This window comes from Strongylocentrotus purpuratus, unplaced genomic scaffold (assembly GCF_000002235.5).
Source record: "Strongylocentrotus purpuratus isolate Spur 01 unplaced genomic scaffold, Spur_5.0 spur5_scaffold_9, whole genome shotgun sequence".
Lineage (NCBI taxonomy): Eukaryota > Metazoa > Echinodermata > Echinoidea > Camarodonta > Strongylocentrotidae > Strongylocentrotus > Strongylocentrotus purpuratus.
The window spans coordinates 17394512-17510106 of NW_022145615.1; the positions used below are offsets into that span (position 1 = coordinate 17394512).

The 115595-nt window shown below is 36.4% G+C and overlaps 4 protein-coding genes across 4 annotated transcripts; 2 read left to right on the top strand and 2 right to left on the bottom strand.

The window, feature by feature from the left end:
• Nucleotides 1-19553: 19553 nt before the first annotated feature.
• On the bottom strand, nt 19554-22025 carry LOC755901 (melatonin receptor type 1B-B-like). The gene has a single exon (XM_011679292.2). The coding sequence runs from the start codon at nt 21498-21500 to the stop codon at nt 20187-20189; it is 1314 nt and encodes a 437-aa protein (XP_011677594.2). The 5' UTR covers nt 21501-22025; the 3' UTR covers nt 19554-20186.
• An 8361-nt stretch (nt 22026-30386) lies between these two features.
• On the top strand, nt 30387-67202 carry LOC581320 (semaphorin-1A). The gene is made up of 18 exons (XM_030977065.1): nt 30387-30664; nt 35511-35625; nt 36991-37130; nt 41363-41437; nt 43713-43835; nt 44681-44819; nt 46474-46626; nt 49596-49720; nt 54623-54719; nt 55578-55641; nt 58061-58214; nt 60106-60262; nt 61324-61400; nt 62010-62197; nt 63072-63103; nt 64503-64820; nt 66361-66437; nt 67128-67202. The coding sequence occupies exons 1-18, from the start codon at nt 30662-30664 to the stop codon at nt 67176-67178; spliced, it is 2088 nt and encodes a 695-aa protein (XP_030832925.1). The 5' UTR covers nt 30387-30661; the 3' UTR covers nt 67179-67202.
• Nucleotides 67203-71674: 4472 nt separating this feature from the next.
• On the bottom strand, nt 71675-95396 carry LOC587447 (dimethylglycine dehydrogenase, mitochondrial). The gene is made up of 14 exons (XM_787175.5): nt 95111-95396; nt 93979-94147; nt 93307-93405; nt 92662-92826; nt 90271-90475; nt 89066-89314; nt 82046-82244; nt 79706-79980; nt 79037-79257; nt 78226-78356; nt 77324-77541; nt 76690-76847; nt 76030-76224; nt 71675-74414 (listed from the first exon to the last, which is right to left on the bottom strand). Exons 1-14 carry the CDS (start codon nt 95227-95229, stop codon nt 74205-74207), a joined length of 2613 nt encoding a protein of 870 aa, XP_792268.3. The 5' UTR covers nt 95230-95396; the 3' UTR covers nt 71675-74204.
• Nucleotides 95397-101296: 5900 nt separating this feature from the next.
• Nucleotides 101297-113650, top strand: LOC575553 (betaine--homocysteine S-methyltransferase 1). The gene is made up of 8 exons (XM_775947.5): nt 101297-101474; nt 108349-108490; nt 108932-109050; nt 109731-109934; nt 110990-111137; nt 111534-111716; nt 112174-112402; nt 113307-113650. Exons 1-8 carry the CDS (start codon nt 101448-101450, stop codon nt 113479-113481), a joined length of 1227 nt encoding a protein of 408 aa, XP_781040.1. The 5' UTR covers nt 101297-101447; the 3' UTR covers nt 113482-113650.
• Nucleotides 113651-115595: the final 1945 nt, after the last annotated feature.

The following is a 115595-nucleotide window of genomic DNA, read 5'->3' on the forward strand; positions in this document are numbered from 1 at the left end:
AGGCTGCAGGTAGATTTTATATATTTCTTTGTATTTGAATAAAATACTTATAATTAACTTGTATTGCAGAGAGCCAGAGAAATAGTACAACAAAATACATGCGCCTAATCTGAGGTAATTGATCATGTTGTTTATGAACCGGAAAAATCATGGTTTCGGTATACAAGGGCCACTTTGAGGTGTGAGGTGTTTGTGGTTTTGTATAATATACCTATTATATACAATGAACACTTTATATCGCGTATACAATAGTTTTGAAAGTGCTGTTTGATATCCTGAATCTGCTAGTGCACGTCGGCACAAAACGATCGAGGAATATGAAAGAAATTTAAAGAGAGAGAGAGAAAGAGAGAGAGAGAGAGAGCGATAGAGAGAGAGAGAGAGAGAGAGAGAGAGAGAGAGGGAGACAGACAGATAAGGGGGGGGGGGAAGAACGAAGTAGAACATAATTAAATTGTATTTATTGATTTATTTATATTGACATCGCGGCATGTTACCAATTTGTGAAAATATATACATACATTTACAATTCAATTAGAAATTCAATAATTATAATATAATCATTGCATTGAGAGATAAATGGCTATTAAAGGAGAGAGAGAGAGACAGAGACAGAGAGACAGAGAGACAGAGAGAGAGAAGAGGGATGGGGAGAGGAGGAGACAAGGAGAGTAAAGGAAGCTGAAACGAAAGGAGGTAAGTGGCAGTTGGCAGGATCACTATAATCATCATGATAATAATAATATCTTAGAAAACTCGCACATTATTTTGAAGTACCAAATATTTATTGAATTTCATCGCTATTAGAAAGCTCCATGGTAAGATATAAGTAGAAGGAGGTTTTTATTCAACCATAGAAGCCTCATGCTGGCAGACCTTTCAGTAATATGCTCTGAAATGATTCGTAAAAGTATCCTAAAATCGATACTCTTTGATGGGAATGTATTGTCTGATGTTTCAATCTTCATAGATATTTTAACCCAGGTTTGGAGATACTTTGAAATTTATCAATTCCGTTGATGTCTTGTTAACAGTATATGTTTTTAATTTATTTGTGGAATTACAAAAAAACAAGAATTTAACATAAATAAGATATTTCATGGAATGATGAGGTATTTGCCATGACAGGAACAAGACGAAAGCTTCTGAATAATATAAGAGGTCGACAGCTGAGCTTCTTGGGGCATGTTATACGGAAGAATGGTATGGAAAATCTTGCACTGACTGGAAGAATCGAGGGGAGGAGGAGTAGGGGTAGAAGGAGGATTCTGTGGATGAGTAGCTTAAGGAGTGGGATTTCTGAATGTGGAATTGATCTCGGGGAGAATGAATTACTTCATAGAATATGGGATAGAGAGTTGTGGCACTCCATGGTCGCCAACGTCTCAGGATATGGCACATAGAAGAAGAAGAAGATATTTCACGGAAGAGATTGAAATAATAATGTCTTAAATGCTCTTAATGCTATAAGTATATCACCATATGAATAACCGGTAAGTACTGTATCCGGGTATTCCGGATATCACTTTTATGTTGATGGAGAGGAAAGTTCTTAGAAACTTGAAATAAATCAGACCAGGTCGCGCAAACTTTTAGGATATTAGATACGAGTATAGGCCATTGAAAAAGTGTCATTACACTTGATATTGATTTTCATGTTAAAATTTGTAATAATGAAGGTGGTCTTCTACACCAATGATCATATCCTATTGCAGTTCCTTTCTTCCAGGATATCAGTATGATATCCTTGTGAAACTGACTGAAACGTACAAAGTTCACCGTGTTTTCTTTTTAATTTCATTGGTAAAGAATGATTCAAAGCCTCTCTTAAGTGTTAGGAGCCCTAAAAATTTGATGGCAAAATTTCACTTGAATGTGAAAGAGGATGTCATTTAATATAGACCAGTTTTGTAAACAAATTTATGGCGAATTTGGGGCTCCCAACATTTAAAGGGGCTTTAAAGGCCGTCTGTACTAGTTCGGCTAGGAGGGAATAATTAATTAATCAATTAACATAAAAAAGATGATCATGGGGGACCAACGGTCACCGATTAGGCATTAATTTCTATATAGAGTTTCAAGTAGCTACAAGTAGTACAGTGGGGCTTTAAATAGTACCGTAACAACGAAGCAAAAGTGTTTCACCGTAATTGGTAAGAGAAACTAACGCATTAAACGGATGAATGAGAAGTGGAAAAGCAGATAGGTAAGCTCACGAATGGTGCGTCGAAATGCATTGAGATACTGATTAGCGATAATGAGCGATATCATAATAGAAGCGAGACGGGAGTATAATTAAAAGAAAGATTGGATTGTAAAACTTGCAACTGCATTAAAAAAATGATGACCGTAGGAGGGGAAAGAGAACAACTAAAAACAAATAGGGAGACAGATATCAAACAGATAGAAGGGGAAATGAAGAAAAGGAGGAGAGACTTAAAGACCGTCACCACTACTGGGCAAGAAGGGATTAGACCACACAGCGAGCCATCGAGGTCACTGTGACAGGTGGCTATCTCATTAACTCAGCTCTCATTTAACATAAGAAAAAGAGGATCATGGGGGACCAACAGGCACCGATTGGGGAAGTTTTCTATATAGAGGGAGCAAGTAGCTACAAGTAGTGCAGTGTGCCTTTAAGAAGAAAGAAGGGGAAGGAGAGGGGAAGAGGGTGATAGGATGAGAAGAGGGAATGGAAAACAAGGCAAAATAATTGACTGCAAGGGATGGATGAGGGAAGAGAAAGAAGTACCGGTAAGATTGTAATGCAATTTAGAAAAACAAATTTCCAGATTTCATAAGGTATTACGTGCGATAAACATGCCCGTATAAATGGTACACCTTGATAGTTTAAGATTGGCTATAATGGATGTAGGAGACATCCGGTCCACCCCTCTCTCTCTCTTTAAATATCCAGTTGTCATACATGAAAATAATAGTTTCTTTGATTGTGAGATTTTTAGGATCTTGCCGCCCATATTTTTGTGTTTTTTCTTTTTCTTTAATTTTCTTATAATAAGTACCCTCCTGGGTTTATATCAACCGATGGGAATACATCATTAACTCATAGACCTTTACCAAATATCACAAGTACAGTAAGAGGGGGGATGGGGGACGTCACAGTCGATGTAGAGTCTTTCATGTCGGGTATATTAGTTTGTCTCTTCTTGGTTTCTTTAGAGGCGGCGTGAATCTTGACTCTTGTAACATTTTCTAATAACTGCCAATAAAGTTGACGAAACATCAATCAAATAAAAATCGTGCAGTTTGGTGACGACCTTCACCCAGCCTTCCTGAGCGTGAGTTATCAAGGTCAATTTACTTCTATTACATGCAGAATAATGATGAGGCATCGATGCAATCTGCACGTTACAGATACTGTCAATCAAAGATATCAAATAATAATCGACGTCAATGAACATGAGCTACGATTGACGGAAGAACAGCAAAAAAAGCGGGCGGAATTAGACGATATCGAGAACGATTGGTTACAGTTTGTGTGTATTGATTACAGGTTGTGTGTATCGATTTGCACGTAATACTGCTAATGGTTAGAATAACCATGCTTTACAAGACAGTCATGCGGTTTGCGTTGATAGGCGCACCACCGTTTGCCGAATTTGGACAACCACAAAAAGCTGCGACCACCGACAACCAATTTGAGAAAAAAATTTATGGTGGGCGATCAGTTGCAGAGAGGTTGTAGGGCAACCGATCGGTTGCCGAATGTCGTACAAAATGTCGTACAGATATCAACTACGGACCATTTCTCAACCAAATTGCGCCCTGTAATACTCGACATACATTTGCAAAGATGTTGTAGGGCAGTTGCCGATCGGTTGCCGAATGTCGTACAAAATGTCGTATAGATATTAACTGCCGACCATTTCTCAACCAAATTTCGCCCGGTAATACTCGACATACACTGCCAATCAGTCTGATACTGTTGTCTAACATTGGAAGACAAAGAAAACCCTTTAACAATCAGTTCGGTCGGCAAAAAACTCTCTGCGACCTCTGACAACTCACTCCCAACCAGTGGCTGCCCGGTGTCGGCAACCGGTCGTATCTCTAGCGTGACTAAGGCTTTACTTTAATAACTTTATAATGCATCGAGAATAAAATATCGTCGGATAAGAAGAAAGTTGAGTTAATGAGAGGGATATAAATGTAGTGCTTGCATAAACGTTTATCCATCTTGGGGTGTGGCGGTTGGGGGGGGGGGGTTGGCTGATTGGCAGCATACACAGGCGCATACACAGGGGGGGGGGTTTGGGGGGTTAACCCCCCCCTTTGGTAATTTTTTGTGAGTAAACCCCCCCTAAATTTCTCTAAAACCCCCCCCCCTTTTGGATTTAAAAAAAAAAAAAAAAATATTCCCATGGTTGACCTTAAAAAGCTGACCTTACCCCCCCCCCCCCAACGGAGCAAAATGTCAAATTTTCAAATTTCGAGACCCCCCCCCCCAAAAAAAAATGTGTCCTCTTACCCCCCCCCCCCCCCCCTCCCCCCGCTTATTCAGCGGCTGGCTGAGTCGTTGCGAAATTTTCGGCCCGATTTATAAATGTTAACCCCCCCCCCCCTTGAAAAAATCCTGCGTACGCGCCTGAGCATACATATCTCACATACCCACCAAAATAGTGCCACGATTAAACTTTTATTTGGCTTTTGGAGTTTCATTTTTTGGAAATTAAGAAAACATGTAGGCTGTTAATTGATGTTTTTTTCCTGTCAAAATGAAAGTAGGTTGTTATCTACAGTACACGCCGAAAATCTCCGCAACACGATTTACACGATTCAAAATTTACACGATTCGACTGCTCGCGGGAATCGTGTAACCATTTATTTTTACACGATTCGTTTTTTGCCAATGAAGCGAAATTTGAATCGTGTAAACGTGTAATCGTGTAAAATTACACGATTCCTCAATTCAGGTCGAATCGTGTAATCTTCCCGCCGAAAATCTCCGCAACACGATTACACGATTCGATTGCTCGCTGGAATTGTGTTACAATTTATTTTCAGTGGTGATGGTGAGCAGGTTAAGGATGTCTAGTTCAGTAAAAGCAAGAAGTTACTTCTTGGTTGAACGAGGACAAGTGGACGATACGAGCGGATAGCGAACATTACGCTTTCTTTCTCTTGTATATATTTTTAATTGCAGTGTCTTGTCTCTAGTTTTATTATAGACTGTTTGAAAGTTAAAAAAATCAGTCCACTTCCCGAAAAGCACTCTCGGATTTAATCCTCGGTGAGTAAAAAAGAAAAAAGCGATGAACGACGAAGGAAGGGGGGAATTCTGTTATTCCTAAGTTGTAAATATGTAAAAATGATTACAAAATGTAAAGGAGGGCTAACATAATTAAGTATGTTGTGATACTCTTACATTACAAGGCTGTACCAATTAGAATTATGTTCACCAGCTCATTCGTTACTATGAATATCGTTATACTTTTTTTTTATTCAATCATTATCCATTTTACAAACCTGGTTTGTAAAAACGCGTCATATGACGCACAAAAACCAAGGTTTGACGACAAACCTCCTTTGTGAATTCGGGCCTTAGACTTTGATCACTTATTGCTTTTTTAGCGTTCCTCATTTTCGTAAATTACCTTTTACAACATTGCATTATTCAGCTATATGTATAAAGAGCTACGGTCAAGGCTTAAGGGCACACTTCCTGTCACATACAAAAGAAGCTTACTCTGAATGTGGCCTGCCATTGACCCTCGCCGGGGACAAAGGCCGTTGCCCTAGCTACAGGCAGAGATCCTTACATAATAACTATTGTTCAGGGGGTTCCCCTTGAACATAGGATCCCCCTGAACAATAGGTAGTACATGTACGTAAGTATGTAAGCCACTGGCTACAGAGTGTAGGGAACAGTTGCAAGCCGAGAATGAATAGAATAAGTGAATGGCCAACTGTCTTTGAGTTACGTTAAGCTAGCGGCACAGTGTCCCCCCACTTTTTCAAGTTCCCCCAAAGTGCACCTTTGAGTGTAGAAAAAGTACCTATTTTACTTTGAAAAGTGTCCCTATTAATTTGTAAAAGTGCCCCTTCCCCTTTCAACTCTGATAAGTGCTCCTTTTCTTTTGACACACGCCCCTTTTCCTTCGACGAGTTCCTATATTCCTTTGCAATAAGTGTCCATTTTCCATTCTCATTAGTGTCCTTTTAATCTCTAGTAAGTATCCCCCTTTAAGTACGAGAAGTGCCCCTCTTTACTTTTGATAAATGCCCCATCAACTCCGATAAATGCCCCTATTAAAATCTGATCGGTGCCCCTTTTCTTTCAACTAAAGCTTTTTTATCGCTCTTTCTCTCTCTCTCTCACTCTCTCCCTTTCTTTCAATATCTTTCCATTCCCCCATATCTTTCTCGCCTCTCTTTCCCTCATTATGTTCCCCTCTTACCTTATTAATTTGTCTCTTTTCCTCTCCGTTTCATAGCCTTCTCATTTCTGTTAATTTTACTATGTTTCGCCCTTCTTTTTTTTTTATCACTCTATTTCACTCTTTCTTTTCTTCCGGTCAACTTTTTAGTTTTCCCATTTTTCTCTCTTGCATAAATTTTTCTGTTTATCTTTATCGTGCCTCCCAACCCTCATTTTCCTTTTATATGTTCCCTTCTCCTCGTAGCTATCTTTTTTCCCTTTACTATTTCATCTGTCTTCCTGTTTCTGACGTTTTCCTACCTTGTCTCACGGATTAGTATACGATACATGTTAGTGGAAAGTGCTGAGGTTTATATACACGAATATAAAGTACAGTAATTAACTGATGTACACTGAAGGTAAGTTGTGTATAAAGCAATTGGTGTCAGCAGGATACGATTTAACGATTGTTGCAGCTTGTCGCATCGTTCTACCAATGCCCTTATAACCCTAATAACTATTTACACGATTACACGATTCAAAGCGACATTCTTCAATCGTGTAAATTTACACGATTACACAGTTACACGATTGTTGCATCTGGTCGAATCATCCGACTAACGCCCTTAACTATTTACACGATTACACGATTCAGAGCGACATTCTTCAATCGTGTAAATTTACACGATTACACAGTTACACGATTCAGGTGAATCGTGTAAACCGTGTAATCCTAAAAATAAATCGTGTAATCGTGTTGCGGAGATTTTCGGCGTGTACTGTAAATGTCGTTGTATGTTATCTCAGACATGATCAAACGGTTAGACCTAAATTATGAAGTTCAACCGAATCAACTCCATTCACACATATCCATCAGATTCTACACACTCAGAAACACATATCCTGATAACACACAATCAATCGGGGCATGCAGAACAGGGACCCGTTTCACAAAGCCTTTTTTCAATGACAAATGACTAAAATCAGTGACAAATCTGCTGATAACCAATCAGAAGCAAAGATTTCAGTAGCTTATAACAAAAACTGTAATTTGTCACTGATGACAAATTTTGTGAAACGCCCCCCCCCCCCCCCCAGGAATGGATAGCGTTTCGTCTTCTGGTGGGATAACTGATCAGTCAAGCCCAGAGGATGCACAAGTCATCTGGCTTACCCAGCTCTTAAGAAATACCTTGATATATAATACTACGACCTCATACGAAAGAAGAAAATGAACGATGACTTAGAAAACTAGGAAGAGGAAGTAAATGAAAGAAATAACAGAAAAACATATTCCTGGGTAGTCCGCGAATTTTCCTGTAAGTCCTTAAAAATCTTATATAAAATCCTCGATTTTTGCCCAAATTTGTAACATGTAATATCCAATAATTATTTAAAAAGCTTGATTCATGCTCTAACCACTGATTTGTTAATATTTGTTTATAGGATTCTTTTCATTTCTTCCACGTTCATTATAATATAACATGAAAAGATATGATGGCATTACAAGGTATTATATAACATAACAAAAACAATCATAATCATATATAATATTAACTTCAATACAATACAATACAAATAAAGTCATTTCTATAGCGCTCTTACAAACTAACTGTTGTTTCACAGCGCTTTACATAAAAGATATCAAAGAATCTATTGTTGATCATGGTCAAAGAGGAGAGTTATGAGTCATTTTCGGAAGACATCCAGCGAATAATAATAATAATAATAATAATCCGTTTTTTTTATATAGCGCTCAATACACCGATCCAACGATGTGCCTAAGCGCTTTACAGATATATTATTACCCCGGTCATCGGATTCAAGCTTACCCGCACAAAATGTGTGTACATTTTCCACTCCCTGGGGAGCGAAGGTGATAATCGAACAAAACGTGGAAGCTCATTCCAGAGTCGGGGAGCACATGCATGGAAAGTATTGTCGCCAGCTTCAATGGAAGTTCATACATACAACAATTTAAAAAAGGAGGAAAACTCCACCTGCGCCCCCCTGTCACCCCTCCCCTCCCCAGTACAGTAATTTTATCCTAAAAACTGGAACAAGCATTGCTTTTTTCAGAATTTTAAAAAAAGTTTTCCAGAGTTTTTCCTTTATTAAAACACACAATCTAGCCCAAAACCCTTTCACTTCCTTCCCTCCTCTTCAACTCCTTGGACTTTTGTAAAAATGTATTTAAAATGATCTCATTTCCTGTACATGGTTCATATTTCATCTCCCTCGTATCCTTTCACACTTCTAATATATTAATATCAAGTTGTGGTAATGTTATCTTCAAACAGTCCACGAAAATGTGAATTTCCCTCCCAAGTGTTTTGTGGCTTAGTTAAAATACCGCTTCCATTTCATTTTATTTATCCTCTGTAATGTCTTGATCCACGTAACCCTTTGTGCTTTAATCCCCAAAAAAGAAATTAATAATTTTCAGACCTCCAAACTGGAAATCTAAATACAAAGTATTTTGGTTAATTTTATTCCTCCCACCCCACAAAGATTCGAAAGTCAGTTTATCTAATACCTCATAATTATAACCATCTTATGACCGGTGTAAGGAATGCCACTTAACCCTATTTAGCCCGGGCTATTTTGAAACTGCATAGCCCGGGGGGGGGGGGGGGGGCTTCTCAGGCCCCCCCCCCCTATGATCTCGGCCGTGAAACGACCGATCGCCGCGAAAATTTGCATACATGTCAAGTGAAGTGTATAGATTACTATGGTAATTTCAATTTTTTGAAAAATTCACTCATTTGCATATTTATGGTAATTTATGCAAATAAGGTCATCAAATTCACATTTTTGCCCATAAATCAGACATTATTCATATTTAAGCATTCTTTCTCACTACATATATTTGTTAGACCATTTGGAATAATAATACAACACAAAAACTTGAAAAACCAGGGTTATTCTTTATGTTATCTATTGTTTTGATAATTTCTTATGTATTTCTTTGTTTTTTTAACTCATGTATTTTTATTGTTTTTGTTGTTTTATTTAATTTCCAACTATAATTCAACTATTTTGACCCCAAAATAAACACCTTAACTATAAACAAGACCAAATAACCAATGTTTTATCTCTTTATTTGAAAAAATGAGATTTCCATATGTTTTGTACACAAATCACAAAAATGAGCGATTTTCGGGCTGACATGCAAAGACAAAAGGTCTTGTGACTTTGTAATGGTAGGTCCGATTTTCGAAAAATTTCTTTCAAAAGATGCGCAAGACTCGAAAGAAAAAAGTCACAAAATTTCAGTGCAAGATTTTCTTGCGTTAAAAAATTATCGCGAAAAATGTCGAGGGGGGGGGGGGCTTCTCAAGCCCCCCCCCCCCCCCCGGGCTAAATAGGGTTAAATGAATTTAGAATATTTATAAACAACTTTAATAACTGTATTTTACCCATTATTGTTAAATTTCTCTTGTTCCACCGACTCAACAATTTCTTTATTTTACTTAGTATTTCTTTATAATTTAGGTTTTCTTTTACTTCTATACATTTAAGGAAAAAACTACCCCTAGAATCTTACAAATTCTACTTTTTGACTGAAGGATATATTATATAAATCCCTTGAAGGGCGCCTAACAACAGTACTTTTGTTCAATGTTGTTAATATGGATCGAGTGGATCGTGGTCGAGTGGATACGTCACCAGACTGTCGATCACAAAGTTCGCGGTTCGAGTTCCGCCGCGGCCCTAATTGGCAAGACATTGACCTTCATTTGCCACACTCAACCCAGGTGATGTAAATGGGTACCTGGCAAGAAATGGCAGAGCGCTGTAATGGCAGCCATGCTAAAGTCAGGGTAAAAATCGTGAGAACATGCAATACCCAAGTCTGAAATTGTTGTTCTTTTTATTTGTTAGGGCCTTGCTGTTAAAGGTAAAGGCCAGTTATGGTCATGCGATTGCATTGTGAAAGAAACGTTGAGGAATCGATCAGAAAAGGTTAATCATCTAGCATCTAGCATCTGCAAGGTTCTGGAATCATCAAAATGATAAGAAATTTGGCCCATTCTTCGTAAAGTTACAAGCACTTTACAGAGAGAGAGGTATATGGGACTACCTTATATCTCTCACAGACCATGAGAGAAACAAATTTACCAAATATATGAATTAGTAGGCGGTTTCCCGGCAAATTTTTTATCATCATGTATTAGTCAAAACATATTCTTTCACATGATTGGTAATGAGAGCTTCCATTTCATTTTTTGAAATTGAGGCGTTTCCAATACTGGTCTTTACCTTTAACAATGAAACGACTGTCCAAGAGACTATTCACAGATTGAAGTGTTGTTATTCTGTTTAACACCTGACCTGTGAATATGTCGTCTGCTTCCTACTACGCTTCCTGCTTTGTTCTGCACTTTAAAACAAATAGACAACACCTAGCTATCTCGTGATTTCACCTGCATGGGTAGTCTCAATGACAATATATTTATCTAAATATGACAAATCAAATACAACTGAGGAAAAAAAATGACGTTTCAATCGTGCAGGTGAATTACTAAATATTACTGTTTGCCTATGAGTATAATTGATAGTGGTTGATGATGAAAGTGATGATGATGAAGATGGTGATGATTGGTGATGAAGATGGTGGTGGTGATGATAATGATGATGATGATGGTGATGGTGATGATGATGATGGTGGTGGTGATGATGATGATTGTAATGATGATGATGATGGGGACGATGGTGATGATGATGATGATGATGATGATGGTGATGATGGTGATGGTGGTGATGATGATGATGATGATGGTGATGATGATGATGGTGATGATGATGATGATGATGATGGTGATGATGATGATGATGTGATGATGATGATTATGATGATGATGATGATGATGGTGATGATGGTGATGGTGGTGATGATGATGATGATGATGGTGATGATGATGATGGTGATGGTGATGGTGATGATTGATGATTTAGGTTACCAGACTGCTAAGGAAACTTGCAAGTACATGTTGTTGCAGCAGCAGCAGCAGCATAGGCCAAGTAGAAGTGGTAGTAGTAGAAGTAGTAGTAGTAGTAGTAGTGGTAGTATCAGTAGAAGTATAGTAGTAGTAGTGGTAGTATCAGTAGAATTATAGTAGTAGTAGTAGTACGAGTAGTAATATGAGGAAGAGGAGGAGGGTATTAGGAGGAGGAGGAGGAGTATTAACTATTAGTGGTAGTAGTGATAGTACGAGTAGTAGAGCAGTAGTAGTAGTAGTAGCAGTAGTAGAAGCTGCAGCAGCAGTAGTAGTAATATTAAAAGTATAGTAGTAGTAGTATTAGTAGTTTAGTAGTAGTAGTAGTAGTAGTAGTAGTAGTAGTAGTAGTAGTAGTAGTAGTAGAAGTAGTAGTACTACTAGTAGAAGAAGAAGTAGTAGTAGTAGTAGTAGTAGTAGTAGTAGTAGTAGAAATAGTAGTACTAATAGTAGTAGTAGTAGTAGTAGTAGTAGTAGTAGTAGTAGTAGTAGTAGAAGGAGTAAGAGTAGTTGATCAAGTATTAATGTCTGTGCACCATGCAGCCCAATTAGAGTACACATCGCCGTGGTGTACATGAAACTTAGCACCAATTCTTAACCAGAGGGATAATATTTATCCTAGGGTAGGATACTTAATTTGCTTGTCCAAATCAAATTATCCCCAATTTGAGTTTTTCATCTGGATTTACCAAGCATGGTTTTCATGAAGATGTACACCAGTCTTTAGTTGTAAGATTGGACAGCTGCAAGCTTTCATCGGTGTCATGTTCAATGTGATTTTCCACTTACGTGCGAGTCCTATTCCACCTTTCCACATGACGCCCAAGTCACACGGCTTATTAGAGCGAAACCTCGCGTACTGAATTCAACTATGATCATTGCAATTATGGCAATCTGTTATTTCTGTACAAAAATCGCTCTCTGCAGTTTCAAATTAATTCTCCCTCTTTTTTTAGTTCTTTGTTGTTCAGGTCAAATATCGTCCCATACAATCTAGAAAGTTTGATGATTGATGTTGATCCCAGGGGAAGCGAGAGACGTATTCCATGATGTGTCAGTGTGACAGTGTCTAACGCGAGGAGAAAACTATATATTTTTGTTTGTTTTGAAATAATGTTTTATTCACAATAGGCCTATATATATTAGAATAACAAAATGACAAAAACAAGAAAATGCATACAATGAACTAAAATATAATATGAAGAAATACTCAAAAATGTTTTAACATAAATTTGACGAAACTAAATACTTCTAATCTTGATTCTTTATAATTTTCCTTTTCTTACACTAATCTGGTAACTCAAACATATTTATCAAATACAAAAGAAAAAATGGATAAATTAATTGATATACAGTGATATGACAAACCAATTGATACGATCGTTTGATTACCATGAAACCAGAAAAGTAAAGCATGATGTGACTGGGGTCTTTCTGTAGGAGGGGTATTCATTATAGTACCCAATAGCAGGTGATGTTCCGATGAGAATACCAGGTTCGGTGACAGTGAAAATCGTTTTAACAGTCGGATATTAGAGGAAGGTATATCTGCGGTTGTTTATTATATTATCAGTGACGAATAACTTAATTATTGCACCACAAATTTACAGCTGACTAACAACAACAATATCAACAACGACACTCTATTTTATACGAAAACAACTCTTATTCTATCAGTAATTAAAGGAAATTTCACACCCAAACTCGATCAATGGAAATCGTTGAATAATTACAGTTTTGAAGCGCTTTGTCTAAATTAGCAACCATAATTAAAGCACAGGTACGATTTCAGAACACGAGCATCTTCAATATGAAATAAAAATAATATAAGCCTTCTACTTCGTGTAGTTAAATAGGTTTTGTTCCACATGTTAGGGCATACAATCAGTATAGAACTATTTTCTTGACTACGTTTCACCTAAAGCATGGATATACATCTAGAAGTCATGCTTGAAGTTGAAGCCTTACAAACATGTAACTGGCACCAGGGTGCTGTAATAAAACGCAAACATAAGGGTATACGGCATGAGCCTGAGGCAGGGGCGGATCCAGGCGGTGGCTAGGGGGGGGGGGCAATTCGTGAGAAAATATTTAGCGGAATTTATAGACAGGGGGAAGTCTGAGGGGAGCGTAAATTGGCGTAGGCTCCATGGGGCGGAGCCACCGGAAGCTCAAGGGTTTTAGCAGACCAGGGACAGTGGAGCGTCATTCAAAGTGGGGAGGGGGAGCACCAACAAAAAAAGGGCGTAAATTGTCTTAAGCTCAGCGGTTTTAGTAGGCCATGGGCGGCGGAGCGTCATTCGAATGGGGGGGGGGAGCACCAACAAAACAGGGTACTTCCGGGAAAAAGGGGCACCTACAAAGGGAAACCTCAAAGCGAAACTATACAATTTTTTAAGACACTGGTATAATAATTTATACCCCTACATTGTAATTACATATCAGGGCTGATTTCAATGTTTGTTTCTCTCTTTACACGGTCCAAGATATTGTTTGAGCATCATAGTATTACATGTACTTTGCAGATGGGTGTGATCGTAGCCTATCAGTATTTATTTGCGATCGAGCGAAGCCAGTGAGCACAAATTTGGAGATTTGTGAGGTTGCAGTGCAAAAATTACACATTCCAAAGAGGAGAAAACAATCCTGATGGGGTTTTAAATGTGTTTTTGCCGGGCCTTGGTTCGTTTCTTTCTATTTTTAACATACTTTTTTCCCAAAAAAGTGGATGGAAGGACTCGAGCCCCCCGAGCCCCGCCGAAGTGCGGGCCCAGTACATTATGTAACCGGAATGATAATTTGACAAATTGACCTGAAACTAACTGAGGCCTGACATACTTTTGAACGTTGTAACATGTACGCCCTATTTTATAAGAGCGATCTTCGGCCTTTTGTTTAAAGATAAGGTTGAATTCTGGTATAGGCCTAACAACACGAATTAGGGCTAGTTCTAAGTTCTGACCTGAAAAAGACCAAAATCTCGGAGCATGGCTAGGTGGCCCGGGGCCTTGGCCTATATACGGATAAGTGAGTGCCCTGGGTCCACTTCTAACTCGTGTCTTTAGCCCTTCTTTCTTCCCGTTTATTTTGGTTTGGTTTGGTTCGGTTTGGTTTTCTTTCCCTTTGTTTAAAGAGGGGGCCAGGTCCGTCGGTCACCCCCCCCCCCCCCCCTCGTGTATCTGCGCCTGGCCTGACCCATCTTGGTACAATATTAATTTCACCGTTTATTTTTATTTTCTAACTTTTTTTAAAACTTAACTCACTGGTTTTAACAATTATTTAAACTCTGTTTTAGCAAAAATGTAAATTTTGTCGTTAAAAGATACTTATTAACATATATTTTACATATAAACCATCTTGCTGCCAGACAATTGGACGGCGGTTGCTCAAATATTGGAAAATTATATTTTCTCCGGGGCTGCAGCCCCAAGCCCCTCTTGCCTCGGGTAACTATTAGTGTGGCATATCAGTAAAGATTAAGCTTTTTGCAAGACCACATATAAGCTTACGATATGTGAGGTTGCAGCCCTACACCCCCCCCCCCCCCCGGCTCCGTAAACGTTAGAATATATAATATTCAAGTCTTTGTCACCTCTTATGCAAATAATGAGGCGGTCTATTTTTATATTTGAATCGTTATCTAATATATTTTTATGACAAAATTACGTAATAGAATGACACGATTTAGAAACTGGAACGTTGGCATTCGGACGATGTCAAATCTTCTAACGGTCATGACGATGCCCCTTTTGCCAGTACGCCAAGATAATGTACCCGCATTTTTTAATCGTTTCTATACATGCAATGCCGGCTCCAGAGCATTACCCCTCCCCCAACCATCACTTCCTTCTATTTCAGCACATTGGCAAAGCATACAACGCGAGGTTTTTCTGTCCCCCTCCCCACCCCCTCCTCCTCCATTCGGAGCTACTGCTATATCATGCATGCACTAGGGTATGCAGGCGCCCATCTATCTGAAAATCTCGTATCAATATCCAGGACCTCCGAGTCATACATCTTTACATCATTTCAAAATCAAAGGAGGATTATAATTATGCGCATCATTTTATATAAAAGTATGGTAAGACAATGTCCACTGATAATCCCATTTTAGCCTGATCAAGGGGTTATAGGAGAGCTATCACAACTCCTTGGCCTAAGAAGATGATGACTGGTTTAAATCAATTTTCAGGACACCTCTCTCTCTCTCTCTCTCTCTCTCTCTCTCTCTCTCTCCCTCTGTGTCTCTGTGTCTCTCTCTTTATACATGTATGTATCTCTTTCTCAACTTCCTTTCCTTTTTTCCCCTCTCCCTTTTCTCTCCTACTGCACTCGTTTTCAGTCAATACAACTAATTATTTCAATGTTCTGTTTTCTCCCCTAGCTCTCTTCCCCCCTCTCTCTCTCCCCCTCACTCCCTCTCTCTCTCCCTCTCGCTCGAATTCCTCTTTCTCACCGTCACGTTTACAAAGGCACAACTGAACGTCTTGAGTTTTACTATCCCACAGATTTAATGAATATATACATCAAGGAGCTCAGAAATATACACCAAAACATTAGGATCAAATTAAATAAAAAAAATGTCAAATCAAATACAGTTCTGCGGTGATTTTGTTCATGCAGTATGACGCAAAAAAATGTAACGGAAAGGAGAAAGTTCGTTTAGCACTCATGAGCTCAAAATACAATTATTGAGTCGTTTATCAACTCCTCTTAAATTTTTGTTTTGGCTTGGAATGATAAAGGTGCAGTACAATCGTATCATAAATGTAAGGCTTCCATGTCAAATCAAAATCAAATACTGTAATACTGATAATTATGTTACAATGATCTTAACAAAATCAAATAGCACTTAATCCAATACACCCATGATTTACAATACGTTATATACCATATTTTATCATTCAATACATTCAAGACGTAATTGAATTCCACTACTTCTCTCTTCCGGTACATTGTTCAAGATAGACAGTTGGCTTCTAGCCAGTCCTGTATGGAAATGTAATTGAGATTGAACTGCTAAAGAACGCTTACCTTTAATAGATCAACTACCGAGTGCAGATGTATGAAAACTTCAATAGCTTTGGATGAGTGTGGTGAAAGTAGGTTATCACGAGTGTGACTCATGCATGCTATTACATCACAAGGCAAGGTTCTCAAGATCTAACCTTCACAACATCTACTTTTCGATCAAGAAGGTTTTTTTGGGTGATTACTAGACGATCAATGAAAGATTCGAGAAGTAGTAAACAATAATATTCAAGAGATGGGTATATCCTCTAGCGGATCTAGATTTATATGACCAAGCAGGGGGACTCTCGCAAAACTAGTCTGTTATTGGGCCTGTGATTGAACTTGACTAGACGACTGGTAATTGTTTTCTTTCACAGGTCTAAATAAAAAGTATGGCAGATTTGTTTGTCCGCCAGGGTTGGGGGGGGGGGGGGGAGGGGACAATCTATATGTACAGTATGTTAAACCTTCGTTAAAAACTACAAGTAGGATATACATGTAGGTCAAGTGTGAGCGCATTTTTCAATCCACAAATGGCATCTGTCCAAAAAAAATGGACATATCAATTTACAAAACGAGCTGAACTCATATGTCTTTCTTGGCTTACCTCGATCAAGGTTACAGCGTTGTTGTGGTTGTTGGGGGGGGGGGGGGGGTGGTGGTTCTCGTTAAAACATGATTCTCGATCTCGATCGCCTAGCTCACCCATTTCCACTCATTCCGCATGAACTCTCTACAGGGTAGCATATCCGTTAAAAGCCAACAATATGTATTTCATTCAATTGCAACCCTAACCGTGACTAAATACGAGACATGCTTTAATGTAAGGACAGATGATTTCAAACGGAAATTCAAGGCATGGTTTAAATCATGTTCAGACATAGAATATAGAAAACATGTTCAGACATAGAATATAGAAAACATTTCATTTCACCTACACTGACATGTATAGAAATACTTCAAGCTATCAGATATAACGGATGGTAAAGATCATATCAATACCTATTTCATTTCAAAACGCTCCATTTTGTTTAGATTTGCTTTAACAGGAAAAGAACGATGATGAGATATACCTTTCCTCTTCACTTAGATGGGAGAAAGTGAAACTATGAAATCGAATAGAATATCATAATTCATAATGTGAAAGGGAAAATAAGGAAAACTTCATTTGCAACCTGACTTATGCTAATGTAACAAACATTTCCCCCTATCGTATATTAGAAAAATTCTACAGAGATGCTCGATGCTGAGGAAATTTTCTAGCAAACACAAGGTTATCGTCACAGCACTCGTATCACAATGCTTGAGTGATTAACAATCAAATCATTTATGTACCAGGAAGTATAATATTACGATCTCAAGAATCATATTTTCCAGGGTACTTGATATCCCTGGGGCTGTCCTACTATTGTATGCAAAGAAATCACCTATTACTATGTAATGTTATATCCATGTTTATTTGTATTGTTGTTCATGCGCTTGAGATTAAACATTCCTTTAAACACAATCTAAGAAATCACCTTGAAGTAGGATTATTACTATGTAATTTTATATCCATGTTTGTTTGTTCATGCGCTACAGATAAGACATTCAGTTTGAACAAAAAATATTAATAAGATCGTACAACGGTACAAGCAACATGAGTGCTCTCCCGGTTATTTGTCTTGGTTGCTTTAAAAAAAATACATGCACGAATATGTCAAAATAAAGCACTGAAAAGCATGGAAGAATTTTTGTAGTCATAATAATGTTTTTACTGTCATATCATTTATTTATTTATTTATCTATTTATTTCTGATATTTATACAGGGTGGCACATTTTACCAACTATAAAGTTGCGCTTTTGGCAAGGCAAGGGGATGATGGGTTTTTCCCATGCCATGTAAACCTATGATTACATTAATCCTCGTTTTTAGTGACTAATCATTACTCTTTTCTGTTGGTAGGTTTGAAGCCAAAATACCTCTAAAAGTATCCGTTAGCATGCACTTGAAAATGGCAACCATCGGCATTGGCATTGACTGGTGCTATCACATGACCGTGTCCCGAGTGACATGATTTGATCTTGTTTGTATCAACATAGAACCTTGTAGCCTGTATCGAGGAAATGAGGGAGATAAACAAATAATACTCATGTCACGAACCACTAAAACGTGGCCTAAACAAATAAACATCACGTTGTAGATTAATTATGCATTATCTGAAAAGTATATAGGCCATAAAGGGTCATGGCATCAACTTCCTCTAAAACAACAGACTGCATGCAATATGACGTAGTTAAGACAGGATATAGCAGAGTTCTAAATTTCTCGTTCGATATACAATGGTAATATCATGTATCACCCTTTCTTAATACAGTACAGTCTTAATAAAGTACTATAATCACCAAATTAATATTCGGCGGCTTGGGAACTAGGTGAGAAAGCACCAAATGCCTACATTATAATACCACGATGAATTTATCAGACATAGTTTAATTTGAGACTAATGATATTAATATTGTAATAAGATACAATATGAAGTGGAAAAGGTCTATCATCTCCATGACAGCATGTGGCGACACAGACCCATTCATAGAACTTAAGTTTCAAATGAATGGCAATGTATGTAACCTTTCTGAGAATAATAGTGTTCAGATGAAATTATATTGTAAAATTAGGTTAACAGAATGAAACCGCGTCAAAAATGTTTAAATTTGTTATAACTATACGTATACCTTAAAAAGAAATAAACTTCCAAATATTTCAGAATGAAGACTATTGCATGATAATTACATTTTGTACAGTTCTGATTTTTGTTAAACTCGTATCAGTTTTAGCAGTTACATTTAGTAAATGTGATGAGTCTTACAGCTAAACATACACAAATTCTTTCATAAAATATGAGGGGGCTCTATATTACTTGGAATTGACAATGTTGCATTCATACTACTTCTTCTTCTACTTCTACGACGATACTCAGCAGGATCCATAAGTCAGGATGTATAGTGCTGAGGAATAAACTATCTAGTTCTTGGTCTAGATGCTGGAAACCTCGAACAGTCACCTTCTATTTCTAAGTCTAATGTATAGAAATGATGAAGTCTTCCTACTATAATTTTGAGAAACGAAAAGAGTCTCAAAGTTTTTATGGTCTTATCTGGTTTTATATGTCACATTGACATACGCCCAAGAATTAAGAATTTCTCAAGAATCCATAAAGTAAATTATATACAATACGCATGTCGTTTAAAAAGTTAAGTTCAGATACACGCAGGCCGCCGCTAAACCTTTTTAATTGGGGAGGGGTGATCCCGGCCAAATTTGCCGACAGTGGATGCACAATATCTACACAAAATTATATTAGAGTAATAATACTGAAACGAATAATGAAATAATTTATATACTGAAAAGTCATAGCTTTTGGTGATATTTAGACAGGTCTTTGGTACGAATTGTAAATCCGTCGACAAAAATGGTTATCTAACCCCTCCCCCTCGGCGACGCTCCTGCGTAACAAAATGTAAATTTAGTAGTGTTCGATTTATTAAAAGTACTGACTTCATATTGAGAACTGTCTATGATGATGATATGATATAGTTGATTGATCAAAGCACCCTGTGCTTAATATTTCAAATGTATATAGGCTACAATAATGTACTGACAACAAAAGTACACATTTATCATTGGTGTTCATTAATTTCAAATCGTGTCAAGATATGAAAAGCGATCAAAAATTTGCCCAACTATATTATCAATAAGTTAACAGTCATAATTTTGATTACATGAAGTTAGCGATGGATCCCTTTAATGACATCAGTTATTCTGCGAGCTTTGTCTGTCTGGCGATTCCTTCCTCGCGCTTCCAAACGATCTAGATGGATTGTTCGAGTTTTGTCTCACAAACGAGTCTTTCTTCAAGCTACAAAATGAAGGGTGACCATCTCGCACATTGAGTGTCCTGACTGCCCCCTCCCCTCTCCCCTCTGAATGCTGGTGTAGGCTCATCGCACGGCGAAGACACTTGGAAGGTTTAGGGATCGAACCTATCTGACATCTGATGATGTATCGAAAGACCACTTTCATGGTGGGATGCTTGTAGGCGTATATTATGGGATTGACGCAGCCATTGAACACAAGCGGGATGCTTGCGTAGAGTACAAGAAGATCAAGGATCGGCCCTGGAGGGAGGATTAACGTAATCGTATATGGTATGATACACAGAAAAAACGCACAAATGACGTAAAAGAGATTCTTTGTAATCTCAATTTCGCGTGTACTAACTACTTTTTTAGTTCGTTTCTTCGTTTCCACTTTGCCGCCATTGGCATGGGCGTGGCTATGTGTTTGACTTGGACCTGCACTCGTATCCGTATGGTGTTCCTGAGTACTGCTGAGATCATCCAAGTTGCTCGGTTCACTCGGGGGTAACTTTGAAGTCGAGTGGTTTCGCAGACGACGAACGTGACGTCGGATGTAGATCCAGATTTTGATGTAGCAGAAGAGAATAATGGCGAAGGTAAATAAGAATGTGATAGCGACTAAGATATCACTCACGAATGCAAGATCATCAGTATCATCCCACAGACACGCCCTATAAGCAGGTGAGTAACCAAGCTTACCAATGCCGACGGCTTGAGGCAAAACCAGTACGATGGTTGGATACAACCAAGCAATGGCGGTCATTGTGAATAACTTTCTCGTCGTGTAGAGCCAGGAATACCTCTTTCTTGGTTGTGTGATGAGAAAGCATCGATTAAATGCTATCAGAGCCAATGTTAGGATGCTGCCCACCAAGCAGATGATACTGATAGCCCCTATGAAGGCGCACAGGCCATCGGGGAGACGTGTACTGTCATCTCGACTCAGAAACATGGCCACCTGGAAGGGAAGGGTCAAGCATGATAGCAGGTCGGTGATTGCAAGACTGACCACGAACACGTTGGTTGCTGTTTGTAGTTTTCGGCAGAGTGCGACGGCGGCGATGACCATGGAGTTACCGACGATGCCAAAGATGCAGATAATGATGTAGCAGACAGAAATGACGATGAACTGAGTATTACTCGCCAGTGCCACATGTGTCGATCCATTATCGACGAGAGACGTCATTACGACGGTGGAGTTTGCCATAATGATGACGATCAAATTAAGATATAAGTGTGATGCTTTGGAGTTCCTTGCAGAAGTCGCATGCGCATAAAATATTATCACCACATCTAGGCTTGTCTATTGCTGATAGAAAAGAAGTTGATCAAGTCTATTTTAAAAAAACATCACTCATTCGTCAATCTTTCTCCAAAATATTGTTGCATTTCACTTTCAGCAAACTAGGATAGAAGTGTTCAACATGTTAGAAGAGGTAGACAATGTTCCAGCACTAAAATGCATGATAGCATGTTCCAGGGAAGTATATCTGCGAACGTTTGTCGACTTCACTGGTAACAGAAAATAATAATGAACTCTTGTTGAAACGCAGGTATAAAAACAAATTTGTCTGACTCTTATTTGCTCAGGAGTTAGAAGTGAAATCAAGCTCTGAGTGGCTTTTATTGGTTACTGCACACGCGTTCTCGCTCTCTCCCTCTTTCAGTCAGACAGTGACCCAATTCATTTCGTTCAAATAAGTTGGTGAGCACTTCTGAATACAACGCATGCGCATAACGATGTTAATCGATATGTCGTTTAGTGTGTTGACTGCTGATTTCATTGCTGCTTTTGTAGAATATGCGGGTCTGTTTTCCTGACAATGTTTCATTGTCACGCTTTTGCCTCTAGCTCCTATGTCAATTACATGCCTGGCGTTCGTATCAAGTCTAAGGATGACTGGAGTAGCATCTGTTGATTTTGGAGACGAAAAGGGTGGGGTGGTCGAAGTTGACAGACGGAATTGGTGTTATTGGGATGGGTTCATTCAAGAAAAGGAATCGAAACGAAAGGAGGTATAGTCACAGTTGATGGTCAGGGTTGAGGGAAACAAAGCCCCCGGCAAGAAGTACCTTAATTAGTGCACATTTATTAAGTAAAAGAAAGAAAATGATATAAATGATTACAAAAATGTCCCATGGTGACAATATAAGTTTCAACAGACACCTAGTAATAAGCATTCTCCTCTGCTATAGTCTGAGGATAATGGACCTGAAAATTCGACAACTTATTTTAGATTTTAAAATAGAATGTATTAATGAGGAAAGCGTTAAGCTTATCTGCCATAGTTTACAGGAGGGATTAGAGCGCCCTGCAAGGTCACTGGACAGGTGGTTATCTCATCAACTCAGCTCTCAGTTAATATAAGAAAAAGAGGATCATGGGGGACCGATGGTCACCGATTATGCATTGTTTGTTATATAGAGGGCGCAAGTAGCTACAAGTAGTGCAGTGGGCCTTTAACAGAATAAACTTATTGTTAATAGTCATGAATAATCAGTTCCCTGTACAGTAATCAAATCAATCCATGTTCCTTATTGTCACCATAGGTTCTACCATGGACCCATGGTTCTACAAAGCGAATGATTTATACCTCGAAGGGGGGCATGGGGTGATACTTCCCCTTTCTCATCGAGCGATGAAAGGTGATTATCTTATACCTAATGATAATCCCAGATCAGCCCGATTCCACTGATAAACTTCAGGAAGTCCTTGTCTTGTCCACATCATGCAAGGGAAATGGATCTAGCTGTGTTTTGGCTTTCTCGTTCTCTTCACATTTTCATTGAGATATCAGTGAGGGAAAGAAATTAATTATCGAACTAGTATTAAAACATGGCATCGGATTGATTAACAAGGAAATAATGAGGGTAATTCCTTGAGGGATAACAGTACAAAGACACGTCGTTTGCATATCTTTGTAATATTGCACAAAAAAGAGAGATTAACTTGACATGAATGTAGTGATGCTTTATATGCACCACAATTTACAAGAGTTATGTGCACCATCGCCACGTCTAGGATTATTCTGAGGATAATCCTATTTGAAAATATACATGTTTATTCAGAATGTAAAGAAAAGGGTGTGCTTCGAGGTAATGTGAAAATATTAGGAATTATTGGTCCAAATGTACTCATTTTAAAATTTTCAAAACAGTACTGAGAAGGAGATTTAAATTGGGCGTATTAAATTAAAACAACTTTTATTAAACATAAAAAAACCAACGAAAAATATGCATACCATCCGTATGAAGCAGATTCGGCTAACAACCCCCACCCCCTCTCACCTTCACCCCAATAAAAATACTATTAAATGCACTGGAAAAGTATAGAAAAGTTTGAATAATGATGGGTGACCCATATTTTGGGAAATGGCTTCATTAATACAACATTTAGGTAGCATAATACCCATGCACTCCTAAGGAAAATTTCGTGCACCCCTCTCTCCCTCCCCCTCCCCTTCCCTCTCCCCCTCCCCCTCCCCCTCCCCTTCCCTCTCCCCCTCCCCTCCCCTTCCCTCTCCCCCTCCCCCTCCCCTTCCCTCTCCCCTACCACCGCCACCAATACCAGCGTTTTTCGATTTCTGGATCCGCTAGGACAAAGACTACCTTCATACTATTCATCCAAGTTTTCCCGCGTAAATGAGCAGATAAAAAAATTGTATCGAATGGTGTTAATCACCTCTGAATTTCTTGTTTCGAATAGTCATTAAGGCTTGATACAGTCATGCACACCATTCTTCCCAATTGATTATAAACTTATTATTTTCAATACGTGTAATTTAGTGAAAGTTAATATGGTAGAACAACACAAGGATTGCGAAATGCACTTTCAGCTCCTATTTCCTGATATGATATTCTTCATAGAATAACGCCAAGATCAATATCTCTAGCATCCGTTGTGAAAGCTATCAAGTTTCTCGCGGTAATTGGGATAGATTCTTACTGTAGTCTTAAAGCCCGTCTAAAGTGTTGGGAGAAAAATTTTGCCAAAAGTTTGGTGGCAAATTTCACTTAAATTACCATTAATTTCTAGCCACACTTCTGAAAAGATTCCCCTTCTCCTTCTTCAAGGATTTTCAAAACAAATGTGTTTGAAGACAAATATTGATGAAAGAATACATAATTTGGGTTTTCTGATGTACGCAGAAATCCTAAATTTTGTGTTCTTTCGGCATCAATATTCGGCTTCAAACACATTTGAGTAGAAAATTCTTGCGCAAACGTGTCTTAAATGACACCCTCGTTCACATTATATGATACAATTTTAGTGAAATGTTACCATCAAACGTTTGGGGCTCCCAGCACTTTAGGGGCTTTAACTACTCATTTCTGATGATTTGCTATAATATTCCTTGAAAGAGGATCTCAAGTATATGCTTTCAGCACGCACCTGGCCTTCGAAACATGATGTACATCCGCTTTGCTCGATCCCATGAACTCTGTACACGAATATCATGAAAGATGTACTATAATCTGTTTATTTAATTGATCCTTATCATTTAAAAAAATAACATATAAATGTGACGTTCACTTGCATTATACATTATAGTTAACATCAAAACAATTTACAACAGCTATACGTGGTCAAGGAAAAAATGGAAAGAGGAGAAGAAGAGAATGACGGCAAAAGAGAGAGAGAGAGCCAAAAAAAAAAGAGAGGGGGAGAGACAGGGAGAGAAAGAGAGAGTGATAGAGAGAGAGAGACAGAGAGACATACATACAAAGAGACAGGCAGAGAGAAGGAGATGATAAGGGAAAACCATTATGGCTTGACCTACCTAGCAACATATAATGTACGCAATTCACATTGTGACTATTGACATACAATTAGTCGTAACAGGTTAATGGAACAAATTGTAACGAGGCACTTAAAAAAAATGTGTGCATTTAATTTGATTACATTACGAAGATGGCCTCTTGAAGCAAAACTCTACAGCTATACATATACGGGACTTTCTTCACCAAAGGGTTCAATTCAGGTAGCATGAAAAATTGATAAAAATCCTTTAGATTAGAAAACTATGATACTTAAAGAATACGAAACAATGAATGGGGGATTTGTAACAAAACCCTTTTTTTTAGACCGTGTTTTTACAATTTTTCGATAGCATAAAAGATACGTTAACAGTAACACACTGTTTGTACTATTTGGAATTTATTGTCAACATGTTTATCAAAATGACGTATGAGGGTGTGTAGTAACTTTGCAACAGTTCCTGTGATTACCACTTTTATAAAAACAGAACTGTGAGAACTTTTTTTAACCGCGACTGTATTGTGTCAAACAGTGGTGAATCATAATTATTATATATCCACCTAAAGTGATATAGCCCTACTAAAAAGATTGGAGTCATCGATAAAATAACTGAAGGTCTTTTACTGCCTATTGTATTCCAACGCCATTGTTGTGTCATTGTGTGAATAACAGCGTGTTCATAATTTATTTTGATTCACAAATTTTCTTAGTCCGCGATCATCAATAATGACGTCATGTTGTGTTTCTGATGCAACGCAAAATTTACGTCTCATCAGAAATCGCTTTTGGTATCAACAATGTTGATTATTAATTATCCTAAATTAGTAAATAAGTCATGGTAACGTTTCTGACATAATATTTGAGGTCCTTGGAAAAGAATGTTTTTATCGATCACAAGCTATGGTGTTTAACTTTCAAGCAATTACAAAGAAGATGACCCAATGCTATTATTTGAGGTAATAACGTATATGTGTTGCGGGATATTTGAGTAATCATCTGGCCACACTCAGGATATATTAGGGAGGTAGGCTTTCAAATTACTTATGGGGAGTTTTAGTGTTTAGGACTTCCGTAATTATAGGCATACCACAGTTTACACTATTTTTGATTGATGGGGGAAAGTGGTAAAGTATCTGGTCGCAATATTGGCGACATGCTTTCAAAGTGCCACAGTGAGAATGTGAAAACATAACATTTGGTTATACACCTTATTGGAAAATGATGCAACCTCATGGAGAATAACAAAGGCCTTTGATTTGAGTACATTATCTAACTGTCTTTGGTCGGGAACACGTCATTAAAACATTAAAAATAATACTTATAATCAGGTGGCTAGCTGTAATGATTATAGCTAGCGACATAGGGATAAACGATGTTTGACCATCTTTTGCCTAAGTGGAATATCATTTCTAAGTTTAGCACAGTCTCAAACCCCGTGTATTTCAAACACACTATATTCCTGAGAATAACTTAATTTGATAAAACTGATATTAATCGGTCGAAAACAAGGTTGAAAACAGATCGACACACTTTCTGAACACTTTAGCGGAGAATGCGGCATACTGTATAGAAGCGGTCTGTCGTCGGCAACACAATAGGACCTGCATGATTAGCCTACAAAGTCGTTATTAAACAGATTATGGTTTTATGAAGATAATCGGTGTAATCAGACATCCAGCGTTCCGTGGGAACGACAAACATTAATGTTCAGTTTCTGATTTTCGGAAATGAAGAACATTTCGGAGAGAAAGAGAGAGAGAGAGGGATAGATAGATAGAGAGAGATAGAGAGAGAGAGAGAGAGAGAGAGAGAGGGGAGGGGTAGGGGAGAAGGAGGGGGAATCAGTCTGGCTTTGTTTCTTAAACTCGACTTTAGACCGTTGACTAAAATTAGGATTTAATTTTTGTTTTTTAATTCGATGTATTTTGTAGCGTTGCTTGGTTCATTTTATGCTATGACTGGATAAATAATAAAGTATAGTGGGGAAGGCTCTTGACTTTAATATGAGGGATCACGGGTTCGATCCTTGATCAGTTTTTACCTATAATATACCCACTCTATACACGGTTGGTTAGCTGGCATTGCTGGGGTAGTAATAATCACAGGACTCTCAGTAGCAAGAACGTATTATACTAATGAGGCTACATGAGTAATTCATTTGTATTATTAGTATTGTTTCGATTGTCATTATTATAATAATTATTATCATGAGTATTAGTATTATTACCAATATCATTTTTATGGTTAGTATTATCATTAACATTATTATCATTATTATTATTGTTAATATTATTATCATTATTATTATCATTATTATCATTATTTTTTATTATTATCATTATTATTATCATCATCATTATTAGGCCTATTCTCATTATTATTATCATTGTTACTGATGGTATTATCATTATTACCATTATTATTATAACCATTATTATTGTTATGATAATAATAATATTTATTAACATTAATATTATACATCATCTATGACTACGGTGCAATTAGAAGTCTAAACATTATTTTCTCGCTTCGCTGGCTCGAAAGTAGTTCATTCCGACCATAGGCTAGTATACACCAAACAAAATCGGACAAAATAAGGGAAAAGCTGATTCATAATTTAATGTAATGTATGAAGTGGGGTGGGAGCGGTAGGCCTATTTCATGTTATATTATATATCGGCCTATGAAATTTATTTTTCACATTCCAGTAAAAATAATGTATTAAACAAATTCAAAAAACAAAATAATTGTGTAGGCCTACATTGTCATAAATTACAAAGGAATATACAGGGGGAAAAAACGGACAACCATACACGAATATTATCCGACAAAGGGGTGAGATAATGATTAAACTATATTATGTGGATGAGGAGAAGCGAAAGCAACAGTTGCTTGTCGGGCCAAAAAAAATTAAAATATCGCATTGTAAAAAAAAAATGTATTCATTAGAATATTACAGTTACTATGCTAGGAAGAGAAATGTATATTTAACAATATTTGATTATAAAGCAACTCTATTTAAAGCTTTTAAAAAAGAGAGAGTTTTATAATGTCATCGCTTTATCCATTCCAGAGGACTTATTAAGGCCTCATTATACATCACAATTTTTTTCTTTTCTTCGGGTCCTAGGGTAGTATAGGCCTAATTAATTAGGCCTATTATGTAAGCTTCTGGTGTTTTATTTATGAACATAACTATTTGATATATACCAATCGCGATCAGGCGCGCCGGAAGCAGTATGGGATTGGGGGGGGGGGCAAACATTCCAGGGGCAGTGACGTAAGGAGAAAAAGAGTTCGGAAGGGGGGGGGGGGGACAGACGAAAAATCTGCATCACCACCAGTCTTACACGTTACATGCAGGTCCCGCGAAACGTTTTTCAAAGTGGAGTATTATCGATCAGGTAGAGCGTAAATTGGCGTGGGGTCCAGGGCATGAGCCTCGGCAGGGGTCAAGGGGCTGAACCCCCGGAAGCTCAGAGGTATTTAATTACGGTTAGATGAGCATCCAGGGGCCTCTGTAAGGCAATTGACGTGTTCCAAGGGGGGGGGGGGGGAGCCCCCAGAAGCTCAGAGGTTTTAATATTTAACTACGGTCAGATGAGCATCCAGGGGCCGTCTTAGGGCCCTTAGTGTGGTCCAGGGGGCAGAGCCTCCGGAAGCTCAGGGGTTTTAGGTATTTAATTACGGTCAAATGAGCATCCAGGGACCCGCCTTAGGGCCCTTGGTGGGGTTCCAGGGGGCAGAGCTTCCGGAAGCTCAGGGGTTTTAGGTATTTAATTACGGTCAGATGAGCATCCAGGGGCCCGCTTTGGGCCCTTGGTGGGGTCCAGGGGGCAAAGCCCCGGAAGCTCAGGGGTTAGAGGTATTTAATAACGGTCAGGTGAGCATCCAGGGGCCCGCCTTAGAGCCCTTGGTGGGGTTCCAGGGGGCAGAGCTTCCGGAAGCTCAGGGGTTTTAGTTATTTAATTACGGTCAGATGAGCATCCAGGGGCCCGCCCTTGGACCCTTGGTGGGGTCCAGGGGGCAGAGCTTCCGGAAGCTCAGGGGTTTTAGGTATTTAATTACGGTCAGATGAGCATCCAGAGGCCCGCCTTCGGGTCCTTGTTGGGGTCCAAGGGGCAGAGGCCCCCGGAAGCTTAGGGGTTTTAGGTATTTCATTACGGTCAGATGAGCATCCAGGGGCCCGCCTTAGAGCCCTTGTTGGGGTCCAGGGGGCGGAGCCCCCGTAAGCTCTGGGGTTTTAAGCATTTAATTACAGTCAGATGAGCATTTTTTATACCTTATTTGTGACATTGGCAGGTCACTTATTTTTTTCTTCGTCTTTCTTTATTGTTCTCTTTAACATACTTTTTCAAAAAGTAGACGGGGGGGGGGGGGGGGGGGGGGAGGCCAGCCACTTTGCAGACCATGACATAAAGGCTTTTAAATAAGCGTATTTCGCCTGACTGTAATTTTGGAATTTCTTATTTTCCAACAAACGCATAAAAAGGTATGACTTACAAAAAAAATGGAGAAAAAATGCCGGAAAATCATGTCACAACATCAACATTTGTAAATCACTTGTTTCGAATAAAAAATACATCACCCACCCCCCCCCCCCCCCCCATATCAGTACGCCAGCGTTCAGGGGCTCATGTCTTCTCACCCCTATAACAAAAAAAAACGGACACGCTTTCCCATTCTCGCCTAATTTGTCCACGATATGCGCGTATCGCTATTATAGAGACCTCCATTGATAAATACCGTATAGGTGGCATGCGCAATGTTTATGAAATTTAATTCCTGTCACTTTCCTTTTTCTTTGAATGGATATTTATATGTGATTTAATTCAGGTTTTTATCATTGTTACGTTCTTTTGGATTAAAAATACAAACCATGTTTACTCCCTTACTGTTTTTTTTTGGAGGGGGGGGGGGCCCGCCAACCTTCAGTATCATCTTTCACCCGATTGTTCATGGAACGACGACTGAGTTTTCTATTAATGAAGCATCAGACAAGCCGGTGAAAAAAGTAATAATGGTAAACTATATAATTATAATTAGGCTTAGATATGTACATCAACTGACGCTTCAATATTTTAAGATAAGGGCTCGCGATCCTGACTGCATGGTGCTGATCTTTGAAGCACCCAAGCATACGACATTTAATCATAGAGCTATACCAAGTGTGAGTTATCCTTTCCCAAAAGATTTTAGGGTGATGTTCATCTCTGAAAAAATTATTCAAAGCCAAATAAAAGACGACAACATAAAAAACAACAACAACAACAACAACGGGGGTGGGCATGGGGTGGGCGTGATATCCCCAATGCGTTAATGAGTAATGATGACGTCGTTGAAGCGGAACGGGAACTAATGACTGACGATGTGCGCTTAGCTTAGCTGCTACAGAAAACTCACTCAGAGATTTTGGTAAAATTTGTACACTGATGTCGGAAGTGAACATGTAACATCATATAACGTTTCCCTTCGTTTCCTATAGGTTTATATGGTGGATTGTCCTCGGAAATAGTGTATTTGTCGTGTTGATCCTGCGTGATAGCGTGTCATAGACGTGTAGATTTGCAATTGTAAATTTGTGGAGCCCCATCTACTTGAATTTGTGTATGGTGAGTACCACTTAGACCATATCGATGATGACATCAATTTAATCTTAACAATTGTATGAAGTTAGGCTTGATATAAGTTGATGAAATAACGCTTGCGGCTCCATAAAGTTTACATAAACATTATTCAAAACAAGATGTCAGGAGAGAAGTGCGAAATATTTAGATTTTTCATTTTTGATCATGTGATGAAAGTGAAACCAATCGTACACTTCACATTTCATCATCGGTTCCACACATCTGCAGCATTACTATCCTGACTGTGTATTAAAGCTTATATGTACTAGTTTATAGGAGGGATTAGACCACCCCACAATGTCACTGAAAGGTGGTTATTTCATCAACTCAGCTCTCAAATAACATAAGAAAAAGGGGGATCATGGGGGACCAATCAATGGTCACTGATGGAGCGAGTAGGCCTAGCTACAAGTAAGACAGTGTGGCTTTGAGACAGGCAACACTGTATTGTAGTACATTCACGCAATATTTTGTAAGACCTGCTATATGTATACTTTCAAATGATATGATAAATGATTTAATGAATCATTTATTGAATACAAGTAAGTAACGAATGGAACTTACAAGTTTTGTTGGTGAAAATTTCCTTGGTTTTCCAGATATTTGAGCCTACTTTTAGTTTGATTGGGACAACCTTCTTGTTTACCGATTGGGCCAATATTGCGAGTTTACAGGAGCAAGATGAATATCTATCACAGTACTTACCCCCCATCCCCCCAAAAAGGGTGCTGTAGATATGTTATTGTTAGCACACACTTCTGGCTTTACATGTACATGTGTCTTATAGTAGGGTGTCTGAACGATTTTTCAATTTTCAATTTGGGATCGTTTTTCACCATTTTTGTTTGATATTTGAATTAAAAATGTAATCAGAATAATACATTTCAAATTTCGAGTCTCGCCGATGTTTCTATCAAAAGATACAGCCCCTTCAAAATGCTGAAATATTCATAGCATTTTGCTCAGAATCGACGAAAAAGACGTACACGCAGAGTTATGTTGTTTTGCTAAATTTAGCCAAACAGCTGTATCGCGCGATATGCAAGCGTATGCATATCGTACGCAAGTTGCTCAGCCAATGCGCGACTTGCAAGCTTGAGCCACGCTGTCTCCGCGATATGTGCCATTGACTAGTATGGGTGGCCGTTCCCGCTATAGAACCCGGAAGTGAATACACGTTGTAGTCAATGGCAATATCGCGGAGACAATCTCCGCGATATTGCCATTGACTACGTGTATTCACTTCCGGGTTCTATGGCGAGAATCGGCCACCCATACTTTCATTCACTATAAGCGCACATGTTACGATGTAACCATGGTTTGGACTGAGCGGAGCTCACGCCTCCCTAATTAGCTGATTCCAAAAATGTGGGAAGGGTATTTTCAAACTGTTATAACAAATGATCCCTTGGGGCTAGCGAAAAAAAAAGCATCTGGATATTATCCTTACGTCTAGCCCTGCTTAAGCCGCGGGGGCGCAGCTCAGGAAAGTGGCAAATTTTGGAGCTAGGATGCAAACAACATTTCAATCGCTGTTTTGACCAAGATATTTTTAGAATTCTGGGGGTGGCCCCCTATGGGGAATATGGAGAAAAACCTGCTCTTTCATATGACACCTCATTTATTGAGTTTCACCTTCAGGATCATTTGTTATAAAGGTTTGAATTTCAAATTTTTTCATAAAATCATTGACCAATTTTGGATGGTCGCGCAATGCACGTAGACCACATAGGGAAGCGTACAATCTCTATGGGAAGGGTTTTAGCACACAACATTGGGTGCGCGATCAGACACCCTACTTATAGCCTTAGTTATGCTCATGAACTCTTACACATTATTTTGTAATTCCTTACAAATCCTATTCCAAAAAATATGTTACCAGGTAATTTCAAGTCATTTTATAATTTGCCTCTTTCAAAATTTTTAAAATAGTCAAATTTTAAAGATATAGGTAAAGATACTGTTGTACAAAGTTCAGTATCATGCATACCGTAATCAACGGTGTATAAACCACACTTTTTTGCCGCCGAAAAAAATTCAAAGTCGGGGGTGCGTCTTATACAAGGTACACCAAAAAAAAAAAAAAATGATTTTATTTTTTATTTTATTTTTTGAAGTTTCGATTTTTCCACCTGGCACTATGCCTGGCAATGTCTCCCAGCTCAGTAATCGGTGTGTTGACTCACCTCTGGGAAAATAGAACAACACTCAAATTTGTCTGTCATCTTGGTTTGAAAGTAATCTTTCTGATAGATCTCAAGATGTAGTTTAAAATAATAATTCCTCCAATTAGGCTAGTCTGCCCACTCCTGCCAGAGCCATGCACCCAAGATGACCTGGAAGCCGTTAATTGCCGTGCTAAAGCCTGTGTGGACCACTGGACGGGACTTGTGTAGTGACTCGATAAGAAGAAGAAGAAGATTCCTCCAATTTTTCATCTATTACATGGCGTACCACAAGGTTCTATCCTAGGTCCTCTACTGTTTTTTAACACGGACCTGGCTTGCTGCTGTTTTTTTTTAGGGTGAAAAAGAGGGGTGTGGTTAATACACGAGGGCGGTTTATACACCGTTAATTACGGTAGCTGGATTTTTACAAAACTCAGTAGGAAGCGTTCCTTAGGCAAGGGTGAATTAAAGTTGTTCAAATGAGGTAATGTATCCCCAAGGAGGGCCTGGGGGCAGCCACCCCAAAGTTCTGGAGGGGCAGTAATTGTACATTTTCTTCTTCTTCTTGAAAACCCATGGCTGAATTCCAACAAAAATATGTAGGAATCACCTGCCTGCAGGAAAGGAAGATCTAAAGTCATTTGAATGGGGTGCCAACTTAAAATGAGTACAGTCAAACCTGTGTTAACGACCACCTGTCTGTAGCGACCACCTGGCCATAACAACCACTTAAATCCCCCCGTGAGATTTCATGTACTTAAGAACCTGTCGGCAATGTCCACCTGTCTAGCGCGACCAGCGGCCACTCAATTTTGCTTCTGCTGGCCACCGAAAATGCCCACACAACGACCGCCAGAGCCAGCCGTATGGCGTCCAACAGCAGCCGTGTAAATGTAGCGACCGCAGCCACAGCAGCGCTAGTGCAATTTCGCTCACACAGTCAGGCGATCGTCGCCACAGCGGCTAACTATAAAGCTAGATCTAATTGTCATTTACACACAATAAAACTATTCAACCCATTCTTTAAGTAAAACATCCTGAACATTGAATTACTGACAAGGTATGGCTTCTTACACATTTTCATTATGTGCCGTTCCTATTGAAAACAGAACAATACAGCATCATTGTCACATGTACACATGCGATCGATGCGTCATTGTTCGCGAAGGTTCGGACAGGCTTAGCCTGCGAGAGTCATGTTGAGTGGGCGGGGCGGCGTCTTGTCAATCAATTGTTCAGGCTCGTTCATTTTTATTTCTGTAATCAAATTTCGCTTTGCATTGTCTGATTTATTGATGGGATTTCTGCCTCATCGCTGGACAGAGCCCTTATAAAGATAAGAAAAATGACGTTCATAATCACTTGTATTCTATTGTTCACCGATTGTGCATGTCTTCTGTCGTCTGCTATGATTTACCGACCAACGTCTTACAAGCGCCTGCCGTGGTCAAGTCACAAAGAGTGGTACGGTTTTTAAACAAAATAAAAATACGAATTAATTAAACATAATTTTCTATCTTTAAAATTGTCAGGCATTTTTTTTTAATGCATGTCATAAATTATTTAAAAGAAATCAAGATGAACGAGTCTGAAAATTTGATTGACAGACAGGGACCACCCACGTCACTCGCCAGGCCTCGCTATAGCCTAGCCTGTGAACGTGCGGCGCGACGAACAATCCAGTCATCGATTGAAATCCATGACAATAACTCTGCAGCGTTATGTTTTCATGAAATGTGCAAGAAACAATATCCCGTCGGTAACTAAATGTTTTGATTGACGAGTTTGGGGTTGAATAGTTTTATTGTGTGTAAATGACCATTACTAGATCTACTACACGTACTGTAGCTTTATAGTGCCGACGATTTTGTGACTTCACTGTGTGAGCAGAATTGCGCCGCTGTGGCTGGTCGGTATATTCACAGCTGCTGTTGGTCCGGTCGCATTGGCGGGTCGCGGCAGGTCTGCGAGAGGTCTTGCGAATGCTGTCAATCAATTGTTCAAAATCAAAATGGCCGCAAAGGGCCACCTGTCTACAACGGCCACCTGTCTTAGCTGTCTACAGTGGCCACTATTTGTGTTTCCCTTGGGTGGTCGCTGTAGACAGGTTTGACTGTATATGCATACATACTGCAGGTAAATTTGCTTGAGATGAGCCACAGCATCGTTGATCATGTTTTTCTTTGCTTCTGAGAGGGTCTCTGTTGTAGTAGTTTAATTGTCTCCATGGTAGGGGTTGTTTGGCCCAAAGAATTGTGTGTTGAGTACCCTTCAATAGGCCATTTTCGGAATGCAATCTCATTCAATGCTCACATCTTTGTAAAGTGCCTCGCTTCGTTACAAATTATTTCATTCACCTGTAATGAATAATTGTATTTCAATACGAAATGTGAATTGCATACATTACGTGTTGTTCATAAGTGGAGCAAGCCATAATGTTTGTCCTACCTTGAACTAATGCTGGCAATTTGAATTCTGACTATTAACATACAATTATTCATAAAAAGTGAATGAAATAAATTGTAACAAGCCACCTAACAAAGAATTAAGCATTTAAACTGATTACATTAAGAAAACAGTCCATTATACTCACAGTGAAGGTTGTTTAACCCCAAAAATCGTGTGTTGAATACATGTACCCTTCAATTGTTCTGTTACCACAGGAGTATCTGCATCACACAACAATGGAGCTGTTGATTGTATGTACATGGATCTTATCAAGTTTGGTGATCCAAGGTCATTCCAGTACCCCAATCATTGCTACTCTACCAGCAGAAGGTAAGATGCTTTATATTACATACACTATGAATATGACTGACAAAGAAAGCGGACAAAATATACAGTTCTTCAGGTAGACAAAGGAACATCCCTTCATTGCTATTATGTAAAAGTGTGTAGAACAGGTGTCCATGCATATTCACCTTTTTACATAATAGCAGTGAAGGGATGTTTCTTTGTCTGCCTGAGGAACTGTATATTTTGTCCGCATTCTTTGTCTGTCATGTTCATAGTGATATATTGGGTGGTGTTCTCGAAAGCAGACTAACTCTAGTCCATGGTTTAATCCACAGACTAAGTATTGAATGCCAAGTGTCCATATGAATATGTTTTTGAATAATTTAATCTGTCACTAAATTAAAATAAAATGTAATAACATAATTAATAAACAAGTATGATGTAATTACATCATCATGATAATTTAGGGACATATCAAGTTATTTAAATTATGCTGTCAATTGTGATTAACAATTTTAAACTTTTCCATTTATACTTTGCCAATCTTTTCCCAGTTAAATCTCCTAAATGTTTATGACATTAATAGATTGAATATTGCAATATTTATGTTTATGTGTTCTAGAGGTTTATTACCATCTCCAATCACATCAAAATTTATTTTAAATAGTAACATACATAATTATAATACACGTAATGCTGTTGAATACCATCTGCCAAAAGTTAGAACTAATATTTCAAAGTTTACTATTTTTTATAAAGGTCCTCATCTATGGAGCACGATTCCAAACCATCTAAAGAATCAACCTTCCTTAAATAGTTTTAAACGTTCCTTCCAATTGTTTTTATCAAATTTGTACTCAATAACCTGAATATCATAGTATATATATATATATATATGTTATTTTTTTTTGTATAATGTTTTCCTTTTCCGTTTTACTGTTTCTACCTGCTTTCTTTTTCTTCTTAATGTTATGTTAATTACGTATTTGTTTAGGGGTCAACGTTTAACAAGGCTAAATGCTCTTTTTTGTTGACCCCTCATTCGACATAAATTTTCTTTCTTAACTAATTTCCTTGTTAATTTTATTGTATTCATATTATTTGTAATGTTACCCTTCTACATGTATTTATATATTTCTCTCTTTTTTTTTTAATACTCTGTATGTATTGTATATGTTTTTTATGAAGAATGAAATAAATACCATACCATACCATACCATACCATTTATACAGTTTATGGTGTCATGTACAGTACATGCTTATCAAATACCTTAAATAGTCAACATCTAAAGTGTACAAAATTATGTTTATAAATTGTCCTTTATGTGGTTTATGTATCAAAACATCTCTATAAAATTGAGATTGAAATTAGTGAATAATCATATATTTTTTTGTTCATTATTGCAGTTGCAGGAGTGGAGAAAGTATATTCTAAACCTGGTACGATGGGTTTTCGTATTCTATGGAGTGAATCAAATAGCGCCCTCATTGGTGGAAGGGAAACGCTGCTCACATTAAATCATAACGATCCACACAATCTTACAATGGTAAGAATTTTATTTAAAGATACTACATGTATGTACCTTTTGCAGCCAACATCAAATTCTGTAGGACTTTGTAGGAATTATGAATATGTCATGTACATGTATGTCCTATCTGTGAAATTTAAACTTTAGCAGTGTCCTAATATTCAAATTATGCAAGGAAACCGTTTACTCGCTAGACTTCACTGTCAGACACTATTGAGTGGCTGGCTTTTTTCATCTTTGGTAATAACAAACATAAAATGAGCTGTAAAGGGTACATGAGCATTTGTACATCAATAACCCACTTCTTGTAATAGCCAAAATTAAACTGATTGAATCTTTGCGCAGCATAAAACGTACGACCATTCCGTACAATAGTCTGAAAAAATAAGACTACTACTTACTGGCTCTATAGCTCCCAATTCCATTTGACAGCTAATAATCGTTGTTTTCCCACTTAAAGACATTTTTCAAGCCCCTCTTTGTTTAGGGAAGTTCTAAATTAGTATTGTCTTTCATATTTTTTGGCCCGCAAATGGGACATACCAGTACCTTTAAATCATTGTAATTTAGCAATTTTCCCACTGCATTTATTTAGTTTTGCAAAAGTGAACAGACTGAAACAGAGATGCCAACCTCTACAAAAAAACTGACCGAACATACTAAAAAAATCAACAACAAAAAAAATAAATAAGATTTTCAAGAAAACTCGACACTACTACCGTACTAGTTGGCTCTGGGACAGTAAAATGTCAGAATTTTTTTTACTGGTAAGAACCATCGAGTAAAATGTTTGCTCTTTCATTAACATCTAATGAGAAAATTGGGAGCTGCGGGGGTTTACATGTATTTGTACAGTGTACATGTTTCTATGGGATTCTGTGGGTTTTTTTAACCCTCACTGTACTGGGGGGGGGGGGGCCTGGGAGGCCCCCCCTCGACATTTTTGGAGATCGCACCGCAACCGCTTGGAATTTTGAATTGTTGTTTCATCACATTTTTCCCTCAAGTCTTACGCACATTTTGATACCATTTTCGTTGAAATCGGATATACCTGTAAGGTGTTACATAAAAATTTGTAGGGAAGTCATCAAAAATATGCTATAATTGCATATATTCATGTACAAGCAGAAATGTGAATACTATGAATTGATATCAAATTGCCTTTATATGTTTCTCAAAGTAACTTGATGTATTCCAGAACAAAAGAATACATTAGAAATAAAACAATAGATATAATAAGAAATAAAAAACAATGAAATACACAAGAAAATAAATATTTGAAAATCGCATCAAATTTGCATAAATTATCATTATTAATTACATAAAAATAACTATGTTGTGTTAGAAAAGAAGTTTTATATGAATAATGGGTTTCAGTTAACATTCAAAAAGTGGAGTCTGACAATTTTTGTAATGATTTTAGTTCCCTGTATATTTCTAGATTTGATATTCATGAATGCGTATTCATAATTTATGCAAATCAACCTACCGATATGCATTTTCAAATATTATAAAAATAATGTAACCTCATGAATTTCAGATGAAGGAACATTTATTCAATACATTTTCAACATTCTTCACAAGTCTATAGACAATTATGAAGAGTTTTCTGTAAAATGCATAAAATTAGCATTTTGCATAATTAATTAGGCTATAACGACAAAAATTTGCATATTAGTAAAAAACTAATTATACCATCTTGTTCCTTACGTAAATATTTTCGCGTTCATCAGACTTTTTTACGGCCAAGATCATAGGGGGGGGGGGGGGGGGGCCTCCCAGGCCCCCATTCTTCACAAGTCTATAGACAATTATGAAGAGTTTTCTGTAAAATGCATAAAATTAGCATTTTGCATAATTAATTGGGCTATAACGACAAAAATTTGCATATTAGTAAAAAACTAATTATACCATCTTGTTCCTTATGTAAATATTTTCGCGTTCATCAGACTTTCGACGGCCAAGATCATGGGGGGGGGGGCCTCCCAGGCCCCCCCCCCCAGTCACGAGGTGCTCAAAATAGTCCAGTACAGTAAGGGTTAAGGGTTTTTTATGGTTTAACACAAAAATAAAACCAATTCTCGCTACCCCAAATAGCGATTCTGCCGAGATCCGGGGAAAATCTTGAAAACACGCATTGCATTATGGGATAGCTTTTCGACATTACAGCTTCCTGTGCAGGCGGTATATTACTAGGCGCGATAGCGCAAACGTAAAACGCCGTCGCCACACAACGTGTATGCACCGAATATGTCGTCTGCTCGGTCTTGTTTTTTTTCGCAAATATTTCAACGTTTATTTGAACATTTCATTCGTTGTTTTTTGCGTCTTTTGACATCAGTGACGATGGTTTTCTTTTGTGAGGCTGCACAGTGCTGGGCTCATGATTCCAAGCGTAAGAACCCTGATTTTAGCGTGCGTGAAAACTCTGCACAGCGAACACAGGCGCTAGTGCCAGCGGGATGGGACTCTATACCGGAAGTTGTAGTGACGACCCGAGAGAGTGAAAATTACCTCGTCTCGCGAATTTCGAGATTTTCGTACCTATTTAGGGTAGCGAGAATTGAAAGATGAAAAATTGTATTTTAAGAGGCCATATCTTATTATTATCGTACTAAGTACAATAAATATTAAGATAAAAATTTAAGGATAACAATATGAAGGAAGATGACATTAATTGTAATTCTATAATCAACCTCAATTGTGTTCTTTTTTTTTAAAGAACCATCATCTATACTTACATGGGCTACCTTGCCAATTAGAGTTTATGAGGCTCATGCTTAGTGAAAATATGTATCACCATCGGAAGACGATCTAATTAAATTTTTAGAGTAATTAGGTCGATGGCACAGAGGTCAACTTCTGAAATTCCAGCTACCTGTAATAGTCTTGTTATTGCAAAATCTCAAGAGCCATTAGAGATATAAGGCTCAAACTTGTTGATGATATGTATACACCATAGGAAGATGATCTAAATAGATTTTGGAGTAAATAGGTCAAAGTTTCAAGGTCACAGAGGTCAATTTCTGAAAGTACAGGTTTTAGCCTTGCTATTGGGACATCTCAAGAATCACAAGAGAAAGGCTTTTTGTTTTCATTGTGATAGATGTATGTCACAAATAATTCCATCTATTTTGCATACCTACTAAATTTAGAGCGAAGACATATATGAGATCTTTGTCTTGTTACTTATGCCTCGCAAACCATTTTTATGCCTCCGCTACAAAGTAGCCAGAGGCATTATGTTTTCTGGTTGTCCGTCCGTCCAAACTTGGGTCATGTATGTATCTAACAGAGCCAATGAACTGATTCGATTTTGGAGTCACGAGGTCGAAGGTCAAAGTTCACAGGGCTCATTATGTATACAAAAATAACGCATGATCGCGTTATCTCAAGAACCGATCGATGGATTCCTGCCAAACTTGGGTCATGTATGTATCTTGCAGAGCCAACGAACTGATTAAATTTTGGGGTCACGAAGTCAAAGGTCACAGGGCTCATTATGTATGCACAAATAGCTTGTGATCATTATGTGAGCATTATCATGAGAACCAATAGACAGATTACTATCAAACTCAAGACATGTATATATGTATCTTGCAGAGCCAATTAACTGATTAGATTTTAGGGTCATCAGGTCAAAGGTCATGGGGCTTATTATGTATGTGAATGCATTATCATTAAAACCGACAGATGGATTACAATCAAACTTGAATTTTAACTGATTAGATTTTAGGGTCATCAGGTCAAAGGTCATGGGGCTCATTATGTATGACTATACATGTAAATAGCTTGTGAATGCATTATCATTACAACCGACAGATGGATTACAATCAAACTTGAAATTTAAAAATTGCTTCCGTTTTGGTTTGTAAAATTGCTCTATTGCGGAGGCATAATTTTTGACTGCGTGCAGTCAAAATTCCATCTACATGTAGTTATTGTAGTTTTAAACCTCAATATTTCTTTTTCCAATATTTTTATGTATTTTTTTAACAGTTTTATGCAATTTTCTTTACTTTTTATCCCATCAGATATATATAAATTTTATATATTTATAAAATATTTTTTATCATGGTTTGTGAAATAAAGATAAAATGAAACAAATGAAACATGATTTGTCTGTAGTTTAGTCAGGGATAGATTACAGTACAGTGTATGCTCTCTATGTGGTTCCTGTCCAGAATGTATACTTGTCTGTACAGGAAATTCTCATTAATTCTGTTCTTTTTTATCTTTATTCTCTCCAGAATATAGAGGAATTCAAAACGTGTGACAATGGAAATGCATTTATCCAGTGTCGTGCTCGTACAACATTTAAAAGTGTAAGTTTGTTTTCATTCACTTTCATCATATCATTTTAAATCATTTCCATTTCATGTAACCATTTGATGACTCTATTGGTAAGGTCGGTAATAAATATTGTTGTGAACTTTTACTACTACTGCTACTACTACTACTACTACTACTACTACTACTACTACTACTACTACTACTACTACTACTACTACTATACTACTACCTCTATCACTACCAATACTACCACCACCACCACCACCACCACCACTACTACAACAAAAGCAAAAACAACAACTACTTAAAGCTGATATTCTAAGCAAATAAATGTCCCTTAATTTGGTACCTACGGCAAGCATATGTTATTAAGTTTTTCAATTACATAGTATATCACAACAAAATTCTGGCTACTCGAAATCCTTAATTGAAATGTCGAAAATATTCGCCTCTCTTTGCATAGAAAATCAGTCACGGCGCTGGTCTACTATTATGACATCACGTCCGGAAAAGAGTATATTCACGTACCCGGATGTTCCATAGAAAGCATGTGCAGAGAGAATAGATTTTCTGCTTATTTTTGTTACAAAGGCTGAAAAGTCTAATAAATCATAATTCTATGTACAATTCTTTACCTTCCCCTAATATTTCATAGTATTAATAACAATTCCCCTTTTAAAAATTATGACATATACATGCCAACGATGTGCTATTAGTCGATATTTTCATCATGTAATTTTTGTTTTGGTGTTGAAATTGGCCCAGGCACGGAGTGAACGGTAGCTGTCTGGTGGTAAGTGGACCGTATCCCCATGCACAGTTCATTACCATACAGCGATCTCATGATGGTTTCTTTTTCCCTTTTCCCATGTCTTTCGCCTTCCTTGGCCCTGAAGATCCTTCATCTTCTTCCATGCTGTGCATTAATTGTGCGATATACCAATTCTGACACCGGCAGTCATGAGCAAGTCTTTATTAGTTGTTTTTCTTAGCTGGTAACGTCGCTTTCATTCTCTTGCAATTGCCGATAAACATATACAACTAGCGCACGTACGTTCCATCACAAGCAAGCCGCGCTAGAGCAGCGGCCTGGTCTTACCTCCTGATTCTTCTCGCTTCACGAACGTTCGTGCAAGAGCCGCATCACTCGCGGATGAATATCGTTCGATCACTAGACGTTGTCAAAATATTATCGAGGAAGTGCGCTTGCATGATCTCGTTCAAGTTTGATATTTTACAACATAAAATGTTTAACTGGTACTGTATCCTTTTTTGAGGCAGTCACACACATCTAGGATAAGTACTATCATATTTCTAGGCCTATTCGTTTTACAAAACTGCTCCTCTGATGACAAGATAATGCATACGCCTATTCAAACGTGCATGATTTAACCTTGTTTCCCAAGCAGTATACTCGTCTTAAATCTCTACCAAATAGGTGAATATGAGGATATAAAAGGAAATCAGCGACTGGAAAATGTTGCTTCGTTATTCTTCATTCAAATGAAAAAATAAAATCCATCAAATATACTCATTAACAACAACAAATCTAAGCTCTGACAGGATAGCATTTACGTAGGGATATCACTGCCATTCACTCTCACTGAGCCCTATTTGTGACGTCACGGATAGAGGCCCGACTCTACATGCACTTCCGGGTTTCAGACTTAGATAGTTTGGTAGAGTTTACTCGCATAAATTCACCATTCTAAACTTGTTTTGTCAGTTGGACACCATTTAGTGTTTTTATGGGGGTTAAAAGCTTTCTATTGATGTAATTATCTCAATATTTGGGATTGTCTTAGAATATCAACTTTAATGTACTGGTACAGCTACTACTACTATAAATAATGATAATAATAATATCTCCACTTCTACTACTACTACTACTACTACTATACTACTACCTCTACCACTACCTATACCACTACCAATAATACCACCACCACCACCACCATCACCACTACCACCACCATCACCACTACCACCACCACCACTACCATCACCACCACTACTACAACAAAAGCAAAAACAACAACTACTTAATGTACTGGTACAGCTACTACTACTATAAATAATGATAATAATAATATCTCCACTTCTAGTACTACTACCACTTCTACTACCACAACTACCACTACTACTACTTTTACCACTATCACCACTTTTTCAATTATCCCTAATACCTACTACTTCCTCTTTCGTTTCCGACCACCGCTACCACTTCCCACTACCACCACCACTTTACCACTCCCGGAACCGCTAATGATCTTACTTCTGTACTTCACTGCCTTTTTATGTCTACAGGATAGAGACTGTTTCAACTTTATAAGGATTGCTGAGATAATGACCAATAACATGCTGCTGGTGTGTGGAACCAATGCCCTCAATCCAAGATGTTACACCTGTAATGTAACGAGAAATAGTGCGGTGAGTCTCCCTTGTCTCCATTTTCTTTTCTTTTTATAAGTGTCAAGTTTGGATGAATTGTATAAAGTAATGAATGAATCTTTCCTTGTGAAAATGGCTAAAACGTAAGGGCAATACTTAGCCTACATAGAAGTTTGCGCTGAGGTTATCTTGACAGAAATACACAAAGTATCTCAGTGCCGGAATGATACTGGCAGCTCGCCAAAGGGCTGTTATATGAACACTGCATGAGCTTGTTACGTTTTCATTAATTACGTCGATGACAGTGACAACTAATTTATCATTATTACAATAATTTTTTTCTTTTATTGCTCCATCGTTTTAATAAAGATGTCTCTAAAAACAATATCTTTATGTACAGACTTTGAAAAGAGGTTAAGAAAATTGCCAATTTCGATCAAAATTGTGATTCAGAACCTCTCAGTGTGGTGCCAATTGAAGGATTTTAAAGCTTTCTTTTCATAATTCCTGGCATCAAACACAGTATGGTCATGCAAGCAAAATGGATACAGGTCAGTCAGGAACCCCATGACTTTTACAAGCCAATCACCTGTCTGAATATCAAGATATTTATGAATGGAAATCGAAATTAAAAAAAAGGTTTTCCTAACATTTTTAATAACACTACATTCTATTGGGGAAAATGAGTATGGTATAACCGGTCACTCAAAGTTTTTAACTAAGGCACTTCATGATCATTTTGAAGCGCAATTTGTTTAGGGCTTCAATATTACTCCATATCACAGACACTGATAACACGTAGGGCCAGGCATCTCAGATTTAACATTGTTTAAATAAATGATGCCTTTAAATCTTGATGAGAGGGTTATGTTTTTGTATTGCAGGGCATAGAAGGAGTAAGTTGTCCAGGACCTAGAGGTGAGGGAACATGTTCATTCAGTACTGCACAAGGTCACGGGACTGTGGATGGCACTGGGATAGCACCCAAACACTGGGAACTGAACGCAACTTCACAATATTCCGGTAGGTTGATTGACGGCTTGATAGACATCTTCGATTACTCTTTTTAATGACCATCATTTATCCTTGATGATCTGTTTTAATTGTGTGTTCACCTTGAGATGAAGGCCCTGGATAAACATAATGTAAATATATATGTCTCTCTCTCTCTCTACGCTCTCTCTCTCTCTCTCTCTCTCTCTCTCTCTCTCTCTCTTTCTCTCTCTCTCTCTTTCTCTCTCTCTCTCTTTCTCTCTCTCTATCTCTCTTTCTCTCTTTCTCTCTCTCTCTCTCTCTCTCTCCAGATAGGATTTCTATACGGTGATATAAAACTTAGTTGGTTAAGCGATAAAATATTGAAGGGTTTACAGTCATTCTTACTTTCATTTTTGATGTCGATCACGACGGTTGATCAGGCTCAAACACACGTTTGCACAAACAAGTACGTAAACAAGCCATAAAATGCCAGACGAAATGGGATCAAATGACTATCAAAACAACATGGGGGTGGGGTGGACATGAGAGACAATTACTTAAATGATAATTGTGGAGTAATGATTCTCACAATTTATCAATCATCTAGAGTAAAACAAAATTGTCATTTAAATTCAGAATCAAAGAAATGTACATTTCATCATTGCTACAATTTTTAGACCCGAACTGGCAAGCAATATTTTGCATGGCACATACAAGTGAACAAGCCCCAAAATACCAGTAGAAATTTGATCAAAATTACTATAAAAACACAGATAATATAACTGAGACAGTTATACAGAAGTAATGATTCAATTACATTTTATCAATCATCTATGAACAGTCAATAAAATTGCCACATACTGTATGTACATATACAAATTCAGGATCAAAGAAAATATACTCGTCATTCAATTTTTGGACTTAAGATTCCACTTTGCTTTACTTTTGCCTGGTTATTGTCTATTATGTAGTACTTTCTTGATGTTTTGAATGCCAATGTCGTTATGAAGTATTAGATATACCGTATTCAAACATCGAAATCACATTCGTTGTTAGGGGAACATGCGAATAGTGGAAAAAGTAGTATTTGATTGTCGATTGGCAGTAAACTATTAGAATAGTTTGAATATTTGAATATATTAGACCCAGGACTAGTGTATATCATGCAGATATACTGCTTAGTTATCACATGGTCGATGGTATGATACTAGTTTGATTACTTAAATATTCTAAGTTATGTAGCCAAGTCTCATCAAAACGTTCAGTATTTTCGTTTGCAGTATGGATGAAAGATCGTGCCTATCTTAAACCATTTCAAAGGATGTTTTACCAGCATCTATGTGACTCTTTTGTATATTGTATGACAGACAGTCTGCCAAATTCTAAGCACAGTCAAACCTGTCTATAGTAACTGTATTTTATGTTTGAAATATGCAATGAGGGTTTTATTTGTACACATGATCAATTCAGCCATTGGGCTGCGACACATGTTTTTTTTAATAAACCTTGATTCAATTCAATTCAATTCAATTCAATTCCATTCAATTCCAAGGGAAACATGGGTTCCTTTAGTACATGTTTCAATGAAAAACCATTTTCAATAAAAAAAAAAAAAAAAAATGCTTTTTGTAGACAGGTGGTCTTTGTAGACAGGTGGTCACTAAAGCAGGCTTGACTATAGTAATATGTCTTAATGTTTCAGATGGTCAGTTATTCCTGGGAGTTTCACTGACCCATGGCAAGTCAGAGACGTCTATCTCCAGGGTTGATGTTTACCCTGCAGGTTCCGGTGGCTCGGATACATCGTTCACTAAACGGCTCGATACGACATCTTACTTCTCTCGATCAGTCAACGGTAAGCTATTTCCCTTCTCAAGCCATCATGTATTTCAAATAATGCAGGCACTGGCTAGTGGCTACAAAAGTAATGCCGATTGTTTTTTCTTTAATATATAAATGTTCCAAATGTTTCAAATGTTTCATATGGTACGTGAAAGGAATTCATTGAATCATGACCTAAGATCCAGTTCTACAAGTAACAGATTTAAAGCAATGATAAATTTAAAACAAAAAAGGTATTTTTCAAAGAATGATGTCCATGGTTAAGTAGGTACAGTACTTCTCTTTCCTTTCTTTCTTTTACATGTACTTTTATTTCTTTCTTTCCTATTTTCTCTCCTTTTTATTCTTTCTGCAAAACCTTCTTCATGAATGTGTGTGTGTGTGTTGCGATGTATGTGCATGCTTGTATTATGCAAGTCTTTTACTTTGTATTACTATTAATTGTGTTCACTATCTTGTTATTGTTTGTTACAGGGCCCCAATTACAAGCAGAATTCTGCTTCTTAGGGGTCTTAACCATTAGATTGTATATTGTCATTGTAAATTGTTTTACAAAGTTTGAATAAAGTTTTGAATTGAATTGAATTGTAACAATATTTTCTATTGTTTACCCCCATTGATATAACCCCAAGTTTATCCTGATGGTAAACATGTTTTTAATTTTTATGCCTCCGCCACCGAAGGTGGTGCCGGAGGCATCATGTTTTCGGGTTGTCCGTCCGTACGTCCGTCCGTCCGTCCCGTTTGACCGTTATCACAATATCTCAAGAACCATTTAAGATTTAAACTTAAGACTCGGGAATAGTATTTATCACCATAGGAAGACGATCTGATTAGATTTTGGAGTACGTAGGTCAAAGGTCACAGGTCACAGAGGTCAACTTATGAAATTCCTTGTATTGAGTTTGTTAGCGCGATATCTCAAGAACCATTTGAGATTTAAACTTCAAACTTAAGGATAGTATGTATCACCATAGGAAGACGATCTGATTAGATTTTGGAGCACGTATGTCAAAGGTCAAGGGTCACAGAGGTCAACTTATGAAATTCCATACATTGAGATTGTTATCATGATATCTCAAGAACCATTTGAGATTTAAACTTCAAACTTAAGGATAGTGTGTATCACCATAGGAAGACGATCTGATTAGATTTTGGAGCACGTATGTCAAAGGTCAAGGGTCACAGAGGTCAACTTATGAAATTCCATACATTGAGATTGTTATCATGATATCTCAAGAACCACTGGAGATTTAAACTTCAAACTTAGTGATAGTGTGTATCACTATAGGAAAACAATCTGATTAGATTTTGGAGCACGTAGGTCAAAGGTCAAAGGTCACAGGGCTCATTATGTATGCAAAAACAGCTTGTGATCGCGTTATCTGAACAACCGATTGATGGATTCCTGCCAAACTTTGGTCATGTATGTATCTTGCAGAGCCAATGAACTGATTAGATTTTGGGGTTACGAGGTCAAAGGTCAAAGGTCACAGGGCTCATTATGTATGCAAAAACAGCTTGTGATCTAGTTATCTGAAGAACCGATTGATGGATTCCTGCCAAACTTAGGTCATGTATGTTACTTGCAGAGCTGATGAACTGATTAGATTTTGGGGTCATGAGGTAAAGGTCAAGGTCATGCGGCTCATTATGTATGCAAAAATAGCTTGTGATCGTATTATCATTAGAACAGATTGATGGATTCCTGCCAAACTTAGATCATTTATGTATCTTGCAGAGCCAATGAATGGTTCATAAGATCAAAGGTCATGGGCTCATTATGTATGCAAAAATAGCTTGTGGACGCATTATCATTAGAACTGACAGATGGATTACTATTTAACTCAGGAAATCTTGCAGAGCCAATGAACTGAGTAGATTTTAGGGTCATGAGGTCAAAGATCAAAGGGTCATATATGTATATGAGAAATTGCTTGTAATCACGATATTCTGAGAACATGTTAATGGATTACAATTGAACTTGAATTTGAAAAATTTCTTCCGTTTCGGTTTGTAAAATTGCTCTATGACGGAGGCATCATTTTCGACTGCGCGCAGTCGAATTCCATCTAGTTTTTTTTTAAACCCCTCCATAACTCATAGGCAACAAAACAAAAACAAAAAAGAGAAGATTTTTTGTGGATTGAATTTTGTGTTGAAAAAAAAATGGGTATGATTTCTCTTCCCATAATAAAAGCCATCGCCCTCGTGTGCTGAAGTTCACTACCCTACACGTTCATTATACCCAGTTTACATTGTATCAGTGGTAAAACAAGCATTACAAGTCAAAGTATATGACTTAAAAGTTCATTTGTGACAAATGATATAAAATTTGGTGGTACAGAAGTTGATCTGGGCCCTGTTTCATGAAACTTGTTATCAATAACATGTTACGATAACTGTCTTACGCTACTGAAATCGTGGCATTTGATTTGCCTGAGAGCAAATTTGTCATCGAAATTTAGCATTTGTTTATTGATGACAAGTTTTATGAAATAGGGGCCTGGGCCCATATTCAATTCAATACTTAAGTACAACATTTAAGCTTTTTACTTAGTATTTGGCTTAGATAAAATACTTGGCTAATTATGGAATTCAATTTACACTTTTTGGCTAAGTATTGTACTCTAAATCTAAGCCAACTCCATACCAGACTTAAGTCAATTATTTGGAGGCCTTGATTGGCAGGCATATGGTTTTCTTACGCAGTATCATAACCTGCGCATTTATTGCAATGCATCAATTGCGCATTACTTTTGATTGACCATGTGATGTCACAATGCTTATCAGTAAGTTTTTTACTTAGATTTTGGCTTACGTAAGTATAAGTCTAAAATGCATTTTTGAATACGAGATAAGTAAATTACTTAACTACGCCATTTACTTAGTAAATTTCTTACTTATGCTATTAGTATTGAATTGAATACCGGCCCTGATGATTTCCATTTCATTTTCTCCATTCATAATGACATCACACAGAGGCTGACTTTGTTGGTAAACCATTGGTGATTGGAGATCGAGTGTACTACTTCTATCGTGAGTTAGCCGTTGAGCATGTGAATCAAGGCAAGATGGTGTACAGTAGAGTGGCCAGAGTTTGCAAGGTCAGTCTTCTCTTTTAACTCTTTGACATTCATCTTTGTTAATAGTGATAATCTAATAATATTTTGTGATGCTTTCTAATAAAGCGCTACACCAGCTGTTGTTGTTGTTGTTGTTGTTTTTTTTTTTTGGGGGGGGGCAGGACAATTAAATGGCATATATTAATGGCATAATAGTTTTGAAAAGAAACACACACAAAAAAATATATATATTTAACTATTTCTTAATACAATCATAATGGTACACATAATTACAATCATCTAAAGTAGAACACACATTGAAATCAAAGGAAAAGCACATTTGTGCCCTCACAGCATAATGACTACTAATAAATTTACTTGAACCTTGACATGTTTTTTCAAGCATTTGGAAGAAAGATCCAGGTACAGTTCAATCCACTTTCATTGTTCATTGAATCTATTTTTAGAAGCCATTGATTGTAAACAACATTTCTCGACATTCCTAAAAGATTCCAGTTAGCGTGTGAGATTGATTAGTGATCTGTTGTGATATATTTTTTCATGCCACAGGTTCATGTATCATGATGTTGTGCCCAGCTTTTGTAATAAAGGAAAGTTTTGAATCAAATTCAGCATGTTATCAAAACCAATATTTTTTATTTATTTATCTATTTATTTATTAATCTATTTAATTAAACATTCAAAAATAAAAAAATAAAAAATGGCCCGGGACAAGTATTGAAATATGCGATATATTTTAGATACCACTGGTAACAATGGTTTTGTACATTTGTAATATAGCAAAGTTGTTAATCAAATTTAGCTACATGTACATGTATAGTCTGTAGTAGTCTTCAGGTATATACCAATATTTTTTTTGTGGGAGTTTGGGATGGGGATGCAGGAAATGTAGAGACTTCCTCTATTCCCAAGCTTTCTGTTTTCCCCTGAGAATTTGTTGCCAAGTTAAATTTATGTTGTTATGTTCTGTTGCAATTAACATGAAACACAATCAATAACAATGCTTTGTTTTTTGCTCTGTTGTTATTTTAACCTTGTGATGTTGCATTATCTTCTAGAATGCACACATAACAATGCATTATTCGTATAGTATTGCATACTCCAGGAAATGATTTAGGTCCTCACGAGAAATCTCACCCATGAACAAGGGATTGCTGGTTTTGTGTTACATTCAGCTCTTTGGAAAGTGGCAAAGTGAAAATGGTTTCTAATGCCGAAAGTGATTTGTTTTTTTTCTTCTTTTTTTTCTTTCTTTTAATCTGAGAAAATTTGCAACCTTGACAAAGAATGATAAAGTTCTTTTTCCCCATTTACATCTTCAAGTATACAAACATGTAGAAATTGAGAGTAATCATGTTTTAAGGATTTGAGAGTAAATTTATTTAAATTCATGTCTATGATACTGAAGTTTTCTTCCTTGCACGTAGTGAAAGTGAAACAAAGAAATACCAAATTTTTGTATCCTTTCTGGAAGTGGCATTTAATCTAATCAATCTTATATGGCAGGATATATATTGTGATTTTTGTTTGATTTATTACTTAAATTAATATTTTAAAGTCTGTCATGAATATACTTAAGTATTTTTATTCTTTCCTTTAGATTTATGAATGTATCTATATTCAATGGTTTTTGAATTTTTGATTTTTGGCATTTAAATGTGCTAATAAACACTTCAGTATCACAGAGGTCAATTCTTGGTTCCGAGTGGAGGTGTCTTGGTCAAGTAGTTTATGCACTTGACTTGAAATGCAAAGGTCAGGGGTTTGATCCCCTAGCTGGTTTTGTGTAACACATGCAGCTCTGTGGAAAGTGGTAAAGTGAAAATGGTTTCTAATGCCTATTAAAAGTAATTTTCCTTTTTGTCTGACTAAATTTTGCAACCTTTATAGAAATTGATAAAGTTCTTTTTTTCCCAGTTACATGTACAAGTATACAAACATGTAGAAAATGAGAGGAATGAAGGTTTTACAAAATGAGGACATTTTGCAGCCTTTAGTAGGAATGTTAAAGTTCTTTTTCCCCAAGTTAAATGTACAGGGGGGTGTTTCACAAAGATCCTAAGTTGAACTTATCTCTAAGTTGGACTTAAAATTTATGGGAAGCCATTAGCATCCTTGAAAATATTTTGTAATTTTTTTTTTAGAAGGCATAAAATATTGATTCAAATCATTCATATTTTCTATTATCATGGGAGATTTCATGTTCTTGATGTGGAATTGATGAAAAGTCTAAAATACTCCAATTTTTTGCTTATGAATATATTTCATTTTAAGGCTCCAATGGCTGTCCATACTTTTTAAGTCCAACTTAGTGTTAAGTTCTACTTAGGATCTTTGTGAAACACTCCCCAGGTATAACAAAATGAAGAAAATTAGAGCAATCAAGGGTTTATAAAGCCTGTGGTAAGATTGCAATTTTGAGCAGGAAATCAGGGTTCATTTTCCCCAGGTACATGTACAAGTTTACAAACATTTAGACAGGAATAGAGAGTAAATTTATTCAAACTCGTGTCTTTACTGAGGCTTTCAATCTTGCACGAATCGAATATGAAACAAGGAAATATGACATTTGTGTTTTCATTCTGTAAGTGGCATTTAATTCTAATCAAACTTTTATGGAAGGGTAAATTGATATTATATTGTCTGTCATGATTATACATTTTAAACTTTTTCTTTCCTCTTCGTTCTCAAATGTATCTATAATTGTGATTAAGTTTTTGATTGATGGCAATTAAACGTGCAAATAAATACTTCAGTAATGGCGGTCAATTCTTGGTTCTAAGTAAGTAAAATCTGTGAGATAATAAATGAGTTGGGTATACGGAAGGTTCAGCACGTAGAATGAAGTACGTACATCTAATTCTTGTGGTTAATTGTCAGCTTGGTAAATGTTAAATCACTGAAAATCAATTCAATTCACAAATGGTTTATTAAACAACATGGTTTGCAGCAGTAAGCTGGATTGCACATGTATATGATAGATAAAAATGAACATTAAAATTCAAATTACATGGAAATATATGCAATTCATCATTTTTTTGTCAAGTACACAATGATCAGTCATCAATATAATTATACAGATTGATATAAATCTGGAATATTGAATACCTATGAAAAGCTAAATTGTTTAGCAAGACCAATTACTCAATGAAAGTTAACTACCGGTATGCTGAAATAGTGATCTTTTATTTCACTTTTTTTTTGTGGAGGATGTTTTTAACTTTATTAAAAGGGGAAAAAAATCTTCAGTTACAAAACATGATCAATTATTCTCACGTGTATATGTGGCCATGGCTCAGTTATGCTTCTAGAATATTTCAGGAATAACTGCCTGCAAGAAAAGAAAATATGTTCATGAGACGGTCAGACTAATACATTTTTATGACTTTGAAAAATATGTCTGTACCGGTAATAATCTGAGCATGTGTTTGTGTAGAAGCAATGGCATGTGCTTACCTCCTAGTTTCAAGTGTACAGGTTTATGTGTACATCTAACAAACCGACCCATTAGGCAGTTAAGATCGGTTTAGAAAATATATCACTAAATATTATTGATCTTTTAGCCAACATAATTCATCATTTGATGAGATTTGTTCCCATTAATATTATTGATCTGTTAACCAATCTTAGTTTGTCATTTAATGAGATTTGTTTATCCATCAACCAATCAAAATATATAACTAATTATTATTGATCAGATTAATAGCCAGTCAGAATTCTTCATTTGAAGAGATTCGTTTCCATCAACCAATTAAAATATATCACTTAATATTATTGATCTTTTAGCCAACATAATTCATCATTTGATGAGATTTGTTCCCATTAATATTATTGCTCTGTTAACCAATCAGAATTTGTAATATGATGAGATTTGTTTATCCATCAACCAATCAAAATATATCACTTAATATTATTGATCAGATTAATAGCCAGTCAGAATTCTTCATTTGATAAGATTTGTTTTAATATCCATCAACCAATCAAAATACATCACTTAATATTATTGATCTTTTAGCCAACAGAATTCATCATTTGATGAGATTTGTTCCCATTAATATTATTGATCTGTTAACCAATCAGAATTTGTCATTTAATGAGATTTGTTTATCCATCAACCAATCAAAATATATCACTTAATATTATTGATCAGATTAATAGCCAGTCAGAATTCTTCATTTGATGAGATTCGTTTCCATCAACCAATCAAAATTTATCACTTAATATTATTGATCTTTTAGCCAACATAATTCATCATTTGATGAGATTTGTTCCCATTAATATTATTGCTCTGTTAACCAATCAGAATTCGTAATATGATGAGATTTGTTTATCCATCAACCAATCAAACTATATCACTTAATATTATTGATCAGATTAATAGCCAGTCAGAATTCTTCATTTGAAGAGATTCGTTTCCATCAACCAATCAAAATATATCACTTAATATTATTGATCTGTTAGCCAATCAGGATTCACGATTCAATGTACAGAGTAGTAAGCAGCTATACAGTACATTTATAGGATATTTTGTCTGTTTGGAGACAGAAGAGTATGAAGTGCGTGTTGATCCAACAACCAATCAGAATTCACCATTTGATGAGATTTGTTTCCATCAACCAATCGAAATTTATCTGTTAGCCAATCAGGATTCACCATTCAATGTAGTACCGGTAGTAAGCAGCTATACAGTACATTTATAGCATATTTTGTCTTTTTGGTGACAGAAGAGCATGAGGCTGTGTAGATATGGGTTAATGCCCTTCTGTCTCCAAAAAGACATATAAAGAAAAAGATATATAAATGAAAATAAAATAAAACATTTACAACATTTACCCATCAATCTGACTTGATAGATGTTGATAATGTGTACATGATGGCTTTCCTGATGTCAATTCTATCTCTAAATTATGTATTTGCATTTAGGATGATGTTGGAATTACCAGATATTGGTCAAGTTTTCAGAAAGCAAGGTTGAGCTGTTTTATTGATGGGGATTTTGCTTTATATTACAATGAAATACGTAAGTAGTCCCTTTTTTTCACTATCTGTATGCATTTCACTGATATTGAAAATTTTGATCTGACTGATGGTATAATGTAATAAGAGCTGTACCTAGGGCGTACAAAATACAGTATTATAGAATTATACTTAATATATTGCTGACAACTGTTTTTTTAGTTATAATTGACTAATATGAGTAATCAATATCTAAATGCCCTGCACAGCCCCATTGGCAAAACTCTTTATATTATTATTTTTTTAATTTCTCCTTCCTTTGTTTTTGTTGTTGGTTATATCACTCATTCTCTTTTCTTTCCACTTTAACCCATTCGCAACTAGAGATTTTGTAAGAATGGCCTATTACTCACTGGAAGAACATTTGTCCATACAGAATCCTACTGTAGATTACACACGTGTAACATTATCACGGTAGACCCCATAGAAGGGATACTACAGCGTTGAAAGCAGACGAAAACAGAAGGGCGATTTTGGGTGGTTCAGTGATTAAAAGGAGGGGCGGTTTTGGGCTGTTTAGATGCTGAAGGGTAAAATATACACTAATATTTTGTTATAAATAATTCCATCTCTTTCTCTCCGCCTCTTCCTCTACCCCCCTTTGACTACTGGTACCTCTTGTTTTTTCATTTATTCTTATCTTCTGCATTCTCTCTTCACTGTATTACCTCTTTCTCTCATGTTTCTATCACTCTTCTTTGTTGTTGCATGTACTTCTTCCATCCTCTAATACTTTCTCCTACTATTTCCCCTTTTCTTTTCATTCTGTTCTTTGTACTCCTTTATCTCTTCTCCTCTCTCTCTCTCTCTATCTCTCTTTCTCCTCATGATATACCCCTCTCATCATTTTTTCTTTCTGCAGAGGACATATTTGTTGAAGAGAGAGGATTAGATCACTACATTCATGCAGTGTTCTCTGGTGTACCGTAAGTTTATTACTATTATTTTTAAATTATAAATCTAGTTTCTATGTGCAAATGAATCTCAACTGTTTGCAGTAGGAATTTTTGCATCTATGGAGTATGTCTCTTGCCCATTAGATTGAGTTTGAATCATTAATGATGAAGTTTCAAGTTTTATTTATTTATTTCAAACTTGTTCATTTATTCAAACAAATAATCAATGGGAGCAAACAAAATAGTAGATGATAAAGTAATTGTATAGAATTTGAATTGTTTTCTTACAATTTCGGAAGGGTAAATAGGATTGCCAGTAATTGTAATTTTGTTAAGGGTCAGAAAATTTATAAATGACTGGTAAAATGAACGGCATTTCAAAGTATTCACCCGAAGAAAATTCACAACTGATAATTATGGACAAATTTTATTTGGATGGAAAGATTTTCTCTTGAAAAACACAAATAGTTTGCTGAAAAATCATATAGATATCATGGAAAGGTGTAAAATGCAAATTTTTTGGCTGGCTGTGTCTCGAATGTGACATCACGAATCTTGACCTTCTATGGAGGGTCGCCGAAGGCAGAAAATCTGGATCTCAAAATTAACATTTTTGAGAGATGATTACTGCGGGCCCCAAACATATTTTGAAGAGGGAAGTTGTTTTATTTGATCAGGAAGGCTTCCCCTTCGCAATGATATGAATTTTGCATCAATTCAAAACACTTTTGATTCTTCAGGTGACTACTTGAAACATCTTTGATAGTAGGGGTAATCTGGGCCCTGTTGCAAACAACTTTAATACTACTGGGGGGTGTTTCACAAAGATCCTAAGTAGAACTTAACTCTAAGTTGGACTTAAAATTTATGGACAGCCATTGGAGTCTTAAAATGAAATATATTCAAAAGCAGAAATTCAAGTATTTTATACTTTTTTATAAATTCCAAATCCAGAACATGAAATCTCCTTGTTGATAGAAAATATGAATGATTTGAATCAACATTTTATGCCTTTCAAAATAACTTTTACAAAATATTTTCAAAGATGCTAACGGCTTTCCATAATTTTTAAGTCCAACTTAGAGATAAGTTCAACTTAGAATCTTTGTGAAACACCCCCCTGATGGTCTCTTTGCCATCAATATTAACTACCGTGGTCAAATCACTTAACAGCCAATCAAATCAATGTTTCCATGAAAGTTACTATTAAAGGCAAATTTACCATCAATGCTAACATCTAATGCAACAGCATTGGTCTCATTAAATTGGTATGTCTTACACAATGGTTACTTTTCCTTTAAAAAATCATAATAGAAACCAAGCTTGTTGAATTTTAGCAAACACACATGACGAGAATAAAGAACAGGGGTTAAGGAGGAAAAAAATAGCTGAAGATACAATAACAAGTACTGGTACAATAGGTGAAAGAAAGTATATGTTGAAGGTCAGGATACGTCTTACTTTTCCTGAACAGAGATAATGCCAATGTATTCCTTACAAGGCTGCCGTACATTGTTTGTGTAAAGCAATGAACATTGTATGACTACCACTACCAGCAAGAAAACAGGGTGTTTATCCCAGGTTATACCAGTATGAAATCAGATCTTATTTTCTCATAGTCAGGCCTCATACATTTTGTACAAACAGTTTGTAGTCTCATGGGTGTAAACTTGAGCGTTAATTTTTATACTTTCTTTGAATTGTAGCCATGATCGGATAACAACTGTTTTATGATTTAAAGCCAATGTTATAAGTTCAAAACAACAAAATGCTAGTTCAGACATGTTGGGTCAACTATTTGAATCATACAAAAATAAAAAACAAATTTATGTTTGAGTTAATAGTACACATAAAAGTAGCTGTGCACAACAAAGGCTCCTGAGAGTACTCGCTTCTCAATTCAATCAATCAAATCAAATCAATTCAAGGTTTATTAAAATATATCTTTGCAGCGGTTGATGGCTGAATTGCGATATAGTTCACAGATAAAAACATACAAAATCACAAAATAAACATATCGATTACAATGAACTTTGACATAAATTTAAAACACAATAGAAATTAGAGTATAGAATTACACTTGGAATTATAATCACAAAATTTGATATATAATATATGTTGAGAGTATTTTAATCAGTTGGCTTTAAAATAATAAAACAGAAAACCAAAGATTTCAAATGTGAGTTTCAGAAAATATGGGTTGTTTAAATTACAGGAGTTTAGTGATCATTCATTCTCTCTCTGTTTATAAGATACACAATATTAAAGTGCATTACACTTATTTGGTTTATTTTTCCTTGTCGCATGTGAACTAGGCTAAAAATAAATGAGCATTTAATCATGCAGATGTTATTTCATTTGTCATATTGGCTATAAATGGAATATTGATTGAAAAAGAATGTAATATTATGAATTTTAACTATCATCCTTGGTATCTATCTTTCCACAGTAACGGACCACAGAGCTCAGCTGTATGTGTCTATCGTCTGTCAGATATTGATACAATCTTTGATACTAGCAGCTTCAAAGGTCCCCTCTCATCAGATCATATCTGGCTCACCAGACCAAGGAGTGAAGTCCCTACTCCTAGACCAGGTCTAGATGTAAGTTATTGAACTGAGAATTGCTCCTAGGCATTGTTTCATTAAAGATATAGAGTACCGAAGCTGTGACATCATAAAAATCCATTTTAGAATTTCTCAATTTTAACTTCATTTTCCAAAAGAGCATCATAAATAATGTCCAAATGTTGAAAACCAATTGGATATGTCAAGTATTGGCTAAGATATGTCTCTTGAATAAATAGATTTCAATAGGAAATCACTGTTATTTTGCTCTGGTTCATAACATTCCAAAATGACAGTGATTTCCTATTGAAATCTAATTATTTGGATGGTCATATCTCAGCCAACGTCCAGCTTAAAGTCATTACATGCCAAGAATATCTTCATATATATATATCTCGTGCACACTTTCTTAAGAAATAGTGTACATCAAAGGGCAGGAATACATCTTATTTTTTAGAATACCTACACCTATTCTAAAAGGTGAGGTTTCCTTTAAGGACATTGACCTTAATGTGAGCAGAGGATTGTTTTTTGGTACTGTGCCAACCATATAAAATCTACCTCTTTTGCTTTACTTTCGTATCTATTTCATAATTGACATGTTGATTAGAGTTGCCCCTGGTAGCTGAAAAGTTTGTTGAACCTTCATTGCCCTCAACCTACATGTACATGTATATAATAACACAAGAAAGCTAGAAAGTTACCTTGGATAATTGTAAGATGATACTCTAAAAGTTGGCATGGCATCATTTGTTTGTATTTGTTGATTACTGAGCATTTGATATCCATTGTGTCAAATCTGTTTTTTGATATTCATTGTATTGCACTGAAAGTATGGAATGTTTCTCCAAATCTTTCCACTTCAAATTCCTCATGAGACAAAGAGTAGGTTCCTCTCCTTAATTAACTATATATTTGGTTATATTATATAGCTTAGACAGATACCGAGATGTGATTGGTCCAGAGCTCGTCACGTGATATCAATTGCGAGGATCCAAATTGTTATATTTTCCTGGTTGGTTATATCTTACCGGCTGTTGACATTTTTTTTTCACAATTTTTTTTTTCCCTTGAAATCATTTTTTCCACATTTTCATTTTTTCCCCAAAAATGCTTTTTTGGGGTAATTTTTTTTTTTTTAAATTTAAATTTTTTTTTTCTTTCCAAAATTTATTTATTTTTTGTTTTTTGTAAGGTTTTTTTTTTCTTGAACTATCTCGACAGATTATTTTTCCGTAATTTTGATTGTCCCCGAAAAAAGAAATAAAATTTCGGGCAAAAAAAATATGGACCCCCCCCCCCCCCCAAAAAACCCAAGGCTATCTAATATAACAGTTATTGACTGGCAGGGGGGATATAACATTCTTTGGACCCGAAGGGAGTTATATTTTTCCTCGTGACCATATTTTCCCTCAGCGCTGCGCGCTTCGGGAAAATATAACCACTTGGGAAATATAACTCCCTTCAGTGGTCCAAGTAATGTTATATTACACCCCCTGCCAGTCAATAACTGTATAATACAGTTGGAATTAGCATTCACAAAAGTCCAGTAGGTCAATAGGCCTGTTTTCATTAGCTCGAGATTGCCAAATAACCCGCTATTTTAACCATCCCCATCGCAAACTATCCAGCTAATTTGCGTCTTTATCAGCCCGCAGTTGCAATTAGCGGGATATTTTGGTCGAGGTAATCATCCCAGCATATCTTGGGCTAGTTTGCAAAATATCCCGCTATTTGTCCGGTGCGTCTTCACCAGCCCGAAGACTCGCACTATGTGTGAACACCGAGCAAAATATCTCGAGCTGATTTCTCGAGCTCGACTTTCAAGTTTCGAAGTCGAGTCTCGAGCTGATGAAGACGCGATTTGTAACTTCGTGGCAATATGAGCTGATGAAGACATTATGTTTCTTCTTCTCCTCTTGTACAGTGCAATGACCCAACCCAGGACCTCACCTTCATCGAGCAGTTTCCACTCATGCAGAGACTTGCTCAAAGTGTTCCAATATTCACGGTCGACAATGCCAGATTTTCTTCCATCGTCGTGGACAACATTACCGATCAACAAATCTATTATGTCGGTACTGGTAAGTAGCTGTGAACAAGAGGTCATGAGCCATAAAATTCATACATCATATCGAGGGTTCAGTGACACAAAGACGAAACTCCAAATTTTGCCAAAATGAGTATTTGATATCAAAATATTCCGAAAAATATGGGCTTTCCAGGAAACACATAGACTTAACTCCACCCAATACCCCATTGAAGTCAATGGCTAGTGAAACATAGACTTAACTCCTTAAGGCCCAAGTGCTCAGTGACACATAAACCACTTTTCTCATAATGGCCGAAATGGGGTTACGTCTTTGTGTCACTGGCCCCTCGATATGAACATTGAAATTGTACATTTTGTGTGATTGCTTGTGTATTTTTTAATGAAGTTGGATAAACTATAGATCATCATTTTAAGTATGTATTTAATGTGGTTAGAAGATTTAAGGTCAAGGACTGAGTAATGGATAGGACAGGGTACCATATTACATTCAGCTCAGTGTTTATGATCCAAGGTCAGTATTCAATTCTAGTACGATAAGTAAGAAATTTACTAGGTATTTTCATATCATATCAGATTTATAGTTCCTTCTTCTACCTTCTCAGAGTATGATTTACCTGTTGAAACTGAATCTTACACTTAAAGTTAAAGTTGAGTGCTGATCATACGATTGCATTTTGAAAGAAACAGTGTGGAATCGATCAAAAAAAGTTGATCATGTAGCATAGTAGTATTGGTGTGTACTGCAAGATTCTGGAATCATCAAAAGGATAAGAAATTTAGCCTAGTCTTGGTAAAATAACAAGCACTGTCCACAGAAAGATAAATGGGACTACACTACACATAAAAATGAGGCCCACATGTTTAAGCTGATACATGCCATATTTAGAATATAGAGGCATTTGAAGAGCCGGGCTTTTCAGGGAACATTTTTTGTCTGATGTTCTTCCACACTTGCATAATAACAATGAAAATGCTCACAAATTATATTTCACCTCTCCCAGAACTCAACCTTCTATTAAAACACTCAAAGAGAATGTGTGGATGTATGTGAACTTCTTTTTATTTTACTATTTTTGTTTGATTCCGTACTAGAATCTGGCTCTGTACTGAAAGCGTATCGTGAATTTCCTGGTGATGCAGAATTCAAAGTTTATGAATTAAGTGTGACGGTAAGTAACAGAATATCAAAACAGGTCTATAACACATAGATGTATTTCGTGTACATGTAACTACAAGGTATTGTGCATTATTTGAAATTCAACTATTCACAGATACAGTATTCCAAATGTCATGGCATATTTTAGCTGCCCTTGTAGTGTTCTTTATCTCTAAGTTACAGTTTACAAGGATTAAATACAATGTAGTTGCCATGGAAATGAAACACATGGATGTTTATGTGTGCTTCTTCCAAGCCCTTGATGACAAACAAAGCGTGGTTATTTTTGTGGGATTAATCTTTCGCGCTGAGCGACCCCAAAGCATATTTGCTAGGTCTTAAATTTGCGTTGCACACAATTCAGCCTGTTCAAAACATGCATAAGAAGTCATGCTTATATTATCGCGAGTTCTAAAATTCGCGCTTGTCGATGTTAGCATGAAATCCAATCAATCAATCAACCAATCAACCTATCAATCAAACATTTGATTTTGTTGGAACACTCACATGTGACGTTCTTCTTGCATGATATTTCACTTTTGGCAGTCATTTTCATGGAAATGAGATTCCAAAGTACAGTTTTAATTGATGACTTTTTATGTTTGTTTTTCTTATTTGATAGGATAACAAGCAGCCCATAGTTGGTCTTCAGCTAGCCGGAGACAGCACAAACCGTCACATCATAGCTGTATCAGATAATGCCGTGTACAGAGTGCCTCTACATAACTGTGCTACAAACTGTGAAAGGAGATGTTCAGAACTTTTGAAGGGCTATTGCCACTGGGAAGGCGGTTGCTGTAGAGCCAATGGGTATGTGCATGTTATAATAATAATAATTGGCTTTTATATAGCGCCTAATACATCAATGATGTGTCTATTAGCGCTTTACAGAGATATTATTAACGCGGTGATCGGATTCAGGTTTACCCGCACACAATGTATGCACATTCTCCACTCCCTGGGGAGCATTCCAGCCAGGCATCATTTTTACAAACGCACACTTGCTCATCTAACCACATTAACTTTCGCATCTTACCAGGTACCCAATTAACACCTGGGTAGAGAGTGGCAAATGTAGATCAATGTCTTGCCAAAGGACATGAGTTCTGTGGCGGGACTTGAACCCCGTACCTTGTGATCTGCAGTCGGGTGACTTATCTACTAGACCACAGTGAAAGTCGGGTAACATATCCACTAGACCATAGTAATGGTAAAATCAGTGCAATCTTTATATCCACTGCTCTATTTACAGAGCCCTGGCATTTCTTTTATGTGGCTCTCGTAATGTCTATTTTTCATTTCATATTTAGCTAGTTAACATTCAGGAATTCTGGGAAAAAATTGAATAATATTTAGCCCTCCACAGGCTACTTTATTGGATAAAGTCAAAATAACAAAGAAAAGAATCTTAAAGTTACATATATATTTTTTACTCACTTGGTTACAAGGTGATTCTCTCATTTTTATTCTTCATATGAATAAAAAGTGAAGTGACTGCCACTTCATAACAAATGTTCTATAGATACCAGATAAATTACAAATTTATCATTCATCCTCATGATATTAAACAAATTTGTTATTCTCCATTACACCAGACACAGGATAAATATTTAAGTGGATGTAGTATAAATGAGGTCAGATAATTATGATGTTTGATTTCTTTGCTCTGTTTTTTATTTTCCAGCCAATCAACATGTGCTGAGAACCCATCAGATGGTGAGTGCCATATACATGTACCTTGCTTCATGAAAAAAGTGCCTTGACATTGATTTTTTTTACTTCTTCAAGGAATAGGAAACTGGTTTATGTTGGTTGATGTTGTCTTACTATTAAAGAAATAATATGGCTCTTCTAATAGACCAGTTCACTGTTAGCACATGTCCCAAATGACCCTGAAAATCCACAGATCTTCAAAACATGAAGAGGTCCCACTAAGTACATTTAGAAATAATCACTCCTACAGCGATGGAGGTGCTACATAAATAGCCTTTGTTTCCCCTTTTCAAATAATACTTCCACCTATGTATCATGGAGTGCACTGCTTGTGCATAAATGAATAATGATTACATATCTTTCATGAGCACGTATCCAGTATTTTGTCTCTGTGTATTTCACAATTTAATCTGCAATGACCTTTATCTGCTCATGCTCAGACTGCAACTATGAACTGGCTTATTGCATTTGATGTTTGACCTTTATTGAAATACAATACGATGAGTGATTATATGATGTATTTGTAATGAAATTTATTTATTTCAATATGAGGAACCTTCCCCAATTCAAAAGATATTCATCTGCGGGGGATAATAGATAAACAAATATGAAGAAGGCTCTGCTTGTTACTTTGTGTTTAAAGGGATCATTTAACAATGTTAAATCTGAGATACACGGCCCTTTATGTTATCAGTGTCTGTGATATGGTGTAATATTGAAGCCCTAAGAAAATTGCGCTTCAAAATGATCTTGAAGGGCCTCAAAAAAGTAAAAAATCTTTGAGTGACCAGTTTTACCATACTCATTTTCCCCCGATAGTCGGTAGTGTTGAAATTTTGATTACCAACTATATCTTGATAATCAGACAGGTGATCGGCTTGTAAAAGTCATGGGGTTCCTGACTGACCTAAAGGTTTATAATTATCATTGCAGCATGAGCTAAAACCAGGATTTTGTTCAGAATCTGATGCAAAGATGCCCAATCCCTTTTAAAAATGTGATATAGTCCTTCAAGGAAAGAAATACAAGCTGTGTGCTGCGCCGTTCTGTTGAAGAAGACCTTGCGCTGACCAAAAAGTTACTTCTGGGCCCCATTTCACAAAACTGGTCATCAGTGACAAATGACAGTTTTTGTAAATAACCTAGTAAAATTCTTGCTTGTGAACAGTAGATTTGTCACTGATTTTTGTCATTTGTCATTGAAAAAGGGCTTTGTGAGACGGATCTCTGGAGTTTTTTTTGAGGAGATTATAAAATTATGTAGTTTTGGTAACAAGTTCTCATATTGCATTTAAATTTAGGAACCCCACCACCCCCCCCCTCCCCACCCCCCCCCCCCAAAAAAAAAAAAAAAAATCATTTTCAACTCAGTGAATACCCTATGTGTGGATTTCATTGACAGTTTATGTGAGCCTTCAGCCCAGTCAGTCAGTGACGGTTTGTGAGAATGAAAAGATTCAGCTCTATTGCCAAGCCCAGACTGACCCCTTCTGCCCTGCTATCACCCTGGAATGGACCAAGGATGGCGGTCAACCCATCAATGACCTCGGTCATCTTATCAGTATGGATCAGCTGTTTGATGACCCATCGGACCAGCTTAGTGTCCTGACTGTCCAGTCGGCTCTCGCTAGGAATAGTACATCCATGGAATGCACCGCTCAGATGAAGATTGGAGGCGTGCCTTATAAGACCACAAAGTCAACCACTATTAACATTACAAGTAAGTCCTATAGAGCGGTGAAGTGTGATGTCATCAAAAATCTATTTTTGGAATTTCTCAAGTCTTTTTCCATCTTCAGAAAGAACATAAAAAATAATGTCCAAATGTTGAAAACCAATTGAATATGTTAAGTATTGGCTGAGATATGACTCAGTGTTATATTACTCTGGTTCATAACATTACGAGCCAGAGCCATATAACACTAAGTTCCTATAGGAAATCTATTTATTCAGATGGTCATATCTCAGCCAATACTTAACATATTCGATTGGTTTTCAACATTTGGACATTATTTTTATGCTCTTTCAGAAAATGAAGAAAAAATTGAGAAATTCCAAAAATAGTTTATTGTGATGTCACAGCTTCGATACTCTATTGAATTGATAGGTCACTTCTTGGAACTGTTTAAACTGTAAACTATTTGTTATATGAGAAACTATATATTTAGTTGACCAATAGCTTTAATTCTTTTAGAATTGCTCCTGTAATTTAGGAGCTACATATTCCAAGAACCATTTCTATAATTTTGTATGGGGCTGGAGGGGGAGGGGGGGGGGAGGTCTTCTTTTCTACAGGCACTAGACAATATCAGAATGGTTCAAATGTAATAGAGGATTCTTTTGTCATTGACGATAATTCTCAAACTCAATTTTGAACTCATGATCGCGTCTTGTTATTGTTTGTTTGCAGGGCCCCGATTACAAGCAGATTTCTGCTTCTTAGGGGTCCTAACCATTATATTGTATATTGTATATTGTATTTTCATTGTAAATTGTTTTTATACTGGTTAAATAAATGAAATGAAATGAAATGAAAGTTTCTTTTTCTCAAAGCCACTGCTTTATAATCACAGATACATATACAGTCAAACCTGCTTTTGACCACCTGTCTACAAAGAACATATTTTTTGTTTCCCTTGAAAATGGTTTCTCGGCATTGAAACATGTACTAAAGTAACTTGTCTACAAAGATCTCTTTTTGTGTTTCCCTTGGGCGGTCGCTATAAACAGGTTTGACTACCTCACACATAGATGTTGTAGAAGCTCTTACAAGATTGTTTCAACAAACATTTCACACTGTTGCAATGACCACAGAGAAAGCAAATATGGTTGTGCTCCTCTTTACTGGCAGAACTGGTAGCATACAAATAATAGACACTTAATATCACACAGCAGTACCCATGTAATGGTATGATAATATTCAACAACTGAGTTAGAATAGTTTTGGAGGTAAAACAAGGAAAATCTGGTTTCAACCTCTAGTTGATGTACTGTTAGAACAACCTTGATTTCAGCTCTCAACCAGCATCTACTTCCATGCTTTTATTGAGAAAAAAATACAAGTTAGTTTAAAATTGGCATTACAGTAGTTCATATAAAAAAAATCTCAGAAATAAAAAATGTTACATTATGACAGATGTGTTTGACAAATGGGAGTGGGTCGTACTTCTCTCCTTGCATTTCAGTTTGTCCATTAAGAAGTTCATGATAATGATTGCAAACTGCCTTATTGATTACTTTCATTTTTCATTCATGACCAGATTGTATCACTACTGCCGCCTTGGAGAGGAGATACACTCTTCATCAGAAACTACACGCGGAGAATCAAGATAGCAAGGTATGTTCATCTCTCTTACTCTCTTTCTTTCTTTCTTTCTTTCTTTCTCTCTCTCTCTCTCTCTCTCTCTCTCTCTCTCAATCTCTCCCTCTCAATATCTCAATCGACCATTTTCGTAATGTAATTCAAATTTAATGCACAAATCTTTGTTAAGTGCCATGTTACAAATTATTTCATTCACCTGTACAAATAATTGTATTTCAATAGTCAGAATGCAAGTTGTATACATGAATTTTTGCTAGGTAGGGCAAACATTATGGCTTGTCCTACATATTTTCACAAAATGTATGCACAAGATGAATGAAATCCAGAGCATTAGTTTAGGGTGGAGCTTAGCAGGTCTGAGAAAATTATATTTTTAATGTTTAAAAATCTATGAAATATATTGAGATGTTTGAAACACAAAATATGAGTTGTATGCAGCTCTGCACATCAACAGGAATCAAAATATATTTGGATGTCACCCGACCTTTAATGGTTTGGGAGGACGCCTTTTTTCTAAAGCTAGAAATTAAACATTTGCATACTTAATACCACAGACTGCTATTACCCTTGTCAGGAGGAAGAGTGACCCTTGATATCTCTCATGCTAGAGTCCCCCACCCTAAGCAACAAGTTTGATATGTTCTGGCAAAGAATCTTGAATGTAACCATTCATTGATATCTTGTCTTCTAATTCTCATTTTCCAGAAATGCTCTGTTGATGTCTTTGACTGTGCTAATTGTGGCTGCTTTCCTTAGACCATCGATCAGACTACCCAAGGATAAAAAGCATGGAATTGGACATCAAATGATGTTTCAATGAACTTGCAATAAATACAGAAATCCATCTCCTGCAACATCATTGACTTCTATGAGTTAAATACAAGTCAGTACCAGATAGAAGGTTGACTTGTTAATCTGTACAGGACTTATACATTTATTTATTGGTTGTTTTTGTTTCTATACAGTTATAAAGGAAATGTTGTTTATATATATGTCCATCCATTTCATGAGTCAAATCCATGAACACGTCTTCATTTTTACAATGTTATGGAAGGCCGAATTTGTATCATGGTTATGTTTTCATTTGTATTGTATAATTCCTTATGATGTAGTCCAAGATTTAGACTCTGGAAACCAGTTCTTTTTGTCTTGAAGCCCACATGCTCCTGGCTTCTGGTTAGGCGCTCTTGTAGAGATTGTCAAATGCTCAATCTGGTCATTGTGATCATTAGTAAATTTAGATTATTTTCATTGTCACATATATTTGTTTTCTTGCCAATATTGTGTAGTCTTTAAGAGACTGATATTTCATTGACAGTATTACCTACATATATTTCCTTAATTTTATCCCACATTATAACATCCATTGTAATTTTTGCAATATAAACCTAACAACTTGTTTCAATCTTGCCAAGAATAATGTAAATGTAAAACCATGAAAGAGATCCATTTGGCTCAAGAATTTGCCAGAATTCATTTTTCTGCACATGTGTGTGCGTGTTTTTCTAAATCTAGAGATTCCAGGCTTCCAAGTGTATAAACTGCCCTTGTTCCAACACTTATAGTCTACTTCAATAGAACCCACTTGAACATCACATTGCACTACATATATCAAGAGCACTCATTAAACAGGAATCCAAAGACATGACCTTATTCCCCTATTCACGCTTCATTGTCACCTTATTTTCACCTTATTTGTTGCTTTGAGCCCCCAGGAAGTGGTTCACAAAGACTAAGGTCAACTTAAAGTTGGACTTAACTATGACAGGCCATTAATGCCACTGTTTACTCTCACCATTTACTGGCATTGGTCTCTCAAGGGACGTTACAAATCATGGTCACAAATCTACAGAATTTACATTTGTTGATAATTCATTATTGAAGGAAAAAATATTATCTAAAGATCATAATTGAAAGAACAATTGTAAGAGCAACCAGTGGCATTAATGGCCTGCCATAGTTTAGTCCAGCTTAATGTCGATCTTAGTCTTTGTGAAACACTCCCCTGATCACTTATTTTTTTGTTGGGACACCTTGTACATTGTATGATACCTTGCACTGCCATTGCACAATTATTGAATGTATTATGTATTGTCCTTCAAATCATGTACACTGTGATTCACTGTGGTTTAAGTATTGGTGTTTAGGTGGAAATACGTCCCAGTACAGTGTCTTTAATACCTCGTTATCATTTTTCATTTTTACTGTATATGAATTAATGTCCACAGTTATAGAAATTTCATCTAAAATTTACTGTTTATTCATATAATTAATATTCATAACAAACTTGTGCCCAAAATGTATAGAATTTCTGGACCAGGTTTATTTTTTGATTTTTGTTCCCCCTCCCCCCCCAAAAAAAATGTTCTTATTTGACTAGTAGTGCCATGCATGTTATGTGTATCTACTGTAAAACATTAACACCAACATGACATTCAGCACGTACAACATACAAGGATGTTTATGCGTATTCAGCATTATGCTGTACTAGCAATTTTGTTTTTATTTACAGTGTGTTTAGCTCAAATATTCTTTTGTTCAGTACATTTTCTATTGTTGTCATCATTTTGTTAGATGTAGTTATTGCACCAGAGAGGTCCAATGGAGTCAGAAATGAATCACTTGATATTGTCAAAATTGTGGTGGACCAAAAGTACCTTTGATTTCCTTTTTCTGTTCTTTTTATATTATGATGAAGCAAGCGAAAAGGGTATGTTCAGCATGATGTAGTTTTTTAAACAACCTAATTGGATAGTAAAGGTTTATGAGTTACAATTTAACTAAAATGTACGAGTAAAAGCACATTTATATGTACATGTAGTTGTCCTGAGAATGCATGTGCAACTTTGTTTTGCTATTTTTTATCCTTTCAGTTTTATGTATGTGGCTTGTCTGTCCACATACACAGTACATAGAAATATAGAGATGGTTACCTGCGGTCGATTACTTAAGTCTTGGTCAGCTGGAATAGAATTTCGCGCTGGAGTATGGGGCACATTTACTAGAGATTACATGATGTACTTACAGAATGTGTGGCAGATTAGTTGTGTGCTAAACAAGAAGTCCAATAAAGTCTATTGCACTCCTACTCCCTACAGGTAGTGGAGATGGTGCACACAATGTGTCTCTCTAGTCAGGAGGGGCCTCTTCCATTCATGTTTCAACTTCCCTTGATTTTTTAGGATCATGTATTTAGGACTTGCACTAATTTGTCAGAGTTGCATGCTTAAATTCTATGTGGAAGATGAGGGCCACCAAGATATTAATAATGTGCTTTGTATATACATATGAATTTAATATACATGTAATGGTAAAAATATAGAATTGTAGATTGTATGATGTATCATTGAAAATTCTAGTGTATCCATGTATTTGCATGTTGGTATATATGTAGATGTTTTTATACACGTACATGTACATATGATATTTATGTAACTATGTTATTCTAAAACCTACTTAAATCTGAATTGTTTTTTTTCTATGCAAGGCCAGTGGTATTTTTTGCTATCTATGAGCTTAGAAATATGTACATTTGTAAATGAGCTAATTAGCTTTTAAATAACATAAACAAAAATACAGATCATGAGTAAAAAGTAGTTGTTGCGGGTAATTTAAAGCCCATGTATTAGAGAGATAATGATTGTGTTCTTGACAGAAACCAAAACTGGAAACTGGATTTTGCAAGAAATCTTACAGTATGAAACTTTCAGTGATTTTTCTACATGTGTCGCTGTGCTCATTATGGATTGCTTTTGAATAAACAATGTAACATGCAATATAGAAAATACCAAATTGTTAAAACTTGTGATATACATGTATTTTAAGCAACAACTCAAATTTGCCTGCATTTCCCATCTCCCATCTTATGGATAATGTAATCGGTCATGGTGGACACAATGAGATCATTGTAGATTATAAATTCTCTTCAGAGGAAAGAATTTTAAAAATTTGGTGCTAACAATAATAATAATGCAAGTAGCCTAGTAAGTTATGCATGCTGATTTATTAAGTGTAGCTATATTACTATCTGTATGTATGATACATGTAGCTCAGTATATACTGTGCCTTCTACTGAAGAGGCACTGGTTAAAATTCTTCTACTTAATAAATGCTATACAGTGTAGAAAATGTGGATCTTCCTATCATGTATAAAAACAAAATCTTAGTAATAATCTTTAATTTGTTTTCGATGTGTAGTGATAGAGATTAGCATAGCAAACAGTGAGGTATATTAAATGTATGTTAAATTTAGTTTAATATAGAAACTTTGAAAGAGCTTTAAGGGAAAGGATATCAAAAGAAGGAATGATGTTCTGCATATATGTAAAGGAAACAGAATGTAAAGATTGTTTAGGACCCCAAGGCTCTAGCCATCACTTTGGAACTTGGAAGTACCCTGTACATAGAAGTTTAGAAGAAGCAATTCAAAATTATTTTGTCCATAGTATTGTTTTACTACATGTATTTCGGTTCTTTATTGTTCACGTTGTGATGCCCATGTTGAAATGATGTCGGTGAAACATGATAGCTCGAAATTTATTTTCCACTGAGAAACAGTTTGATGCATACCAGAAATACTCGCCTATGAGTTTAGTACAGTACGTATATCTCAAATTGAACACTGATCTTCCTTTGATTTCACATTTTTCCACGGAGAAGTCCCGTAAGAGAGACAATGTTCATTCCTGGGCTGGTGGCACACAACATATTCTATAAAAGCCAAAGAGTTTAGTCAGTATTTCATTCAGACCCCAAACAATAGTTTCATTCAAACCTTTCACCAGTCTAGTTCTCTGAATTCTCTGCTTTCATCTAGATTAGTGAGTTATCAATGTTGGATTTCCCTTTAAAAATTGTTAAGAAGCAGAACTACCTGTAAGAATGGTTCCTTCCTGTCTCAAATGAATTATTTCCAGATGTTACAATCAGTAAGCTGTGAGAAAAAAAGAAATGAAAGTAAGGAAATAGCTGTATCCAAAAAGAAAGAATCTTTTCAGACTTGGAGACCAAGGAAGTACGAGTGACTGACCCTGTTCTCCCAATATACCAATGTTATTCTTGTATGAATTAAGTGCAATGGTATCGGTCGAAGTATGAATGAATAAAGACATATGCTATTAAAACAACATATACCTTTCACTTGTTTGTGTATAATTTCTTGTTGAAAGTGTAGTTTAAGAAGCCAATCTGTTCCTTCAATAACTCTTCAATGCATGTTGTACAGAATACAAATACCCATACCAGTAATGAACTCGAGTTGTACAAACATAAATGTTATTTTATTGATTTCTTTATTGATAAAAAATCAAATGTTTGTCATCTACTGGCATACATTAATGCAGGTAGATAGGTAGATATGAATTAGGACACGATTTTCATTGATAAAATGTTCAAAAATTGCATTCTTTTATTTGGCTGAAGGTGGTTTAATATTCTCCTGATTTTTCAATGTTATAATCACATAAAATGATTTTTTTTCCTATCAATTAAAAACCATTCATAGTAGTACATACATGTAATTCACCACTCCCCAGAGTACTACTGCAGGGGATGTTATGGAAGAACTAGATTATTCCTTACAATACCACAGATACCTTTTTATCAATCTTTTATACAAACTAGCAGATCTGGTCTTTCTACCTAAAATACATACCGGGAAGCCGAAATTGTGATAGTTAATTCCATGGAACATTCTTTTAAGATCCAATACATTAGGTACTTCACATCACTTTTTACTTGCCATTATTAAAAAGCACTTAAAAATGTGTTCCACATGTATTTAGACCAAACTATTAAAACCAGCCTTAATACCCAAGGTAAAATGACTGGTGATATTAGTATACTAAAGACAAAACAACGGTTAAAAAAACTTGGTTGTTCAAAGATACGTTCAAAGGGTAACCAGAGATACATACAAGTACATGTGTAAGACCTCCTATCAAAAAAGAGAAGGGGAACTAAAAAGTTAAGAACAAGAAATGATGGTACCGGTACTCTATTGCAGAAGCATTCCTTGAGATTGATAATTGTCCAATGAGATTTAAGAGGTAAACATTAATATTGTGAGTTGTATACATCAGAATTTAAACAAATGTATTAAAATTCCAGTTTAAAAAAATGACAAAAAAAATAAGATCTATGAGTATTTTATTATATTATCATTACACTAGTATAGGCAGTGATGTTGAGTTTTTCATGACATTTTGGACAATAAAAGATTTGGCTTAAATATAGAATGGATCAGCATTGTTAACCAAGCATATTTACCCAAATCTACCAATCGTGCTCCAAAATACAACTACAAAGAGAAACATATAACAAATCGTTAGGATTTTCAAAGAACAAAGAAAAATATTACAAGAAGGAAGCTTGTAACTTTAAGAAACATAATACGCACTTGATACGGGGAAGGAAGAAAACAAAAAATGATTGTATACAATAAAGGGGAATGGAATTCAAGAAATCAGCTACAAGGAAATTGGATAGTAATAGGATATGAAGGAAACTTATACTTATGAATTATCTTAAATATACAAATTACATTTTTTCCCACAGATATCAATAGATCTTGGCAGTCAAACGACATGAAAAAAAGAAAGGTAAATACTGATTAAGTTTCTCTTTTGTAAACTATACAGTGGTGCAGTGCACATAGAATCAATACTACACATGATTGTCTTTGACTTGAAGAGTATTATGAGGTAACTGTAGTACAAACTGCAGCATTACAAAAGTATGCTTAATTATCTCATTCTCAAATAACAATAATAATAATAATATATATGAAATTTATATGGCGCCGAATCCACTTGAAATCAAATGCTCAAGGCGCCCTTTTGAAACAAGAAAGAAAAAAAAAATGAGAGAGATCACATAAAAGCATTTGCATTATAAAAAGAATATAAGAAAGAACATACAAAAATGACAGAACAATTGATTACATGCCAAATCAAACAGATATGTTTCAAGACTCTTTTACACACTTCAGCTGATCTGCTACTACGAATCTCTCAAAGATGAGCATTCCACAGCTAGTTAGTATTGAGCAGTGGAAGAACAAGAAATCTAGAGCTTTGCGAGTGTAAAGATCTGGATGGAATGTAATGATTTATCAAAGTAATATTCTACTGTGGAGCTGAGCCATGGACACAATGAAAGAAATGCAAAAGAACTTGGAAAATAAACTTTGGAAATAATATATTTCCATATATTTAGATTTGCATAGTCTAATACGATTCTGTGAGTGCCCTATTCTAATGAGAGCATGTACAGATGCATCAGATAGTCTATTCACCGATGACTTTTAAGTTTATTGTGTATTTGAACTTGCAATAACTCCTCGCAGAAGTAATATTTGATGCTCACATTCTGAACATAGAATGACACATATTGGTCCACTATAACATGGCTTCTCTATTTTGAGAAAAAATAATTCTATCCAAAGAACATACAAGAAGTGCTATGACAAGAATATAAAACTGATGTAAAATATAAAGTGAGCAAGTAAACTGCTCACATATCACATTCTTGCAAAAATAAAATTCTTATGGTTGGTGTGTTTTTTTTTTGTTCAACACAGAAATGAATATTTTCAGAAAAGAACTTCAAGTAATACTGCATATCATCTCGACATTGTAATTAATAATAATTGTTCATTTGCTGCTTCCTCTACATTATAAGTAAGGCAGGCCTGGTTGGATCGAAATTAAAAAAAAAATCAACACACTTCACTTATCATTGATAGAAATAGTCCTATTTTTGATTGCTACTATTTCAGCAGAATCAACTTGCGCGTTGCTTCTTCTCTTGTTTCCTTCTGGCAGGCTCGGTCAAGACTAAAGGCTCTTGGATGACCGTTGCAGGCCATTTGTTGCCAAGCAGCTCAACTTCAACCTTTGACCCAATCTCCTGGAGGTCCATGGGGAGGTATGCGTATGCGATGGGTTGATTCAGGTGATAGCTGAAACATCCTGAGGTAGTGTTACCAACAACCTAGGAAAGAAAGGAGAGGGGAACAAGCATATCAAAGATTATATTGGAGGGATTCCATAATTAACACTATTTCTATCAGTCAGGGAAGGTGGACAAAATAGTTTTCAAATGGGATCTGAAAGAGAAAGCAAAAGAAATTCATAAGGAGGATGAGATAGATATCTATGTAAATATGTAGAAAGATATATAGATATATTGGGTGGTATTCCGGTAGCGCGTACTAAGTTAGCGCGTACTAAGTTAGTCCACACTTTTATGGAGTGCCAGTTGCCAACTCATTTATCCTGTACAGATTATTTTAAACCTTCAATGAAAAGTGTCCAAAAAATTAATTTTGCAATGAAATGGGAAGAAAAAGATAATATGAGTATGAACTGAATTTCAACAAAGTCTTTGGTAGATTATCTTTGTCATGAATATTGAAGGAGGAAGATGAAACCTAGCATTCCATAGAAGTGTGAACTAAAATTCTTGTTTAGTCTGGACTTAGTCCCGGCTTAACTTATGAGAATACCACCCATAGAAATTAATGAAATATAAAGAGTGACAAATAGAAGGGGGAAAAAAGAGTTATAAAAAAGAGAAATAGGGAAACATATTTCTTTTACCCAAGATTGGATCAAAAGGAGAGGGTAATATTATGTCTACACAAAAAAAGAGACCTACAAAGATTGAAATACAGAGAGAAATGTTAGAAAAAGCTATATGTAGATGCAGAGTTGTGCATAATAACCCTTTTGCGACAATCAATCCACATTTTGTGGATTTGCTCAATACCTTTTGATTCAGAGCCTTACAAATCCGTCACATGCAAGAGTAGAAAGGACAAAAATTGTGCACACACACTTTTGTTTCTTAACTATACTACGTTTGATGCAAGTAATTAAAGAAAAGAAAATAAAATTTACAATCCTTAACTTGGCAACATGTTGACAGTTTCAAAGTCATTATTTCACAATCAAAATATGCATCCGTAGCTTGTAAACAAAATAAGACCCCATTGTATTTTCAGCTGCATACACCGCAGTATGTTCGGCGTTTCAAGAGAGAAAAAATGCCGTCCATACTACCTGATCATTCTGGGGATTTTTCAATTTGAAAGTGTGTTTTCTTTGATTGTTAACCCCTATCCTGTGTATTTACAAACAAAAGAATTTAGTTATCAGAATCGGCTTCATATCCGTTTTACGAATGGTGTAAAATGCCATCAAATTTATACACACTAAACTCATTATAATTTGAGAAATAAAAGCATTGCAATTATGTTCATTCTTTATGGGATGTCGTCTGCTTATAGGCAGGATTGGTTCATATTGCGTCAATAAAACAACATTATTTTCTGGCAAATCTCTTGTATATCCTAGATGCTATAGAGGTGGTTTTATTTGTATTTGTATAAATCACCCGATATGTAGTTGACCTAAAACTTGTACGATGGCCATCTGTCAGCTTACCAATTTCCAGTGATACGTTATTTGTCATATTTGTGATTTTCTTTGAACGGGCAATATTGATGAATAATACAACTAATTTATAAAAAAAAAAAAGAGGATAAAGAGCTCCCATAAAGATAGGAAAACAGAAAATGTTTAATATGAGAGAAAGTTTTGCATACCTTGCCATCTACCCAGATTGTTTCATTCCCCTCTGGATCCACATCTTCAGCATCGACCTTGAGGAGAGTGACCTTCCTCTTCAAACCATCATCCTTGATCTTCTGCACCGCATCCTTACCAATGAATGCAGCTGGCTTCTTGAGTTTGATGAATGGAGATAGACCAGCCTCTAGAGGATTGTTGTCTGTTAACATCTGTTGAGAAATATAAAAGCATTTCATTGTCAGGGTTTGTCAAGCACACAAGCAATAAAAAATGAATCTTCAGGCAAACTTTCGTTGTTTACAAGCCATCGATCATGAAATTGGCGAATAGAAAATCCTCGCATGTCCGTAAATATTGGACGTCGGCAATTGTTGATTAAAACCAAATTATATCTTTGACTATGGCAGCATGAAAAACAGAGACTGGTTTGGTTACAATCATGTGAAGATTCAAAATTTTCTCCAAGAGAAACACTCCCTATTTTGAAAGACTTCTATCCAAACCAGATGACCTAGCAGCCAAAGCAGCCTACAGAAAGGCTTGAAGGATTATAGTACCATTCCTATCAGGGAAACCGTCCTAAATAGTAAATAAGGGGAACATGTGTGTGTAACAGATCAGTTGGTACAGCATGCATGTGCAAGGTATGCGTGATGCGTAAAGACATTTCTCACCTCTGATCCCCATCCACGGAATCCCTTTTCAATTCTGAGTACATTCATCGTATAGAGACCAAAGTCACATACACCATGCGGCTCACCAGCCTTCAGCAACGCTTCATATAGTTTAGCTGAATCGGATCGGGCATGATACAACTCCCAGCCAAGCTCACCTGTTAAGAGTCAAAGAATCATAGCTGTTTTTAGGGAAAAAATACAATCCTACTTTGTACAATTAATTCAAGCATCATTATAATCCCTAAACAAATACTTGGTTAGAAATTGACAAAATGAATACTGTATTCACATATGAATTTGCAGGGGTGTAACTAGACCATATTTGTTATTTCTTTTCTTCTCATCATTATACATATTATTTTATCCGTTCATTTTTATTCTTTTTATGATTAGGGGTGGGGGGGGGGGTAACAAATAAATTTGCAGATAGATTAGCTGAAAATTATACAATAAGCGACACTCAAGGCCTTTGTACTTTCAGACAAGGCAATGATAATTCACAAACTGCTGAAAGAAATTTTTAAATGACAACAGTGCTTTACATACATGCAACATAATCTGTCCAAATCAGTGACGAAACATAAATTAATATGACAGCAAATTGGTTTACTACCTATCAGTTAGAACTTACCTGAGTATGTAATCCTAATGGCGTAACACTTGACACCTCCTAGCACTATATCCTTAGCTCTCATGAACTTGAAACCTTCTTCGCTAACATCAGAGTCTGTCAGAGCGGCCATGATGTCTCGGGATTGGGGTCCAGCCAGACCTAGGACACCCTGCTCCTCTGTGACGTTAGAGCATTTCACATCCAGTTTCATCTCGAAAGCCTTCTGCTCAATCCACCTGTACAGACAAACAATTACTTGAATTAAATATGACTTCTTATGGTACCATTGCCAAGATTAAAGGTTCTCCATAAGACCCACTTTAATACATAATTCATTTGATTGGTCATCGATATTCATATACATGTAGAGAGAAATAAGCACATAAACTTTACGATTCCATTTTCAGCTCAACAGCTCAACTTCATGTAGAGAAATCCCATTTACTCTACAACCAGTGTGCAAACAACATTCGTAACCAACATTTTTGAAGATATTTTTATTTCCAAGCTTGTAAGTTTGTATGATTACAATATTGTCGATCATTTGGAATTGTAATTCATGTAAAATAATGTTAACTTTTATCCGAGTGTTCGATTGAAGTTAATTGACAAATAAGTGTTCAGTTTTAAAAGCATTGTTTTTATGTTTATGCAAAATTTGAATGGTTCCATTGTTTCGATGAGCCTTGCTGATAGCCACAAATACACTGAAAAGCATTTCTGTAGTACGAAGAAATACCGTTAAGTGTCCAGTAATAGGTTATCACTGTATGTTACAATTGTTCTGACATTAGCCAGCTTTATCCTGACTTAAACATTTTTCTACCCTGTAATTTGTTGAATGGAATATAATACACACCATGAGCACTCCTTTAAAACTAGAAGAAATTATGTGACCTTATTAATGACCTTTGACCTACCTGAGATCGTGTATCTCAGAGCCTGCTCCTGTTATACAGAAGTACTCATTGTCTGCTGTCTTGGTGATTGTAAGCTCTGCATACACTTTGCCCTTGGGTGTCAGCATATGCCCTACACTACATCCTCCAATCTGAAAAAAAATAAAATAAAAAGAAGGGGTGAACATTTTAGAACATAAATTACAGAATACGACTATTCAGACACTTCTGTTCATAAAGCCCGTCATGATCACATATTACATGTATCTTTAAATCCCCCAAACTGCCATAATGAAAGTATGAAATTAATGAAAATGCAAATCATAAAATGCCACAACATTCGGGAAACCCTGATAATCTAATGTGACATCTCTTTATTTCTAAAAGGACAATTAGAAAAACAGATCACTGAAGGTCTGATAAAAAGCAGACAAAGGGCAAACAAGTTATATATCTCTGATAAGGGAAATCTCTTTTTTTGCAATTGGTGAAAACCCTGAAAATTTCCTTTTAAAGAAGGCCTGTCATCATCAGTTCAAATTTGCCAAATAACCTGCTATTTTCAGACTAGGAATTGCGACTTCACCAGACCGATACGCTCATCACAAACTAGCTTAGACGGGCGCAAATTAGCCCGCTATTTCCCAAATATTGTGGAAACAAGACCCAAGATTTCTCATGATATTTTCTCGACCAAATATCCTGCTAATTCCAACTGTGGGCTGATGATGACGCAAATTAACTTGTTAATTTCTGATCAGGATAGTTAAAATAGCGGGTTATTTGGCAAACATGAGCGGATAAAGACAGGCCTACTGTCTCTTCCACTTACAGCAGCGGGAAGCTTGTTAGCCAGGAGGACATCCATCAATTGAGTTGCATCAGGTCCCTTGACAACAAACTTAGCGAATGGGGTTAGATCAATGATACCAGCTTTGTTCATCACTGTCTCGTATTCTCTCCCTACGGGTCCATGCCAGTTGGTCCTGTGGAAACTAGGCTTGTACCCAGCCTCATCTCCTTCTAGAGCAAACCAATGAGGCTGCTCCCATCCTGCAACAAAACAAAGTAGGACACTATATCATCTAACATTCATACTATTAAAGGGATCCAGTATCGTTGTCTCAGATTCTGAAACAAAATCCTGGATTTAGCTCATGCTGCATTCATAATTATAAACCTTTAGGTCAGTCAGGAACCCCATGACTTTTACAAGCTGCTCGCCTGTCTGATTATCAAGATATTTATGATTGAAAATCGAAACTAAATTTTGCGTTTGCCTAACGGTTTTCATAACACTACAGTTTATTGGGACAACGAGTATGGTAAAACCGGTCACTCAAAGATTTTTACTTTTTTGAGGCACTTCTTGATCATTTTGAAGCGCACTTTTTTAGGGCTTCAATATTACACCATATCACAGACACTGATAACACGTAGGGCCGTGCATCTCAGATTTTACACTGTTAAACGATGCATTTAAAGACTGGCCGAGACTTACCTGAATGAAAGCCATAATCTGCACCTCTATCCTTCATCTGCTGATAGGCACCCGACACTCTCTTGGTTGGTCTACCACCAAAGCGCTCCTCATGAGGCCAGCCTATGGCATTATTGAAGCCGTACGACTCGCTGATCTTAACCTTTTGGTAGTCATAGTCGCACCAATCACCATAGCGATCAGCGTCCATCTCAATGAGGTCATAGGGGGGTTCCCCATCCATGATCCAATCCTTCAGATACTCTCCGATGCCAGCGGAGTGAATGATGCCATAGCTAGGAGATTAAAGGAACGTGAGAAGAGACAAGCTTAAAGACCCTATCCGATGAAAATATAACTTGATATAAATGGAAAACTGAATGAATGTAGGATTTACCCTTTCATTATTGCACAAAAGCAAATTAACAAATTTTCAAAGCTTTGGATTTTGAGTTTACAGAGAGCTGATACTCCTCTGACAAAAATAAAAATAGCATATAACTGATATTATTGTAATCTATGGCTTACAAGCTTTCTGTTGATATATAATTCATCCATTTCATTTTCAGCTCGGATATGATCTTTAAAGACAGGTTCAAGGAATGAAACATGTTCAATATCAACCTTTCTAGGTTCAACTGGGTTTTCAGACATCTATCCACCCAGTAGTGAAATTAATAGATATTCACTTTTTTCTTTAATCGTTATATGGGTAATGGACAAATTTTCAAATAAAATGTACTGGCTCCTGTTTCAAAACAAAAAAAAGCTTTCCATTCTTAATCTACAGTGCAGCTTGAAGTAAGAAATGAGGATAAAAATCATCTACTGAAATAATATTTGTAATAGTGGTTTGTAAACTTTTTTGCACTGAAAAGGTTAGGCCTACATGAGCCTCTCATCGGACTGATCTCTTAGATGCATTTAAGTACATTAGGTCTGATGTGACAAACCTAAATAAGTTCTACTGAGCATTCATAAATCATTATAAGGATGAGAGAAATATAATATTGACAACAAAAGAGGGCAGATCAATAATTGATGGCCTTGCATTGAATCATTGTTACTCAAACAATTCAGACACACAAATATACAGCCAATTGGATGTGAAAATTGGCTAAAAGGGAATTGCATTGTTCCTATCTACTTAAAGAGTTCAAAGGTCCAAAGACCTAATCAAACATCTTTATAGCAGATGCAACAACAGACCGATAGTTATAAAAAGAGACTTGGATTCTTTGTTCCCATCTATACACTGAGCTAGGGTCCCAGGACCTAATCAAACATCATATTACACAATAGAGCAATATTTGAGAAACATCTTAACATGATCTATAGACCAATAGTTAAAAAACATCTTAAAGGGAACCCCACCCTACAGAATAAGTGTAGGTATGCTGAAATATAAGATTTATTCCCGCCTTCTGATCGATGTACAATAGTCCTCACAAAAATGTACAAGTTATTCTTGGAATAATGTACTGCTTGTCTCTTCAGATGGTGCACACTGTGAACTCGCCGCAAGCGGCTCGTGCACAGAAGCGGCACCTCTCTAAAGAAACCTCACTTGCACTGCATTTACCACTAACGCACGCTGGGCCATGCAATATTTGTATAACATGACATGGGTCACGGTGCAGCTATTTTCTTGATAATTTTACCAGGAAAATTGTTCATGTATCATGCACCAAGCTCTAGTTGCAAATACTTTTTTTTTTCTTTGGGTGAGGTTTCCTTTAACACAGCAGACCTATAGGCCGAAAAGACCTTACATTAATTGTTCAACACTGATGGTCCCAAGACATAATCAAACATTAACAGGACGCCACAATAGACCAATATTTAACCACACCTTGCACTGTTCCTAGCTTCTAGGAATCCTAAAATAATCCCCTTTTTATGACTGTCCCCCACCCCTAAAAAGGTCAAACTATCAGGTGTTTGTCTACTCTGATGAGACCCAAAAGTGCAAACAGACTATCTCGCATGTACATGCATGTAGGGGTCAAAGACTCTAATGGGGCGTTGCAAGAAAAGTTGTAATCAATTGCAAAGCGTAATAAGTCTTGCGATTAATTACAAATTTAAAATTGATCGCAACTCAACTTTCTTGCAATGCCCCACTAGTAAGAGAGAGAGAGAGAGAGAGAGAGAGGGGGGGGGGAATAAAAGCTAGATCTAGTTAACTTAATTTAATTGTTAAAACTGTAATCCCAACAAAATCCTAGGAAATTTAGAAGACTATAGTGCGATAGGGTGTTGCAAGAAGGTTGAGTTGCGATCAATTTCAAATTTGTAATTAATCGCAAGACTTACGCTTGATTTTGGGGATTTGCAATCAAGTACTTATCAACATCTTACCTGAAGCCACAAGCGGACCAGTAGTTATGCAGACCTCGTACTGGACCTACCATGGGCATTAGATCCGGGGTGTATGTTATAGGTCCACTCACCACACTCTGGATGTTACCCTCAGCAAGGCAGGGGAACCGAGCCATAGCGATCTCAAGATGATCCTGAATCCTATCCAGATCACTCTCAAACAACTCCTTACCAAAACCTGAAAGAATCAAAACCGTGATAATAAACAATGATATTGATGGTTCTATCCAGGTCACTCTCAAACAACTCCTTACCAAAACCTGAAAGAATTATGAAAACATTGATAATAAGCAATAGTAATCAAGATGATGATGATGACGATGATAATGGTTCTATCAAAATCACTCTCAAACAACTCCTTACCAAACCTGAAAGAATGAAAACAATGATAATAATCAGTAGTAATGATGATTAAGATGATAGTGGTGATGATGATGATGATGATGATGATGATGATGATGATCAATGGTGATGATAATCATGACGATGATGATGACGATGATGACGATGATGGTGATGATGGTGATGACGGTGATGACGTTGATGATGATAATGATAATGATGTCATCTAACGTCCCTTGGCAAGGCATTTATCTACATTTGCCACTCCATACCCAAGAGAGAAATGGGGACCTGGTAGGATGACAAAAACAATTGTGTTTAATACTTGCTATGTACATGCCCTCACGGTGACTATATTTATGTAGGTCTAAACATGTGAACAAACTTCAAGAACTTATTGTGCACAAGGGAGCAAGGTCACTTTCAAATGATCAAAAATTTATTATCACAATCGAAATTTCAAATCTGACACACTTAACAATGTAAACACTAAACAATGTCATAAATTGTCAGTAGCCAGGAGTGAAAATTTGTTTACGTGTTTCTAAATGAATATCTTTTTCTTTTAGCATTACTTTGATATTTAAGGTCAAACTTTTGGTGGCAACAAACTTTTCGGGAACTGCTAACATTTAATCTTGATCATGCTGTGACATGAAGCTTTTGTTTATCTCGACCTCTTACAATTAGAAAACAGTTTCTTGAGGTGATCCAACATTTGCTCGAGCGAAAAATGGCTCCTGGCTTCCTTCTTTCATCAGAGATGTATATGAGTAGGATTGCAATTGGGTTTTGGGATTAGTTTAGGATTCAGGATAATTGGGTACTGGTATTCGGACCAGGGTTGAAGAAGTTAGAAATCCAGTTGGGGTAGGAAATTGATGACCGTACAGGGCAATTATCACAGGGGCATGTGTTGTATGACTTCTTGCATGCAGATCGAAGTTTCTTGTTACACACGACTTAGTTTAAATCAACTTAAATGACCTGGCTAATAATCAACCATCCCACCCCCATGTTTTTTTGTTGTATATATATTTTTTTCCTCATAAAGAAATCATTATTTCCTACTTTTAATCATGCCTACTCTGTCTTTCCAAATATTCTTTTCCTCTGTCTTTTTATGGCAGATTAGCAGGGTTCAAATTTTCAAAAGAAATTTAATCTCTTTGATCTGACGAGTCACCTGAGAGACTATCCCCTACAGTCATATCCACTCATCACAAGACTACATTACAAAATGTAAAGTCAGCAATTATTCACTGAACCTTCTTATCAACTTGGCAAACAATTATATATATATAGTATTTGTCTTACTGCGAAGTCGCCTACAACAGCAAAATCACCTACATGTACAATAGCAGTTTATATTACAACTGCATGGCTCCCACTTACCAAACAAGATTAGCCGTTTGCACAAATATTTATTTAAGTTTCACTATAAATAGCACAAAATATGCATAGCAGATTATAGTAGGATGCAATTCAACATTTGAAATACACATCTATATGCTCCGCCACGTACATGTGCTCCTACCAAAAATAATGAAATGGGAACGGTGTACGCTTTCTTGCATGTACATATGTATAGACCGGTTTACTTACATATTAAAATTATATGCATACTTTTTCAACAAAGGCTGAAAGCTTGACTGGGGCTTGCCTGATATTTCAACACTGGATTCCAATTATTGTAATTTATTCATTGATAACAGGTTATTGGAATAACTTGCCACTAGGTTCCCAGGAAAGAAAAATCTATAAACTTGAATATGTTAGTAAACCGGTTTATTAAATTCAAGTATCAATTCTAAAATGTGATGATAAGAATTCCCTTTGGCATTGCATTGGTTGCAAAAGTTGTTTATTTTATTCAAAAAAGGTACTGCAGATATTCGATTTGTTGTTTAGCAAATCTACCAACATTTTGAATAATAGTTTTTATTCACTGCAGTTCTTGTCTTGTCAGTTCAATAAGATAAAACAATCAATTCTTAATCTTATGATAATATACACCTGTACCTGTTGCGTAACCTCATTGAATAGTACAAAAATAATCTCCCTTTTACTTGTTATTGTACCAAGTCCATATTGTGTCTAAAACCTATTGCAATATATAAATGTTTTCAATAGGTTCCTTCTGTACAATTTAAACAATAATGAACACTCTAGAAAGTTCATGACATTTTCCTATTGATATAACAGCTAGTCTGAGCATCTTAGATAAGAAATTCCTTTCCTGAACATCTTGCCATCCTGTCAACAAACAGTACTTTATTTGTAACATGTCTATTAAAGTTAAAGTGAACTAACTGCAGACATCATATTTGTATTACCGGTAATCCTTTCATGGAAGTAATCTCTCTTCCCATTACGTAAGATGTTAAGCCTTAACTTGGAATGTCAACCCATATGATAACCTAGCTCAGTAATCCTACAAACTGATTAAACAAAAATTAGATAAAATACTGTTAGCTAAAACAAAAAATTGGCATGTGTTTATGTGTTTATCGTGTTTATCGGAAACCGATGAACACGTCCCACTGGAAACTGGAGCCCTGCAAGGGAGGAACAGGAAAAGGAAGGAGAATTATGGAATCTACATCTACAAAGTCCTCAAGCAGGTTCATCCAGATACCGGCATCTCCAGTCGGGCCATGGTCATCATGAACAGCTTCGTCAACGACATCTTTGAGCGAATTGCCGGCGAATCTTCCCGCCTCGCTCAGTACAACTATAGGTTGTACACTTTTCATGTAAGATGGAGAAACCCTCATGTAGTTTTAGACTTTCATAAATGTTGGGTCTACAGAGGTAACTTGGAACACTTTCAATAGAGCACAAAATATACATGTAAACATCTCCCTTCATAAAAACAGTCCGAAATTCCCAGGCACCAAGAATGGCATGAACAATTAGGGTTGGTGCCATTTAGATATCAACATGAACCTCCTGTTGCTATGGCATCACGACTCTCATCAAGGTAAAAGTTGTGATGAGTGAGAAATCAAACGAACCGCACCTGTGGAGCCGTCCAATGGATTAGTCTAGCATAGATCGGTCTAGCATTTAGTTAGTAGGCAAGGAGTCTAAGAAGCAAACCGGTCCAGAAGACCACATCACAATGTGGTCTTCTGGATCAAGGTATGTACGCTTCCTGGCATGCATGCTGCCTTCACACTCACCGTTAGACGGCTCTAACGTAGAACGGGCAAGGAAATGAGTGAGAATGGGGTCTTTGAAGATGTACAACATCCATCCATTTGAGATAAGGTGGCATTTATTTTTAAAATGTTGTAAGGACTTCCTTAGCTAAATTGAAATGTAACTCTGATGAAAGGGATAGTGAAGAAACAAAATTTAATCTCAATTGAATAGAGGAAACTCCAACTTACAGTATTTTCATACTCTTTACTGTTCTACATGTCATGTAGCCCAATTAGGGCTATTTTGGTCTTAATACGTTTAAATGCCTGATGAGGAATCAACAAGTCCCCTATCATTACAAAAAAAAACATTCAAAAACTACACAAACTTTACCAAGATTAAACTAGATATTTCTACTCATGCTGTGTCATACATATAAATACTCTCCAGCTCCTACATTGTAGCTAACAGAACTGTGTTTTACTGTGTCTGGGATTACTACACCAGAACCTGAACTACTTGATTTTACAAAGCAACATGTCATAAGCATTGTTAGTTACATTAAGAAGACCTTGCTCAGGACAATATAGCTATCCTATCCCAATTACCATGGTAACCATTTAAGGGTCTTGTTAATACAGAATACTGGAAAACACTTCGGGATAGGAATCTTATCAAGTTTAGCATCTCAGTGCAGAGTTTTAATGGTAAACCAAGGAAACCGGATTATTCTGGTTTCAGAGCTCATTAAGCATACAAACTAGTGCAAACTAAACTATGGATAGATTAAAGTCAATGCACTGTAGGGTTTTTATCTGTTTGCAATTAGGTAAAAGAAAGAAGATTAAGAATGCCCGTGCAAGGACATGACAAACTGTATCTCATCTGTATAAATTGACGTAATGCAATACAAACCTACCCGAGCTTATATGGTATGATAAGTAACTGACCTGGATGTCACTTATAGTGCATAATGTTTGTACATGGTAAACGTCAATAAGCTGTGAAAGAAGTGCAAGGTTCAATGATGTCAAAACTGCTGACGTTTTCAATATTTCTAAAAAACAAGTGGGTCTATATGCACATGATATGCATGGCTATACATGTACATGTAGGTCATGTTCTGTAACCCAAAATAAGTATTCTTTAGTTGAGGAATTATAAAGGCATCCATTGGAAAATGAAACGCTCAATTTTGGAAAACAAATTGCACATATATTGGAGCTTTCTTGCTGATTTGAAACATTTAATGTAATTTACAATGTATGCACTCAAGATTAAATTCATGTTTTAGTAATACTCATGCAGTTTCAATATAATAGAGATACTTTACTACAGCATATGTTCCACATCAATATCAAGGAATCTACGGTATATGGAACTTTAAAAAAAGAAGATTAAAGGAAAATGAAACCCAACAAACTTTAGCTGACAGCCTTATCAAAAATTGTGAGCCAGTTAAAAAATCTAGAAATTACTCCTATTTGAGTACTAAGCCAGGAATTTCAAAACAATTACTTATGAGATACCCACTGACCTGTATTTTAGTACAATGAAGGACACTTGCTTGTAAAATGCAGGACAAATTTAGTTAAATAATAAATTGTTTTGTACTAATCGTAGTGCATTGAAATGAATGGATGTTCTCTAATAAAGTATGGTAACAAAATATTTGGTTTTGTAAAGATGTTTCCAACAGTAGGCCATTTTCTTAATGTAATCAAATTTTGAATGCACACATCTTTGTGTAGTACCTGGATACAGATTTAATTTACCTGTCTCAAATAATTGTATTTAACTAGTCAGAATGTGAATGGCATACATTCCGTATTGCTAGGTATGGCAAGCAATGATGGTTGCCATACCTAGCAACTTCTAATATATGCCATTTGCATTCTGATCATTGAAATACAATATTTGCAAAAGTTAAATAAAATCATTTTATATCATGGTGCTATACACAAGTCTATGAAAGTCTATCATGATACTACATGTACACCCAAGTCTGTGAAAGTGATTTAAAAGACCGATTTGGAAATATAAAATTGAGGCGATTTCAATCGCAATTTAAATCATGGTGATATGAATCATGCCAACCCTTGTTCATGCCATTCATGGTGCCTGGGAATCTGGACTGTTTTTTATGAAGGTACTGTAGATGTTTGAAAGGAGATGGAAATGACAACTGATGTAGATGTGATTCCAGAGACAAAGTACATTTGAAAAAACTGATGATTTGCAAAATATGGAAAAATTTCAAAACAAATTTGAATGACCTCATAAAAAAACCACTTTGTCATAGCGCATTTATAAGACATATTGCCATTATATGGTAACCATTTAGACTTCGGAGCCTATCAGTTTAATAAAAGTTGTCAATTCTATATTTGTTTGGCTCAGCAAATATTGACATAAATTTATCATGACTGTGATGATTGTATGCACATGTAGTTACAGGTAGCCTATAAAATAGCTACATGTAGGCGTACACTTCAATTTTCACTTGTAACAAATGTTGAATCTATAATGAACAGAATACCAAGATTGGAAACATGTCCAAGTGAATTAGCAAGAAATCTTGCTAATTGAAAGCATATTATTCAAGTGTTGCTCTATACATGCAGGTCCATCCACCATAGTTAGTAAGTTTGTAAGTAAGGATACAGACAAAATAGATGGTTACATCTACCATATGGAAATGGTATATGAATGTATAAAGACTAGTTTTACATTTGTTCATATCACCAAAACCTGAGAAAAGGGGTAGAGGTGTTGTGGTCCAGTGGTCAAGTCCCCGGACTGTGAACCACAAGGTATGGGGTTCGAATCCCTGTCGCAGCACTGATGTCTTTTGGCAAGACATTAATCTAAAATTGCCACACTCCACCCAGGTGAGGTAAAGGGGTACCTGGTAGGAATTGATTCCTTGAAATGCTTGAGCTCTGTAACTGCAGCTGTGCTAAAGACAGGGTAATAATAATGGAGCACCTCAAAACCATCTTAACTCTAAAGTTTGTGGGCATCCAATCGGAATGCATGAAGTAGAATTAACACATATTTCAATTGGATATTCACAAACTTAGACAGAAATTGATTGTATGACAATTTCAAATCACTGAATTGTTTTGATAAATTGAGCCAGTTTAAAAATTGTGATTAAATCGCGCCAACCCTGTGCAGAATACAAAGCAAAATATAAATACCATAAGTACATAAAACAAACAATACATACACAACACTATTACAAACACAAACATCTAGAACTATGCATGTACATGAGTAAAGACTTAAATAGTGGAGTGAGATTGTAAAGTGATTTCCAAGCATAATATTGCATCCTCATACCTAGAATCACTTAACAATCATACTCCACTATTTAAGTCTTTACTCAGAGTCACAAATACGTGTGGGTAGGACACCAAAAATGTCACAAAGTGGGGCCCTAATTTATGGAATCACCCACATATAAAATCAAAAAATCACACATGAAACGATAAACAAACAATTTACCTGGAGGCACTCCATTTTCTGCCCACTCGTTTTGGAGCTTCATCTTGTGCTGTTTCTCGTAGGGTCCACACAGGAGCCCGTCCCGCTCCATACGGAGGTAGTAGGATCCCTCCAGGTCTCTCATTACTGGGAACTCAGTCTTGAGAGCTTTGACCTCTGGGATGGTAGAGGTCACCATGTATTGATGGTGAGCCGAGATCATGGGGATATCCCTACCGATCATCTGGAACACCTCCTTGGCCCAGAAGCCTAAAAAAGAAAGGTGAAAGACGAGGTAGAATATAAGATGATACCAGTGCCTTTATAGTTTTACTCTTACTTGAGAGATTTTCATTTAATTGATGGCTTTCTTTAACCCCTTTCATTGCCTATCATTAAGGTAGCTTAGCTAAGTGCAGTGGCACAAATATGTGTACATGACAGAAAATGCACAATAGAGTACCGAAGCTGTGACATCATATATGAACTCAGTGATATTTTGCTCTGGTTCGTAATGTTATGAACCAGAGCAAAATAACACTGAGTTCCTATAGGAAATCTATTTATTCAGATGGTCATATCTCAGCCAATACTTAACATATTCAATTGGTTTTCGACATTTGGACATCATTTTTTAGGCTCTTTCAGAAAATGAAGAAAAAATTGAGAAATTCTAAAAATAGATTTTGATGACGTCACACTTAACCACTCTATAGTGATGTTTTTTAATCAAAAGTTCTTTTTTTGACATATATCTGAATGATAGTTTAGCTAACATTAAGCTTCATGGAAAAGAGCAGAGAAAAGATCCTAACAATATGGTTCTACATATACCTCTGTGTGATAAAGGTATGATTTTCAACGATTATGCCTGTGGCGTTACGACTTCCCAACATGTCTTTTCGTGCGACAATGCTTTTCTAAGCTACCAATTTGATTCATATAGAAACCACCAGACTCCTGTACTTGACCCTACTTTTCATTTAGAAATGCAACAAATCTGTAGAGAACTGCTAAAATAAGTCCTTGTAAAAATTTGAGTAAATTTATGGAGCATACACAATAAGTAATCTTCAAAATTGTAACAGTCTACACAAAATATTACCATTCCAATATTCAAATTAACGATGACTGAAGAACAAGTTCCACTGTCCGTAATTGTACATTCATGACAAGATGGTATGAAATCTAAGACGAAGCAATATCAGTATTGAGGGTATATATACCTGTGGCATTGACGACTCTCTGAGCATGGATCGTTCCTTCGTTGGTAACGACATCCCACGTGCCATCATTACGTTGCTTCATACCAATCACAGGTGCAGGCATGTAGATGTCAGCTCCGTACTTACGAGCTCCTATAGCCAAGGCTTGGGTCAAGGAGTACGGGTCAATGTGACCGTCCCCTGTTGTGTGGATACCACCGAGAACCTGAACAGAGAGAAGGAAGATGTCAGATGTTGACAGTCACATTGACTTTAGTGACAGAATGAATGCAGGATCTTCTTTGCAATGGTTGTTACATTCAAGTCCATCATTTATAATGGACATCAAATACAATGTATGCATTCAAAGAGTATGAATACCGAAGTAAACCAGAACGTCAATGACGTAGCGACGTAGCGCTCATCCGCATCTCGCAACAACAAATAGCGTAAATTTTATGTGGTACACTTTTGAACTGGTCAAAAAATAAAAATTTGATGCCCTGGAAGGGACATAATTTCATTTAGCTGTACAAGATTAAATAGAAACTAAAGGAAATGGAATGAAAATTGGTTGAAAAATATATAGTTTTATGACAAGCGGTGCTCAAATTATATCAACGGAGCAAAATCTCAAAATTCTGTGTAGAATTTTTGTAAAGCAAATTTAGCTCTACCAGATAAAGCAAACCAAATCAAAATCGGTCAAGAAATGAGGGAGAAGAAGCAATTTTTGTTTTTTCTGGGATTAAATTTGCATAAATTACCATAATTAATTAATGGAGAAAAATTTCAAAATTCTGTGTAGAGGTATAGTGTACCAAAAATAGCTCTATGATATAAAGAAATTTAAACCAAAATAGGTCGAAATATGAAGGAGAAGAAGCATTTTTTGTGATTTTTTATTTATTTTTGGTATAAATTTTCATAAAGTATCATAAATAATCAATGGAGCAAAATCTCAAAATTCTGTGTAGAAGTTTAGTGTTCCAAATTTAGCTCTACCAGATAAGGCAAACCAAATCAAAATCGGTCAAGAAATGAGGGAGAAGAAGCAATTTTTGTTATTTTTGGAATAAATTTGCATAAATTACCATAATTAATTAATCGAGAACAATTTCAAAATTCTATATAGAAGTTTAGTTTACCAAAGTTAGCTCTACAATATAAAGCAAACCAAATCAAAATCGGTCGAAATATGAAGGAGAAGAAGCATTTTTTGTGATTTTTAAATTATTTTTTGAATTAATTTGCATAAATTACCATAATTAATCAATGGAGCAAAATCTCAATATTCTGTGTAGAAGTTTAGTATTCCAAATTTAGCTCTACCAGATAAGGCAAACCAAATCAAAATCGGTCAAGAAATGAGGGAGAAGAAGCAATTTTTGTTATTTTTGGAATAATTTGCATAAATTACCATAATTAATTAATGGAGAACAATTTCAAAATTCTGTGAAGAAGTTTAGTGTACCAAAGTAAGTTCTACCAGATAAAGCAAACCGAAATCGGTCGACAAATGAAGGAGTAGAAGCATTTTTTGTGATTTCAAATAAATTTGCATAAATTAGCATAGATAATGAATTTCACGATTCTGTGTAGAAGTTTAATGTACCAAAGTTAGCGCTACAATATAAAGCAAACCAAATCAAAATCGGTCGAAATATGAAGGAGAAGAAGCATTTTTTGTGATTTTTAAATTATTTTTGGAATTAATTTGCATAAATTACCATAATTAATCAATAGAGCAAAATCTCAAAATTCTGTGTAGAAGTTTAATATTCCAAATTTAGCTCTACCAGATAAGGCAAACCAAATCAAAATCGGTCAAGAAATGAGGGAAAAGAAGCAATTTTTGTTATTTCGATTAAATTTGCATAAATTAGCATAGATAATGAATTTCACGATTCTGTGTAGAAGTTTTAAATACCTAGCCCTATCATATGAAGCAATCAGAATCGAAATCGGTTGAAAAATAATGAAGAAGAAGCATTTTGAAAACTGTGGACGGACGGACAGTACGACGGACGGACGCCACGCCATGGCATAAGCTCATCGGGCCCTTCGGGCCAGATGAGCTAAAAATAGCTAGACTGGAATTTCTCACTGTTAATTATATCTGACGTACGATCAAGTACATACATGTATATGAAGGGAAACCCACTGAAATACAAACTCTATTTCAGAGACAAATATCACCACAAGTTCTTATTTCCATCAACGTTAAAGATGGGACACATTAATTAGCATGAAGGTAATACTCATTTGATGCTGACGATGCACATTATCAAGTACTTACACCACCTTCAATGATTATTGAGTACATCGGTAATTATTCACAAAAATTGAATGAAAATTCCAATTATATAAACATTTCCTTCTTGGAGAAGACACACATCGTCAAGTACTTACACCATCCAAGTTAATGATTGGGCACAACTCTTGAACCTCTTCTGGAGTAAGAAGTTTCTGATAAGCTTTGTTCCATCCTTGTCTAGCCATTTGGTATTTAGCCTCATCCATTCTTGTTGGGGTCGACAGCAACCTAATACTTCCTGGTTTGTGGAATCCAACAGCCTGCCAGAAGAATTGAGAAAATAAAGTTTAAAATGTTGGATTAAATAGCTCACAATAGGAAATCAATCTGATAATGTGTACTTCACGTCCGCACACATAGCTTTAATTTGTATGCAATATTATAACTTCAAATTCCCGAGTCCTTACCATTTTTCTCCTTCCCTCAATCTTTATCCATCCAGCATCATTATGGGTTTGTGATGAAACATGAAAGTTTTTGTATCCTCTCTTTTTCTTGTTCCCCCACCCCTCCTTTCCCTTTTCTCTCCTTCTCTCTCTCTCTCTCTCCTTCTTCCTCTTTCTCTCCTTTCTCTTTCTTTCTCTCTTTCTCTTTCTCTTTCTTTTTCTCTTTCTTTCTCTCTATCACTTACTCTCTCTCTCTCTCTCTCTCTCTTCCTACTCTCTGTCTGTCTTTATCTTGTTTTCTTAACATTTCTTATTCATGTCTATATTAATAATTGGATGAAATCTTAGACTGACCTGTCCAGTCTCCTCTTCTAACTGGTCAAACATCTTGAGACTCCTGTAATGGACATTCTTCACATTGATACCAGGATGGAAATACGTCGTCAAACCAGCCTGAAAAAAGGGGGAATAAATCAATAATAGAATCACAAAAGAAATATTTATTTCAAAGAAATAATATTTATTAAAAAAAAGAAATTTAAATATATGATGAAAAACAAATGGCTTTAAATGATATGATTGAAAGAAAGTAGGGACTATTCTCATAGTAAATGGTCATTTGTGATCCTACACCACAAAACCTACCAAGATTACTAGACAAGAGTTTAAAGTGTGCCAATCACCTGTACAAAATCATTTCTGTATACGTAGAATGTATAGAATTAACCTTAAGAAATCTTCACCTTGCTTTTCTATAGGTAAATGGTTAAGGAGTAAAAAGAAAATAAAGGAAAACATAAAACCCTGTGTAAAGGATGTGCACTGCACTGAAGTTGGACTTGGGTTCCATGCGGGCCCTATTCTATGTGAGTGCATACATGTATGTGTGGCATTAATTACATGGTCTACTCAACAAGACATTTCACAGCTCACTGCAAGTGTATTTAAACTGCAACATTTCTTTGTAGAATAAATATTTGAAGCTAGTCATACAAATATCTACTGTTGGCATCCATCTTTACTTACAGCATGCCATGTTGAACCAGCAGTAAGCTCACTCTTTTCTAGGAGCACGACATCCTTCATACCAGCCTTGGCCAGGTTGTACGCTGTCCCTACGCCAACGGCCCCGCCCCCGATGATGACTGTCTCTGCTTTGTCCTTCCATCTTTTCTTGATATCACCTGATGTTTCTCTGCAGGTAGAGAGGGAGAGAGGGAGAGAGAGAGAGAGAGAGAGGGAGAGAGAGAGAGAAAGAGAGAGAAAGAGAGAGAGAGAAAGAGAGAGAGAGAGAGAAAGAGAGAGAGAGAGAGAGAGAGAGAGAGAGAGATTATAAAGTCGGACGTCTATATTAATAAGAGAAAAAATCTATAGGGAGGGCATTCATTATCAATTAAGCAAATCACAATAACAAAGAATATAAGGGACACACATAATACAACATTAATAATATTCAGATTATAAAAAAGTATAATATCACCCCTAGTTCAACCAGGGTAGCCTCATCAGTATTGATACTGAGGGCCCATCAATCATAATACTTACCATAGCAAGGCGCTCAAGCATTCATTTTAATGAAAACATACACTGTAGTCTGTAGTCTTGTAGAGTGAAGACTCTTTTCACTTGTTTGTTCATGCGCATGTGCGCAACTTTCATGAAACTGCATTATAAAAACACTGTGATTATTAACACAGTTTATTGATGAATTTGAATTACAAATAATTGCCCCTAAAATATGCCCTAAAAAGCCTTTAACTTTTATAAATACAAACTCAACGTTAGAATAATGAAGACTATAACTCCATGGGTATGCATGGCACCTACAAATAAAATATGTTTAACCATAAACCCAGCATTTAAATACAAACATGGCAATTTAATATCAAAATGCAACTTTTTCTTGAACTGACTTCAACAAAATCATGACATTGTTATGGCATCTTTTTTTTTTTTTTTTTTTTATTTTTGGTAGAGATCTAAACTAAAGTGACAGCTACAAGTACAAGCAAAACTGACAGAAATAACTTGACATTTATAAAGTTCTGCATAGCCTAGATCTATATCTACTCTTTGAAGTTTGATACTGATAATGTGATATCTAGAATCTAGTCGATTAGATTTAAATCTACCATGCCCATGGACCTGGCCTACTTACGGTTCTTTGGTGTTCCATGTTCCCCTGCTACACGAGATACATCGAGCCAGTGAAGTATTGGCGGAGAAACCTCGCGGAGTTTGGTTCAATTTACCGAGCTGCAACAGTCGGGAAGCCATTTTTCTTTTCGGTTTAACTGATTTATTTTTGATAAACGGTGTGCCCTATAACCCAATCACCATACGCCCTATCACAAAGTCTGCATGTTGTTGTTGTTTTTCGTACGTAAAAGAGAATTAAGAGATCATAGGTCGACTATTGGTACACTGTTTGATGTAGGTCTATGTAGATCTACTAGTACTACATGCAAGCGTGCACCATGAACATTGTATAGGCCTAGCGCTTACAAGAGATGTATATGGTGGCTTTGACTTGCATGCTTGGACCATGGACCCTAGGGTCCATCTAGTCTGCAGGCACATACCCTAATTTGACACTTTAAACAAAAATCATTGTGCCTTGAGAGAAGTCTAGCCCAGCTACCTACTGGCTGTGTCAATATAGCCTGTGTCAGGAGCAGCTACAGTACTTGGCCTATGGTAGTCTTATAGTGCAGACTCACTTTTACGACTGACCAGGGTTTGTGCTTGCAGACTAGGGTCCATCCTTGGACATTGAGGCCCCGCCCATTTGTTTTGAAGATAGTCTCACTTTATGAGACCGAAGTTTGCACTATTAGACGGTCGTGGTACCATGGTTTATTTTGTTTTTCTTTCTTTCTTTCTGTCTGCAAATTTATTTCACCCAACTGAAATGAAAAATCTCTTGAAAGTCATAAGTAGATATACATGCACATTTGTTTTAATAATAATTTTAAAGTCCACTCCAAATGTTATTAAAGATAAACTTGAGTTCTGGTAATGCGATTGCATTGTGAAAGAAAGGGTGTGGAATGGATCAGAAAAGTTGATCATATAGCATGTAAGTAATGGTGTGTAATGCAAGGTTCTGGAGTCATCAAAATCATCATAAATTTGGCAGATTCTTGGTAAATTTACAATCACTTACACAGAAAGATGTATATGGGACAACACATGGTGTCGGGGCTAGTACTACCCTGATTTCCTTATCTTTCTATGCTCATTACTCAGCCAGTATGATTTTCTTCCAAAATTGTTTGGCACATGACATTTATTTGTACTGATCTTGAACATTCAGTATAAGTTTCGTTAGATTCTGTGAGAATTCGTTTTCTTTTTGTTTACCAGAACTCAAGTTTATCTTTAAGTTAAACCGAAAATGGAAATTATAGCCCAATTGATCGTGAGCCCGGCACTGCCACTGAGCATCGCCAGATCGACGTTGCTCTGTTGTTATTACTATTATTATCATCATCAATTCATCATCATCATTATTATTACTATCAAATCATCATTATCATCACTGTTTACCTTTTGATCGATAAGGTAAAGTTTTGTACTAATTGTATAATATTATATCCATTTATATCGCGCACACCATATTTTGACCAATACGCCAGTGAGCAGATAAAGGTCATTGCAGATCAAATACTGGATACGTGCTCATGAAAGTTATGTAATCATTATTCATTTATGCACAAGCAGTGCACTCCATGATACACAGGTGTAAATATTCTTTGAAAAGGGGAAACATATGATTTTTTGTAGCACCTCTATCCAAGAAGTTATCGCTGTAGGAGTGATTATTTCAAAATGAACAAAATTGGACCTCTTCGTGTTTTGAAGATCTGTGGATATTCGGGGTCATTTTGGGACATGGAAAGGAAAGGACGAATATATGCGTTACTTTATAGGTCCTAATTATTTTTGTGGATATGCGTGAAAATTGTGTAAGAGAGGTGGAAATATTATTATGCTTGAACAAATAATTGTATCTTCTCAGAACTTTAATTTATATAAAGCGTTACTCTTTAAGGTTCTAAGAATTATTTAATAGTAGCTCTCAAGACATGATTTCATGAAAAGACGTAATTTTTTCCAACTTTTTGGGCAACATAACGGTGGAAGGTCGCCTACGATGGAAAGAAGATGAGAACGACATCTCGCAAAGGATTTTTAGAACAGTGTTTTTCAACCTTTTTTCTGTCACGAAACCCTTTTAAGAAATACAAAAAATCGCTTTGGACCACCCGAATCTAAACGTAATCTCAGAAGGTTCGTTTTGCGTCGCTCTGCATCAAGTGCCATACGGTGCGAGGTACATCTGTTGGTAAAAAAGAAATGTTTGATATGGTATGATTTTATGTTGTGATCAACGTATTGGGGCCCCGGCCCCCCCCCCCACTCAGTGTTATTTAGGGTACGCATAATGCTTGTTCCCTCTTTTTGAAAGCACCCCCTATCTGAGGACTGCCAACATTTCCGAACCCCACTTTCGCGGGCTTTTCGCGGGCCTTTCCTGCCTTGGAGACCCCCCTAAATAATGAAAAATGCTCAATGTACCCCCCACCCCTAAATTCGGAATAATTTCTCAGGAGTCCAAAGAGATGAGAGAAAAAAAGAAAAAACACCCCCTTTTTAAAGAAATCTCCGGGTGAAAAGTTAATACACCCCTTTTTTTTTTACAATTCTCGGGCCGGACTTTGTCGCACGAAAAATACCCCTTAGTACCAGACATTTTGGTAACACGCATCCGTCCGTTCTCGGAGTGGGGAGGGGGGGGGGGGGGCGGGATTGGGGCACCTCGCTGCTGTCATGCTGAAGACAAAATGTTATATGCGATAATCACGATATTCGGGCAGCTCGTTGCCTAGAATCAACAAAGTTTTAATGTTGCGAAAGGGTGACGCGACGGAGTGAAGTAATGTTATTTCGATTTACAAGATATCACTTCGGCATCTCGCTGTCAAATATAAGAGTATTCGGGCACTAATATTTTCAAATATGGAGGTAATTTGCTGCCTGAAATCATCATACTCCTTAAAGTTGCGAGTGAGCGCCGAAGAAGAAAGACCTTTATAGTGCTATTTACTCAAGAAATTGCATACTCTATATTAAATATAGTTTCTAAATTTCTTACGAAATCGACGTTATTACAATATTTTGTTGTTATGTCTAACTCACTTTCTGTCGCAGCAGCCCTATATAAAAGTCTCGCAGTACCCATGCACTTGGAAAGACATTTTGTTGTAAACAAAAATAATAAGGTCACTGAACCCGTGTCATCATCCAGATCAATGATAATGATGATGATACTAGCACTGAGTGCTCGGGTCCGGGAATACAAATAGACCGGTTTAGTTAAGTTCATGCATTATATTATTATACCCTTTAAACAAAGGTTGTTCTTAACAAAGCTTGCACGAGGCTCGCTCGACAAAGCAGCCAGTAATGTATGCTTACCATGGATTCCAAGTATTGTAGTTCATTCATTAAAAACAGGTTGATGAAACAACTCGTCAGTAGGTCCCCCAAGGAAAGCAACATCCATACTATATGTAAAAACGATTTATATCTGTGTTTCCACATTTCATTGTTTACTTGCTACTGTGTATTATCTATTTGTGTATATTATTTTCTGTTGTATATTGTTCATGTGCTTATGTAATGCCAACAACTGAATTTCCAAATGGACCTGAATAAAATTAATCTGAATCTAAATAACCATATGCAGGCTTTTGTCACTTGAGCATAATGTCGTAATAATCTTTTCATATATACTTTTTGATTTTTATATCATTTTTTGAGTTATTTTTTTAAATTTGTATAGTTGTTTTAATCATGATTTAATCAGTTTAAATTTTCAAGACCACTCCCCCCACCCGCTCATTCAAGTAATATTTCTCTTTTTAAAAAGTTATTTATTTATTTCTAAGTTACTCCTAAATAGGGAGTAACTTAGAAATAAATAAATAAAATTTATTTTTCAGTATTTCTATACTTCTATCTTTTTATCTTTATATCTCTTTACCTTTCTATATTGTTATTTTTCTATCTTTCTCTCTTTTTTCTTTTTTCTTTCTTTCTTTTTTCCAATCAATGAGTTTTAATTTTTAAGACCAGGCTCATTCAGGTAATATTTCTCTTGTTTTAAATGTATTTCTTTCTTTCTAAGTTACTTTCGATCTTTCTGTCTTTCTGTCTTTCTGTTTCTATTTCTATATTTCTATATCTTTTTATCTTTGTGTCTCTCTACCTTAAGTTCTCTCTTTCTATCTTTTTTTCTTTTTTCCAATCAATGACTGTTTGTAGGCATTGTATTTGAAGGGGGAAAACAGTAAAAACGCAATGAATCGCTTTTTGTGAAGGTGTATTGGGGTCTGTAAATCTAGACTACTATAGCGGTCCCTGGGCACTTATGGCACCTCAGATAGTTTCGCTAGATCTAAGGGGCGAGGCGAGGGATGGTAGGAAACTGTCCAATCAGAATCGTGATTTGCACCCCACGCTGAGTGAATGAACTTCTTGATTGTTTAGATTTGCATAATTTAATCAAGGACTTAGGATTTAATGTGTAACTTATGTGGGCGGTGCCGCTGACGATAGCGAGTTTTCGCTCAGCAACATACAGACCTTCGCGGACGCAGAGCACTCAGGTTTACGACTGTCGCACACCAGACCGCCCTCGATACAATACGTGGTTTCGCTTTTCGGTGAATGCGTACATATCTCTACGGAGGTGTTGCATTTGCAATGCCATTATGCAATTTTCGTAATGTAACCAAAATTAATGCATACGTTTTTGTGAAGTGCCTCGATACAAAATATTTCTTTCACCTGATAAGGATAATAGTATTTAAACATTAGGGGTATTTCGCAAGCTGCGGTTCGTGTGCAAAATCGAGCAGGGTGATCGCTGAGGGGCGTTCTCAAGTGAATAAACTGCCAATCAGCGAGCTTGTACCAAAGATGGTTATGAGAATTTCGTCGTCTAATGACGAAGGATGACGAATTTTAACGGGCGGATCTAGCTTCTTTTCTATGGCGTGGGTTGGGGGGGGGGGGGGGTGACATTTGAAAAATCTCCGCCGACCAATATTTCGCTTAGAGGGGGGGGGGGGGGGGGGGTAGGGAGCGCTAAAATTTGTTTTCAATTTGTTTTTGTTTTTGTTTTTGTTTTTGTTTTGTTTTGATTTGTTTTGTTTTGTTTTTTGTTTTGTTTGTTTGTTTGTTTGTTTGTTGTTGTTTTTTTTTTTTGGGGGGGGGGGGGGGTTTAAAGCACCTTGGCCAGCCCAAGGGGGGATTTAAACCTCCTACCCGCCCCCCCTAGATATCCGCCCCTGATGACACGAATGACTCTTCGGTGAGTTTTGTTTCTTCCGATTATTGTTTCTGAACAATAACAACATGAATATGGATAGATCTATATTGAATTGTTTTAAAACTTGATGATAAATTCTTGTTGAAATTTGGGGGGGGGGGGGGGGGTGACATTTGAAAAATCGCCGCCGACCAATATTTCGCTTAGGGGGGGGGGGGGGGGGGGGGGTAGGGAGCGCTAAAATTTGTTTTCAATTTGGGGGGGGGGGTATAGAGTACAGAAGCTGTGACGTCATAAAAATCTATTTTTAGAATTTCTCAATTTTTTATTCATTTTCCGAAAGAGCATCAAAAATAATGTCCAAATGTCGAAAACCATTTGAATAAGTTAAGTATTGGCTCGACCATCTGAATAAATATATGTCCTATGGGAACTCAGTGTTATATGCCCTGGCTCCTAGTGGAGAGTATATTTATTCAGATGGTCATATCTCAGACAATACTTAACATATTCTATTGGCTTTCAATATTTGGACATTATTTTTTATGCTCTTTCGGAAAATGAAGAAAAAATTGAGAAATTCAAAAAATAGATTTTTGATGACGTCACACTTCACCACTAGCCAGCCCAAGGGGGAATTTAAACCTCCTACCCCCCCCCCCCCCCCCCCCCCCTTCTAGATATCCGCCCCTGACACGAATGACTCTTCGGTGGGTTTTGTTTCTTCCGATTATTGTTTCTGAACAATAACAACATGAATAGATCTATAACATGAATTGTTTTAAAACTTGATGATAAATCATTGTTGAAATTTGATAAAAAGCCGTTTTGTGGCTTGGTCGTCCCCGTTCTAGATTTCAGGGCCTCAGCAGTCATCCAACTGTTACTATAGTATCTTCTCGATTTTGCACACGAACCGCAGATTTTAATTTGCGAAGATTGCCTGATATCGCTGTGCCTTGTGCATATAAGCTAGGCCGGGAGATAGTATGGATGCATGTACGTTATATAAGTGCAGTGATTTTGTGTTACTGCCTCTTTCTCAAATAATTGCACTTGCAAGAGCACCTCCATCACAGCCAGGCTCATCTCGCGGCATCGAATTTCGGAGATTCCAATTATTTTCATCTTTAACTTTTAGAGACACAGATTCAAGATGTCGGGAGCCAAGAAACCAAGAACAGTGAGTTTTGTTTCATTATTTTACATTCAATAAACTGTACAAAGAGAGATGCGATCGAGTAAGGTAGATCGAGTTTAACTCCAGGGCAGCGTCTCACGAAACCGTCATCAGTACAAGTTCACTGCCATCCCATTGAAATAAATAATAATAATAATATTGGATTCTTATATAGCGCACGTGTATGAAATGCGTGTATTAACTTTAACACGCGTTTCAATGGGATGTCGGTGAACTTGTACTTATGACGGTTTCGTGAAACGCGCGTCGGAGCTTCGTGGAGTTGGATCGAGTTGAGAGTTGAGGCTCTTCAGAGAAGATAGTACCAGTTGGTCTCTGATACTCCGACTCTTGACTTGAGTCTGAGATCATGCATTAATTGCCATATTCTGAAAGACTCGAGCATCTAGGAATTCCATCCCTATGAATGTAGGTGTGAACGGAAAGAAATGATTCAGGTTTTTAAGTTGTTGAATGAGAAGACTTTGATGCAGCTGCACTCTTCTTAATATTATTAAGTCACTCAGGGACACAAGTTAAAGTTCTAGTTAACTGAAATGTTGCACCAGCAAAAGGTTACATTCTTTCAGTTGAAGGGTAGTACATTTTTGGAATTACCCTTCTGCTGACATTGTTGAAGCATCATCATGCAGTCATTTTGTAAAAGCTTAAACTCAATAACCAGTGGAAACAAATGTATGTCTAGATCTATGTGTGAAGATCAATTTGATTTAAGCTTATGATCAGGAATAGACCTGTTGAATGGCCCTCGACAAGTAATAGACTAATAGTACTGGCCTACTGGGTGTCATCATAGCCTGTTAAAGGGTGACTAATTACCAATTCATGTTGACTTTTGTTGATCTGTAATACATCACATGTCTGACTTTTTGCGTACATTTACGTCGTATATTTTTCCCCGTTTTTTTCTAGTACTAGAGTCTATAGAAGTATTGTTCTACATGCTAAGCTCCACCCCTAAAAAACTCCTCCAAAAGCATATGACTTTTGTGACATGTTGTTAATCAGTCAGCTAGATCGATGAACAAAAGACATTGGTATATGTCCCTTCCATCAACTGACAACATCATGTTCACAATAGCTTTGTTATTTCTATTTTTTTATACAATGCCCAGGGCCCACTCACAAAATTCAATGACATTTTAAGCAGAACTTTACTATACCAGAAATCCCCAAGCAACACCATGAAAAGAAGAGTTTCAAATGGGCTATTATATGAAAACATGCTATGCTAATGCAATAAGGTACTCGATGGGTGAGGACATACCACTGTGTTTGTGAACAGGTGGGTGTGGAATTTTCACTGGAATATATAGCCCAGAATGTGAGCATTTTATCAAATGTTGCAACTTTTCAATCATATTTACGCACAATATAGATTGATTTCTGATAAGCTAGTTACAAACTTTATCTTGGGACCCTTTCTCTCTCTCTCTCTCTCTCTCTGTCTGCCTGTCTGTCTCTTTCTTTTGTCACAAGGAGGTGACATATTCCGTGTGAGTCAAAAAAAAGTTTACACCTAGAAAATTGCTAATTATTTTTAAAATCATCTATAAACAGTATATTATTATACATCTTATGAAAGAGTGTTTTATCCCAAATCATTTGGTATCATTTTTTTGTGATATGTGTTCACGCTTGGATGAACAGGAGAGTGCAAAAATCGACTTGCGCCAAAGTGATGCCTACAGAGTGTATTATGTTGGGATTAGCGGAGTGAGAGAATGAATTGAATGTATCAAATGAAATGCATTGCATATGCTTTTTGCAGAAGCAAAGTAACACACACCCACACACACGCGCACAAATGTTCGATGCTATTTGATATGTGTGATATGATTAATTTTGTTAGGGATGTTATTTGGATCTGCAAAGACCGAATTAATACCCAAATCCCAAATTGTTGTATTCAAACATCACATAAGCAACTTTGGCGCAAGTCGATTTTTGCACTCTTGCAAACAATGCCTCCTGTTCATCCAAGTGTGAACACATACCACTCGAAATGGTACCAAATGATTGGGGATAAAACACTCTTTCATAAGATGTATAATAATTTACTGTTGATAGATGATTTTTTTAATAATTAGCAATTTTCTAGGTGTAAACTTTTGTTTGACTCACACTGTATATACAATCTTTAATATCTTCCTGCACATCACAACAATACGTACAATGTAAGCAACAGTAATTCGATACAAAATAAAATAATAAAATACCTGTGACAAAAACACGGTCATGAGTTTTGATCAAAATCACCCCTTTTACAAGCAAGTCTTATGCTCATGTGCATGATTAAGAAACATGAATTTTTATGAGGTTTTTAACCCTTGGGGGGGGGGGGGGGAGGGGGAGTGGGGAGGGGGGAGGGGGGAGGGGGGGGGGACTTCAATCGATGCTCTTTGCCCAACCTACTGTTTGCAATGCAAATTATCGCAAGCTGCCAAGCTGGCATACAATTTGTTTGCATTTATTTCCAGTGTGTGAAGGTACATGTAGTGTGTATTTTAAAGGGTGTGTGTTTCTTGCCAATAGGGCTTGACCAATATTCTTAGAACTGGAATGGAGGGAATTGTATTTGCATAAACACTTGACATCTCCTTTCCATGGTTATCGGTTTTGCATTGGTTTTGCAATGGTTTGGAATCATTAATTCACTAAGCTAAAGTAGGGTGAATTTACTTCACTATGTTCTGAAATATGTGGTCTTGCTAGATTTCCACATCAACAGTTCAAACAGAAACTGGGTTAAACCAGTTTCAGCATCCTGGCACTTTGCCCTGTCAGGTTCAAAGGAAAGGTCACCCCTGGGTATTAAATATATTAGAGTAGTCTGCAAACACAGACCTGTTTACACAGGACACATGAAGCGTTGCGCAAGCAAGTGTTGTCGCTTCATCTGTTGCATATCTTGGACCCTATATAGCTATTCTCCCCCACCTTGTTTGCCCATGCAGTATACGGTAGACTGTCCCAGAGTCTCAGAGGCCAGTATGGTTCGTTTGCCTTCCGTGATGCCATAGCAACAGGAACAGAGGTTTTATTGCTGTGGTCTGTGTGATTGGTACACACCTTGTAAGCACTATAAAGTGAATCGAAACTTAGATAATTAGACTACGTTGGAGTCCCGCATGTGCTTACAATCTTAGAGAGATGCCGATACAAATAGAGACGGCAACAGCACCCACACCAGGGACAGAGCATCTTCCAAGAGAGGATGGTGACAACTGCACAACACCCGCAGGAACACAGGATTTCGATGGTTCAATCCCTCGTTCTGATTCTTTTGCCTATGTCACACGATATGGTCGCAAGGTTAATCCCCCATCTCGTTATCAAGAATAAAAACTTCATCGATTAATAGATTGATAAACAACAACTATACTTTATTTGTTTAATGATTTAGCATATCCGGTAGATTTACATTGATGATAGTAAAACCTCATATTTGACATAAGGTGATTCAATTTCTTAATCAGTATACATGTATAACCAAAGTGTTTTATATAACTGCCACGCTTAATATTGGTTATCTTTCAACAGAAAATCTCTTTTGTATACAGAACCGAATTTAGCAATTGTATGCCGTGCTCGTGCATGATATTTCAACTCTCCACACAAATACCAGGAATTATAGTTTTGTTACGCAGATTTGTCGTATTGCTAAGTCCTAATTAAAATGGGATGAAAAACGTTTTTTCGAAGGAAAATGTTGTTTATAACTGTTTGCCAGAAAGCAATATGGAATCACTTTAGTTTATTCCAGCAAAAGTTATGTAAAGTATAAAAAGTTGAATTACATTATACAAATATGTCGATTCAGCAACAAAATATGCCTGTTATAGTGGAGGACACTATTTTACCATTCTAAAATTTGCTTTTCTTGTTGAAAGGTACTTGTAAGTTTTAGTTGAACAGTTTTTAGTACTGTGCTTCTCGAAAAAAAAAGAAAAAAAAGAAGAATATGTTTGGAATGTTTCCTCCTGTTGAAATTTCTAAATTGTGTTACTGTTTTAGTGGATAATTTCCGTCATGCACAGTGCATATTGAGCAGGGAAGATACAACTGGTTAATGAGAGCACTATCAACTTGTCATTGAAAGAAGGGGGATGTTGTGGTACTATATGAACAACACCAATAGTTCATTGATGTGCGTAATGAGGCCGCGATTGGCGGAAGGATATTGGAATAAAGCACTTTCAAGATGGCCACTTATACATGAACATTGTCTACAGTGATCTCGTATTTATCCGTTCATCTGATCTTTCAACAGCCAGGAAATAAAAACATGTCCAGAGAGTGTGAGGCCTGGATAAAGGGTTAAATGTGCAGGTTCATTTTGGGGTAAAGTACATTTAGGGTGCGTTCAATCGAATTTTCGAAGCTAGAATCACAAACATCAATCACAAACCAAAACGCTGTTACAAAAAACAAGGTCACTGCGGTTAGCGTTCAAGCGATTTTTCATCAACGCTGATTCTAGCTCATTTTGAGCCCAGCCACTGCGCATCTCACTGCGCAGTTTGATCCAGGAACTTCGGCGCGACTGTCGACTGCTGTTTTGAGCATAGATCGCAATAATAAAACAAAAAATGAGAAGGTGATAGAAGGAAGAAACAAAGAATAACATAAGTAAAGACAGAAAGAGAAAGTCGATAGAATGATTAAAACAAAGAATAACATAAGAGAAGGTAAAAGAAAGAAGAATCAGAGAATAACATAAGGAAAGACAGAAAGAGAAAGTGATAGAATGCTTAAAACAAAGAATTACATAAAAGGTGATAGAAGGAAAAACAAAGCAGAACATAAGAACAGAAGGAAGAAACAAAGAATAACAAAAGAGAAGGTAATAGAAGGAAAAAAACAAAGAATAACATAAGAATAGAAGGAAGAAACAAGGAATAATATGAGGAAAGACAGAAAAAGAATGTGGAAAAAAGAAGGAACAAAGAATAACAAAAGAGAAGGTGATAGAAGGAAAAAAAAAAGAATAACATAAGAATAGAAGGAAGAAACAAAGAATAACGTAAGGAAAGACAGAAAAAGAATGTGAAAAAAGGAAGGAAATAAGAATAACATAAGGAAGGACAGAAAGAGAAAGTGAAAGAAGATTAAAACAAAGAAAAACATAACAGAAGTTGATAGAAGGAAAAGCAAAGATTAACATAAGAATAGAAGGAAGAAACAAAGAATAACAATAGAGAAAATGATATATAAAAACAAAGAATAACATAAGAGAAGGTAATTATTACCTTAATAGAAACATAAATATAAAAAAAATATTACCTTAAAAGAAGGAGAAAAATACAAAGAATAACATGAGAATAGAAGGAAGAAACAAAGAATAACATAAGGAAAGACAGAAAGAGAATGTGCAAAAAGGAAGGAACAAAGAATAAAATAAGGAAGAACAGAAAGAGAAAGTGACAGAATGATTAAAACAAAGAATAACATAAGAGAAAGTGAATTATAAAAACAAAGAATAACATAAGAGAAGATGATAGAAGGAAGAAACAAAGAATAACATAAGGAAAGACAGAAAGAGAGTTTGATAGAATGCTTAAAACAAAGAATTACATAAGAAAAGGTGATAGAAGGAAAAAACAAAGAATAACATAAGAATAGAAGGAAGAAACAAAGAATAACAAAAGAGAAAGTGATAGAATTATAAAAACAAATAATAACATAAGAGAAGATGATAGAAGGAAGAAACAAAGAATAACATAAGGAAAGACAGAAAGAGAAATTGATAGAATGCTTAAAACAAAGAATTTACATAAGAAAAGGTGATAGAAGGAAAAAACAAAGAATAACATAAGAATAGAAGGAAGAAACAAAGAATAACAAAAGAGAAAGTGATAGAATTATAAAAACAAAGAATAACATAAGAAAAGGTGATAGAAGAAAAAACAACAACACAAGAATAGAAGGAAGAAACAAAGAATAACGTAAGGAAAGACAGAAAGAGAAAATGATAGAAGGAAAACGAGGAATAACATAACGGAACAGGCCACGATGGTATAGTGAACGCAAATTGCATGCAAAGCGGGCGCGCGGTTCTTCCCAAACCGGAACAGGCTTTGTCATACAATCATGATTGAGAACTCCGTCCGTTTAATCGAATTTTAGCGACCGTGATTCTGCAGAATCATGATACAAAACGCATCTTTTTTGGCGTTTCATGTTTGTGTTTTTAAACACGTTTATTTTTACGACCGACGAAAAAATCGCTTGAACGCATTGCGTTTTAAACTAAACGTCTTTAGAAACCGTGATTCTAGGGTGAAAAAGTGTCGATTAAACGCACCCTTAGATAGGACCAGAGATATGCTAGATGAGACAATATGTTATATTTAGACATTCAGGAATCATGGTTTTGAAAAGTAATGTGTTCGGAGGTTTTATCATATCCTTTTCCTTTTCCTTGAAATCTATTGACTTTAAATTCTTATCTTCAGTGACAGGGACAAATCAAACTTGTGAACTTCTTGTTTTTCTTCAGATGTTAAAATCATCAGCCCCCAAATTTAAGAACACATTAATTCCCTATATTTGTCCCCCCCCCCCCCCCCATTAAAAAAATGAAGATATAGTTCGAGACTTTTAGGTAGCATTTGTTCTTCACAGCTGTCCCCATTCACTTGGTAGTTTAAATCAATCATTTCATTAATTTTTATAGATTTTGTATGAACAAATAAACATTCACATTTCTATAGTTATTCACTGAATGTGCAATATGTTTGTTAAATCTATGATGAATGAACTGAAGTCAAATTGAAATGTTCATTGAGTGTGGCTTGAGTGTGAGAAAGGAATATAGAGCATTAATTAGTTTCTTTTTTCTGTTTGTGAATAGGACAAGAAGGGGTTTATGGAGCGTCTGAATGCAGGCGAGATGGTAATTGGTGATGGAGGCTACGTGTTTGCTTTGGAGAAGCGTGGTTACGTCAAGGCAGGACCATGGACTCCAGAGGCAACCGTAGAATACCCAGATGCTGGTGAGTAGGTTTATTGCCGTTTGGTCTACTACCCTACTACCCAATCGGTCTATAAATCCTATATGGTCTACACCCAGTCTGTCTACTATCCACATGGTCAAATAGTCATTTTTGTCTACATGTCATTTCGTCTAATGACCATTTAGGCTATTATAGTCATTTGGTCTGATTTCCATTTATCTCATTGCTCATTTAGTCTAATAGCTAGTCAGTCAAATGCTCAGATCAAAGAAGGTCATATAAAAAAAGCTTGTAATCAGGATATTCTGAGAACTAGCTGCTAAGGATTACAATCAAACTTGGAATTTTAAAAATTGCTTCTGTCTTGGTTTGTAAAATGCTCTATGGGGGAGGCATCATTTTCGACTGCGCACAGTCTAGTTTTTCCATGAAATTCACTGCAACTGCATAATGATTTTGGAATCTCCTTTTTTATCATAGTACGACAGATCTCCAAGGAGTTCCTCCGTGCTGGAGCTGATATCATCCAGGCTTTCACATTCTACGCCAGTGACGACAAATTGGAGAACCGCGCAAACGAATCCCTCAACAAACACACCGTAAGTAAAAAATTCCAAACCTGCATCATTCTGTACCACAGCAATGTCTATTATGAAGACATACACCTCTTCCATACCGATGTAGATGCACCTCTTAAAGCCCTATGCCAACACAGCCAAAGACTGTAAATATAAGGCTACATTCTATAGGTTCGAGTGTCAAAATATCGTCGGGTCTCGCAGACTGTGAAGTGTCTTTACAGGGATAGAAAACCATTTGAGGAAAAGGAAGGAACTCAAAACACATCACAAAGTGGAGATGAACTTAAAAAATTGAATTCTTTTATGAATTAACGAAAAAGTAGCCCCTGAAATGGAAAAAGGAGCCCCGGAAATTGAAAAAGTAGCTCTCGAAAATTTCAAAAAGTAGCTCTCGAAAATTTCCAAAAAATTGGATATGGAGCCCCTGAAATGACTGTGGAACACATACCAGTTGTTGATTTTGATTTGGAAAATTAATGAAAAAGTAGCCCCTGAAAAAAGAAGCCCCCGAAATGGAAAAAGGAGCCCCAGAAATGAAGAAGAAAAAAAAAATTCACTGTGGAACACAAACCATTTGATGATTTTGATTTGGACATAACATTGTAATGGCAGTGAAGGGTTATGTACAACTTATAATATAATAATAATAATAAAAACTGTGCTAATGGTTTTATATTTATATTTGTTTTTGTTTGAAGGGTGCCATGATCAACCAGAGGGCATGTGACATTGCCAGTGAAGTAGCTGCCATCGGCAATGGTAACGGACCTGGTCTGTTTGCTGGTGGTGTGTGCCAGACACCCGGATACCTATCCGGTGGCACCAAGGAATCCGTCCAAGCCATCTTCCGCAAGCAGATCGAGGTCTTTGTCAAGAATAAGGTGGACTTCATTATCGCTGAGGTAATTAACAAAAGGAATTAGCAGTGACCGAAGAAATTACCTTCTCATTTACTTATTCTTATATAATTACTAGTACTTAACTATTTCTTTCTATTCTAGCTTTCACTCGTTTTGTTACTATTTTTATTAAGTCTTAATAATGCGTTTGTCATTTAAAGCTTATCTGAACTAGTTTGGCCAGGAGGGATTAGACCTCCCTGCATGGTCACTGACAGGTGGTTATCTCATCAAATCGGCTCTCAATTAACATACAAAAAAGGGGACCATGGGGGACCAACGGTCACCGATTAGGCATTGTTTGGTATATAGAGGGCGCAAGTAGCTATAAGTAGTGCAGTGGGGCTTTAAAATTACATAGTAGCCCAAATGAAATCTAGGTTTTCTTTCATCAAAGGAATTAAGAGCTGATATAGCTGAGCCATGCATACTGTTCGAGGAAGAGGATTAATGTGTTCAATCGATGCCTTTGTTTTGATTATAGAGAGTACAAAATCTGAAAAACCAATTGCCTAGTAATGAGCATGAACGTTCAAAGTCCAACAACAGTAAAAGCAGGAAAGAACCACTTGAATCTATTCCTAAGTACCTTTGGATGTGTGCAATATTGGGTATTAGAACATAATTATCTCATGCTTTGTTTAGCTCATAAGATTGTGCAATCAAAAAGGATTTGTATTGTTTTCAATTTTGGAGCCTATCAGTGAAATAGAGGATATCTTCCAATAATTGTTACCATGACATACAGAAGAACAGTTAATGATTTTGATGCTGCCAAATTTTTGATGTTTATAGGTGCGAACTAATTTCAATTTTTAGAGATAAAGCTCTAACTGCTTTTGCAACAAAATGAATAATAATTGTTCTTTCGTCATTCTGGAAATATGTTTTCTGGTTACTCATTATGAATTATCAAATATACAAAGTATATCATAGTTTTGGCCTAATGGATCTCAACAATATGCAGAGATCCAGATCTTGTTCAGATCCATGTAGCTTCTTTCCCACTCGTTAATTTGTCATCATTGATTTATCATGAGAATGTTATCTGCTTTCAGTACTTTGAGCATGTAGAAGAGGCTGAATGGGCTGTTGAAGAACTGAAGAAGACTGGTATCCCTGTAGCTTGCTCGCTATGTATCGGACCCGAAGGTGACATGCATGGTGTCTCTGCCGCGGACTGTGCCGTCAAGATGGCCAAAGCTGGTAAATATAAACAGCTAAATTTAATTTTAAAAAATAGAATAAAAAAAGGTGCTTACCACCGAAGTCTTAAAGGGCTAAAACAAACAATTACATATTAAGCAAAACAAAAAGAAAATGCAAATGAACCTGAAAATTACAATACATATGAATTATACATCAATGTGAACAGAGTAAGTTAATCATCATTAAACCCAATGCTTAATACTAGAAGCAGACATTTCTTGTTTAAAGCCCTTTCCTGATAAAATGAAAACAGATTTTTAAGAAACATTGGTCAGATTTCTAAGGAATGGTAATCAGAGAAAGAAATACTTTTTAAGTTGATAACATTTGATAACGTAACCATTTAATAATTGTAACTAATTAAACTTGTCATGGTATGATCTCTTTGTTTAGGTGCCGATGTTGTAGGTGTGAACTGTCACTTTGACCCCTGGATGAGTCTGGAAGCTGTAGCTCTCATGAAGGCAGGTCTAGAGAAGGCTGGAATCAAGGTGCCTCTTATGATCCAACCCCTCGGCTTCGCTACACCAGACTGTGGCAAGCAAGGATTCATCGATCTTCCAGAGTTCCCATTCGGTGAGTGTCGGTCTTATCCTTTTATGTCTAAAATATTGCATTAGCCTATTTTGCTGAATATGGAACTAAACATGGAAAAATATGTTGGAGGTATTGTGTGGACTTGCCAAAACTTATCTTATCTTTCCACATCTTACAAATTGATTTTTGGTAAATATGGAACTCTGAATTTACTTAAAGTAAGTAGGAAAGATCATGGAAATATTGCTTTATTTTTGTGGCCTCATCACTATCATCATCATGATCTGTTCAAAGACTCAACCATCTTCTCATCAAACAACAACCTTCAAGGAATTCCAAGAGGTCTACAAAGATCTATAGTTTGCATTTCATCAGTAGGATAGGGAGAAATGTAGTCCATGATATGAGAACAAAAATATAATAAATAAAACTTAAGTCTTGATGTAACCTGAAAAATTTGGTTCATTCTAAATTTTTGATTGTTTATCTTTCGCAGGTTTGGAGCCACGTATCTTGACACGTTGGGAGTGCCACCGCTACGCCCGTGAAGCCTACGACATGGGTATCCGTTACATTGGAGGCTGCTGTGGATTCGAGGCCTACCACATCAGGGCGGTCTGTGAAGAGCTGAACAAGGAGAGAGGATTCTTCCCTGAGGGAACAGAGAAGCACGCTCTCTGGGGTGATGGCCTTCGCCAACACACAAAGCCATGGGTCAGGGCTAGGTAAATCACTTCTTCAGGTTTTTCCATATCAAGGGGTCGATGACACAAAGATGTAACTCCATTTTGGCCATTTTGAGAAAAAGTGGTTTATGTGTCACTGAGCACTTACTATCGACTTTAATGGGGTGTTGGGTGGATTTAAGTCTTTGTGTTTCCTGGAAAGCCCACATTTTTCTGAACATTTTGATATCAAATCCTCATTTTGGCAGAATATGGAGTTACGTCTTTGTGTCACTGAACCCTCGATAAGATCTCTTGGAATTTTGTTCCATTATCTCATTCTTTGCATTTTCTACATCTTTGTCTTCTCATTCATCTATGTTACTTTCTATCTCTTTTTTCTTTGTCAGCATATATTTCAACTTGTCTATCTTTCCATCATCTCTATGTCTTTATCTTATTCTCTATCTGAACTAATTAATCTAGCAATGAAGAATTCAAGATTTCTGACATTAAAATTTTAGCACCAATTATCCTTTAGAAATATGAAGTATATTAGTATTATAGGATAAAAGTTTTTTTTGGGGGTTTATTTATGTCGGTTTAAGGAGACGCTCTTAGAAGACATGAGCATATGGCCTCACCCAGGAGGATGCTGAGACCCGTTTTACAAAGCCTTTTTTCAATGACAAATGACTAAAATCATTGACAAATCTGCTGCAAGGAGCAAGGATTTCAGTAGCTTATAACAAAGACCGTCATTTGTCACTGATGAAAAGTTTTGTGAAACAGGCCCCTGCAGGCTTGGAGAGGGGCCCATAAGGGAAATTAAATGTACAACCCCACATCATGGGAAGAACAGATGCTAAACAATGACAATTACGACAATGATGATGAGGATGATGATGATGTGTCAGTATGAAATGATTTAATTACACCTTACTTTCTGTTTTAATGATTTTAGGGCTCGCCGTGATTACTGGGAGAACTTGAAACCATCAAGTGGTCGACCCGACTGTGCCTCTATGTCCAAACCTGATGCTTGGGGTGTGACACGTGGTGATGCCAACCTTGTTCAGCACGTTTCTGCAACAGACGACGCAGAACTGAAGAAGTTGTACCAGCATGAGAAGGCTTAGGATCAGTGTGTATTACTTGCATGGATTCAAGAACAGTTCGTCGGAATGTCCTTTTTATGAACCAACCTAACCACATGTAGCAAACATTCCCATACATGTAGATACCAGATGACCGCATTGTTGTGCCTTGTTTATTATGACTGGCTTATACATGTAGTCATGTGACTATGTTTCAGTTCAACGAGCTAACTTTGTTTTTAGACTTCAAGAATGAAAGAATTTGAGAACATTTCTTTCCTTGTTTTACTACTTTCTCATGAAAATTTAACTCTTTGTAGTACTTTTTCTGCCTTGCTTGGAAATCATGTTCATTTCTTAGAACGTGCTAGTGCTTCTCAAGACCAATATCTGTCTTGATCATGTATTTGACAATCCATACTGTCAGCAGCTGAGATGAAAACTGTCCACTTAGATACATCTCTTTCAAAGGTATATACCAAAGACAAAGAATTGTCTATTTTTATGTACTTTTTATTACAGGTTTTTTGTTTGGTGTAATTACCTAGGTTGATATTCAAAATAAGACTTGAGGGTCTTCCAGGTGTTATTTTTCCATAAAACTGATTATTTACATATATGCAAATTTACTGTTTTAACATTGTCATTTTAAACATGTCAATTTGATTGTCATTACATACCAGGTAATCATGCTAAAAGGGTTTTAATGTTCAGGTATTTTTTATGCTTGGTTTGTTATTCTGTTGAATTTTGTCAAGGCTCAAAGCAAATTTATCTGTATTTTGATTGGACAAGAACTCGCTTGTCCATCTCAATGATGTTATGACCATGTTCCAATGAGAATTAAAAACAAAATTGAATGTATCAAAATCATGTCTTGTGTTCTTCTTAAGAGCTTTTATTTTAAATCAAATGGTTTACAATGTTTGGAAAGCTCAAGGCCTGAAATCATGAAAGATGTTTGCCTTGACCCTTGGAATCAATGGATTAAACTTCAATAAAAAAAAGCACCCACATGTCCACTTGGAAGGCAACAATGTGCTTTTGCACACTTACATGAACAGTTAACAACCTAATTATTCTTACCCTTGCCAAGTTTAGTAATTTTTTAAGTACACAAAAACTGTACCAAAAAAAAAGAGGTAACTTGTATAGTCCACCTAATGAGCCTGCAGTGAACAAGCTAATTATTTAAAAAATTGGTGGAATAATACTCTAAAAATAGAGACGGGCTATGACAAAGATGTAATTGGACACGAGTTTGTCAGTTTTTCAGGGAAGAAGTTTACTTCAATCTTTATATATTCATATATACAGTACATACAAATCTTTACAAATACAATAGATTAAATAAATTAATACAAACTTCTTTGGCAAGTAAAGCATAAATACTTTTCAATGACTATACAATTACAATATATAAACATGTACATAAACTGAATCGGTGCCTAACTGAGCTGAAAGCCCATTCCCACTAGACTACCTACTATTTTACAAATATATGCCCAAGTATAGAGATACATGTCTTCCCACAAAATTCATTTTTGTGCATTGGTTTTGTGTAAAACCTGGTCACATTTCAACCATTTTGATGACTAGTTCTATGCTTATGATTAATAATTTAATGTATACTGGTACATCAGAAGTTTCAGTTGAAAAAGCACTGCTTGTCGGACCGTAAACTCAACATTCCCACAAGAGTACCTTAATTAGATTCTATCATTCCTATAGACATTTTGGTAATGTAATCGAATTCAATGAATAAATCTTTAAGTGCCAGGTGACAAATTATGTCATTCACCCGTTATAAATAATTGTATTTTAATTTCAATAGTCTGAATGTGACTTACATACATTTTATTGTTGCTAAGTAGGACAAACATTATATCAAAATACATATTAGATCAAAAATACATATACATTTTTTAAAACTTTAACAGGTGAATGAAATACACTGGTACATTTAATTTATAACTAGTCACTTAGCAAAGATTTGTGCATTATATTTGATTACATTATGAAAATGGTATATTAAAAGTGTCAATATCTCAGTTGTTACTGTTCGGCCTGGACTAGCTCTTGAGCAGGCGCGGATCCACGGGCTCAATTCTACGGGCCGGCTATGGCAAGCCCATTGTGTAAAAACTAGATAAACT

Bases quoted from the DNA above. Each gene is read 5' to 3' on its own strand.
- LOC587447 (XM_787175.5), bottom strand. From the start codon at position 95,229: ATGGCTTCCCGACTGTTGCAGCTCGGTAAATTGAACCAAACTCCGCGA. The intron at 92,827-93,306 runs GTCAGTCTAAGA...TTCTTCTGGCAG, and splicing joins TAGAAGAGGAGACTGGACAG to GCTGTTGGATTCCACAAACC. The intron at 79,981-82,045 runs GTAAGATGTTGA...TTAATCTCCTAG, and splicing joins TGGTCCGCTTGTGGCTTCAG to CTATGGCATCATTCACTCCG.
- LOC575553 (XM_775947.5), top strand. From the start codon at position 101,448: ATGTCGGGAGCCAAGAAACCAAGAACA. The intron at 109,051-109,730 runs GTAAGTAAAAAA...TTTTGTTTGAAG, and splicing joins AATCCCTCAACAAACACACC to GGTGCCATGATCAACCAGAG. The intron at 109,935-110,989 runs GTAATTAACAAA...ATCTGCTTTCAG, and splicing joins TGGACTTCATTATCGCTGAG to TACTTTGAGCATGTAGAAGA.
- LOC755901 (XM_011679292.2), bottom strand. From the start codon at position 21,500: ATGGCAAACTCCACCGTCGTAATGACGTCTCTCGTCGATAATGGATCG.
- LOC581320 (XM_030977065.1), top strand. The intron at 41,438-43,712 runs GTAAGTTTGTTT...TTATGTCTACAG, and splicing joins CTCGTACAACATTTAAAAGT to GATAGAGACTGTTTCAACTT. The intron at 66,438-67,127 runs GTATGTTCATCT...CTCATTTTCCAG, and splicing joins CGGAGAATCAAGATAGCAAG to AAATGCTCTGTTGATGTCTT.